The 144,179-nt window shown below is 42.3% G+C and overlaps 5 protein-coding genes, 1 long non-coding RNA gene and 2 other non-coding genes across 10 annotated transcripts; 6 read left to right on the plus strand and 2 right to left on the minus strand.

Annotated features, from left to right (window-relative positions):
- Positions 1-5,826: 5,826 nt before the first annotated feature.
- Positions 5,827-28,503, plus strand: LOC147855457 (AAA-ATPase At4g25835-like). The gene is made up of 6 exons (XM_087330076.1): positions 5,827-6,145; positions 6,825-6,899; positions 6,951-7,272; positions 26,661-27,247; positions 27,329-27,867; positions 27,961-28,503. The coding sequence occupies exons 1-6, from the start codon at positions 5,827-5,829 to the stop codon at positions 28,501-28,503; spliced, it is 2,385 nt and encodes a 794-aa protein (XP_087186202.1).
- A 1,978-nt stretch (positions 28,504-30,481) lies between these two features.
- Positions 30,482-31,389, plus strand: LOC147855458 (proteasome subunit alpha type-7-like). The gene is given in 3 exon segments (XM_087330666.1): positions 30,482-30,801; positions 30,803-30,990; positions 30,992-31,389. Coding segments are annotated over 3 exon segments (735 nt in total). The 5' UTR covers positions 30,482-30,513; the 3' UTR covers positions 31,251-31,389.
- Positions 31,390-38,884: 7,495 nt separating this feature from the next.
- On the plus strand, positions 38,885-46,575 carry FCLY (farnesylcysteine lyase). Of its 2 annotated transcripts, XM_087330709.1 has the most exons (6): positions 38,885-39,420; positions 44,280-44,447; positions 44,563-44,925; positions 45,298-45,473; positions 45,789-46,010; positions 46,109-46,575. In XM_087330709.1, exons 1-6 carry the CDS (start codon positions 38,914-38,916, stop codon positions 46,122-46,124), a joined length of 1,452 nt encoding a protein of 483 aa, XP_087186835.1. In that variant the 5' UTR covers positions 38,885-38,913; the 3' UTR covers positions 46,125-46,575. The 2 variants fall into 2 exon arrangements, with proteins under 2 accessions (XP_087186835.1, XP_087186834.1); XM_087330708.1 differs by having other exon boundaries at positions 45,789-46,575.
- A 1,808-nt stretch (positions 46,576-48,383) lies between these two features.
- LOC147855460 (uncharacterized) lies at positions 48,384-53,951 on the plus strand. The gene is made up of 4 exons (XM_087330137.1): positions 48,384-48,516; positions 48,907-49,036; positions 51,798-52,354; positions 52,849-53,951. The coding sequence occupies exons 1-4, from the start codon at positions 48,384-48,386 to the stop codon at positions 53,682-53,684; spliced, it is 1,656 nt and encodes a 551-aa protein (XP_087186263.1). The 3' UTR covers positions 53,685-53,951.
- A 561-nt stretch (positions 53,952-54,512) lies between these two features.
- LOC147855461 (superoxide dismutase [Cu-Zn]-like) lies at positions 54,513-58,043 on the minus strand. Of its 2 annotated transcripts, XM_087330138.1 has the most exons (7): positions 57,862-58,043; positions 57,651-57,752; positions 56,737-56,832; positions 55,159-55,190; positions 55,013-55,088; positions 54,733-54,786; positions 54,513-54,631 (listed from the first exon to the last, which is right to left on the minus strand). In XM_087330138.1, the coding sequence occupies exons 1-7, from the start codon at positions 58,040-58,042 to the stop codon at positions 54,603-54,605; spliced, it is 570 nt and encodes a 189-aa protein (XP_087186264.1). In that variant the 5' UTR covers position 58,043; the 3' UTR covers positions 54,513-54,602. The 2 variants fall into 2 exon arrangements, with proteins under 2 accessions (XP_087186264.1, XP_087186265.1); XM_087330139.1 differs by lacking the exons at positions 55,013-55,088; positions 55,159-55,190.
- A 5,957-nt stretch (positions 58,044-64,000) lies between these two features.
- On the plus strand, positions 64,001-64,774 carry LOC147855462 (uncharacterized). The gene is made up of 3 exons (XR_015530852.1): positions 64,001-64,064; positions 64,149-64,520; positions 64,673-64,774. It is a non-coding gene; the product is annotated as an uncharacterized LOC147855462 (long non-coding RNA).
- A 37,237-nt stretch (positions 64,775-102,011) lies between these two features.
- Positions 102,012-102,085, plus strand: TRNAT-CGU (transfer RNA threonine (anticodon CGU)). Its single transcript has one exon. It is a non-coding gene; the product is annotated as a tRNA-Thr (tRNA).
- Positions 102,086-106,909: 4,824 nt separating this feature from the next.
- On the minus strand, positions 106,910-106,983 carry TRNAN-GUU (transfer RNA asparagine (anticodon GUU)). Its single transcript has one exon. It is a non-coding gene; the product is annotated as a tRNA-Asn (tRNA).
- Positions 106,984-144,179: the final 37,196 nt, after the last annotated feature.

The following is a 144,179-nucleotide window of genomic DNA, read 5'->3' on the forward strand; positions in this document are numbered from 1 at the left end:
TCAGTGATATAATTGTCTATTTAATATTTAGAAAAGGTTATCCTCAGGTATAAATTCTAGAAAAAGCTACTTATATACGTGTAGCGTGCATAAAACTTTAGTTAAAGAAAACGCTTTATAAGAAAAAGCTACTCATGCACATCTAGTGTGCATGAGCACTATAATTAAAAGGAGAAACATGATAGCAAAACTGATTCATGCACATCTGATGTGCATGAACACTTTAGAAAAAGCATGAGGCTTGCTATGTGGTAAGCTATACTTGGCCTCTTCCATCACTATATGAGGACAAGAGAAAGATGTATTGTGATTGTGAATTCTCAGGTTTTATTAGGATTTCAAAATATTGATTTAATATACTATACTCGTGTGATTCACAATTATTTCTTATCTATCTTTTCCAATCTATTCCAATCTACTATTAGGGTTCTAAGGGTTGACTACTCTAACATAATACACTCATGGAATTTACGAAGTTTTCTACATCTCTTTCTTACAATCTATTCGTATTCTTATTGGCCATAAAATTCTCCTCCTCCTAGTCCATAACCTTGGTGGTTTCCACCCGACTCATGCAACAATCTGGCGCCGAAAGGTACGACACATTTGGTGAACCTTGGCTACGGATGGGTTTCAAGGGAGTATCCACAGGATATGACAACAAAATCCGACGTGGGCGGCGTTTGAAGAAGCATTGAAGACTACATTCACTATCAAGGACTCCTCCAAGGGAATGTGGAGGGGATTCAAAGATTGGGTGGAAACACCAAACAAGGTGTTGAAGGTCCTCGATGTGTTTTCGGCATTCGAAAGTCAATTCTGGAGGTAGCCAGCAAGAGATCAAGTTGTCCTTGTACCTCACAAAGTGATCATGTTCTTACAAGTCGTGGATGTCTAGAACCATAAAGATCTTGGAGTGCTTCTAGAGGATATGACTACTAAGAGTGGCCTCACCAATACATGGGAAAATGTGCAGAACATCATCACTTGATATACAAAGTGGGGGTGATGGCTCGGTGATGAAGAAAAGAGGACTACGGAATTGACGTTGAGGCTGAGGTTCGTAGTAGTAGACCACCAACCACAGGCTCGAGAGACTACAACCGAGAAGGGAATCGATGTAACCACGGTGGAGCAGTTGCTAAAAGAGATGGAGAATCTTAAAATTTCTAAGGTGAAGAAATTAGAAGACTGTTGTTGTGTCTTTTAACGTCAAATCGTTTGCGTGAGTCAAGTGGGAACTGCTAGGGTTTTTGACTAGGAGGATGGGGAATTTGAGACGAATAAGAATGAGAATAGATTGTACGGAGAAAAGAAATAGAAACCTCGTGAATCCCACGAGTGTATTGTATTAGATTAATCAACCCTTAGAATCTTAATAGTAAATTAGAATATAGAATGGAAAAGATATCTATTGAAAATCGTGAATCACACAAATATAATCAATTAGATCAATATTTAGAAATATTAATAAATCCCAAGAATCAACAACCTATTACAATTTGCTCCCCACCTTTATATAGTGATGGGAGAGACTAAGTATAGTCTACCACATGGTAAGCATCATGCTTTTTTTTTCTAAAGTGTTCATGCACACTAGATGTGCATGAATCGCTTTATCTATTATATGCTTTTTCTTCTAATAATAGTGTTCATGCACACGTGTGATGTGCTTGAATAGCTTTTCTATCATGCGTTTTGTTTTAACTAAAGTTTTTTCCTAGAAAATCTGAGTGAAATAACCTTTCTATGTGGGATATTTACTTTTTTAACACTTATGATGTGTTAGTATAATGGTAAAGCTTCAAATTATTAACATAAAGGTACAAGGTTTGAATCTTGTCCTCTGCATGTAGCTTATACTTCATATTTTATTCAATTAGTTATTTTATATGTTTTTCACATAGTGTACAAATTACACTATGACACTGTTCCTCAAATTCCAAGTAGATGGATCGTTGGTGCATAGGGTGTGATAGCACCGAACATGATTGGAAGGATTGCGATGAACACAATGAGGCTCTACGACAAGATCTCATCTACTATGAGGGAAATCGGATCCATTCGATGGACTCTTGGAAACCAGTCCGACCGAACTTTCGAAAATGTGGCATGAAGAAGGCCCTAGAGGAGGAGATAGTGGAAAAAATAATTATGCGACAATCACGGGAATACGTGTGGGTGAGAAATCTAGAACGAAGGCATCTTTCTGGCCGGAAGTGCTAGAAATCTTCGAGAAAACCGATTCTAATGAAATACGGAGCACAGCGGAAGGCATCCGGGAAGCTACGGGATGGGAGTGCCCCGTAGATAAAAATAACGTATATGCCTTATGTCAATTATATGAGGTGTATGTAGATGAGAAGCGACGGTGCACGGATGATGTAGTCGGACCATCGAAGACACCTGGGAGTCGGAACTCCAAAGGGAAAGGAAAAGGGAAAAATATTCTGGCATTCAAAATCGCCTCGGACATCAAACAACAGATGGATCTAAAGAAGGTGTTTGAAGAGAGAATCCTTGATAGTCAGGTGGAACTTTCACTCCAAGAATTGCTCGGAATTGTGACATCCACGATTTCCTTGTGGATATCGTAAAAAGAAAGAGGCAGGCTACGAAAGATTCAAATGCTCCAAGGGTGAATGCAAATACTATTCTAATGAACAACATGGAAGCGAAGGAAGAAATTCCGAAGTCCCATTATGCAAAGCCACACTGAGCACTACAACTACGGACACTCATGTTCAAATTGGAAACATCAAAGAGCCTGTAGTTGCGTTGATTGATCATGGATCGGAGATCAATCTGATGTCCAAGGAGTTCTACCGGAAGGCGAAGTGCCATATTAACACCAGTCATGGATGGAAGATCCAGGCAGCCACAAAAGCAACGGCAGATCTATTTGCGGCTTGTCCAGATGTGATGGTGAAGATCATAGATGTGGAGATTGACCAAAATTTCTTTGTGCAAGATGAGGTCTCACATTCCGTGATTCTCGGGAAACCCTTCATCACGGCTTTGTGGATGAAAACAAAGGTGCTCGACAGTGGAGTGGCTGTTCCAAGGATTCAAAGCCAAAGCGGAGGCAAAACTGTTCAATTCTTGATTGTGCCATCGAATCACGAAAGGAACAAGAGAGAGCTCTTGTTCCAAAAACAATGGAGTTTTAAAGCAGACAATTGTGGAGTGGGGAAGTAATAGTCTCAGAATCCCTGATAAGACGCACATGAAGAAAACTCTCAGAGTGAAATAAGTGTGAATCAAGATGTACGAGATCATTGCGGAAATGGAGCCGGATGCGCTCGGGAAAGAAGAAGCAATGGTATGTACGAAATATAAGACTGTGGAAAAGAAGGTGAAACGGTCTACAGGACCATTACCCGCCAATAGTGAACAAAAGAGGAAAGAAGTCTAAGGAGATCCGACACTTCAGAAGTCCATGGATATTGGACATACATTTACATATGAGACCTCGAAGAAAATCCGGATCGGTGGAGGTGGGAAGAAAATCTCAGGAAGTCCTGGTTACATCTATGATAGTAATGGGTTCAAGGGGGGCCCATTGCTATCAAGGGTGGACACGCTCCGTATTCAAGCGGTATATCTATCTGCACTCCTTGAAATGTCGTAAGGAAAAACCAACAAAATGAAGAAGAAAGATTACATGAGATGTTGGAGCAGCATGGAAAAGCATTCGCATTCACATCAAAAGAGATAGAGTGCGTTGATCCAAAGATAGTGGAGTCCATGGTGATCTTCACCATTGATCATGTGCCATGGAACTTGAAGCTGATCCCGATGCCACAAGTGCATATTCCGAAAATCATTGACTTGCTCAAGGAGAAGGTCGCGATGGGGATTCTAGAGCCACCAAACGCTCCATACTCAAATCGATGGTTTACAGTTCCGAAGAAGAATGGGTCACTTCGATTCATTCAAGATTTTTAACCAGTGAACAAGGTCACAATCCGGAACTCCAAAGTTGGTCCGATAGTGGATGAATTTGCGGAAGCATTTGCCGGACGCACGATGTACTCTATCAGAGAACTATACTCTAGATATGACCAATTTCAACTAGCCATGGATAGTCAGGATATCACTACAATGTGGACACTGATAGGTTTAGTCTGGATGTGTACGTTACCACAAGGAGAGACGAACTCGGTCGCACATATGATGAATGCAATGAACAAGGTGCTCTGAGACTACATTCCAAAGATAACAATGTCATTCTTAGATGACATTCCGATGAAAGGATGTGTGGTGGAAGATAAGGATGAGACTATGGATGATCGAGGATGTCAAACGTTCGTAGTTAACCATATTCGTGATTCTTAGAAAGTGCTACAAAAGTTAGAAGATGTGCACCTAACATTCTCCGGAGAGAAATTGGCATTCGGACAAGAAGAGATACTTGTAATCAAACATCTATGTGGTCGCTACGGCCGAAGACCATCACCAACCAAGATTGATCTGATTGAAGCCATGAAAAAAATATGTGAGTCACAATCCGAAGTCCACAAGTTTCTTGGGGCATGTGCATTCTATCACATATGGATTTCGCACTCTGCACACATTGCGGAACCACTCTATCACCTGTTGTGGAAGGGGAAAACGTTCAAATGGAATCCGGAGCACACCAAAGCCATGAAGAAGCTGAAGAAAGCATTATGGAGAGCGGTAGCGCTTAAGCAGCCGAACTATGACAGACCGATCATAGTAACGGTTGATACAAGTAGTCGGGATCGGATGGGTCATCAACCAAACCGATCTAGATGGTTCACGATATCCGATCCAATTCGGAGCAAAGCTTCACAATGAAAGGAAATGCGGATATGCACAAGTTAAAAGAGAATTAAGGGGAGTGGTGTCAGCAATAAAATCTGATCGGGATCATTCTATTGGAGCTGAAGTAGTGATCAAAACGGATTGTCTACCAATAGTCCGGATGATGCGATGTTGCACAGTACCGGATGTGGCTATACTAAGATGGATTGCATATGTAAGGTCGTTTAATCCAAAGGTACGACACATCTCAGGAAAAGACAACATAGTAGCATATATGCTATCAAGGGCACAATTCAAAGACGACGTAGCCGAATAGGATAATGAAGAAGTTTCCAAAGACTACTTTACTTCAGAGCACATATGTCGGGTGAACGTAATTCAGGAGTTTCAGGAAGACGAATACGAGGGAGAAAGCTTGTTGATCTGGAAAGTGCTACAAGAAATTGAGGAATCATCAGACAATAAGGAAAAGAGAGTCGAGATTTGAAGGAAGAAACAACAAGTCTGAAAGTTCTTCTTGAACAATGGATTAATCTGGAGGAGGGAGCCGAAAAGATCAGATGACATACCACTACAAGTAGTCGGCACAAAGTTACAACAAAAACAAATATCCGAATTTCACGAATTTGATTGGGCTGGTCATCGGGGAACATGGGTGAGATTTGCAAAGATCAAGAAAAAATGTTGGTGGAAGAATATACAAGGATGTAGGGGAGTTCACGGAAAGCTACAAGAAATGTCAAATCTACTCCAGAGTTCAACACCGGGATTAATTACATTCGACATCCTCACTGACAATCAACTTAAAATGGATGGTTGACATCGTGGCCATGCTAACCGGGATAGGAAAAAAGAAGTACTTGGTGCTAGCTTGGGAGGATCTGATGAACCAAGTAGAAGGTCAGGTGCTACGGACGAAAACATGTTCTACAGTATGCCAATTTCTCTTCGAAGAAGTGTTCTGCAAGTATGGGTGCGTAGACAAGTGATAAAGCTAGGGAATTATTTGCCAAACATGGAGTACGGTTGATACTAACCATGACATACAATCCAGAAGCAAATGGGAAGATCGAACGAAGACAAAGTCCAATTGTAAAAGCACTTGCAAAAGCATGCGATGGAAGGATGACGATTTGGCTGCAGATGCTTCCGTATGCACTATGGGTGGATCGCTCAACACATAGTTCCATGACCGGTTATATGCCAGTGGAACTTATGACTAGACAAGCTCTGGGAATGCCTACAAAAACCGCAATTTCAACATGTACGGTGCTACCATGGAAGGAAGAGATGAGTCGAGAAGAGCTACTTGTAGTCCTTGTTGGGAATGTGTCCCTCCTATGGGAGGAGCTGGTTGGTTGGACAGAGAGCCAATAGTCAAAGAAAATTAGTAGTTGACTAGTCGTGCTAAGAGCCGACAGTCGAAGACAAGGAGTAGCCGACTGGTCGGGCCAAGAGCCGACAGTCAATGTCATGGAGAGTCGACTAAGAGAGAGTCGACATTAGATGATCCAAGTCGAAGACAAGACCGACTAGTCAGGCCAACCGGAGGGTCGACGACAAGACCGACTAGTCGGTCGATTGGATAGTTGACACAAGAGTTAGTTAGTCAAGTCGACTAGTCGATCAGTCGGTTGATTAACTGGTATTGTTATTACTATAATAATATAAGTGATAGTAGTAGGGATTATAATTGTAAATAGCCCATATAGTGTATAAGTATAAGTACACCTAGGGAAAAACCATAGAATAAGTGGTGTAGAGTAGACCATGTAGAGTAGATACAGATTAGAGCTTCAATAGCAGAGCATTGCTAAGAGGAGAGTGTGTGAGATAGAGTGACGGCGGTAGAGTTAACGAACCTGCCAAGAACCCTGAGTGGGTTATCCTCTGAGATGATCAGAGAATATCTGTAATCGTTTCTATATTCACTTGCATAGTGGAATCTATGTTCCCTTGGTTTTACTTGCTTAGGGTTTCCACGTAAAACTCTGTGTTTGTCTCTGTGTACTTTGCATTTTTTCTATACGTTTCAGCATATCTTGTTTGTAAATCTATGATCCCATCTCTACAAACTGGTATCAGAGCAATGAGGCGAAAGATGGAAGGAGGTGTGAGCAGCTTCCCAGGTATGATAGTTCTAAACTCTCAAAACTATGCAGATTGGAAGATAAAGATGGAAGACCTTCTCATAGTCAAAGACCTATATGAGCCCATCGACAAAGCAAAAATACGCACAGCAGTATTAGAGTCTGAATGGAGACTTTTGAAGAAAAAAGGCAGTGGCCACTATCAAAACTGTGTTGATGTAAGTGTCCTTCAGCATGTGGTGAACGATTCAAATGCCTACAAAATATGTGAGAAGTTGTCAGGTCTATATGAGAGGAAGAATGCCCTCAATAAAACATCTCTAATGAGAAAGATTGTAAGGCTGAAATACAGGGATGGGGAAAGCATAGTCAAGCATGTAAGCACTTTCATGGGGTATGTGAATCAACTTGCGGCAACCAAGTTTCCCCTTGAGGATGCAATGCAGGACATCCTCCTATTTTGTACCCTACTGGACAACGGGGAGAATCTGGTGGTAATTCTCAGCAACTCGTGTCAAGAAGAGAAGTTGTCTCTACAAGCAATAAAGACAAGCATCTTGAACAAGGAGACAAGAAGGAAGGACAAGGGTGTGTTGTCCCAGTTAGAGTCAAACTTGACTCACCATACCAACAAAGGAAGGAATAGACAAAGAAGGGATAAGTCCCAAGCTAGGTCCAAGTCCAGAGGAAAGTTAACATTATATGCAAGTGAAGAGTGTACTTGGGTAATCAACTCAAGTGCATCCTGTTGGGAATATGTCCCTCTAGTGGGAGGATGATCCGGCTGTTCGAAAAGCCGACAATCGAAGAGTCGAAAAACAGGAGCCGAGTTGATGAGGAACTTGGCCGAGGCCGAAACCGAAATCGTGTAAATAGCCAACTCAGGAGACTATATTTGTAAATAGTCTAAGTGTACGCCCTAGGAGGGCTACGTATGTAAATAACCAGAAAGTTGCGTAAGTATATATGCAACTAGGGCAAACTTTTAGTTATGTATGTAGAGTGATGAACAAAAAACTCTGTATGTGTAGAACTCTAGAACGTAAGAGAGCATGAGAGAGAGAAGTGTTAGCCGCGCCATAGCTGTGTGAGTAATAGCAAACGCGAAGAGCCTTGTGCGGCTGATACACTCGACAGAGTGTTGTATTCCTCTCGGTGTTTGTATATCCACTTTGTCTAGTGAAGAAATCTGTTCACCCGTGGTTTTTCCCTGTTTTAGGGTTTCCACGTAAAACTTTGTGCACTATTGTGTGTCTTGTTTTTCCTGGCATTTCTGTAATTCGTATTTTAGCATTGTCTGTTCATTGTGAATTAAATTTCCGCAACGATTTCTCAACAAACTGGTATCAAAGCTTGAGGTGCAAGCATGGAAGGAGGTGTGAGCGGATTCCCAGGTATGATAGTTCTGAACTCACAGAACTATGCAGACTGGAAGATCAAGATGGAAGACCTTCTCATAGTTAAAGACCTGTACGAGCCAGTCAACAAAACAGAAATACCCAGCGGGTTATTGGAGTCGGACTGGAAGCTTCTGAATAGAAAGGCGATGGCCACAATCCGACAATGTGTCGATGTAAGTGTTCTTCAGCATGTGGTGAACGACACGAATGCCCACGAGATGTGGTAGAAGTTGTCGGGTCTGTACGAGAGGAAGAACACGATGAACACAACCTCGCAAATGAGAAAAATCGTACGGCTGAAATACAGAGACGGTGAGAGCATCGTCGAACACATCAGCACATTTATGGGGTACGTAAATCAACTTGTTGCGACCAAGTTTCCCCTGGATGATGCAATGCAGGCCATCCTGCTGATGTGCACACTGCCGGAAAGCTAGGAGAACCTAGTGGTTACTCTGAGCACCTCTTGTCAAGAAGAGAACTTGTCTTTACAGACGGTGAAGACAAGCATCCTAAATGAGGAGGCTAGGAGGAAAGAAAAAGGATTCTTGTCCCAAACGAAGTCGAATCTGACTCAACATATGGACAGAGGAAGGGACCGGCGAAGAAGAAGTCCGCAGCGAACGGACAACTCCTATGCCAAATCGAAGTCCAGAGGTAAACCTGTGTGCTTGTATTGTGGAAAACCTGGACACTTCCAGAAGGACTGTCGACACATGAAGAAGGATAAGTTTGTCGGAAACAATGTCGAACCCTGGAAGATTCTGGATGACAAGAACACTTCGGCCACTGCTACAAGCAATGAGGAACTTCTATTCATTTGTGAACAGACAAGTGCAAATCTCGCAAGAGAAGAATGCACTTGGGTGATCGACTCCGGCGCATCCGATCACATTACTCCGTCGAGAGAGTATTTCTTGACTTACATAACCGGGGATCATGGCTATGTAAAGATGGGTGATAGTAGAGAATGCAAGATAACCGGAATCGGAAGTGTCAGCTTGACGACGTCGACAGGGTGTCGACTGACATTGAAGGATATTCGACACGTCCCCGATATCAGATTGAATCTGATATCGACTGGAAAACTTGATGACGAAGGCTACAGTGGTAGCTTTTGGAATGGCAAGTGGAAGTTCTGTCGAGGAAATCTCATAGTGGCCCGAGCACAGAAAGAAGGCACATTGTACATGATGCATTCCCGACTCTGCAAATCGGAGGTGAACGTGGCAGCCGACTCGGCAGGGGAGATATGGCATAAGAGGCTAGGACACATGAGTGAAAAGGGAATGCACCTATTAGCCGACCAAAACCTTCTACTAGAAGTCCAGGGAATGCACCTGGAGAAGTGTGTCGACTACTTAGCCGGAAAGCAGAACAGGACGGCATTCCACTTGAGACCACCGAGGAGAAGAGAAGTTGCACTGGAACTAGTACACACGGATGTGTGCTATGTGGATGCTCCATCGCATCGAGGAGGACAATACTTTGTAATGTTTATTGACGACTATAATCGAAAGACATGGGCCTTCATACTAAAGTTGAAGGATCAAGTATTGTCGGGTTTTAAGGAGTTCAAGGCAAGAACCGAAAGAGAGTTGGGTCAGAAACTGAAGGTTGTCCGAACCGACAACGGTGGCGAGTACAGAGGGCAGTTCGAGGAATACTGCAAGTGCCAAGGTATTCGAATCGAATACACAGTGCCAAAGACCCCAAAATTAAACAGGCTTGCAGAGAGGATGAATCGAACGATCATGGAGAGAGTAAGGAGCATGCACTCTCATGCAAAACTGCCGAAATCCTATTGTGTTGAGGCGTTGTACACAGCTGTTTATCTTATCAACAGGTCTCCCTCAATGCCATTAAAGGGTGATGTCCCACAAAGGGTGTGGACAGGGAAGGATGTCTCCTACCAACACCTGAGGGTGTTTGGATGTTTGGTGTATATGCATGTCCCAAAGGATTAGAGGTCAAAGCTCGACAGCAAGTCGAAAGCATGCATATTCATTGGATACTCGGAAGATGAGTTCGGTTATAGGCTATGGGACCTAGTCGACAAGAAGGTAGTGAGAAGTCAGGATGTAGTCTTTCTAGAAGACAAGACAATTGAAGACTGGAAGCAACAGAAGTCGGAACCAACTCCCCAGTCAACCTCGACTACCATTGACTTAAGGCCAACTGAGTTGTCACCAACAGCTGTAAGGAGACAGGCGACTGACAGAGCCGAATCCGAGTCGGTCGACTCGGAAAGACCGACAGACTATGAGTCAGAGTTGGCAGAGCTGCTGAAGTCAATTGATGAATATAAGTTGGAGTTGTCTAACCTGGAGATGCCGATTGACGAACAGAATCTTGAGCAGAGAGAAGAGTTGGCAGAGACATCCGGAAAAGAGCCAACTGTGGGTGGACGAAGATACCCACTCAGAGAAAGGAAGGCACCGATTACATATGCCAGTCAATACATCCTCTTGACTGATGATGGTGAACCGGAGTGCTATGAAGAAGCCATTGCTGACGAGAGTAAAGAAAAATGGCTTAGCGCGATGCAAGAGGAGATGGAATCCTTGCACGTGAATTACACCTACGACCTAGTAGAGCTGCCGAAAGGTAAGAGAGCACTCAGGAATAAATGGGTCTACAAGGTGAAGACTGGAGAAGTCAACATCGAGCCCAGGTATAAAGCCCGCATAGTGGTGAAGGGTTTCCAACAGAAGAAGGGCGTCGACTTTGACAAAATATTCGCACCAATCGTGAAGATGACATCGATTCGAACTGTTCTAAGCATAGCGGCCAACATGGATCTGGAGATCGAACAATTGGATGTCAAAACCGCATTTCTACACGGGGAGCTAGAAGAAGAAATCTACATGCAACAACCCAAAGGCTTTGAGGAGAAAGGGAAAGAGAATTTGGTGTGTCGACTGAGGAAAAGCTTGTACGGTCTAAAACAAGTTCCACGCCAATGGTACACGAAATTTGAGTCCTTCATGATGGAACATCGGTTCTAGAAAACACAGGCTGATCACTATGTGTTTGTCAAAAGGTACGAGGAAGGAGATTTCTTGATTCTCTTGCTATATGTCGATGATATGTTGATAGTCAGTCAAGACACAAGGAAGATTGGAAGCTTGAAGAAAGCTCTCGGCAAGTCATTTGCCATGAAAGACCTTGGACCGGCAAAGCAAATCCTAGGAATGCACATAACCTGAGACAGAGCTCGAAAGGTGCTATGGTTGTCACAACAAAAGTATGTGATGAAGATCCTAGAGAGGTTCAACATGTCGAATGCAAAGTCGATTGGCTCCGTGTTGCCGACAAATTGCAGATTGAATGCGAAGTAGTGTTCGAAAGGGCAAAAGGAAAAGGCTAAGATGAAGAAGGTACCATATGCCTCAGTTGTCGGTAGTCTAATGTATGTTATGGTCTGTACGAGACCGGACATAGTATTTGTTGTGGGAGCAGTAAGCAATGAAGTGGATACTCAGGTAACTGAAAGGCACCTCGGAGGTGTGGTTAAGGTATGGTGTCGGAAAACCTGTGCTGGAAGGTTTTACCGATTCAGACATGTCTGGAGATACCGACTCAAGCCAATCCACGTCAGGGTACGTGATGACCTATGCAGGGGGAGCAATGTTGTGGCAATCATGATTGCAGAAGTCTGTAGCCTTGTCAATACAGAGGCAGAGTATATGGCAGCGGTAGAGGCCGGGAAAGAGTTGATCTAGATGAGAAATTTTCTCACCGAACTAGGCATGAAGCAAAAGGAATTCTTGCTTCACTGTGACAGTCAAAGTGCCATACACCTAGCCAAGAACGTGGCATACCACTCCCGGACTAAGCACATACAGAGAAGGTATTACTGGTTGCGGGAGAGAGTCGAAGAAGGAGAGTTCTCCCTTGTGAAGATCCATACCGACAACAATGGATTTGACATGCTGACGAAGGACCTACCTAGGGACAGACTTCAGTGTCTTTCGGGAAAATACAGGACTGATAGATTTCCTCCCACAGGAGTGACGGGGGAGTTTGTTGGGAATATGTCCCTCCAGTGGGAGGATGATCCGACAGTTCGAAAAGCCAACAGTCGAAGAGTCGGAAAACATGAGTCGAGTCGAAACCGGAATCGTGTAAATAGCCAACTCGGGAGACTATATTTGTAAATAGTCTAAGTGTGCGCCCTAGGAGGGCTACGTATGTAAATAACCAAAAAGTTGTGTAAGTATATATGCAACTAGGGCAAACTTTTAGTTATGTATGTAGAGTGATGAACAAAAAACTCTGTATGTGTAGAACTGTAGAATGTAAGAGAGCATGAGAGAGAGAAGTGTGAGTCGCGCCATAGCTATGTGAGTAACAGCAAACGCGAAGAGCCCTGTGCGGTTGATACACTCGACAGAGTGTTATATTCCTCTCGGTGTTTGTATATCCACTTTGTATAGTGAAGAAATTTGTTCACCCGTGGTTTTTCCCCGTTTTAGGGTTTCCATGTAAAACTCTGTGCACTGTTGTGTGTCTTATTTTTCCTGGCATTTTTGTAATTCATATTTCAGCATTGTCTGTTCATTGTGAATTAAATTTCCGCAACGATTTCCCAACACATCCTTCCATATAATTCCGTCTAGAGAGTGTTTCTCGACTTACACATCCAGTGATCATGGCTATGTAAAGATGGGGGATAATGGGGAGCGTAAGATAGCCAGTGTAGGAAGTATAAGCCTGATGATGTCAATAGGTTGTCGATTGACTCTAAGGGAAGTTGGACATGTCCCCGATATCAGATTGAATCTGATATTGACTAGAAGACGAAGGCTATAGTGGTAGCTTTCGAAATGGCAAATGGAAGTTCTGTTGTGGAAACCTCATAGTGGCTTGAGCACAGAAAGAGGGCACATTGTATATATGCATGCCCGATTGTGCAAGTCAAAAGCAAATGTGGCGGCCGACTCGAGTGAAGAGTTATGGCATAAGAGACTACGCCACATGAGTGAGAAGGGAATTCATATCCTAGCCGACCAAGAACTTCTCCCATAAGTGAAAGGAGTACACTTGGAGAAGTTTTTCGACTGCTTAGTCGGCAAGCAGAATAGAGCAACATTCCACACAAGACCACGAAGGAGAAGAGAAGCTACACTCAAATTGGTGCACACCAATGTGTGCTATGTAGATGCTCCATCACATCGAAGTGGGCAATACTTCGTAACGTTTATTGATGACTATAGTCGGAAGACATGAGCCTTCGTATTGAAGTCGAAGGATCAAGTATTGTCATTCTTCAAGGAGTTCCAGGCAAGCACCAAAAGAGATTTGGGTAGGAAGTTGAAGGTTTTCTAAACTGACAATGGTGGCAAATATAAAGGGCAAATCGAAGAATATTGCAAGACCCAAGGCATTTGAATCGAATAGATAGTACTGAAGACCCCTAAGTTGATCGAGTTTGTAGAGAGGATGAATCAAATAATCATGGAGAGAGTAAGGAGCATGTTGTCGCATGCTAAGCTGCTGAAAACATATTGGGTTGAGGCAATGCATACAACTGTTTTATCTTATCAATAGGTCTCCCTCAGTGCCATTGAAAGGTGATGTCCCATAGAGGATGTGAACAAGAAAGGATGCTACAAGTTGTGGGACTTAGTCAACAAGAAGGTAGTGAGGAGTCGGGACGCGGTCTTCTTGGAGGACAAGACAATTGAGGACTGGAAGCAAAAGAAGTCGGATTTGACTTCCCAATCGACTCCCACTACCACCAACTTAAGGCCAAGTGAACCGACGCAGTCAGTTCTTCGAAGACAGCCAATCAGCACAACCGAATTAGAGTTGGACGACTCGGAGCAACCAACCAACACAGATGAGTTGGAGTCGGTGGACCTACTGAAGTCGATCGAAGAATATGAGTCGGAGGTGGCTAACCCTCATGGACCAATCGACACATATGAACCCGATCCAAGAGAAGAGCTGTCAAAGACATCCGAACAAGAGCCGACAACGAGTAGAAGGAGATACCTACTCAGAGAAAGGAGAGCACGAATGACATATGTCAGTCAATACATCCTCTTCACTAATGAAGGTGAGCTTGAGTGCTATGATGAAGCCATTGCTGACGAGCACAAGGAGAAATGGCAGAGTCCAATGCAAGATAAGATGGACTCCTTGCATGAGAATTACACCTACGACCTGGTCGATTTACCGAAAGGTTAGAAAGCACTTAGAAATAAATGGATCTATAGCGTGAAGACTAGAGAACTCAACACACCCAGGTATAAAGCCTGCATTGTGGTGAAGGGGTTTCAACAGAAAAAGGGTGTCGATTTCGACAAGATTTGCACACTAGTCGTGAAGATGACATCAATTCGAACTATTCTGAGCATAGCTGCCAGCATGGACTTGGAGATCGAAGTTAGATATCAAAACAACATTCTTGCACTAGGAGCTAGATGAAGAGATCTACATGCAACAGCCCAAAGGCTTTGTGAAGCAAGGGAAAGAGAACCTTGTGTGTCGACTGAAGAAAAGCTTGTATAGTCTAAAACAAGCTCCACGCCAATGGTACAAGAAGTTTGAGTTCTTCATGAAGGAACATAGGTTCTAGAAGATAGAGGTTGATCATTGTGCGTTCGTAAAAAGGTATGATGAAGGAGACTTCTTAATTCTCTTACTATATGTGGTTGACATGTTGATAGTCAGACAAGACATGAAGAGAATTTTGAGCTTGAAGAAAGCATTAGGCAAGTCGTTTGCCATGAAAGATCTTGGACTTGCCAAACAGATCCTAGGGATGCACATAGTTCGAGATAGAACTAAGAAAGTGTTGTGGTTGTCACGAGAGAAGTATGTGACAAAGATCTTAGAGAGGTTCAACATGTCGGAAGCAAAGCCAGTCGACTCTATGTTGCCAATCAACTGCAAGCTGAATGCAAAGCAATGCCCTAGAGGGGAGAAAGAAAAGGTTGAGATGAGGAAAGTACCATATGCCTCGGTCGTCGGCAATTTAATGAATGCTATGGTCTGTACGAGACCAGACATAGCATACATATTAGAGAAGTTCAATCATTCCTTGGGTTTGTCGGGTTTTTGCAAAAATCTCTTTGCAATTATTCCCAATTCACGACGTCATTTACTGATCTTCTAAAAGGTCAAACACTTAAGTCTACAAAACCTATTGTATGGAATGCTACACTAGACCTCGCCTTTAAGGAACTTAAGGACCTTGTGTGCAAGGCTCCTTCGCTTCTTTTACTAGATCCTTCAAAACCTTTCCAGGTTGAAACCAACGCAAGTGATTATGCTATAGGTGTCGTCCTATATCAAGATGGTAAACCAATAGCATTTGAGAGTACAAACAAAACTTGATTCTGCTCAGTGTAGGTATACCGTGCAAGGAATTATTTGCATTTATTCCTGTGCTAAAGTCATGGCACCATTATCTTTATGGAAATCGTTTTGTGGTAACTACAGACCACGAGTCCTTGAAATATTTTTGTGACCAACAAGACCTCAAAGGTCGTAAGGCATGATGGGTAGATCTCATCCAAGAGTTTGATTTTTCCATACGATACCGTAAAGGTTCCATGAACATTGTCGTTGATGCACTAAGTCATATCCGTGAAGTTAACATGCTTAGCTTCACTGAAATAACACCATATCTTTATAATCACCTTCGAGGAAAGTATCTTGATGACAATTATTTTGGAAAATATTGGGCAAAAGTTGAGTCTGGAATAGATATCACCACATCCTCGAAGGAATCCTTCCACATTGCTAATGGTCTGCTCTACCGTTGTCGTGAAGAAAACCGTCCCTTAGCGTAATCGGTGCATAGCGCGCGTGAACCGGCTCTTCACACGTGCGCGCCCTTTAATGTATATAATAGAGAATTAGGTACAAAGGTATATCCTAGGTAGTTAGATTCGGTAGGTAGGAAGTTAATGAGGGAAACGGCTCCCTTCTTGAAGCTATAAAAGAGAGGGAGACGCGGGGAGAAGGGGACTAGGAATTTTATTGAGGAGGACGAAGTGCTATCGGACCGAAACCGAACGCTTCTCCTTTGTTCGTTCTCCATCGCTCTTCTCTGCAGGTTTTCGGGAGGCTCGCGCTGCTTCAAGGAACGCCCGTGTGCTTCCGGCAGCACCTCCATCCTATCCCCTTTCGTGCGCAGACGAGCAGGCATCGGCATCTGTTCGTCGGCATGTTCGGTTGTAACCACTCGCGTGCTCTGTTGTTTATTTGTCATTCGTTAATATACAAACATTCGTGTCTCTCTGTCTCTGTGTCCATTCGTGTCTTCTGCGTTGACGGGCCGTGTCCCTATGTTTCTTTGCTCACACGTAACCGGGCGTCTCTCTCTTTCTCTTTCCCCTTCTATCACCTGCTCTTCGGTTCAAGACCTCGGTGGTCCCGCCTCGTTTCTCCATGCACGCGCGTAGTAACGCGACATCTTTGGTGAACCCGACGTGAAACAGGCGGCAGAGGAGCAGAAGATGAGGGGGTCGGATCTTGCGGAGGCCATGGCTTCGGCCGTGGACCAGATAGTGAGCGCGCGCGAGGGAACCGGCGCCCTTGACAGGGCTATTGAGGCGATCGTCGGTACGATCGGCCGGTTAAGTGGAAAGGATGCCACGAGTTATTTGGCGTCCTACCGGGCGGAGATGTTGATGAGGGATATTCCGGAAGAGAGGCGTCTTGCCGGATTCCCTCGAGTGGCGATGTCGGGCATCCATGCAGAGGTGCTCGAGGTCCGGGCGGAGAGCCGGACCTGGGAGGAGTTCGAAGTACGGCTCCTGGAGAAATACGGGTTGGATGACGCGCTTCGGCTTTCAAAGCGGGGCTTCATGGAGTGGGTGGAGTCCCCCAACAAAGGAAGAAATGTGTCGGTACTCTTCCGGGAGTTTGAGGAACGCTTTGCGCACCTTTCGGCGCTCGATCGGACCGTTCTGGACACAAGTCGTGTCCTACTGTTTGTGAAATCGGTTGACGCACGGGATCGGGAGCAAGTGGGCTCCTTACTGGAAACTGAAGACGGGTTGACGGCCGACTGGGCCGCGGTAAAAAGAGTCTGCGGCCGTTTTGACAAACGGTGGGAGTGGGCTGATACAAGGGCAGGTCCTGTCGCAACAAGGAAGCTCGAACCAATACCATAGGCGCGAAAGGAAGAGACCCGGGAGTGGCTCGAAACCGGTTCGGCTTCGACCGGCGTGGTCCGAGGCTCGTCCGGGGGAACAGCTTTGGAGGAGTTGACACGAGCAGTAAAGGATCTCCAGATCGCCCAGGCTCGAAGGGAAGGCAGCGAACAAGCTTGTGACCGACGGCCTCCGGCAGGAAATAGATGCATGTGGTGCGACAAGGTCGGCCACATCCGGAAATACTGCGGGGACTTTGCGGAGGCTTTGAGAAGCCAGGTAGTGTACCTATGGGAAGGTCGAGTGCACGCCAGCGATACCCGGAGGGCCCTGAACCGAAACGACGAGCGAGGAGGAATGAAAAGGCTGATGGAAGAGGCGGAGGCCCGGCACGCGGAGACCGTCCACTACTCGGCGTCAACCGGTATTCGGGTCGGAGGCAGCGAGGCCCGGAAGGAGAGCAAAGCCGGGTTCTGGCCGACGATGCTGGAAGGCCTCGCCGGTGCCCGACTAAGGAAAGACGAGGCGGACCGCGCGGAGAAGCGGGTCCATGAGGTAACCGGGTGGAGTGACCCGGTCGAAGAAAAGACGGGTTTCATCGAAGCAGCTTGCCAGAACTACGAGGCTCTGGTTGAAGACAAACGGGTAGGTAAAACCGGAGGGGCCGGACCCTCACAGAGATACGAAACCCGATTCGGGCCGAAACGGAACGAGGCCGGTGAGACCAGTGCCCGAGATAACCACAAGAAGGGCGGATACTGGTTGGGCACAAAGATCGAAAGGACCATGGACCTACGAAAGGTCCTGGAAGAACGAATCGTCGACAGCAAGGTGGAACTGTCGTTGCGGGAGGTGCTCGGAATCGCCAAGAAGGAGTTCCACGACTCCATCGTAAACTTGGTGAAGAGGAAGAGGTTGTCGACGGAGATAGAACCGGAAAGGCCGGTGGAGGTGCGGACGACGCACATAGAGGACATGGCGCTGGAAGACGAGTGGGCGGAGAGCCACTATTCGAGGCCACACTGGGCCCGAGCGACCACGGAAACCACGGTGAAGATCGGAGATGTTCAGGAACCGGTGGTGGCGCTAGTGGACCACGGTTCGGAAATAAACCTGATGTCCATGGACTTCTACAAGAAGGGGAAATGGTCGGTCAACACCAAGCACAGGTGTAAGATACGAGCGGCGACGCGCGCCATCGAGGAACTACACGGGGCCTGCCCAAACGTGCGAGTCAAGATCGGCGACGTCGAGATAGACCAGCACTTCTTTGTGCAGGAGACGTCCTCGCACCCAGTCATACTGGGAGAACCGTACATTACGGCAGCACGGATGGAGACCAAGGTGCTGAACAACAAGTCGGCTTACGCGAGGGTCAAGAGTCAGGACGGGCGTCATTCGATCCAGTTCTTGACGGTGCGACCGAACCACGAGCGAAACCGCGAGTCCCTCGGTGGCGAGAACCGAGAGGATTTTTAGAGAGGGCTGTCAAGGCGTGGGGCCGCGATAGTCCGGACACTCCGGGAAAACCCCACAAATGTATGATAGAGGCGAAACCGAAGAAACCTTGTACCATAAGTAGGAAGTTTTGTTTCTCCGACAACGGAGGGTGTACGATAGTTGGCGTCGTTGGCCGAGAAAAGACAAGGGCGGAAGAGCGACTTCGGGCGTGCGGAGTTCTCAGGCCCAGCGAGGAAATCAATGGAGCCGTGGAGGCGGTCTCCTTCGACGATACCTTGGGAATACTACGAGAGGTGGTCGGAGAGGGCCTTAAACAAGACCGGACGATACCGGTTTGTTCAGAAGAGATGTACGAAGTCATCGCGGACTTTAGTCAAGGGCTCGAGTCGGATCGGACGGCCCGGGTTAACACGAAGTACAAGACTATGGACCGGAAGGTAAGGCCAGTCGCGGCACCCTTACCGGAGGGCAGCGAGTTGCGAATCAAGGGGGTCGCGTTGGACCCCAGTTTACGAGATCCGGCCTGCATAGGACACACCTTCACCGACAGAACGCTACGGGAGCTCAAAATCGATGGGGGCGGGTTCCTATTGCCGGCGGAAGAAGACCGGTTTCGGAGAGTGCTTGGAAGGCACGGGAAAGCCTTCGCATTCTCACCGGAAGAGATCGGGTGCGTAGACCCGACAGTCGTGAAGCCAATGGTGATATTCACGGTACCGCATGTGCCGTGTAATCTCAAACCAATTCCGATACCGAGAGCTCACATCCCGGAGCTGATGGAGCTGTTGAGGCAGAAAGTCGATATGGGCATCCTCGAACCGTCGAGTGCCCTGTACTCGAACCGGTGGTTCACCGTACCGAAGAAGAATGAGACGTTGCGCTTCATTCAAGACCTGCAACCAGTCAACAGAGTGACCATTCGGAATGCAGGAATCGGACCAACGATAGACGAGTTCGCGGAGGCCTTCGCCGGAAGGTCGATCTACTCGGTCGGTGATCTGTACTCGGGATACAATCAGTTCCAACTAGCCGTAGAGAGCAGAGACATTACGACGATGCGGACTCCTCTCGGCCTAGTGCGGATGTGTACCCTGCCACAAGGAGGGACGAACTCGGTGGCCCACATGGTGAATGCGATGAACAAGGTGCTCAGGGATTGTATCTCGGACATCACCATGCCATTCTTGGACGACATCCCGATCAAGGGATGTCTAGTGGAGGAAAAGGACGAAACGATCGGACCGGACGGATGCCGGAAATTCGTGGCGACACACATTGACGACTGCGAGAGAGTGTTGCAGAGGCTAGAGGACGCGAGGCTCACATTCTCCGGGGAGAAATCGGCCTTCGGGCAATCAAAGATCATGGTCGTCGGACATCTATGCGGACCGTATGGCCGGAAACCGTCTCCGGCTAAGGTGGAAGCCATCTCCGCAATGAAGCCCGACTGTAACTCAGTCACGGAGGTACGGAGGTTCTTGGGAACATGCGTGTTCTACCACATATGGATCCCGCATTACGCCCACGTTGTCGAGCCGCTATACGGGTTGTTGAAAAAGGGGCGAAGATTCGAGTGGCGAGACGAGCATACGGAGTCGGTCCGAAAGATGAAGGAGGCTCTTGCTGCAGCTCCGGCACTCCGGAAGGCTGTCTACGAGAAAGGCACTCCCATCTACATAACGGTAGATACAAGTCCGACCGGGATCGGATGGGTCATCAACCAAGAAGATGAGGACGGCATTCGGTTCCCAATCTGGTTCAGCGCGAAGGTCCTCAGCGAGCGACAGCGAGGATACGCCCAGGTTAAACGCGAACTCTGGGGTATCGTTTCGGCGGTGAAGGCCGATAAAGACTATCTGATCGGGATAGAGGTGATTATCGAGACGGACTGCCTGCCGATTCTCGGCAAGGTTTCCAGATGCGCAACCCCGAACCTGGCAATGCTCAGGTGGATAGCGTACATCAAGTCCCTGGATCCGGAAATACGACACATTTCCGGGAAAGACAATGTCATGGCCGACATGCTTTCGAGGGCGCGATTCGATGACGAGGGCGGCATGGTTTCGGAGGACGAGGAAGTCGGCGTGGACTTCTTCGAGGCGGCTTACATGACAACCGAGGGGGGGAGCACTCCGACGCTTAACGATTTCAACGAGAGCAAGTACGATGGGGAGTGGCTGCAGATTGGGGGATTCTTAAGGACGATGACGTCAGACGCGTCATGGACAAAGGACGAGGCCAACCGGATCCGGAAGAAAGCGTACCGATTCTTTCTCCGGGACGGATACTTGTGGAAGCACCCGAAGAAGACGAACGGCATCCCGCTCCGAGTAGTGGCGATGGAGGAGGAACAGGAGGAGTTGTTGAAGGCCTACCACGACAGCCCCTGGGCTGGACACCGTGGGACGTGGGCCACATTCGAGAAACTAAAGGGGAAGTACTGGTGGCCGAGACTGTACCGGGACGTGCATCGGTTCGTGACAACTTGTCAGAGCTGTCAGATTCACTCCATAGTCCGACATCGGGACGAGCTTCACCCTACATACCCTCCGGCAATCCACTTCAAATGGATGGTAGATTTGGTGACGATGCCGATGGGCGTAGGGCAGATGCGATATCTGGTGTTGGCCCGAGAGGACCTGACGAACCAGGTGGAAGGCCGAGCCCTGCAGAGCAAAACAACCGCGGTCGTGTGTCGGTTCCTGATCGAGGACGTGATATGCCGGTACGGGTGCGTCGGGAAGATTGTGGTTGACCGCGGGGAGTTGGACACCGAAGAGGCCGAGGAGCTGTTCGACCGGTTAGGGGTCAAGCTCTCGCTCACCACAACGTACAATCCGGAGGCGAACGGGAAGGTGGAGCGCGGACACAGACCGATCGTCAAAGCGCTAGTCTGGGCGTGCAGAGGCCAGGTCGGGAACTGGCCACGACTGTTACCTTATGCCTTGTGGGCGGACCGGACAACGCACAGTTCGGTAACCGGGTTCATGCCGTCAGAGCTCATGTTCGGACAGAAGCCGATCATGCCGATGGATTGGACGATCTCCTCTTGGGCAACAGTAGACTGGAGAGACGAGATGAGCCGGGAAGAACTGCTAGCGGCGCGTATACGGCAGCTCGAGTGGAGGCCAGAGGACGTGGAACGAGCAACGGAGAGACTTCGAACGGCGAGGATGAAGAACAAAGCCCGGTTCGACCGAACACACCGGCTCCGACCAAAGAAGATCGAGGAAGGCGACTGGGTGCTAGTCTCCATCAGCAGCCTCAACAACCAGCACCGGGCAACACGGAAGTTTGCAAAGCGGTGGTTCGGGCCTTACGTGGTAACGAGCGCCAACGACAACGGGACATATCACCTGGCGGAACTCGACGATACGAGGATGGCGATACCGGTAGCAGGGAAGCAGATCAAAGCGTTCAAGAAACGCCACGACGGCGAACCGAATCTAAGAGGCCTGGACAGCGACGACGAACAGTCCGAAACGGGGGACGAACCGATGGACGAGGAACCGGAACCCGGACCGGTTTTCTCCAACCAAAACCCAATTTTGGCGCATACCGGTGGATGCGCGGTTAGGTGGGGGCGGATGTCGTGAAGAAAACCGTCCCTTAGCGTAATCGGTGCATAGCGCGCGTGAACCGGCTCTTCACACGTGCGCGCCCTTTAATGTATATAATAGAGAATTAGGTACAAAGGTATATCCTAGGTAGTTAGATTCGGTAGGTAGGAAGTTAATGAGGGAAACGGCTCCCTTCTTGAAGCTATAAAAGAGAGGGAGACGCGGGGAGAAGGGGACTAGGAATTTTATTGAGGAGGACGAAGTGTTATCGGATCGAAACCGAACGCTTCTCCTCTGTTCGTTCTCCATCGCTCTTCTCTGCAGGTTTTCGGGAGGCTCGCGCTGCTTCGAGGAACGCCCGTGTGCTTCCGGCAGCACCTCCATCCTATCCCCTTTCGTGCGCAGACGAGCAGGCATCGACATCTATTCACCGGCCTGTTCGGTTGTAACCGCTCGCGCGCTCTGTTGTTTATTTGTCATTTGTTAATATACAAACATTCGTGTCTCTCTGTCTCAGTGTCCATTCGTGTCTTCCGCGTTGGCGGGCCGTGTCCCTGTGTTTCTTTGCTCATACGTAACCGGGCGTCTCTCTCTTTCTCTTTCCCCTTCTATCACCTGCTCTTCGGTTCAAGACCTCGGTGGTCCCGCCTCGTTTCTCCACGCACGCGCGTAGTGACGCGACACCGTAATGGGAAGGTTTGTGTTCCAAATTTGCCTGAGGTCAAAAAGAGAATTCTTTTTTAATGCCATGATGCACCCTCAACAGGGCACACTCGTTCTCATCTCCACTCAATTCTATTGGCCAAAGATGCATCCTGACATACATAACTATGTGACTAAATGCCACCAATGTCAAGTTAACAAAGTAGAGCGAGTTAAAGCCACCGGACTTTTACATCGCTTGGACATTCCCAATAATAAGTTGGAAAGTATATATCCATGGATTTTATTGGTTAGCCTTCATCGCACCCAAAAAGGCCATGATGCCATAATGGTTGTGGTTCATCGAGTAACTAAAATGGCTAGATTTATTCCTACTAAAACCAAGGTAACAGCTCCTGAATTGGCTTACCAATTTGTTGATGAGTTATTTCATGGGTTACCAATGGATATCGTGAGTTATCGAGATCCAAAGTTTACTAGCGACTTTTGGATCCAAGTCTTTAAGAAGTTAGAAACTACGTTGAGCATGAGCTCCACGAATCATCCTCAGTCCGATGGACAAAGAGAACGAGTAAACCAAATTATTGAGGACATGCTCCAGCATACGTTGGTGGAAAACCAACAAAATGGGAACGTTATCTCCATATTTGGAGTTTGCTTGTAACAGCTCCAAGCATACATCGACGGGATATAGTCCTTTTATGTTGATGTATGGTGTTTAGCCATGAGCCCCAATTGATGTTAATATACATCATGATGAGTTGCGAAGTACGCAAAACTTTCTTTGGGATATGCAAGATATGTTGCATATTGCACGAGATAATATAAAAACTGCTCAAGATAGAGTGTGTTTTATGCCGGTCATAATAGGCAACCTCGTGTATTCAACCCTAGACAAATCTCTTTTTATTTCGTTTTCTTTTTCTTGAAAGATTTTCTTCAATAGTATTAAAAACATCGAAAAAGTACAAGTAAAAGTTATCTGCCCGTAGGCTTACAACATAATGTATGTACACCTAAACTTGTACATACAAAAACAACTTATGTAGGGATGTTGAACCTTAATACGGTACATTAGCATGTTGGTTTTATATCAAGAAAGGGTCCTAGAAGATGATAGTGCCATTGAGGTCTTTGACTTGTCACTACAAAGAGAGGCACCTTCCTCCAGAAGTGAAGAAGCTTCATCCTTCTTTTATGAATATTTTCTAGAGAACCATACATGTTATCACATTGCCCACGAACTACTGTCAACAATGTTTCCCATATCTCAAGCAATACCTCTAGAAGACCAAGCTTTGCTGCATCGTAAAGTCGACTGCACCTACATTTCCATAATACCCATAATGTTATCGTAGTCACAGTTTTCCAGATCGCACCTACTTTCGAGGTTGTTGAAACGGACTAACCGATATCAATCTTCTGTTATGTACCATCATGGCCTCTTGTATATCATCTACCTCATACAACATCAAGCCAGAGTGTAAAATTCCCCACACCACTACTCCCCATGAGAACAAGCAACCAACATTGATTGTTAGGAATAAAGAAAGAACTTTATTCCATACTTGTTGAGCCAAGGGACAAGACTAGAGGGCATGCTTAGTAGTCTCCGGAATTGCATAGCAAAATCCACATTGCCTAAGATTATGTGCTACATTCCCTTTTAACGTCTGGCCAGCTGGTAATGTTGCATGCACTAATAGCCATCTAAAAAGAATAAATTTAGAGGGCCCCTTGAAAGACCAGATCCATCTCCAATATGTTTTCAACTGCAACGTTGAAACACCCTAGTTAGTCCAATGTTTTTGTGTTGTTGGCGCCATTACATTCATAGACCTTAGTAATGACCTTCCTAGCTTTACTGAATACTGAAAGAAGGGAACCTTTATGATCTGTTCCCCCAAGGAATACTTCATATATATCTCTCAATTTACTAGATGCCACCACTTAGGTGTCTCTCTAATTTTAAAGTTCCAAAAATAAAGTGTTTGACCTTTCATGTTGATTTGCAATTATTTTATAAATTTAAATGTATAGACATATATTATATGTGCACTAATGTTTCAATTTTACGCTCCCGAGATCCTACTTCCATTCCTACCTCAAATATCTTGCTATTATGTTGATGCAAACAAAGAAATGATGAAACATGGGAAGGAGTTACTCTTGTGTGTGGACGCACAACATATGTTTGTTGCTATAAATTATTTACCAGTAATAATCTTATTTCTATGTTCTCGTTCACAAAGGAATGAACTATCCAATCAAGTCTTTGTCCACTTTCATGTATGGTATATTAAAACTTCCTAGGCAAAATTTTGTGAATCCATGGAGATACTTTTTTGGGTGCATCTTGTATTTTGTCAATAAGTTATTTACTAGGTGAATTATTTTCTATTCAGGTGACTGATCTCTCAAGTGTTTGGCCTAACCTTGAGTGTATTGGAGTAGACGTCTTACTCGACCAACAAACAACACATTTCTGTGGTCATCACTAACTATGTCACTAATGGCATTGCACAACTACAATATGTAAGAGACAGAGTTTGCAGCGCCCATAGTGATGTGTTTTTACATCACAAAAGCCCTATGTTGTAGTAGTGCAACATCTCCCACGCAAGCAATAGGAAGACAACTTAGAGATGACCTTTCGCCACCTTTCATGGAGATAACATACCAATTCTTCGCACATGTATCATGGGTGCAATTCAATTCATAATTGCACCAACATGAACCCACCTCTCTCTATATCTATCAATCTATATATATTTCTCCCCCATCCACCTTCATATATGCCTTGGAGGGATCATCTAAATTTGACATCACATTTGCAATAACAACCATTAGCATATTCGTGACAAAAGGATTCATCTATCTTATGATGAACATATCTTGAAAGAGTTGAAACAACTCCATATGAATGGATCAAAGCCTTGAAAAAACACACACTATCAACAAACCTAGAATCAAAAACTGGAAATGAATATACTAGAAGCATGTTCTAAGCCATGGTCAATCGAGACAAGGACCAATGCCTTAAACATGTACGAAGAAGTCGTTGTCGAATTGTCAAATTGTGACCACAGTGTATGCAAGGATTACCAAAACCAATGTCTGGCAATGTTCTTGAGATCATAGGTGGAGCCTGGAGGAATATATCATGGATATCAAGGCCTTTGATGCCCATGATCGTTTCAACGATGAAAGTGGAGTAAAACCTATATGTGCCTTATGTTCGATCCTAGACAATGGGGGGGGCGTAGAACGGAACATGTGTCATGCTCCAAGATGAGTGAGTGAGTGTGCAATGTGTGGACAAGGTGACGTCAATGGGGCAAAGCACAAGAAGTAGGAGATGTATGAAATAAATATGTACTATAAATACACTTGGAAGCGACTTTAGTGCTAACTAGCCTAAGCACTCTTAGCGTCGGGTGGTGCCTTTTATCTATTTCTATGCTATGTGTGTGTGAGTATTATAAATATATACATATATATTCACACACACATATATATATATATAGCTTTTTGCGCTTTTGCGTTTCTAGGCCAAATATAACATACATATATGTCTGTCTGCAGGATGGAGGTCCTTCTTCCAAAAACAGAGATAGAGGTAGAGATTAGAGGGCAGAGGGAGAGAGAGAGAGAGAGCCATCCATCCATGGATGAGGTGTGGAAGACCCTGTGCTCCCTCATGGCGGCCATCGCCTTGGGCTTGAACCTCCTGCCCTGGCCCCTCCGCCAGAAGCTGGAGCAGCTCCTCCGCCGCCTATGGGACCACCTCTTCTCCACCTCCGACCCTTTCGCCTACGCCCACATTCCCGCCGCCGCTGGCTCCGCCCTCCAACGCCTGCACCTCACCTCCTTCCTCCACCACGACAGCTACCACCTCCACCTCCTCCACTCCCTCACCAATCCTCTCTACGACGACGTCTCCCTCTACCTCTCCTCTCTCGACCTCCACCTCCGCTCCAAGCACCTCAACGTCTATGGCCTCCTCCTCCTACCTCCTCCTCCTCCTCCTCCTTCCTCTTCTGCTGCTGCTACTTCTAATCATGATAACAGCGCCGCCCCCGCCCCCAAGATCAGCCCCTTCCTTTTCGGGCTCCCCTCCGGCCACACCCTGGACGACACCTTCCAAGGTGCTCGCGTCTGGTGGACTCACACCTCCTCCACCACTGACGCCTCCAATACCTCGCTTGCTTCTGCATCGGCGCCTAGGGCTAGCAACCCTTGGCCTCCTCCTGCGTCCGCCTCTGATGATTCCTTCTCCTCCATTCATAACAATAATAATAATAATCCCGCCTTCGTCCTCACCATGCTCAACTCCGACAAGCCCCGCCTGCTGAAACCCTACCTCTCCCACATCTCCACCGTTGCGCAGTCCCTCCGGGACCGCAACAAGCTCCTCACTTACTACACCAACAGGGCCCATGGCGCCGCCTGGGCCCCCTTCCTCTTCAAGCACCCCTCCACCTTCCACACCATCGCCCTCGCAGACGACCTCGCCCAACGCATCCGCGCCGATCTGCTGGCCTTCTCTGAGTCTGAGGAATTCTATCACAGCATCGGCAGGCCGTGGAAGCGCGGCTACCTCCTCCACGGCCCCCCTGGCACCGGCAAATCCAGCCTCATCGCCGCCATAGCCAACTTCATGCACTACGACGTCTACGACCTGGAGCTCACGAATGTGTACAGCAACACGGAGCTGAAGCAGCTCCTGATGCAGACGAAGCGCAAGTCCATCGTGGTCATCGAGGACATAGACAGCGCGGCAGCGGCTGCGGCGGCCAGCGTTTCGAGCATATCTAGGGCAGGCGGCCATAGCAGCACCAGGGATGGACATGGACATGGACATGGACATGCACATCATCTTCAGTACTCTGACGATGAAGATGGCGATGGAGATGGAGATGGAGATGGAGATGATACGCACAAGCACAAGCACAAGCACAGGATTGCGGATGAAGATGGGAAGCAGCAGCTTCTGACGCTGTCGGGTCTGCTGAACTTTGCAGACGGGCTCATGTCGAGCTTCGGGGAGGAGCGGATCTTCATATTCACGACCAACCACAGGGAGAGGCTGGACATGGCGCTGCTGCGCTGCGGGCGGATGGACATGCACATCCTCCTCAGCTACTGCTCCTTCTCAGCGTTGAGGAAGCTGGCCTTCAACTACCTGCAGGGCCTGACGGAGCACCCTCTGTTGGCGGAGCTGGAGGTGGCTATGGCGGCGGCACAGCTCACGCCGGCGTCGGTGGCGGAGATACTGATCAGGAACAGGAAAGATCCAGACGAGGCTCTGCGCCAGGTTCTGGCGGCCGCTAAATGTAGCGTTAGCCGCTCCTGCAGAGAACAAGAAGACCCACGACAGACAAAAACGGGAAAAAAAAAACCCCCACCACCAATTTTAGTTAGTTAGCGCCCCGCTAAAAACAGTAAAACTAACAAATAAAAACCCTTCCTCCAAAACGTCTTTCTTCCTTCCTTCCTTTCCTCTCTTCTTCCTCTCCTCTCTATTTTGTATCAAATTTGAAAAAAGCAAAAGCAATACGCATCACGGCATTATGTACCACAAAAATGTTTGGTTTGCCCCTAGTACTTTTATTGCCTACCCTCTCATGTGAAGGAAGGTCTTTGTTTCGACAAGCAATTCCTCGCGCCACCCGTCGGTGCCTCTCTCAGAGGCTCATAAAATAATTATAGGCATTGTTGGCATGCAATATTGGTTCATGACCGGTTGTTGTACACCATCATGCTTGTCCCATCCACTCACACAGCTTGTGTGACGATGGAACAGAGTTTCTAAGAAAAACGAATATGTGTGTTAATGCTCGCCCTTCTGATAATTAGATGGGAACTCGAGAGATACCTTGTTTGGAAATGATGTGATCGCTTTATATACACATTGGTGCTATGAAGCCAAAGTCCCCATCTCTCTTACTCGTTGATTGTCATTGATTCCTTGTTTTGAATGAAGTGAATACTTTAGATACACATTGGTGCTATGAGGTTATACTTCACCTACCTAGTATTGATTCATTGTTTATTAGGTTTTGATTATTTATTAGTTGTATATAATAATCGACAATGGTTCGTTTTAAACCAAACCACAAAACTGCAACTTAATGGTTTAACGGTTCGGTTCAACTTCAAGTTTTTTTAACAATTTATCTTTAGTTTGGGGGTCAACAATTCGATTTAAATGGTTTGGAACCGTGGTTTAATCGGTTTAAGGTTGCTTATTTGATTTGTAAACCATTTCATTTTCTTAAATAATTTTTAAACAACCATTTTATTTGTAAGCCTATTTACGACGTTTTAGGAAAAATATTTAAAATTTTGAAAATTAAAATAATTTTGAAATATTGAAAAGTTTTAAAGTTTTAAAATTGAAATTTTGAATTTTGACCTAACTGAAAACCGAAACTGAATCAAGAAACAACAGTTTAACAGTTTGGATTTTTTGCAATGGTTTGTCGATTCTGACGCCTCCAACCACATGACGTCCCATGAAGAATGGTTCTATGAGTTGCGAATGCCCAATCGACCCGGCTATGTGGAGACTAGGGATGACACCACTCATCCAATTTGGCATGTCGACAATGTTCCATTTGGGAAAGAAGGTAATAGAACCTTCATCAAGAATGTCTTGCACGTTCCGACCGTAATAAAGAATTTGGTCTCGGTCAGCCAAATCGTGGAGCAATGCATGCAAATCTAGTTCAACCACGGAGGTTGCTACATCGAAAAGCAGGGCTGACTCATTGCTTGTGGATGAAAAGAGGGCCGAATGTTCATCCTTGATTCAAACAAGGTGAAATCGGACATGTTTGCGAAGGGCCTCAAAGAGAAACGACCACATCAATCTCCAAAAACTCAAAGGGATATAGTCTAATGGTGTCGTAATCGAACTCCCGACCTTCAAAGAAAAGGAGATTGAAGGAGTATGTGAAGCATGCCAATTCGACAAACATTGACATCCATCTCCAAAGGAAAGAAATGTGAGCAAAGGTATCTTGTATGTAATCCACTCCAATGGTTGGGAACCGGCACAAACAACAACATTCGGTGGATGCCGATACTACATAACCTTCATAAACAACTACTCCCGGGACACTAGGATCTTTCCAATGCGCTAGAAGAACAACATACATACATACATACAAATTTACAACACATACATACATATGCACATATATAGAACATACATACTTGTATATGCATGTGCCATACATACGATACATACAACACATGGAATACAATATGTAAATGCATATGCACATGTATAGAGCACGCGCGCGCACACACACACACACACAAAGAATATACATACAAATTTACAAAGAAGAAAGCAGGAGTGAGGGAGAGAGACAGAGAGAAAGCAAGAAGGAAAGGGGGAAGAGAGAGAGAGAGAGAGAGAGATGAGAGAATGGCTCGTTATGACAGAGCGATCATCGTCTTCTCTCCTGATGGCCATCTCTTCCAAGTCAGGTACGCTCTGGAAGGTGTACGTAAAGTAAACACTACTGTCGGAGTTCGCAGCACAGACACCATCGTCCTTGGCATGGAGAAGAAATCCACTGCGAAACTTCAAGATGCGAGTAGAGTCAGGAAGATTGTGAAATTGGATCAGCATATTGCCTTGGCATTTGCTGGTCTTACTGCAGATGCACGAGTCTTAGTGAATAGGGCACAGGTTGAATGCCAAAGTTATAGACTTACTTACTGTCCAGGATCCTGTGACAGTTGAGTATATCACACGGTTTATTGCAGTGCTTCAGCAGAAGTACACATAAAGTGGCGGTGTAAGACCGTTTGGGATTTCCAATTTGATTGTTGGGTTTGATCCATATATGGGGAAACCTTCCTAGTATCAAACTGATCCACCCGGAATCTTTTCTACATGGAAGGAATTCAAATTATGTCCGTGAATTCTTGGAAAAGAATTACACCGAAACCTCTGGAATGGAAACTGTTAAACTTCCTATACGAGCTCTTCTTGAGATTGTTGAAAGCGGTGGTAAGCATATTGACATTGCCGTCATGATTAACGACCAAGGCTTGCGTTTGCTAGAGGAGTCTGAGGTGGAGGAAATTGTAGTTGGAATAGAAGCAGAGAAAGCTGTTGCTGAAGCTGCAAAGCAAGGACCCCCAAAGGACTCTTAAATGAGTACATGGGTGGATGGATGTATGGTGATAAAAGAACTCACTCATGACTTGCAATATTTTCCGAACACCTATAAAGTCATTTTTTTAATCATACATTTGAGTGTGTTTACCATTACCCAATCACATGCTTTGTTGATCTGAATTGTAGCACTTCTTAATTTTGAGTCTAGCAAAAAGCTTGATAGTAACTTTGTTGAGAGATAGATAGATAGATAGATAGATTATATTATCTAGGTCAAATAGAGAGAGAGAGAGAGAGAGAGAGAGAGAGAGAGAGAGAGAGAGAGAGAGAGACCTCTTCGAAGTGGCCCTCCTCTAGCAAGCAAGGATGTGCAGGATGATCTACAAGAAGGCGGGTGTTTGATGCCATCTTGATCCAGACCACTTTCAAAGGGTTCTTGGTTTAATACCATATCAGTTTTTAACGATGATTTTCGCATGTGTGCATGTGTATGTATAGTATGCACGTGTGTATTTGTATATGCATGGTTGTGTTTGTATGCATGTATGAATGCATGCACACATGCATTTGCAGGATTCCCTCATGTTTTTTTCCATGTTAATATGTGTATTTGCTATTGTCATTTCACAAGCAAGAAGAGCTCTTTTGGTCTTGAGAAGTCTCATGGTGGTGGTGTGTTCTCTAGGAAGGACCCTACCAACGTATATCGGAGTGGAGCTTACATTGTGAAGCAAGCTGTGAAGAGTATTGTCGCATCAAGACTTGCCCGTCATTGCATTGTCTTGGTATGTATTTGTCTTGTGACCTTTGTGGATGTTGTGCCGTGTTCTTCACTCATTGTGGCATATTTTCTACTTTTTCATGCAAATAAAGTCATGAGAAAAGAATGAACACTATTCTTCTTAGGAGCTTAGTAGAAACCATGTCTGATTGTGCATATTGGTCAAGGAATATATGAAAATAGCATTATGTATTCATTGTGTTTCCTTTTTATTGCTGAAATTAAAAGGAAATGATGAGAAATATTTTCTCTTTTGGAAACCCTAATCCCAATTATTTCCGACTTGGGATGATGGCTATCCACCTCAACCTTCGTTGAAGCAGAAACAAACGTTACTAGAATATTGCTACATGTAGTCACTTTGGTCGCGATGACCTTGATTGCACATGGGAAATCGTTATCAAGGGAGGTTGAAGCATGCATTTCTTCCTATGATTGTCTTTTGTTCTATCAATATGGCTGGTCTTCATTCCCTTCATGACTTTCTGGATATGGAGGTTGACATTTATTAGAAACATTTTGAAGCCAAGTGGGTGTTTATTTATCGGCATGAACATTACATAACTTCCAAATATATGGTTCTTATGCATTAATTCAAATTTGTATTATATGAGAATCCTGAAGCTTTGGACTAAATTTGTATGTCCTAGTATTCTCTTCTTATACATGTAAGTCAAGGTAATTCGACTAAAACTTTATCAATGCTTTGGGTATATAATTCATGTTTCACTTTCAATGATACATTAAATGGGATTGCTTCTTAACTGTATACAATGCACTTGGTGCTTCCCAAAATGTGTTTGCTTTTAAACTCTTGTATGCTTAATATAGTTTTTCCCCCCCCCCCAAAAAAAACTCCTTCCATTAGTTATAAAATTTTACAAATGAGACGATTATGTACAAATCCCTGTAGGGACGCGATAGTTCCATCTTATGTGGATGCCCACTGACTCAAGAAAGGGAGAGGATGACCATTGTTGGATGAAGGCTATTCTTTGTCTTTCAACTCCATCGGAGCTGCCCTTAAGGCCATCATATTGGCTCTTCAAAGTGGCTACAATTTCACTCCATATCTCTTGCAGTAACCTTGTTAGATGTGCGGTTTAGTTAGAGAAGACTCGCCTACATCGTTGTTTCTATAGAATCCAAAGAGTTATTGGGCTAACCAATTCTAACACCTCTTGAGATTTGTCATTAAGAGGAGTGGAGTGGACATTGCCACTGGAGGAGAAATAGACCTCTTGTGCTTTTATCACCAAAGTCATCCCCTCCTGATGCTCGTATCTGCCAATTGCGGTCTGTGATGATAGCTAACATATATTTCCCCACTTGATTGAGCCTTGCACCTGGCATAATTGCAACAAGCGGCCAACCCCTCGCCATATTCGATGGGACGTTGGGTAGTCCCATAGAGCGTGTCGTATTGGTTCTACTGCATATGGGCACTCTACACAATTAGGAGAACTAAGGTTCTCACGTTGCCATGCTCCACTGGTAGGGACTTATGTATTAATAGCCATTGGAACGTGGTAATTCGCCTCACGTGTTGTTTCCAGATTTTCTGCCAAAACTTGGTGATTATTGTGGGAGGAACTTGAAAGGTGTGACAGACCTTCGCAGTAGTCGGCTCTCGGGCGGTTTGAGCAACTAGAATGTGGTGACCCAATCTAGTTGTGAATTGGAAGAAAGGGATGGGTTTGCTTCCTTGCCCCGCGTAGGGATCACACCATGTCCATTCCAAGGGGTCCCAATTGACCTTACGTAACCATGTGTTTTCATGAGTATATATGTGCCAATCGGGTTGTACTTTGATCGGATCAAGATCTACAATCCATTTATGACCAGTATACGCGAGTACTCGAATTACGTTATTCTGTGTTGGTGTCTCAATGTCTCACAATTCAGAGCCTTCGAGCTTGTCTGGTGGTCCCCTACCTCTCGGGATCAGAGATCCCTCCTCCTCGTGGCCTATCCATTTCTCCATTGTCGTCCTTTGAGTAGCAAATTCCCTAATCAGTAGAGTGTTAATGATTTCTGATCTCATAGTCAATCCGCCCCTGATTCCATGGAGTATGTTCGCTTGATCTTGCAGTGGCACTGACATAAACCATCACCAACATTCTATACTTTTTCCTGGACCTTTTGCAATGTATCCCCATGACAACCCCTTACATGATCCCAGTAGTTGATTAGATTCATCCTTGATACATGGGTTCCATAAGATACGTTGATTGAGCCAGGCAGATTCGGATCTTGGTTGATCATACTTGAGCCCTCGACGAATGTCACACCATGCCTTCCACATGGATGTTGTATGCTCAATATAGTAGTTAAAAAGAGAGCAATTTAAAGCCAATAATAGGTAGATTGTTGCTTAGACTAACGGATATGTAACAATTGGAAGTTCACTTTTGTAAAGTAGTAAGAAAATGAAGAACACTTCATTAGGATTGAAGGCTATTTTAAATATGGAGAGGATACTACAAAAAGGTTTAATATGAGAAAAAGGTGTACTAGAAAGAGATGTTGTATTACCAATAGTGTGATTGATATATATGTCAAATGTGGCTTGTTTGATAAGCTTCACATATTGAATCAGTCATATATTAATCTCTTCCTTGTTAAAATATGTTGTGATGTGAGAAATTATTGAGCATTTGAAATGGACTTCTTGGAGTGGAGTACTCATGATGATTGTTAATGAAATCTTATAAAGTTTAAATAGAGAATAGCTATCAAACCAAATAATGAACTCTTGAGTCTTTATTAGTAAAAGAATCCTTACCACTTTAGTAAACCCTAAACCTTAGGTTCAACACAAAATTTGGTTTAGGTTTGTAGTTTCCCATGTTTGTCTCTATCCCTTCTTGAAATTTAGACATGCAAGAATCAATAACTAGTTGCTAGAATCCCATGGCATCACCAAGTCTCTCCTATCATGATATTCCCTTCCCTTAATTCAAGTCGAATCACGTCCCTTAAGTCCTTCAAATTTCCATTTATCTTTTCTATGAGTGCAGGCCTACAACTACAAACTTGTGATGTAAAAAATGAACACATTTAATAATTAAGGTGTTGAATTCAATATCACTATTAGTGCCCCTTAAATGTAAATGAAGTGTAACATAACTACATACCCTAAAACCAAATGCCAAAACGCTAAAAAAGAAAGAAGTTGAAGAAGTAAACCCAAAATTGACCAATAAGCAAAGTGAACCCTCTTCTCACTAAGATGGTTTGTTCATCCTTGTTCCTTTCCTAACCTTTGAGTCGGGTAACTGGTTAGGCAAACAAAAATAAGATTTTTCGATGGCGCATTTGTTTTTATCCAGATTGCACACATACTCAATTAAGCAACCTGCACAGTTCGTGGTTGTGACTCTTTATGATTTAGGTGCAAATAGACACAAGCCACTACATACACACACATAACACGTAGATACATACACACATGCCATACATCTAAGATTTACAACACATACATAAATAAACATGGAATACAATAAAATATATACATGTATGAATATGAACATACATACACACACGCATAATACATACATACGTACATACATACAATCCATTCATAAAAAATATACAACATATGCAATACAATACAATACATATATACACATATGTATAAAATATATGTGTGTCTTCTATGTAAGGACAATTAAAATGAGTTGTTGTCATAATATATATATATATATATGTTAAAAATATTAATATAATGGTTAAGGATTTGACATGTCTATAACAAGGTTTTGGGTTCAAATCCTTTTGAGGCATGATGTAAGTGTCATCATGACACCTAGCTTTTTACTTCTTGCTCAATTTATAGTTGATACAAAGGTACCCATTTGGGTTGGCTTAGATACATGCATGTTAAAAGGGTGGCACAAAGGAACACATGTACACCACAACATGAAGGCATGCACTTGCACCAAAGGGACACCACAATATATTTCCCTTTTTATCATATACTCTCTCTCTCTCTCTCTCTCTCTCTCTCTCTGTGTCTATCTTGTGATTTTCTCACATTCTCTCTCTCCTCTTTGTCTTGAAATCTTGACATTAAGTTGTTTATCATCATATAATTAACCTCTATTTTCCTAGTTCATTGTCCTAACCTTCTTATGATCTAGCCTTTTACACACATGATCTAACTTGGTCCGTCATGGCATAATCATCCTCTAGTTTGCTACAACATTGTATTTGGTAACCTTGGGTATTGTGCATCTCCTATCATTTTTTGCATACATAATCTAACTTGTTTCTCTTATGTATATAGTTAAGCCTCAAGTAGAATTTTATCTTTGTTGCTTACATGGTCTACATCTAAGACATAAAATATATCATTTATAAGGATATAACCCCCCTCCCCTCCCAAGCATTAACACTTGGTATTGAGCACTAGCACCGACCTACAAGTACACCCTTTGTCAACTACTAACTAGTAAGTACACCTAATCCCTTGTGTCATGAGTTATGGTTGAATCCTGGAAGCATAAGGCCTTTTCTCATGGAATCCAATTGTCAAATGGGTAAAATTTATGTCGTTGCTCTTGAAATGGTCTCCCAATGTGTCGATTTGGCAATCATCATTGTGTTGTTTGTTAATGACTTCTACGTTAGGACAACTTGGGAGCACTATTTCCCCATATTCGACCGACATCTCACTGTTTAGTCATCTTAGTACATTGTGCCAAGGTTGTGGGTTTAGTTTTAACATTTGTTTGAGTGTAAGCTCAACTTCTTTAGATAGTATGTGATTAAAATTATGGTTGGGAATTGTGAGGACTCCCATATCATGTTACACTTCTCTCATGGGATACTATCACTTTAAGTGAAAGGATTTGTTGTAAGAGTGCCATGTTAACTTGGTTTGGGGTGCATTTGTGTATGCCCAAAGTTTGGTGGCAAGGGTACATTCCTCTTCAAGTAATATTGTGTGGGATAGTGGCCCAATTTTCAAGTTGGCTGAAGTTTAAGCTTGGTAGGTTGGGTGCGGGTTGTTTAGCTTCTTCTTGTTGACGTAGCTTGATGTACTCCTCAACATGGTTTTTTAGGATGGGTTTTGGGTAAGTTGTGAAATGTGCGAATAATTCCTTTGTTGGGTCCTTGGTATGTACTTGCGCTATGTCATCTTCCTTAGAAGTGGGTGGGAGAAGAGGAGAGGCCATTTGAGATGATTTGGTCAATTGAGTCTTCCTCAACTTCCTTTTAATGGCTATGTAGTTCACATCCTTTGCTCTTGTTCTTGTAAATTGTTAGCTATTCATTAAGCAAGCATGATCACATTGGCCCATATTTTCTAGGGTACGACAAACAACAAGTTTGTGCTAATTCTCTTTTCTTTTCTGGGCAGTTGGGCACCAAATGCTCTCTTCCGCTATCACGAAGTTACACATGTGAATGTAAAATTTGAGCAGGACCATGGGGGACTTGAACCGGAGAGGATGGGTTTACCAGATATATGTCTCTAAACTTGAAAGCTCCTTATAGTCGAAGGCTCATCAGAGTTAAACACTCTTCAAAGTCAAATGCTCTTCAAAGTCAAGGGCTTCTTAAGGTTGAAAGTTGTTCATACTCGAAGCATATTTTTTGCCCGCTTTCACCAACATTTGTGAGATCTCGAGCTTAGAATTTTGGGCCGAAAATCCCGATACTACTATCCTCATGGTGATGCCTTCATACTAGATACCCAAACAAGGATTTACACAAGCAAGAAAAATATATATTGTTTCTAACCGTTTCTTTTCCTTCTTCGTTGAGTGAGAACAATTGGTTGATAAGGTTCCATTTATTCCTTGTTTGAGCCAATTATTAAGAAGTCTTTGATGATATATTCAAAATCAGTCTACAAGTCCTCTATGAGCATTCAAACTAAATGCTCTCATGTTTGTCAAGTGTGAGCCCAAATGTTGCCACTTTCATGGCCTCAATGATTGGCTCGTATGCTCAAATGATTTGCTTGAATAGTTCCACATGGTCATAGACATCCTCATAAGTGCGGAAACAGGGTACCAATTTCAAAATGGAAGTAGTGTTAACTCTTATTAACTAAGCTTTGTGTTTTCAGTCTCTCTAATTTCATCTTGTCTTATGACGTTCTTTTCTAGCTTTTCTCTAACTTCCAATCTTTTATATATGTTTAGTCTAACTCATTTCCTTAGGTGCGCTCCTCAAATCATGATAACACTTCAGTTGGAGTCTCAAACTCAAACCATTAAAATTGAATCATTAAAGAGATCCTCAAACCAATATTGTTCAAAACTAAACCATTTGAATTCTTTAAATCGCCTATACCATTGAAACAAGCAAAACAGTTTAGCAAACCATGAAAGAGAGGTGTTAGGGTTTATGATTCTTACATGAATTTACATAAGAAGAATGATTGGAGAAGCTCTTCAAGACTCGAAAACAAACACATGCCTCATGGCTTAGCTTAAGCTCTTTAAATCGCAGTTTTGAAGCTCGATAAACCCATGGTTGGTTGAACCCAATACAATTTCAAGCCAAACCATCTCTCAGTTTTGAAACCGAAACCAAATTGTCTAAGCCTTTAATATCAAGTTCCATGATTTGGGTTTTGGCTCAATAGCTAATTATGTACATGCATAGAACGTAATATTCGTGTTCGTGCAAGCATTCCAACGTATGGAAACGAACACGTTTGAAATGGGAAAAATACATGCTCCTTTTTTTTTCCCACTTATTGTCATTACAATTTAGCACTGTAGTGGTTGAGGAACAGTCTATATACATGGATCCCCTCTCCCCTCCCCCCCCCATTCATACGGAAGATATATATATATATATATTGTGGGTGGTTGAGGAACAGTCTATATACATGGATCCCTCCCCCCCCCCCCCCCCCCATTCATTCAGTTCAAATCTACACCCAATCATTGAGGTACATGGCCACTTCTGTTACTACGAATCGGCTTCTTCCGCTTCTTCTATGCCTTCTCTGCACCTTAATACATCTAATCTCTGCTTCAACCAAGAAGGTATGCATAGTGGGAGGTGGCATATCAGGCTCTGCAACTGCCCATTTCCTAAGAACTTATTCAACGGAAGAAACAAAGAGCTTCATAGAAATCGAGATATTTGAGAAAGAATCCATGGTTGGGGGGAGAATGAGCTCCATAGAATTAAGCGAAGGAGAGTTTTTTGAGTCTGGAGGTACTATTCTTCATCCGAAGAACTATCATACTCTTCGTTTTACTGAGCTACTCGGGCTTAAGCGTCTGAAGATCACAGATGAGGGTAATTTTGGTATATGGAATGGTTCCTCATTCATCTTTGTGACACAACCGGATGGAACTTCTTTTTTCTCCAAGAAATGGAGTAATTTTGTCAATTCACTCTCATTTCTATGGCGCTACAAGCTTAGCCTCTTTCGCATGAACAATTATGTCTCTGTAAGTTCAATTCTTTCTTCTCCGATGTATCTATGCTCAATCATCCTTAACCTGTTCTCATTTTGGGTTAAAAATCATTGTTTTATTAGGATAAATCAAGATCATAGTAATCACTCATGACACGTGATGCATTCATTGTAAAGTTCTATTCCTTTGCCTGCGAGCTACTGGGACCAAGTGTTTCTGTTCATCGTTAATAATATGTATGCTCGTATCAATATAGCAAGACGTCGTAGACATTTTCCAATACTATTTCCACATGCAGATTAGGATCTAAACATTATCAGCTTCCTGTAGGAGAAATGGAGCATATTTTTTTAGATCTGCTAGGGTAAACATGAGGGAAAGTTAGTTCTTTCCCCACATGGAAAACTTTATAAAACCCAGAAACATCGCAATAACGGAAACCCACAACATATGGGAGCACATCCAATACCCTTATCATTGATAGCATGCATCATTTCAACAACAGAAACCCATAATTATCACATGGGATTACAGACATCACCCTTATCATCATTTCAATAATGGAACCTGACAAATATTGTATCAGATGTCAGCATGCATAGTGACCATATGTGAAGGAAGAAAGAACAATGAACAATGATATTATTTGAACCTTGTGTTACTAGTTTGAAGCATATCCATAGCAGAATCAATAGAGTAAGATTGACCATATGTGAAGGAAGAAAGACCGATGGACTGATGTTATTTGAACCTCTTGTTATTAGTTCAAAGCATACGTGTGAAATTTGAGATCCATAGCAGAATCATTAGAGTAAGAGTGCCACATTTGCTGCACTATGTTTTGATGGAACATGTATAGTAACTAGTATAAAAGGCTTCTGTAGCCTAGAAATATAAAAAAACAAATATTTAGTGGAAATTGGGTATAAGTATTTGGCTCCCTTGTATTATGCTAAAAAATGTACATGTGATGTCTCTGTAAAAAGACAAAGATGCAATCCATATTGAATCAGGGGGGGCTCCACACATTCATTTCACTATAGTTTCATGGTGTTCCTATGAAAGATAGTTAGAGTTCTTGCCAATATCAATTGTTAGACATTTGCACTTTGTGATAGGCATAATTTTGTGATTGGCCTTTGCAAGCTGAGGATTTCTGTTACATTAACGTCACCCAAATTCCCAGAAGTATTTTTCCTACCCTTTTTGTTATAGTAGTTGATATAGAATAATCTCGATAGTGCAAAAATGTGTTTGCACTAGAAAATAACTATTAGATTCTTTTTTTCATACTATGCCAATTGTGAATCTTATATCCTAATCATTGTAACTGGACGTTTTGCAATAGAAACCATAATTCAAAGGTTTTGATGAACATACCTCATTTTAGTTGATCCTCTTAAACATTTTCTCTTATTGTTTCTTCATTTCTTTAGTGTGGTGTTTCCCATAGCCCTGGCCCCTTACTACCTTATGTTGAATTTGGTTTTACATTTGGTGCAACATATGTAACATAATATGTAAAATATGAGCCTCCACATTTTTGCATGCCATGATACATTGGTGTTGCAAAAAAATCTCATGCAATGAGGAATCATTAGATGCATTGTGAACCAAATATGATGCAACCCATTTTCCAAATTATTTCTTCATATATTGCATCCATCTAGAACTTGAAATTTTGCTTGTATTTGTATGTCTTTCAAGTCTTTTTACTTGCATCCCATGTGATCCTAGGAAGTTGATGTGAGGTTTTGTTTTTAACCTTAAGCATGTGCCTAACAACCCTTTCCATGCCATGATCTCAATGTGAAGTGATTAGGTCTCAAGAAATAGGAGCATGTATAACGTCTATAGCTTGATGTGAAGAAACTTTATACAACAACATTTTTGGACATTTTTAAACTTTTTCCAAGCAAACTTAGGGGTGGTATTGCCTCGTACGTCAATCCCATAGAGAAACATAGTATAATCATAGTGTTGAGGTCTTTCTTGAGAACCCAAACATTTGCTTTCCCACCATTGCATATCATCTCCAAAGCATAGAAGTTCTCTTTCCCGCTTCTAAGTGGGGGGTAGAACATTCATTCCATCTATGATTGAAGGGAACCTCAAGTCCAAGTTATTTGAAGCTTTCCACAATTTCAAGTGGCTCATTATCGGGCATGATGCATGATCTATTGTTATTTTGATTCCTCACAAACATAACCTTTGGTTTGAAGCTCATGTCACTCTACTTACTATGCATCTAAAAGTTTTCCAATACATTGATAAGCTTTTTGGGCATCTTCTAAAGAATTTGCAAAAAGCATTGGATCATTTGCATATTACAAAAGCTCCCAATGGTCGTTTCTTCAATGCCTTCTTGCTTTACAAATTCGTTGACCATTTAAACCAATTCATCAATTCATGAACCAAAGAAAGTTGGTGAGAGTGGGTATCCTTGGTTAACACCAATAGTGCTAGTGAAAAGTTTTGAAATTACACTATCCCATTACATGTGGATATCACCTTCTCATAGATTCAAGCATATATTGACTTGGTACATGAGTTCTACCATGCATTTCGAAAGATGGTGTTGGTGCCCAAAGCTTTCGTGAAGTTTACAAAGAAACGATATGATGCTTCACCTTTCAAACAACTATCTGCCATTAGCACTTGAAGAAATGAGTGAGAGAGAGAGAGATGCAATGACAGATTATCCTATCTTCAAACAGTCAAATTGACCTATGAGACTAAGCATTACATCCGTGTGAATATCGTAGAAGATAAGTAAAGAAAGTTGTGATGGTTCTTTGTTGAAGAGCTTTTGTTGTTGTGTTGTCATCATTCAGCAACGTCTCTTTATTCTGATCAGTGACCAGAACCCAATGGATTTTGGAGCTCCTAAATTAAAGGCACTAGAGATTAGCACTTATATCATCAATAATGCTGGCTGAGCTAAACATGGACATAATCATTGTTGGTATCCTGAAATGCAAGAGGGATTTCAATCACATGGTGTAAGTATAAATGAACTCCTCCATTCCAATATAGCTTGGATTGTCTGCTGAAATGCAAGAGTGATTTCAATCACATAGCATAACTACAAATGAACTACCACCATTCCAATATAGCTTGGATTGTCTAAATCTGAACAGGAACGAAGCGGAAAAGAATTGAGTTATCTGAACAGATAGGAACATGGATCAGCCCTACAATGGCTCTTGGTAGGAAGATGGTCTGCGATATGGTTATCTGTTTCCACGTCACAGGATAGATTTCTCATAAAGCCTTGTTATATGGATACACATCTATCTCATGTGACCCTTAGTGTCATGGGGCAGCTTAAGACCTCTACACATTAGTTAGAGATTGAGGTAGGTAGAACCCACGCATCATGTGATCAATGTGTGCAATCAAAGGAATACTATGTTTGTGATGATTTTGTTTTCTATGAGTAAAGTGGGAGATACCACCATCTCTTCAATTAAGGCTTTGGCCCATCAGTGTGTGGAATCAAAGGAACACCATGTTTACCATGATATCATCTCTTCAAATAAGGCGTTGGCCACTTACCCAAGCATGTGGAATATGAAGACCAACTACGCATAGGACTGTTGTTAGAACTCGATGGGCATAGAGAGAAGTGGTTGAAAGACAATAATACAACCACAACAGCTCATGAACAAAGAACCGTCACGACTTTCTTTAGCTCCTCCATTCAACAACTTTCTTTAATGATATCATTTCGAATCATTCTATTAATTTACACTCTGGTCATTTCAAATTATTTTGGAATGAGGCTAGCATATTTATATTTATGCCATGTAGTTGGAACCATTCTTGCATTCTAGCATACCCACAATCATTGTCTTCATGTTCTGCCAGCTGTTTTGATGATAAAAGTGCCAATCTTGAGTGTCTTTGATTTTGGAGCTCTCAAATCCATCTGGATTATATTGTGGGGCACCAAAGATTTTTCCCTTGGCAGGCAATCATCAAGACTAAAAATCTCTCTACTTATGTCCCCTGGTTTCTATCCTGTAGAAAACACTCATTGTTAAAAGTGTGTCAAACAACCATAATTCTGTTTGTGGTTCTTGGAACTGTATAAGTTCATGTTGTCTTTCAAGGCCGCCAAGGGTGCCGTATCCACGAGAAAGTTTAGTACAAGCAGCCATCCTTATGGAACCCAGGCCTTCTGAATGTTATTTCTAGATATGTGTAGGATTGTGTATATGCAATGTTACTTCTAGTATGTGTAGGATTGTGTGTACGCTACCTTTTCCTCTCTCAATAAGAACATCAGTTCTGTTCTTGGTAACCCCTGTTTGATTGGTGCTAAATACCAGTATGTCAGTTCTATCAAGGTTTACCAACAAATTGAGAGAGGTTTCTTTGTTGTTTAGGTTTTGTCTTATTTCATCTTTTTCCTCATGTGTTCCTCATGGACAAGTATTGCATAACAGGTACTTGAATATCAAATGACGTGATAATAATCGAAATGAACGTAGCACTTATTTCATGATCAAATAAATGGTAAACCAAACTACACAACTAAGGAGATATACATACCTAAGTGTAAATAAATAACTACTTGCAGATGTTGTTTCGACCTCCTATGAGTTTTGAAAAAATTGTATCTGTTTCTTCCATTTTCTTTGTTTTCTGTAGTAGTTTTGTTAGCTCAGACTCTTCGCATGTGATTAGAATGATAGCATGTGTTCTAATGGGATTCTTTCCTCACAGAACAAGATTGAATTTACTCACCCACACACATTGTATTAAAGTTTGATACCGTCATCTCTCATGAGGCAGAATGCAAAGATTCAATTGTTGTATGCTTTCATGAAAAAAGCCTGTTAGTATTTAGATAATCCTAAAGCTTTTCATTTTACGGTCACTTTCAGGAAACACTTCAGAAATTCTTGCGGTACTATGATGAGAATAAACCAGTGTTTTATACTGTAGAAGAGATGCTGAAATGGGCAGGCCTTTATGAATTGACACAGACTACAGCATTAAAAAGTCTTCTTGATCATGGATTGTCTCAACAACTTATCAACGAACTGATTACGGTGAGTTTTTTCAAATTCCGAAAATTCCTTTTGCATATTTATTTTCTTTGGTAGTATCAGACCCAAGGGAGTCTTATGGACTTATTGATTGAATAACAAGTGCATTGTGTTTCAGGTTGTTGTACGAGTAAATTATGGCCAGAGCATGAGTATAAGTGGCATGGCAGGTGCTGTTGCTCTTTGTGGATCAGGTGCTGAATTTTGGGCAGTGGAAGGGGGGAACTGGAAGATTGCACATGGATTAATCCAACATTCAAATACGTCACTTACTCTGAGCGATGAAGTTCGTTCTATAGTAGCTAGTGATGCTGGTGGATATGAGCTCAGTACCATTTCAGGGAAGAGTACCTTTTGTGATGCTGTTGTTTTGGCTACTCCATTAGATGAAAATCACATAGATTTCTGGCCACCTATATTCATTCCGGAGAGGCATAGCCAGCATACGTATACTACCTTTGTTCGGGGCATCATAAACCCGGTAAGTTTTCAGCTGATTCTCTTTGAAATCCAGCATAGTCGTTAAAATTCTCACCATATAGATGTGTATTTAAAGGCCATGAGCCACGTCCCACTAACTTAAATGCAGTGTTTTTAAATCTATCAAAACACTGGCTCATACCTATTTTTATGGCTCATATCTATTTTAACGGCATGGGGATACTCGAATTTAAAAGCATTTCATAATTTTCTTTCATAATACGATTAGTCTTTGTGGGACATGGCTCTAAGGTGATTATCCATTAGATTGTTCTAATAAGAATGATAAGTTTGTGTTAGAACATCTGTTCTACTAAGAAGTTTTGTGGCAGCCTCAAAAATGTCGATAGTCGGCTGTTTTTTGTGAATTCAGAGTTATTTCGGACTGTCTTCAGTGGCAAGTGTACCAACCTTTATAGGCACTATGGAAATATCGACAGTGCCCTTCTCATCTATAAATATTCTAAAAAGTTATGGGAACTATGACATGGCATATAAAATCTTTTCACGCGCTCCATTGTCCGACAATCTGCTGGATGAACTATTCAGGTTGGAATTCATAATATCATCATTCTGTATCAAAATCTTTTTTATGGCTTTAAGCATCCGAATTTGAGTACTACAATCCTCACCAGAAGTCTCAGGCATATTTCTCACTGTGAATTCCCCCATGGCGTTTTAGTGTCTAACCTTATGAGCTTCTCTAGGCAAGATGGAGCCTCGCATTCAGAAGCTCATAAAGTGTTGAACATTGTAACAAAACATATGGGGAAAGTACGTTTTTTCTCAAGAGGGAATAATGTCTAAAACGTCTATAAATGTGTCATCGGGTTCATATCATAATATATATTTTTACAATTGCAGTATCCGCAGTATTACAAAGCGTCTCGATTGGGCAGCATACCCACACTTCATGGCACCAGAGAAATTTGCTCCATTTGTGCTCGACGGGGAACATCTTTATTATGTTAATGCTTTTGAAAATGCTGCAAGCACAATAGAGACAGGGGCTGTGGCAGCGGAGAACGTTGCGCGTTTGTTGCTCTCACGCTTGTTTGAGAATGTTTTGGAAGAACTCATAGAAAGGTCAACATCTACACCATTTGTGAAAGCTGATAATGATATCTGATTTAATAATAGTGTATGGCACAGCTCTTAAGCAATTTAGATGTATGTCATACCAGTGAACTACGTGAATAATCGTCAGACATTTCCTTTCTGGAGGAGAGGGCTCATCGATATAAGGGTCGCAAGTGTCGACAATAGTAATGTTAAGAGTTTGATTTCTTTTGCAATTGAGCTTGATGAGAAACCAATGCAACCAGAGAGCTATATTGGGTATGGAAAATGCGCTTAGCCGTTTCTGCACAATAGCTAATGTGTTCCTGGTGATAGCTATGTAAAAAGATAAAATAGGCTGGTTCTGTTCAATACCTCTATTGAAATTGTATTGCACTTTTATTGCAAATGACATATCATAAGCATCTATGGTGGTTGATTACCTTGTAAGGTGATGTTAACAATGAATGTCTACCATTCATTGGATGTGATTCTTTTATCAATTTCATATGATGTTTTTCACAAGTAGACAAGCATGGCTATTTAAATGTTCAACTATTTTGATCTAACACAAGGTAAGGTTACAATCTTGGTCTTTCGGATGTAGATGTGCAAGTGTTCCAATACATACTGTCCCAAACGGTTGTTACAAAAGAGAGAGAGAGAGAGAGAGAGAGAGAGAGAGTATGTGTGTGTATATATATGGATGCTAAATGGCATATGTTCAGAATTACCTTATAAGACAAATATTAGTGCAATGACGTGTGCCTTAGCACAAAAGCTCTTGGATCATTGTCATGTATGTTAGTCACTTGAGCACATATATTTGATAGTTGCAGTGATCGAATGTGTATGTCATACAAATTTGTCAACATTAGTACAGGTAATTAATAACAAAGGCAATGTATATTTATATAGATAGATACATATATAGATGTATAATTTTTATCATAAAACAAAATTAAATGATCTCCCAAGTGTGCCAGGAAACAAAACAGAAAAAAAGGAATAGCTTCCATAGAATCAACTAAGATAATAACAAAGGAGGCGTAGCGTGTTTGAAAATGGGAAGAAATAATGTCTCCAAGTGTGTGATGGATCCCATAACCTGGTACATTCCAAGCACAAGATGGAGGAGGAAATAGCTATTTTGCTTTTTCAAAAGGACAAAAACAGCAATGGCAGAAAAGCAAGCTCTCTCTCTCTCTCTCTGTGTTTGCCTACAGTTCAAAACCTGGGAAAATAATAGTGTAAATACATAGCAATGTATACTAACATTTATTTAATTATTTGAAAAAATATGAAAGTTGAGGAGGAAGAAGAAGAAGTGGATGTGTAGGCATGTATTATGTTGCTTTTCTCTTTCTTTTTTTTTAGTGTTATGCGATTTTTAGGTTTTGAGAGGGAAATAGAGAAGAAGCTCAGGAAAACAAAAAACAAAAAAGTTGTGATGAAGGAAGGGAAATGGCCAATGGGCATCATACAAATCTCACACACACACACATTCTCTCTCATAAAAAACAGAGCACACTGAGCGTGTGACATAATCTCTCTCTCTCTCTATGATTCTCTCTCTAACTCTCTCTCTATGATTCTCTCTCTAATCCTCTCTCTCTCTCTCTCTCTCTCTAACTCTCGTCAGCAGCTCGTGTGTGTGCATGTGTTGTAGAAAAGTGGCAGCTTCAGCCATCATCATCATCATCTTCTCTATTCATGTGTTAATTCTTCCTCTTCATGTCATCATCCCCTCACCTCACAACAGCAACAGTACCATTATCCTCTGCACAACTTTAGTGCTCTTTCTCTCTCTCTCTCTCTCTCTCAAAATCAATCAATCAATCAGAAATTCATGTGCTAATATTCTGCACATTGCTTTAATACCAAAAATCATCTAACTTCTCCTCCTCCTATGATCAATCCATACATTTCCCTGTCTCTCTCTCTCTCTCTCTCTCTCTCTCTCTCTCTCTCTCTCTGTCTGTCTCTATATACATATATGTATGTACAGATCATTCTAATATAGATTAGATAGAGGCTCTACTACAGCAGGCTCCAAGACCTGGTGCCATAAGTAAAATAGCTTACTTTAGCATTATGTATTGCCTTACTTAAACCACTCCTCTTATCCCTACTCCTACTACTACTGACTGACTACTATTGCTCTACTCCTACTCCTACTCCTACTAGTTTAGTAATAGGCACCCTTATCATTTCACTTTAGAGAGTGTGAGCTTCTTCTTAATTCTTTCATTATGAGCAAGTCAAGAAATCACCCAACCACAACTACTATTACTACTACAATTACAGCCATCTACTGCTAGTAGGAAAGCAAAAAAAAAAAAAAAAAGAAGCAAAATTATAAGGTTTAAGGAAGGTATTTGATTATATATAGTTGAGATTATGGGTAGAGCTCCATGCTGTGAGAAGGAGAGTGTGAAGAGGGGTCCATGGACACCAGAAGAGGATGCCAAGCTCTTGTCGTGTGTGGCCCAGCATGGCACTGGAAGCTGGCGCACTGTCCCTAAAAAAGCAGGTAATTCATTCATTCACCAACATATATTACAGGTTGTTTTTTTTATTTTTTTACATTGGAAAAGAAAATCAATTCTTAAATTGTTAAGGGTCACATCATTATGATAACCTAATAACTCCAGCTGCTTGTTATTAATTAACCCCTATATTAACCTAATTAGGGTATACTTTACATATCTTAGTACCCATAAACTGATCTTATAATCATCTTATTAACCCCAGCAGCTGCTTTTTTATTAAACCCTATTAACCTAATTACGGTGTTGGGATCGAAAAAAAAATTCCAATTAAGCTACGGGCATTGATTCGGTTTTTCACTGCAGATTTTGTTTTTGTGATTTTCCGGAGGGATGATTTATTTATTTTTGTCTTTACATATGTATTACTTTAGGGTTGCAAAGGTGTGGCAAGAGTTGCCGCCTGCGATGGACGAATTACTTGAGGCCTGATTTGAAACATGGGCGTTTCAGTGACCACGAGGAGCAGACCATTGTTCGTCTCCATGCAGCTCTAGGGAGCAGGTAACAAACTAATTAATGCCTTTTTTCGCTAATTCATTAGTCCCATCCATCCATCCATCCATCTTCTGTCCCAACCTTAGTCTAACTAAATTATAATAAGATCATGCATACAGTACATTGCAATCCCAGATGATACCAATTACCCTCCTCTCATTCGCATGGCAACAATGCCAGCCACCACATTCCTAACGGTCATCTAATTGTAATTCCTAACGAATCCCCTTAAAATCTCTCTATCGTTACATCCATTGTTTGTTTGGCATATTATATGTCTGTAGTCGGTGGATCCCTTTCACCCCCCACCCCCAATTTTAATCTTTAGGTTAGGTTTTTCTTTTGTGTCATCTGTCATCATGTATGTGGCCGTATGCATGTGACATGTCGTTCGTTCTGCATATGTTTTGGATGAAAAAGTTACCATATTTTTTTGGATGAAAAAGTTGTAGAATATGTTCCGATTAAAGAGTTCCAATATATGTTTGGATTAAAAAATGCACCACCGATGACAAGTACAAATGCCGTTGTTGTGTTCTGCATAATCTCAATGTAAAATGCATTATGTCAGATCGATGATGTTTTCTTTTTCTTTTTCTAGTCATAACTTTTGTCTGATCTCCCAAAACCCTAAACGAAGAAGGAGATGGTGTCTGATCATCATCATCATCATAATAATAATAATAAAAGAAGAAGAAGAAGAAGAAGAAGTTTTTCGCGATTCGAACTCACGACTCAAGAGAGAGAGAGAGAGAGAGAGAGAGAGAGAGAGAGAGAGAGAGGTGTGTGTGTGTGTGCGCGCGCGCGTCTGCTCTGCCAGACAGTCAGTGAGTCAGTTAGGCAGTTAGTTAGTTAGTTAGTTCGTTAGTTGATGACGTATGCCCACCCCACGTCAACTTGACGGCCGGAATAATAATAATAATAATACTACGTATCTTTCTTCTTCTTCTTCTTTTGAATGGGATGTGGATTGAAGATTTCGGAAAAAGGCCCCGGCCCCCTCCCCCTGTTTTTCCTTCTTCTTCTTCTTCTTCTTCTTTTTAATGGCCAAATATTTGTATGATTAGAAAGACCTTCAGATTCCTCGTCGGAGGACAAGGAGATCTGCAGATCGAAACCCTAAAAAACCCCAAATCCCCCAACATAATAATAATAAAAAGAACCCAACAAACATTAAGAGAAAGCAACAAATTAACAATAAAATTAAATGAAGTGAATAAAATCAATAATATATGTGTGTGTTTTGTGTACATATATGGAAGAAAAGATCCAATCGTATAACTCTCATTGATTCCTTCTCTTTTTTCTTTTTCTTTTTTTGCTTTAAAATTTGTTTCTTCTTTTCTTTTCCATTTTTCTTTTTTCCCTTTTTTCCTTTTTGTTTTTGTTTGTTCCCCTTAGGTAAAGAAAAAACAAAAAAAAACAAGTAGAAATTTTGGCACCATAAATATTAATAAATAGGATTCGAAAACGAAAAAGTTGTATTTTATTTATTTTCTAGTTTCTTTGCTTTTTGTTTTTTTCCGTGTGTTTGAACAAGGCACGTAAAATATAAATATATATATATGTTATTGGGGATGTTTTTTCAGCACGTGCGAAACTGAGAGGAAAGGAAAAAAAGACTGAATTCCAGCGTGCATGCTTTTCCTCGTGAATCCTTTTTCCTCATTTTCTTTTTTTTTTTGGTTTTGGGTTGTTTTTTCTACCTCTATTTTACTCTTTTTTATATTTTTATCACATTTTATCTTCCCTCTTTAATATTCTCTCATGCCCAAATGGGGCAAATGTCCTTGCCCTTTTTTGGTAAGGTGTCCAAATTGAGAAGATGGTGGAAAAATATTTACAAAGTGGTTTTTAGGGTCTTTGCATTCCTAACGATCAAAGCTTCAGTTTCACACTACATGAATCATAGGATAAACAGGCATGGACAGACAAGTAGGCTTAAGTTCCTATCCTTGCTTCGAAGACCTTGAGTAAGAATGCTAGAAATCACATTGTTGTGTGAGGTAAATTGACAATGTTGGTTGAGGCTTTTTTTGGGGTTAACACATAATTAGGTAATAAAAACATATACTAGATGGAATTAAGCTACATTCAGCTGCCAAAGTAATTAGATTGTATGACCATGTTTGTGTTAAACGCACCAAACCTTTGGAGCTCTAATACTAGTACCAATATTTTCAATCTAATTTTCATACATCATGCTACTGAAGTAAGATTTCGATATCTTTGCTTGAAATTTCTATGCATGGAGAAGATTATGTGACAAGACTACAAAAGTGTTGGTCAATGTGCTCGAAAGCAACTTACATATTCATGTAACCATTTTCATTACATTAAAACTGCTTGAAACTTGCAATAACCACCATGGAATCCTCAAATTTCAAAGGTCCAAATCGTGAAACGATTTCAATCTCTCGCAAATGTTAGATTTCTCAATTTCTAACATGGCAACCTTCATGAAGACCAGTTTCAATTCCTCACATACTTCAAATCGTCCACCATGTTCTTATGCGATGCCAATGATGTAGTTCTGTTGAGTTTATAAACTCAGATTTGGTTAAAACGATCGAACAAATATACATCTTTTAAGCAATAGTGTGCTTTCACCCGATGAGAAAAGACTCTCCTAGGATGGTTGGGAGAAAAACATCTTGCCAAATTTTTGCAAAATGTTAAAGCTCTCAAGATCCTTTAGAACCAAACCTTTCCACAGGTGGTTTATTACATGGATTTCCAACTTGTTTTCTGTTTCCCCTTTCCACAGGTGGTCTTTAATAGCAGCTCAGTTGCCTGGACGAACAGACAATGATGTGAAGAACTACTGGAACACGCGGCTAAAGAAGAAGCTGTGTGAGATGGGGATCGATCCAATCACACACAAGCCCATCTCACAATTGTTGGCGGATCTCGCCGGAAGCATGGCAGTGCCGGGTTCAATGCCTACGAGCACTCAAATGGTCGGCGGACGAACTATAGCTGAAGCGGCTCTAGGTTGCTTCAAAGACGAGATGCTTAATGTGATAATGAGGAGAAACCCTAACACCATGGTGCAACACCCCTCTTCATCATCGGCAAATTTGTCTCTCGTGTCCACCCCTCCACCATCTGTCGACCACATGTCGTCTTTGTCTTTGTCATTCCAACGCCCATCATTCGCAAACTCGGGCTCGGCCAATGGGTTCTTCGGCGGTAACGGATTCGAGCAGCACGACCAATTGATCAACAATTCGAAGCCTTTGATGCATATGCTCCTCGAATCGACTCCCATCACTCCTGCACATCACATGGCATCTAGTCAATATGCTTTCCATCGACCAGATAGTAAGATCCCACTCACAACAGTGTTTCTTTACTTTAAAAATACGATAAATTTCCGATGCGGTTACCACTAATCTCACTATAAGGAGTAGAATACCTGTTTAAAACCCACACTAACAGGGGGGTTGGATTGGGAGAGCCTTATCCTTCACCATGTCTATAGCCAGGGGTATGCTTACACGTTGCTTGAGGAAGCTAGTCATGACACTAGCATGAACATAGTATAGGCAAGCAGTATTTACAATGTTTCATTAGATATGAAGTAAGGACATGAAATTAGAGTAAGTAATGCAACAAACTCTGTACTGCATCACACTGTAGCTAGATATAAGATGAAGTGGCTTATGATTTTGTGCCTATCAAAATGCTTAAAGCTGAATATTTGTGGCTGCTTTTTTGTCTTTCCTATTTTTTGCGTCTTTTCCTTGCATGATACTAAAAAAATGTTAGATGATCTTAAATTAATCTCCTCTTCTTCTTCTTCCCCTCCTTGGCAGCAATGGGAGCTCAAATGAAACCAAGCTCTTCTTTCAATAATAATAATACTAGCAACAACAAGAATCTTAATCATCACCATGGTAATGATATCCATCTCCCCATGGCCTCTCATAATTTAGCAACCTCTTCCATAACCTTCCCTGCACAAATGCAGCTAAACACCCCAACCACTAGTACTAGTACTACTTCAGCCTCAACTAATTTCTCCACTCTCTCCCTATCTCAGTCTGCTGAGAAATTTCTCCAAGACAACCCCATTGCAGTGCAACCATGGCCTCAGCTCATCCCAGATCAACAAGAGGAAGAGGAAGAGGAAGAGGAAGAAGAGGACGAAGAAGAAGAATCAATGAAACGACGGCTTGTCAACAATAACATGGAAGATGCACATCAAGAGCTTAACAATATCGTATCAGAAGGTCATTGGAGGGGAGATCAACAACTAAATGAAGATGAAGACGAAGACGATGAGATAAATCAACTACGCCAATTTAGTAATACACAACCTCCGATTACATATAATATTAATTCATCCTCACCCACATCCCTTCAAAGCCGTATGAATACCAGTGTAGGTGCAATTAGTAATATGTCATGGAGCAGTTGCCCTTCTGCTTGCACTAGTAGGAGTAGCTCCACTTGTAGCAATTTCTTACCATCTGCCCCTAGCAATTCTCATGATGCTTGCATTAATAATTATAGCCATATAACTAGCAATGACAATGATCATAAATATAACAACAATGATAGTAATAATCCCACATCTTCCATAGCTAATAATGAGGCATCTGTCGATGCCATGATCTGGGACTTGAGCGACCTCAATGCCCTCATTTAGCTCTCTAGTTCTCTCTCCCATGCAATGTAATACCATGTATGTATATATCATATAGCCTTCTATAATATGCATCCATATAGCAATAGCATTACAACCGTTGCCATTACCTTCTTCCATTTACCCTTCAATATATATAATAATATTATTATTGCCTAGGAGACCTTCCATTTGGAGAGAGTAAACTTTGAATAGACAATATTTTATGCAGTTTTCTAGTGAACTAATTGTTCTTAACTTCCAATATTGGTGTATTTTATGATCATACTCTGATGTTTAACTTTTCCCTTATACCATAATGTAACTCTATGAAAATGCAAACTTGCATAGGTAAACTTTCTCAAGGACATATCAGCGATTAATTGCTTTTCTAATATGCCTTCGTTCATCACCTAAGTTCTCATTGTTCATTTTTCCTTCCTCTTTAGCTTGCATGCTTAGCTGAAAAGACCATAAAAAACTCTTACTGACCTTTTGTTCATTGTATTTATCACCACATCATTCTGATCTCAAAATGCATTCATAGCAATCTCAAGCTTCGGCATCCACCAGAGGGGATATGATATAATGCAAGTGTTATTCAAAGGTAATAAGTGAAAATGTGTATATAGGAATTGTTTCCTGATCAAGTACCACACTTGAACTGAAATCTATAAAGAAAGGCCAATTTTATTTAAATAGTGGCACATGCATTGCGCTGGCACAAACAAAGAAAAGAAAATACCAATTTTCATTATATGTGATGATAAATATTTACCAGCAAACTTGTTTTCATTAACTCTTGTATTATATAACAGTATTCGTTACTAACAACCCAATATATGTACGGTTTCAGAACTAACTAACATTGTCTTGAGGATAAATCTTTCTACTTTAAATATATCATATTGACAACTGGACAGTAGGAAATACTTCACGTATCTAGACTGAAGCTTGAAGGCCAATAACACCTGCAACAAGTCAGATAAGAATTGCCGGTAGATAATTGGAATGGCAGAAAATGTAACAGTAAAGACTCAACAGAATTAAAAGAAGACAGGCAAAATCTTACCACATGCAACTCTACCACCTGCATTGCCCGTAACTTTACTGAGTTCATGGCCTCCTGTTAATCCAACCAACAGTAACATAATGTAATAATCAAAACAAATCAGCATAGGCATACAAAGGTTACACAATACAAGCAGAATTTGGTAAAGTTAAGATTATATAATATATATAATCAACACATGTCAGAATATAAATCTGTGCATTAGCAATATAATACTACTTTTATCACCTTAAAAGAAAATTACATAAGTTTTAGATTATGATATCGACACATATCTCACCTCTTCCTAGATCATCTGGTTCTGCATGAACCACAATGGCACGGCCTATAATTGAATTCTTACCCGTCAATGGGATCTGAAACACCACTTATGTCATTGAGACAAGTAGGTAAGGAGATAGACATTTTAAGCACAATAAAAGTTACCTGTGAGTCTGTAATCGAAATATCTACACAACCTGTCCAGAAGACATGCAATGTCAACCAAACCCTTTCAACGGTTGTGTAACTGCATAATCTTTTTACCATGGTACCTTTCCAATAAATGTTTAGAATATTTTCATACCTACGATAGGTGAGCGAACTAACTGTAGGGTTTTTTTAAAGAGAACAGACAATTCTAGCAGTAGCATTGCGATGTCAGGTATATTAATTTTGGGTTTGGTTTTTGATCAAATTGTGGATGGGGTATTTGTGGAAAGGAATACAGAGATTCAAACCCTTATGACTGTGAATCACATGCATATAAAATGCAGGATGAAAACAGTTCTTCATATTGCCATGTATATGGCATAATGGCAGCATAAAGATAAAGTTGCAGAAATTAACTTTTCCATGTGCATTTTCAAAGTCAATACTATGTCGTGTTAATAAACCATTTTCAATAGCTCAATTCTCAAAGTTAATAAACCATGATGAGAATTATTACGCAGTCAATATCCATAACTCCATTTTCGAAGTTGTTTATTCATGGTCTAATCTACATCCAATTGGCATGTAAGGTGCAAATAAATGCATCTTTGCTTACCATTCTCCTTCATATCATCCTCATGCATATACATTGGTAAAAAGAACAAACATACCAAGAATTTTACTTGAATCGTTTACTTGTTTCATTAGAAACGACTCACATAGAAAGATTTACTATTCAGTTATGAATTTTATTATTCCAGATTAATTCTTTGGTTTGCTCCAAAGTTCAATATTTCAAAGTGCCACATTGTTTTTTAATTCTTATAAGCTGTTGCATCATGCGTAGAGATCTCTATCGATATCTAATATAGGGTAAAATGGCTAATGAAGAAACAGCAAAATTTCTATTATTTTCCAACAACTTTGTGGTAGTAAAAAAATGCTATGAAATCTATTCGGGCATAAAAAATGAGCTACTAAAACGAAACTTTTCTGAACTCTGAAATGCCATCTGAGTGAACTTTGCTGGTGGAAACATATCATTCTCATCATGATAAAACTTGAGCAGTGGAAAGCAACTTACAAAAAGTTTCTTCCATCATTTTTGAATCCCAATAAGGTGTACAAGAAAATAAACTAACATAACACATCTTCTTGTCTTTCCCTAAGGACGTTTGTTAATATGACTCTACTTGTGTTTTAACATGTTCATTTATTTCGTTGCAAAGTAGCATATATTTCCTATAATGTGATAAGATATATATTTCCTATAATGTGATAAGAGCCAATGTTGACTATTCATGGAATATACAGAATACACAGGCAGTTAAAAATACAGAAACATCTCCTACAAATTTCTGTTATCTCAAAAGTACCTACAAAATTTATTTCATACTGGAATATAAATTCCTACTGATGTGCTATAAACATGCAGTATTTCCCGCCAAAAATATTGTGTTCATGAATAATTACATCAGAGAGACATATCGCAACCACTGATTTTAATATACGTTCAATAGTGAATTATAGCATGCATTACATAAATAACAATAGACGCAAATTCTATGTCTTTATCAATAGGTAAGAACATACCATTTTCACCAGCAGTTAGATTCCCAAGATCTCCAGCATGTCTAACTTCATCGTTTGGTGCTCCGTGCTCTTTTCCTTCAGGATTGAAGTGACCACCTAGACAGTTACATTATAGGTACATTTGACAAACTCAGGAAAATAATGTTGAAAAGTGAGATTTCGTACTGAACTGAAAGAAATAATGGTGGAAAGTAGAAACTTTGAAATGACTTGAACAGAAAAAGAAATTATAATCAGACAAAAATAGAAATGGTAGAAGAAATGGTTGCCATAGATGGTGGACAGAGAAAAAGTACATTAAGCGGAAACAATGGAGGAAACCAAAATTTGCATTGAGTCAAAGCAGACTGACACAGAAAACATGACGGAAGGCATAAAAATTTCCAATGAAACACAAACGATTAAATTAAATAGTTTGTATTTAAAAGACAAAAAGAACCAAAGAGCTTCATTTTACAGAATAAAAAACAATGGTCGAAAAACAAAACGATGATGATGGAAAGTAACAATATACATAATTTTACGGGAAAGAAATCATGGTGGAGAGTAAAAATTATAGCAGAAAAAGAAGAAGGCGCAGTGACGAGGGTTAATAAGAAATCTGCATTGAACAGAACAGGACAGTAAAAGGTGGTGGAAAGCCAAAACAAGTTGCATTGAGAAGAAATGGAAAGGAAATTGAAGAAGAAGAAGAAGAAGAAGAAACGGCGATGGCAAAACAGTACATGTGCATTGGACAGAAACAGAAACAGAAACGATGATGAGAAGCGCAAACATTTTGCATTGAACAAAAAATTATAACAGAAGAAACGATTATGGAAAGCAGAAGACGAGCAATTTGAAGGGAACGCTGGAAAGGAAAAAAAGAAAGAAAAACAGCATTGAAAAGGAAGAAACAGACGGTGACAAAGAACCTGTGGACATGCAGCCGTTTGTGGTATCACCGAGTTCGTGAACATGGAATCCATGTAGCCCACTCTTTAGACCTGAGATCCTCCCTGAGACAGCTGTTGCTCCTGATTCAAAGCAAAAACTGTGCATTAAGACCTCGGTGATAAAGCTCCGAGGAAACAATCTCTCGGTGGTCTCTCATGTCTGAGATAATTATTGCCTGAGAGAGGTTACCTGAACCATCATCCGTGAAGTAGACGACGCCAGAGACATCCTGGCTACCTGAAAGAACTGCTACTGCTTTCACAGTCATTCTTGAGTTGTGTATGCTGAGGTCTGAGCGATGGCGATGGCGATGGCGATGGCGATGGCGATCAAGCTTCGTCTTCCAAATATAGTATTTCTTCGTCGCCATTTTTAACCCTTCTCTTTTTCTTTCTTTCTTTTTCTTTTACTCATGAAACTGCCGTTTCCGTTAATTCCTCGGAATGCCCCCCCCCCTTCCTTTCTCTTTATTTCACCCAAAATGCCCCTGCCAATTCTATTCAATTACAAACACAAAGGTTGTTTCCAATCCATCCAATTAATGTGGCCATACTTCTCCTTAACATCCATGTAAATTTCTGTAAAACTCTCGGATCCCATCCGTGACATATAGTAACAATAAATAACCCCGGAAATATGAAGATTTAGAGAACTAGATGGGGTAACCCTCGTGAAGCAAGAATAAATAGATGTGTTATATTATATGTTATGTAATTCTTAGAAACTTTAGCTTGCACAAAGGGACAGACTAATCATCACGTGCATGGACAAGAAATGGCACATTGACCCTGAACCAGAGAGATGGGAGGAAGATTATAAGGTATGGATTTATGATAATCACTCGCTACAATAACTCAACTAAGAACCCTCTAGAATATCATTGGAACATCCCTAATCAGAAGAAAAAGTCGTTCTTCACCTATACTACAGGCATAGGAAGGTGCCTACTACTCCAAAAGCTAGTAGGTAAAACCCCCATTTTAAAAATAGGTGGGCATCACACAGCGTACCTAACTTTTGCTTGCATAGGTTTTCGAATAAATTATGGATTACCGATCTCCTCCAAAAAACGAAGTCATTTTTCTAGTTGCTCAACCATCTACCCTTCTGACCGGGGAATGGAGCACCAAACATGGACTGGACCCAACTTGCGGCTTGTGGTGAAGCGACTAAATCATCTCAGCACTGCTTGTGGTCTTGCATACACCACACAGGAAATATGGAAGCAAAGTTTATGAATACTAGCTCGCAACAGAGGTTATGGAGAGGTCTCATGGGTGGCGACCCAATGGCTCACGATGGACCAGGAATCATGGTTTCCCCAATTCAACAAATTAGGCCCCTTCATGCAACTAGAGCGAAGAACTATTAGGATGACCGATTATCCATCCTATTCACAAACAAAGTCAAGAGAGTTGAAGTCATTGTGGACCATACTTGCAGGTCTAACAACATGGCAGATATGGAAGCACCGCTACTCCAAGATCTTCCAAGGGAAGCCCATCTCGCCATCAAAGATAATCGTGGAGCTTTGGGATCACCTCATCGCGTTCCTTCATGAGTCATATGAAGATATTCAAGGCGAAATGGACTCGGCATCCATGGCACAGGCGGCCTTCATTTTGAAATGGAGTGGAACGTTGATGCTGGGATTGCAAGGCGGCAATATACATTGGTGCTATCTCTCGCTGAAATGGCTCTTCCCACCAAGGACTCCCCCCCATGCAACATCCCCTCACCATCCCTAGACTATAGAAGGATCACTCTAGGCTTCACGTTTTTAGAGTTAATCGAAGCCACAGAGCTCTATATGAGGCATGGGCCTTGTTGTCGAATACGTGTCCAATGGACGTATTCACATTGTCCCTTGGACAAACTAGAGTTAGGAAAATTTAGTAAATATGTCAAAGGACAGTTGCCCTAGCCCAGTTAGTATATAACAGGCTTTGGAACCTAGTTTGTAAGGTTGTTCATCTTGTACACTATGCCATTGTAACTTTGAGAGTAATAATACAATTACATCTTGTTGTGCCTACTTCTGCCTCTCTTCTCTCTGCTCTTCTTGTTGATCTTGTCGTATGCTTAAGTTGCCTTGTGTAATTAATCTCTCATTGCTTGCAAAATCACAAATGATCTTCACAAGAAGAGTGTTGGTTTTGTTCCGCATCCGACGACCAGTTACAACATCTAGTATTAGAGCTTGGCTTTTTTTTTATTCTGCCGCCACTGTCTACTTTGTCTGCATCAGCAACTCCTTTTTTTGTGCACTCTAAATATCGTTATTGGTACCCCTTGTTTGGCAACTCCCTACAAGATCATTTTCGGTGAAGAGAGACACATGGAAAGTCTGCACTTCATTGTTCTAAATCACTCTTCAAGTAAGCTAGTCAGTTGTATTTTACTCCTGTGATTGTAGCCGCTTGGAGTGAGACTCTGTCCCGCAAGTTCTACCTCAATCGTGCGTCATCAGGTTAGATGACAATCTAATAGGTCTATCGACATTATTCACTCACTCATCGTAATCACTCATTGCAAATTGGGCTCCAGGGAACAACCCATATCCGTGCTTCATTTGACTAGACGACATTTAGGAGGACTAGCAAGATCTGTCCCTGTCATCGTTGTAGTCATTCGAAGTAGGATCGGCCTGGAAAAACGGCACATAATCTGTGATCGGCATCTTGAAATCGACATTTGGAATCGAATAGACAATTAATTGTGCTCAACAACTAGGTGATATTCGGGAAGACCATTCTGCTTTGTCCCTCCACTCCCCGTAGCCACTCTAAGCAAGTTTAGCACCAAACTTCCATCCGAAATCCAATCGCAAATTCAGATCCAATCCGACTAGGTTAATCAATTGTAGTCACTCCGGATCGAATCCACCGATATTCGAATCCAATTCGGCTCGTGTTTCAACTCGGCTAGAACAAATTCAGGTGAGCTAGTCGGTTGCACCCAACCATTGTTCGTAGCCAACTCCGAACAGAGCCTTCCAAAGCCGGCACAGATGCCATCAACATCTGCCTCATCAGAGATGAGTCTAAGGAAGTTCGATGGATCAAACTTCAACTTCTAGCAGGAGCAAATGCAAGACTATCTGATAATGAAGGGTCAGATCTAAGATCCGATCGAGTCAAAAAACCCTCCATAAGGAATCAAGCTGAATGAGTGAACGAAACTTGATAGAATTGTCTGAGCCACCATTCGGATGCACTTGTCAGAGTCGGTGTACTTCACAGTGCAATTGTGTCTAACGACTATTCGATTTATGGAAGACACTCAGACACTTATGAGAAGAAGGTAGCCGCCACAAAGATATATTTGATTCAGCGTCTTTACAACCTTCGGATGAAAGAATCGGATTTGGTCTAGGCACACCTCAACGAGTACGAAAGCCTAAATTCCCAAATCTCGGCTCAGGGGACAACTATTGAGGATGAACTAAAAGCCATGCTTTTTATAAGTAGTCTTTCCCCCTCATGGGAAGATTTCGTCACAATCGTATGCAATACGTCGATCGTATGCAGAACGCATCGCGCTCGCTCGTGTGCGATGGCGGCTCTGCGTCATCTTGCTTGCTCGTGTGCGATGGTGGCTCTGCGTCGTCTTGCTTGTTCGTGTGTGATGGCGGCTCTGCGTCGTCTTGTTGGCTGGCTGCGACTGAAGGGTTTCCGGAGTCCTCTTCGCAAGGGTCATCATGGTGAGTTTCCTCCTCATGGGTTGATTTAGTTGTGGATGGCAATAGATATGGCTTCATCTGGATCACGTGCGCATAGGTAATCCATCCATTAGCATCTCGACAGAGAGAATAGGTGTTGGCCCTCATTGAACGGATGACCGTAAAAGGGCCAATCCATCGATGCATCATTGATTCACTAAGTCCTTGTCGCCCTATTGGAAAATAGACTAGGACCTTTGCGCCGATTGCATATTCTACTGCCTGACGGCCCTTATCATAGCACCGTTTTTGTCATGCCTGAGCCAATTGCAGATTCTTGTGTATGCTCATCCGTAAGATAGGTTGGACCTGCTGCAAGTGCAACCACCAATCCATTGCATCGGTTCGAGTATGTTTTTTGGGAAGATCCACCTTGATGTCGGGGGTTAAACGAGGGTCTCTTCCATATAGTGCTCTAAAAGGACTGATTCGAGTTGAGGCCTACACCGAAGTATTATACGCATCTGTGATGAATGGTAGGATCAAGTCCCACGTTGTGTGTAGTGGATCGATGAATGCGGTAAGTTGTTGTTTAATCGTCTTCTTCATCCGTTCTGTCAATCCATTTGTTTGGGGAAGATATGGGGAGGTAAATATTTGTTGAATACCTAATTGTGTGGCTAGTGCTGGCAATACCTCTCCACTAAATTGTGGGCCTTGATCTGACAGGATGCGAGCTGGGCAACCATGTGGGAAAATGATCCGCTCCATCAACTTTGTTGCTATGGTGACCGCTCGTGCATCCGGAATTGTGGTGGTTTCGGTCCATCGCGTCAAGTATTCCGATATGACTAAGATATACCTGTTTCCTGCCTGGGATTCGGGAAAAGGGTCGATGATATCCCATCCTATCAATTCAAAGGGTTCAGAAACAGTAATAGGTTGGAGTAAGCCGTCATTGGAATGGGGTGGCTTAATTTGTTGACATGAGTGACATTGTTTGATGTAGGTTGCGATTGTTGTATGCATTTGCGGCCAATAATATCGGAGATGGATCTTGTCCAACACCTTGTGGAATCTGAGGTGGCTAGACATCGGGTGATTGTGAAAAAATTGCATATATAAACTCCTCAAGCTTTGTGGTATGTAGATTCGTGGCTCTTTTCCTGTTTGTATAAAGTATAAGACATTATTTTGCAACTGGAAATGGTTGTGTACCTTGTTGCTTGTGGTCGATTGGATGTCGTGGGTGATTTGTCGTATTTGTTCGTCGGCTTGTTGTAGGGCTGCTATCTGGGCCATTGTTGTGGGTAATTGGACTACTGTAGGGTTGAATTGAACACATTGTGTTTCTACTCTTGACAACCCATCGACGATCACATTTTGGACTCCTTTTTTATAAGTTAATGTGTACCGATACTCCTGTAAAGCCATTGCCCATCTTAATAAGCGACCTGGTGGGTGCGGCTTGTTAATTAGGTGGACTAGGGGTTGGTGTTCTGTTTCAACGTTGACGTGGGTGCCGTGTAAATAGGGATGGAACTTTGTGAAAGGCCATACGATTGCTAACCATTCCTTTTTTGTTGTGGAGTAATTCTTTTCTACATGGGTAAGGGATCGACTTATATAGGCGATTGGATGCTCCACTCATGTCGCATCCGTTTGTTGTAGGACGGCTCCCAATCCATGATTGGATGCGTTTGTCTGCAAAAGAAAGGGACGTGAGAAATCTGGGTGAGCCAACTGACCTGCGTGGTGTAGTGTATTTTTTAATTGGATGAAGCCGTTTTCACATTCTGTTGTCCACTCAAACTTGGAGCCTTTTCGCAATAGGTGTTGTAGGGGTGCTGTCATGGTGGCCATATTTGGAATGAATCGGAGTGAAAAAGTCGCCATGCCTAAGAAACGTTGTCGTAGTGTATTTTGTACACTACGTGAAAAACGTATATAGTATTAGATTCAATAAAAAATGAAGAAATAGAAGAAAATAGCAAAATAAATGGAACATGCATAGGGCAAGATTCGAACCTTGCACCTCCATGTTAATAATGTAATGTCTTACCATTACACTAGCATTTCATTAGTGTTAAAGCATAGATGTCCCACATAGAAAGGTAAATTCACGCTAGGATAAACATTAGAAAAACGCATAACAAAAGAAAAAGCTACACATACACATCTAACGTGCATGATAAAAAACGCACAAGTTAGAAAAAAGCATGATCACTTTAGATAAAACATATAGTCTATCTATAGGAAAAGCATGGGGTCTATAGTTAGAGAAAAAGCATGGATTACTAAGACTTCCTCATCACTACATAAGGATGGGGAGCACAATGTAATTGTGTGTGGAAAAATATTTGGAAACTAGATATGTTTCTAAAAAACACCAATTAATAAACTATACTCGTGGGATTCACGAGAATTCTATATCATTCTCTTTCAACCGAAGTTTATATTCTTATATTCATATTGATTAATCTAATACAATACACTCGTGGGATTCACGAGTTTGCTATAACTCTTTCTTACAACATATTTATATTCTTATTAGCCTTAAAACTCTCCTCTTCCTAGTCCAAAACCCCAGCGGTTCCCACCCGACTCACGCAACGATCCGGAGCCGAAAGGCACGACAACGCTGCAAGGACTTGACTGTGGTTGGTCGAGGAAAATTAGTCACGGCCTCGGTCTTCTTTGGGTCCATCTGGAGGCCTTTGGCGGAAATTATGTAGCCCAAAAACTTTAGTTGTGTGCTACCCCATCTGCATTTTTTCCATTGTAATTTCAAATTGTGTTGTTGTATTCGTTGTAGAACTAATTGTAATACCTGAAGATGTTGTGGCCATGTGGAAGTATGAATTAGAATGTCATCTAAGTAGACAAGCACTGTACCATCAGTGATCAGGTCAGCGAAGATTGAATTTGCCATCCGTTGAAAGGTGTTGCCTGCATCGGACAAGCCAAATGGCATCCTGTTGAATTGGAATAGGCCTCTGCGTGTTCTGAACGTTGTCTTATGTGCATCTCTTGGGTCCATTGGAATCTGCCAATATCCGGCTGTAAGATTGATAGAGGTGAAGTGCTTTGAGCATCCCAACTGGTCCAAGAGGTCATCTATTCGCGGCAGAGGGTAAAGGTCATGGATGGTCACTTGATTGAGCTTGTGAAAGTCCACACAAAATCGGTATGTGCCGTCATCCTTTTCGACCATGTGTGGTTCTGATACCCAATCACTATGTGAGGGTGAGAGGATCCCCTTTTTAAGCATCTCATTCATTGCTTGGTCGATGCATGCATGATCTAAAGGAGAACGTCGTCTTGCTGCTGTCCGGACAGGTGTTGCGCTTCCGGTGTTGATGACATGTTGGACCGGAAATGAGACTGTAGTGGGCTTGTCAGGTGAGTTGATTAGCTCGGGGTATTGAGTTAAAATCTTGTGGACAGCATTTAGGCGAACCTCCTTGCCTAATGCTACCTGTGAAGGATTTAGGTCATACTTGTGGATCTGGGCGATTAGCGTGCCTATCAGTCTGCGAAGAGAAAAAAGACAGCATGGCCTGATCAGTCAAATTGGATTGTATTGCTATGTTAGATACCGCTTGCATTAGTTGATCCATCTGAAAAGTTTGACGATTTTCTTGGCGCTGTTGCAGAAATTCAGGATTCATGTCGGTGCATTCTGTTGCACCGTTCTGTATTGGAGATGCCATTTGTATGCTGGTTTCGACATGTTGTTGTTGCGTCTTGTTGTTGTTATTCGCTGACCGGACAAGGTCTAACACAAGGTGTCACGGAGACACTTCACCAAAGGGTGATTACGGCATAGGATTATGACTCAACGATTACACTGACTTACGTAGGTTACACGATTAGATCGCTTTTGTTAATTACACGCGTAAGATATAACAGTAAGTACAGAACGGAAATCAACACAGAAGTATAAACACCATATGCTCTATTAATTATCCACTGCGATTACAATGGGGTCCGGGCCTTTAAATAGGTTTCCGGCCCGTAGTACAAAACGGTGCCTATCGCACCTATTCGGGATCCGTCCGGATCTGGAACGGCATACCGTTTCCAGTCCGTCCGTCCATACTAGGCTTATTTACAACCATACTTAATTAATTCCTTCACTCCGTATTTTGGACTCCTTGCCGGCCGGTAACACATGGCACGCCCATGGGACAGTACCTTGTACGTCGAACCCTTCTCGGCCCCTTCATTGTTCACCCAAATTGTCCAAAATACTTTGTTCCAGAGTTTCCACTTGTTCTTCCGGTTGTGGTTGCTGCGGCTGTGCTTGCTGCTGCTGCTGTGGTTGCGGTTGGGACTGAGGCTGCTCCGGCTGCTCTATAGGTGGCTGCTCCGTTTGTTTCTCTGACTCCGGCATCCCCGTTTGACTGCTTCCGGTCCGGTCTCCTTCCAGTAACGGTTCCTCATCACTGAGGTTGACCGTAACCGGTTCTCGTGCTTTCTCTTCCCGGATCCGGGACCTCTCGTAGCTTTCAAACTGGATCTGCGCCTCCAGCCTGTCGTCGTCCAGCTGAGCTACAAGTTGCCGGACTTGCCCTAGTTGGTCCTTTGCCAAGGCTTGAAAGTCTTCGGCCAGCTCATCTCTTATGCCGGTGAAGTCTTCGGAAGTCAGCATATAGCAATCATCTCCCTCCTTCCGCCGGTTCTCTACGTCGGCCCGGAGCAATTGGAGTTCCGCCGCGTTCGTGGCCCACTTGGTCCACCATTTGACGGAACCGTTATCAATCAAGCTCTTGGTCTGGTTCAACCAGGCCCGCATGATATCCTGGATGCGACTTGCTCCCATTTGCGCTCTACTTTCCACAACTTGTCGTTCCTCCTTCAACTGCTTGATGAGATTAGCCGTATCCTCCGCCTGCTCTCTGTAGCGCGTCAGCTGCCCTTGATATGTTGTCTGCAGCCTCTGCAGTACCTCCGCCGCTCTTTCTTTTTCCGCCTGCTGTTGCCTGAGGAGCTCTGTCCGAACCTTCTCCGCCTCTTCCAACCGTCTTCTGGTTTCCGCTTGTTCATTAGCGTATGCCGTTGCGGTCCGATCAACTGCTTGCCGGAGCTCATCTGTCCGTTCCTTGTGCTCCGTTTGCAACCGTTTATACTCCCGGTGCAAGTGCTCAAATTCCTCCGTTTTTTGTTTGAGCTTGCCGTTGATCTGGCGATGGTTCCGGTCCTCCCGGTCCTTTAGCTGCCGGAATTCCTCTTTCAGGCGCTCTACTTCTGTTTCGGCGTTTCTCCGGAGCCTGTCCTTCTCTTGCAGCATTTTCTCCTTCTCCTCCTTGAGCCGGTCGTACGCTTGGTGGCCTTTTCGTAAGCTCTCCTCGGCCCGGCGTAGATTCTCAGCAGTCTTTTTGAGTTCTGCCTCCGCTGCCGTCTTCAATTCTCTTTCGCGGCTCCTCAGCGCTTCTTGGGCAGCTAGCTCATCCTTTAAGTCCGCAAGCTCTTGGGCTTATGCCGCATTTCTCTCCGGAACGGTTTCCATTGCCGGGGTCTGATTGCTATGTACAGGTTGATTTGACGCTTTATTCTGTACATTGCCTGGAGTCACCGGTGCTTGGACTTGTGTTGTCAAAGCCAATTGAGCCATTTCCCGTGTGACCCTGTCCAAGTCTTGTTCAAGGCTCCAGATTCTGGACCGGGCCGTCTCTAGATCTACGGTTGTGACGAGCAACCGTTCGTGGTGCGCTCTCCCCTCCGCCTCTATGTACTCGACCGCTCCGGCGATCTGCTCGCCTACCCACCGTAGCCACATGCTACTGGTGCCTTGCTGCTGTACTGGTCGGGTCGGCTCGTTCACTGTGGAATTGTCTGGCCTGAGTGCCTGTATCTGCCGTTCTGGTTCTACTTCTTGGCCGCCGTGTGTGCTGGTTGGGCTCGCCGGCTGTTGAGTTCTGGTTCTCGCCGTCTCCGGAGCCGTTGGAATGACTTCTTGTATCAAGGCCGGTTCTATGCGCACCGGTTCCGGTTCCTCCCTTGTGGTTTGCTCAGGTTGAGTTGGGGGCGTTTCTTCCTTTTGCGGGTCTGAACGCTCCCCCGCTGTCCCGGCGGTCCTACTTCTTGACCGTCGTTGGAGGTGCTCTACTGGCTCCTCCGTTTCCTCTTCCTGGGTAGTGGCATGTATCTGTGCCGTCAAGGGTTCCGGTTCCTTCTGTCCCAGTCACCGTATGGTTATCTTAACGGGTCGGACCGGTGACACCTCCTCCGGTTCTGGGAGCCATTTCCTCCCTTTCGTCGCCTTCGACGCCAGCAACTGCTGTCGTTTGGACGCGGGTTTCGAGGTGCTTCCTTCCGATAATCTTGGCCGCTTCTTTGGCTGAACGGTCTCGACCGGCGGCACGAGCAATGTTATCCACTGCGCTACGGCATGGCACAGCTTCCGGCCCTCCTTGCCGTCCTTTCCTCGTACCGTGTCAATTGCCGCGCACAAACCGTCTGCAATCAACACCGGCCAATCCACCTTGATCCCTTCATAGGTGGCTATGATCATCCCTGCCCGATTTTTTGGCATGACAGGGGGTCGGGGGTACACGTGGCCGTACTCATGGAGCACTCGAGCTATCTCCCTGAATAGCGGATCTTCGCCGCCCTGCGTTCGATAGCCTTTGCCGGCTACAGAGTACTCACCGAAATATCGGATGAGTTGCTCCGAGGTTGGGTTATCAATCTGAAAAATACCTCCCTCCGGAAGGCCTGTTAGCGCACGGATCGCTTCCTCGGTGATGACTTCTTTGTCGAGCTCCTTGATGACCTGGTCGGCTTCTTTGTGCGGTGGTGCCTCCATGATGGTCAAGAACCCATCCAGTCCGTGTTGCCTGAACCATTTCCTGGCCGCTTCCGACAACGTTTGTGGTTCCATGTCTACTTCGAGGTCGAGGAAAGATGGCGAGGTAGAGTGGTGATGAGAGTGAGAGCGAGAGAGAGAGCGTTCCGAACGTGGGGGTTCTCTGAGTGCAGGTTCGCGTTTGCTAAGCTTCCACTGCCTTGGTGCTTCTGTGCTTCTTGGCTCGCGAAAAAAAAAGGTCTCCATGCGTTCTTCTTTTTCTCTGTGCGTCTTGGCGCCTTTTTCGAGCATGCGCACGTCGTGTACCTATTTAGTATTAAGTAATGTGGCGGCTCTTAAATGCCCACTACGTACCTTTTCGCTCCTTGCTTTCACGTCCGTTCATACCTCGATTTTTAATGATTTCTTTTTTTATTTATTTTTATTTTATTTTATTTTATTTTAATGACGGTATGTGATCTTACACATCCGTAGGTCCCTTCGGACCCTTACCGTTTTCCTTATGGGTTGCTGTGTCTTCCTTCGCCTCTGCTACGGGTTCCCCGTCGTCTTTTTCTTCCATCCGTACCGTTCCCGGACAGGTTCCCGGTATAGTGCCAGTGGGCTGCATAAACGGGTTACTTGGTATCGGTCCTTTATAGGGCTTTAGTCTAAATCCGTTGACCCACTTGCCTAGCACTTCACCGGCAAGTGTCCCTAACTGATAGGACCCGTTGTATTCCCGTGTCAGCCAATACGGGCCTGTCCATCTAAACCGGAGTTTACCCGGCATCTTGCCCATCCTCGTTTGGAATACTAGCACCGGCTTTCCGATTTCGAACATCTTTTCATTACCTTTCCGGTGACGGTCAACGAACGCTTTCCGTCGTCGTTGCTCTAGTTCCATGTGTAGGATGCTGGCCAACCGTTGCTCCTCCAGTTCGCATAGTGCTATTAGCCGCATTTCCTCCGACTCCTTTTCATTCAGCCGTTCCCGTAGTTGGATCCGTAAGCTTGGTACCTGAAATTCCACCGGCATGACCGCCTCTAAGCCGAACGCTAACCGGAACGGCGTTGTCCGGATACTTGTTTTGTATGCCGTTCGGTACGCCCATAGCGCGCTATGGAGCTTTGTATCCCAGTCCGTCCGGTTTTCATTGACGATTTTGCGGAGAATGTTCTGAAGCGTTTTGTTGGTTGACTCTGCTAACCCGTTTGCCTGTGGGTAGTACGGTGTGCTCCGTTTATGGACCACGGCATAGAACGTTGTTAAGCTTTCCACTACCTGGCCGAGGAAGTGCCCTCCTTGGTCGCTGATTAATTCAATCGGACATCCATATCGGCACCAAATGTTTTCGTACAGGAATTTTGCTGTGGATGACGCGGTGTTGTCTCTCAAGGCCTTAGCTTCCACCCATTTAGTGCAATAATCTGTTGCCACGATGACATAACGATTACCCGTTCTCACTGCCGGTGGCTTGAACGGTCCGACAAAATCCAACCCCCACTTCTGGAATGGCTCTAGTGGAAGTACCGGTTGGTGTGGCATCTGTGCTTGCTCCGTAGGCTGGCCCATTCGTTGGCATAGGTCACATTCCTTAGCATACTTGACGGCGTCTTTTAACGTCGTGGGCCACCATAAGCCGCTCTGCCATACTTTCCTTGCCGTCGCTTCCCCGGCATAGTGTCCTCTGGCCACCCCACAGTGTGCTTCTCGTAAGATTACTTGTTTCTCGTCACTACGGACTGCTCGTCTCCATATTCCATCTGCTCCCTTGTGGTAGAGAGTGTCCCGTAACAGACAGAAATTATGGCTCTGCACCGCCAGTCGTTTCCTCTCGTCCCGGTTCATTTCCTCCGGTGGCAGGCCCGTGCTTAGGAACTGGTGCATGTTTGTCAGCCACCTATCTTCTGATGCCACCGTGTCGTCCGCTGCCGTTTCCGGGGTGATACGGAATAACTCTGCGTCCGGGAATTCATCCGATACTCCGTCGCCTGATTCTCCGGACTCTAACTGGCTCAGGTAGTCTGCTACGGCATGCTGGATACCGGGCCGGTGGAAGATCTCGAATTCGAACTCCTGCAACAGCAAGGTCCAACGGGCCAACTTACCGGTCAGGGACGCCTTGGACACTAAGTACAGGAGCGCCGAGTGATCCACATGAAAGGAGAACTTCCTTCCCAATAGGTAATGACGAAACTTTGTGACACTGTAGATCATGCCCAGGGCCTCCCGTTCCGTCGTCGAATAGTTCTTCTCCGCTTGGGACAGCTTCCGGCTGGCGTAATATACCGGCCGGCGTAATATACCGGCCGGTACCATTTAGGCTCCGTAAGTTGCATTAAGGCGCTGCCGATAGCGATGTCGGAAGCGTCAACGAACACATGAAATTCCTTGCTCCAATCCGGAGGCTGCACAACGGGTGCTTGCGACAAAAGTACCTTCAGGGCATTGTATGCCTTATCCTCCGTATCCGTCCATTGGAACGGTGTCCGATGTACCACGGTGTGTAATGGTGTAGCCAAGTCAGCCAAGTGACGGAGCATCCGGCTATGCCACCGGATCTGTCCTAAGAATCGGCTTAGTGCTTTGGCCGTTTTCGGCGCCGGTGCCCCTAGTATCGCGTTTACTTTGTCCGGGTCGATCGCAATGCCCTCCTTACTTACAATGTGTCCTAGTAAGATTCCACTTGAAACCCCAAAGATGCATTTTGCTGGGTTTAAGCTTAGCCGGTATAACCTACACTTTTCAAGGCATAACCGTAGGTGCTGCAAATGGTCTTTTCCCCGGCTATAGACTGCAAAATCATCCAGGAAAACCTGCATGAAGGCAGGAATGTATTCGCCGAAGATCTCCATGATGATTCGCTGGAAAGTTGCTGGTGCCGTTTTTAGGCCGAACATCATTACTTCGGCCACAAACACCCCCCATTCGGTGACGAACGCTGTCTTCTCCTGGTCGTCAGGGTGCATCCGGATTTGATTGTATCCGCTGAACCCGTCTAAAAAACTATAAACTTCATGGCCGGCGACGGCATCCAGTACTCCATCCGTGAACGGAAGAGGGAATGCATCCGTAATTGTGGCTGCATTTAGTTTCCTGTAATCTACACACACACGGATTTTACCGTTCTTCTTTGGAACGACGACGATGGGGCTCAGCCACGTCGCTTTCTTTACCGGCCGGATGAAGCCCACTCTTAGGAGTTTGTCGATTTCCTCCTTCACTTTGGCGGCGTAGTTGGGGTTCATTCGGTAACGTCTTTGCGCCACTGGTTTCGCGTCCTTGCCTAAGTGGATCTGATGCTGATATAATTGAGGGTCCAGCCCTCGCATGTCTTCGTATGACCATGCGAATACGTCGCGAAACTCCGTGAGAAGTTTGATCATCGCCGCTTTATCTTCCGACTTCATTTCTTTGGCGATGTGTACCGGCTTTGATTCGTCCTTGCTTCCTAGGTTCACTTCGTCGAGCTGGGATGTTTTTACCCGTTGGGAAACGGCCATTTCCCGTTCCAACGCTTCCTGTGCTTGCCGTAATTCCCGAATCGAATCTTTGTCTGGTTCGGCTTCGGTTTCGTCCCGCTGCGGCAAGTATGGCGCTACGGCTTCAGCTACGTCAATCTCGAAGAGTGGTATGATCTTCGGGTGTTCCTCCAAGTACTGGGCTTCTTCGTCGTCTGCCAACCCTTCAAGCATGTTCACGCATTCCGCATATAGCGGTGTGCATTCCTTACCGTTGCTCGTCCGTGGTTGTGTCGGTACCCGGACCTTGGCTTTTCCGCGCCGGAAGGTAATCATATTTTTCCGCCAATTTTGCTTGATGTGTGCTGTTTTCAACCATGGTCTGCCCAGCAACAATGGGTACGCGCCTTGCGCCTGTAGCTGTAGCACTACAGCCGAGATGTGAAATGTGTGACCTCCTATGGTGACTTCCAATTTCCGTATTAAGCCCGTCGGCCATACAGAGCTCGTATCCGCCATCCGTAGCCAGAACGGACATGGCTCCCATTCATGTATACCCAAGGCATCACACGTGCGGAGGCTTATTACGTTCACCCCGGAACCTCCATCGATTACTGTGCCGGGAAGTTCGTGCCCTTTGACAATAGCTGTAATCACCGGACTACTAGTGTCCACCACCGTCGGTCCCTCCTCCGGATTCGAGAAGAGGACTGGTGCCGGTGGGCCTATACCGTCTGTCATGACCGTTTTTAGTCCTTCCGTAAATCGCGGCACGAGCTGCAAGAGTCTTCCTAATGGCAACGTGATCTGACATTCTTGCAGTGCTTGCCATGTCTCGTTTTCTGCGTGGCTACCGCCGGCACTCCCTATGGTATTCGCCTTTTGCCGTTCCGCGTCCGCGACGTTCCTTTCATTGGCTTCCTTCACCCATTCTGTCGCCTGTTTTCGTATGGCCTCTTGTGTTTCCCACTCTTTGGCCATGCCTTTCGACCGTGTGGTTACTTGCTGTAAATCCGCCACTTCTGGAACCACCATATTAACTGCTGGTCGTTTATCGTAGCTCTTTGCCGGGCACTGGTTACTGTAGTGGCCTTCCTGCCTGCAGTAATAGCAGTACTCTTTACGGGTATTGCTGGATTCAACATTGCTGGTATCCGGAGTCGGTCCCGTAGTGAGTGGTGCGTTCTGTGCTGGTTGGCTCCTTGGGGTTCCATGTTCCGGGTCCCTAGTGTGACCACCTTTCTTGAAATTACGTTTCTTATTATTCTTATTTTTATTTCGGTAGTCCGGTCGTGGTGGATCGTAAAATCGGCCGTAGTCCTCCTGGTGCCTTCGGTAACCAGGGGAATGGTCTCTGTCGTATTGCTCGTGTCGTCTGTTGGACTCCCGATAACGGTCCGATCGCTCATACCGGTCGTAGTTATCATGCCGATTCCCGTACCGGCCATCATTCTCTTGTCTGGCTCCGTACCGGACATCCTGTGCCGGTCGGTACCGGTTCATTCTTTGCCAACGATCGTCATCTTCGTCTCGGCTGCTTCTTGGCTCGATCCGTCGGACGGGTGGTGCTAGTCGGTTTAACAGGTTATACTCGCACCGGTCCGTTGTATGACTCTTGGATTGACAAATCACACACTGAGTTCGCATGGTGCACTCCACTGCCGAGTGTCCGGCATTCAAGCAGATTGTGCATTGAATTGCCTGCCGGAACCGGAGATCTTCATCGGTGGGTAACGCCCGTTGCAGTGTTCCCAGTGTAAGCCATGAGCTTGACTTTTCCATTTCTTTGACCCGGTCAATGACCTGGTCAATGGTGCTTCCTCGAAAGTCGATTACCGTACACACCGTGCGTAACGGTTCCCGGAGTGCGTTTAAAAATATCGTCCGTAATTCCTCCTCCGGGGGTGCACGGGCAAGCTGGCTATGCATTCGTTGGAAACGGATGACGAATTGGGGAATGCTTTCCCCTGCCTCCTGTCGGATCGTATAAAACAGGCCCACCATTGTCGTCTGGTCGACCTCCTTGTGGAAAAAATGCAAGAATTTTGCTTTTAATTCTGCAAAGGTTGTGATGGTCGCCGGGTCCTGCGTCCGCCGCCATCGTGTCGCTGGTCCTTCCAACGTGACCCCAAATTCCGCTATCTTCGAGCGTTCTTCTTCCTCCGGTGTCATTCGCTGGGACGTGTGATTTGCTTCCCATGTCTGCTCGAAGGCATGAACATGCGCTTCCGCGTCCGGATCATCGCGATACTTTGAGTATTGGAACGGCATGTCGTCGTCCAGTATTAGGCCGCGGTTTAGTGGCGTTTGTTGATATCTTTCCGGTTTTCTCTCCGGTTCCACTTCCGGTTGTTTTGCCGGTGCTTTCACTGGCTCGTCTTCCGGTACCTTCGCCGGCTCTTTCGTTGGTGTCGGTGGCTTTGCTTCTTCCACTTCCGGTGTTGGTGGGTTGACGGCTTCCGTTTGCGGTTCCGGATAGCCCTGGTCGAGCGGTTCCGGTTCTGGAGTCGGCACGGTATCCGACCCGTCGTCCTCCGGGCCGCCGGGGGTATCGTTGCTGCTCCGGTAGTTCGTGTGCACGCTGTACCCCCCTTCGGAATCCGATTCGTAGGCTGAAAAGGCTTCTGCCTCGTTTTCTCCGCTTGCCAGCGCCTCGAGGAGGCGTTCGGTTTCCCGGAGACTACTTAGACTGCTTCCGTCGTCCTGGTCGTGAGTTTGCTGTAACCGAAGAGATTCCTCCGCGACTCTCCGGATCTCGTTGGAGAACGAATGATCCGAGCGAATTTCGTGCGCTGCTTGCTGGAAAGTCTCACGCCGTCTTTGCCATTTGGCGAGGCGTCGAGCTCGGTCTGTAACCAGGTCGTGCGTTGGTCTCGTCATCCATTAAGCCGTCGTTCGCTGCGAGAAAGCAGGAATCGTGGTCGCCAAAACTGTGTTATTCGCTGACCGGACAAGGTCTAACACAAGGTGTCACGGAGACACTTCACCAAAGGGTGATTACGGCATAGGATTATGACTCAACGATTACACCGACTTACGTAGGTTACACGATTAGATCGCTTTTGTTAATTACACGCGTAAGATATAACAGTAAGTACAGAACGGAAATCAACACAGAAGTATAAACACCATATGCTCTATTAATTATCCGCTGCGATTACAATGGGGTCCGGGCCTTTAAATAGGTTTCCGGCCCGTAGTACAAAACGGTGCCTATCGCACCTATTCGGGATCCGTCCGGATCTGGAACGGCATACCGTTTCCAGTCCGTCCGTCCATACTAGGCTTATTTACAACCATACTTAATTAATTCCTTCACTCCGTATTTTGGACTCCTTGCCGGCCGGTAACAGTTGTGTTGGGTATGGTTGTTTCAACTTGTTACTATTGCGTCTTGTTGTGTTGGGGTAGCGTTGCGGCGCCTTCTTCTTGATGTGGTGGTGTCTAATCTCTTGGAGTAGCGTGTTGTTTTTGTTTTAGCTTTTTCTTGAGTTGGTGTGTTGATTGTTGCCTGTCTTCTCCACCAAAGTGTGAAAATGCCTCTAAACTCTCCTCCATTTTCCATTTCATCTGAATGTATTTATACACCATGGTAATACATTCCAAGATCCATTCGGTTATCTTGGCACACTTCTATTTACTTACTTCTAACTAACCCTTTACTAACTATAGCCTAACTAACTAACCCAAGGTCTAACCCCCTAACCTTGGTTATAGCTACTTGGGTTAGGTGAGGGGTTTTATCCTGTGGTTTTACCACGTGACCCCACAATATGTTAAATACTTATAAAATACGTACTTGATACGTAAAATACTTCTAGAATTTGAAAATTATTTACCTTTCTAAAAAATATCTATAATATTGTAAAAAACATCTATGTTTACACAATTTTGTGATGTATAGTATAGTTCTACGTCCTTCTTCTTCTTTTTTCCAAAAAAAGATACTACATTAGTATTAGAAAATGCCATAGGGCTAAACATACAAGATATACCACCAATCCCCTATATTTCTCTAAATTCTAACCATCAGCTTAAATAAACACTTTGGTGTTGAGTAGAACCACTCCACCTTATCAAAACGTCGTCTATAAAATATACCTATGTCCCAAATGGCATGAAACTCCACATGCCTAAGCTCCACTTGATGCGTATTACCTTTTATACTATCCAAAATCTCTCTAAGATTATGCACAATCTCTATCCAAATTCCCGAAATGATTTGGGCAGGTCTTTCTGTCACATTTTGAAATACTTTCAAACATCGAGCCTTCCAAATATACCAAATTGTAATACCACTTACCAATTGCCATATTTGACGTTTATCAGTTTGTATTTGTGGATTCAGAGGGGTCAAATTGCTTTCCATCAAACCATGTCTCATCATAATAGCATCTGCAACCTCCTCCTATTCATATACCATTGGTTTATCATGTACCACCGCCCATAATACCATGTGTACACTGCTCTGGGATACATTGGAGTTAATAATTTTATGATCCTTGTGCTCGTCACAATCTCTCTGATCATGTTCGGTGCTCATATGCATCGACGGTCCATGTACTTGGAACTTGTGGGATGATCTTCCGTCTTCTTCACCATCGTGATTTTCAGATTCTCCATATCCTTCAGCAATTGCTCCACCGTGGTTGCGTCGATTCCCTTCTCGATCGTAATCTCCTGAGCCCGCGGTTAATGGTCTTCCGATCCGGATCTCGGTTTCGGAATTGGTTCCGAAACCCTCTTTTCTTCATTGGCAAGCCATTGCCCCCTCTTTGTGTATCGCGCACTTAGTGCGGATCGTGAGACGGAACCACCGGGGTTCTGGACTAGAAGGATTTAGAGCAACATGTACAACAAAAGCAAGTTTTAAGCATAAGACAAGTGGGAGAGACAAATCATTAGTTTATTGCAAAAGAAAATCGATTCTTTATAATTTTAGAATCATGTTACAATGGGTTGGGTATGGAAATGAGAGATTAATTTTTCAAAGAAAGGAGCCAACAACCATGCAAGGAGTGGTCCGATATGAATACAAGAGATAATTTTTTACCAGAAAGAAAGAGTAAACAAAGCTAGGAGTTTGATATCAATATGTGAGATAATTTGTTTCTCAAATCCGAGAGGGAAGAAGAAAGAAGGGAAAAAAAAAAAAACTAGGAGGGAAAAAAATGGGACATATATCGAGCTCCTCGTTGATCCTCCTCCCCAATGTTACTTTGCATGCCCACTTTTAGTTGAATGGCCTCTATTTTTAGTTGCATGGCCTCTACTTTTAGTTGCATGCTTCCATTTTTAGATGCATGCCTTTTACTTTTAGTTGCATGGCCTTGGCTTTTGGTTGCATGCGATTGTCCGTATAATTCGGCCAAATGACACAATCATCCATAAAGTTTAGCCCGTGCGCAATCCGTACGTGCGTCGCAACCAAATCGTAGACGCGTCCGCGCGCAAGTCCCGACCGCATAGTAGTGTACGCATCCACGCATGCGCGCGTCCCGACTGCATAGTAGTGTACACATCCACGCATGCGCTGTCGTGCCTTTCGGCTCCGGATCGTTTGCGTGAGTCGGGTGGGAACCACCGGGGTTTTGGACTAGGAAGAGGAGAGTTTTAAGGCTAATAAGAATATAAATATGTTGTAAGAAAGAGTTATAGCAAACTCGTGAATCCCACGAGTGTATTGTATTAGATTAATCAATATGAATATAAGAATATAAACTTCGGTTGAAAGAGAATGATATAGAATTCTCGTGAATCCCACGAGTATAGTTTATTAATTGGTGTTTTTTAGAAACATATCCAGTTTCCAAATATTTTTCACACACCTATTACATTGTGCTCCCCATCCTTATGTAGTGATGGGAGAGACTAAGCATAGCTACATGCTTTTTCTCATATGTTCATGCACACTAAATGTGCATGTGATGCTTTTCTAATCCTTGCTTTTATTTGCTAAATATAGTGCTCATGCACGCTAGATGTGCATGAGTCACTTTTTAGTTGCTTGCGTTTTTCTATAAAATATTCACGCACTCTAAAAATGCACGATTTACCTTTTAATAAAGGTAGGTGCAAATAAAGCACTTATAGTTATTAAATCTATTTGTAGAACACTAAAGATAAGGTAGCATAATGGTAAAGTTGAGGTTTGGCTACGTGGATGTACAAGGTTTGAATCTTGCCCTATGCACGTGATAAATATCTTGATATATTATTTTATTTATTTATATGTAATTAAATCGGTTATATTATTTTTACTTTTTCACGTAGTGTACGAAATACACTACGACAGCGCGCGTCCCGACCGTGCCATAGTGTACGCATCCACGCGCGTGCGCATCTAACCCGCACCATGTACGCATCCACGCGCAAAAGTCTCGACCGCGCCATAGTGTACGCATCCACGCATGCGCGCGTGCGCACACATGCATCCGTCCGAAAGCGTCCACGCGTACGCCCAAAACTTGCACACACGCGTACATCCGAAGACGTCCATGTGCGTGTACGTCCGAAAACGTCCACGCAACCATGCACACGCGCGTACACATGTATTCGAGCACTCATTCGCACATACGCGTTCATCCGAAAGCGTCCACACGTACGCCCGAAACTTGCACACGTCCGAAAACATAGTAGTGTACGCATCCACGCATGCGCGCGTCCCGACTGCATAGTAGTGTACACATCCACGCATGTGCGCGTCCCGACCGTGCCATAGTGTACGCATCCACGCGCGTGCGCATCTAACCCGCACCATGTACGCATCCGCGCGCAAAAGTCTCGACCGCGCCATAGTGTACGCATCCACGCATGCGCGCGTGCGCACACATGCATCCGTCCGAAAGCGTCCACGCGTACGCCCAAAACTTGCACACACGCGTACATCCGAAGACGTCCATGTGCGTGTACGTCCGAAAACGTCCACGCAACCATGCACACGCGCGTACACATGTATTCGAGCACTCGTTCGCACATACGCGTTCATCCGAAAGCGTCCACACGTACGCCCGAAACTTGCACACGTCCGAAAACATAGTAGTGTACGCATCCACGCATGCGCGCGTCCCGACTGCATAGTAGTGTACACATCCACGCATGCGCGCGTCCCGACCGTGCCATAGTGTACGCATCCACGCGCGTGCGCATCTAACCCGCACCATGTACGCATCCGCGCGCAAAAGTCTCGACTGCGCCATAGTGTACGCATCCACGCATGCGCGCGTGCGCACACATGCATCCGTCCGAAAGCGTCCACGCGTACGCCCAAAACTTGCACACACGCGTACATCCGAAGACGTCCATGTGCGTGTACGTCCGAAAACGTCCACGCAACCATGCACACGCGCGTACACATGTATTCGAGCACTCGTTCGCACATACGCGTTCATTCGAAAGCGTCCACACGTACGCCCGAAACTTGCACACGTCCGAAAACATCCACCGCGCGTACACCCGAAGCGTGCACACCACCCCAAGTCACCTTGAACATTCTATGCTCCACATATTGATAGAATGAATATGTTTTGGTTTCCCTTATATATTCTGGGTTCCAATGTTGTCCTATCTATGTGGGATATCTCACAGTTTTGTCTTTTCTTTTCTTTTCTTCAAACTTTACACTCACATAACTTGATACTTGTTTATCCGTTTTATGCGTAGTAAAATATGCTATGAAGCTCTTGAACACATCTATCTTTCCATATCCATATATTAAGCTAATCGTAAAAAAATATTTTACTAGTTTTCATATTGTGTGTGAAAAACCACACGACATTCACCCCCACCAAACATGCACATCCACCGGTATGTGCCAATTGTGGTGAGGTTCCTCTTTTTTAATTACTCTTCTTCAACCTCGATGTTCGAGGATACATCATCTAGATCTTCGATCTCAAGATTTGGGGCTTCTCTTCTCTTAAAGATCTTGATCCTCTTCCCTACTATTGGCAAAGCAAGTCGAGTTCCATCTAACTCCGTTAAAAAATAGGTTGCATTGCTTTCTATTTTCTTGACCATATACGGACCAAACCATCGTTTTGCGAACTTTTGAGTAGTGCTATTGTGATTATCGAGACTACTATCATAGACAAGAACCCAATCTCCTTCTTCAATTTTTTCTTTGTCGAAGACGATGCTTTCTATCAAAATTCTCCTTGTTCTTCAATCGAGCTTGGCGCAACCGTTCTATTGTCAACTCGACATCTTTGGGCCTTCGTTCTAATTGTTGAATCCTCGTGGCTAGCAAGTCTTCCCGACTCATTTCCTCTTGCCATGGCAAAGACGTCCACGAAGCAACACTTTGCTCAATAGGCATTATTGGTTTTTGTCCTAATATGAGTTTGGCGGGCATATATCCCGTAGTCGTGCTATGTGTAGTTCTATCTACCCACAATGCATAAGGTAGTAATCGTGGCCAATTTCCCATCTTGCCGTCGCAAGCCTTTGCTAGAGCTTTTACAATTGGACTATGTCCTCGTTCCACCTTCCCATTTGTGTCTGGGTTGTATGCCATGGTGAGCGATAATTTGACGCCCGTCCTTCTACTTGGTTGGTGAGATCCTCTCTTGCTAGCACGAGATATTTCATTTGCCCCAATCCCATTGGCGTAACCACTATGTCTACCAACCACTTATAGTGCATTGATAATGGATATGTCGGATGAAGTTCATCCCTATGTTGAATATTCGAGTATAATTGGCATTGCTCACATGTTTCAACATAGCTTGCTACATCTTTGTAAACACCCGGCCACCAATACTTCTCCTTGAGCTTTGCAAATGTTGCCCATATACCACGATGACCTGCCCACACACTATCATGAAATTCAGCAATTAGTGTTTGTTGATCCTGTTTCTTGCACACCACTCGAAGTGGAGTTCCATTCTTCTTCTTCGGAAACTTCCATAGATGTCCTTCTTTGAGGAAGAACTTGTAGGCCTTCTTCCTAATTCGGTAGAATTCTTCCTTTGACCATGATTCATCTTTTGTAAGAGAGCTTAAGTATTTGCCAATTTCGATGAATTCACCCTCATAATCTTCTACTTTGAACACTGCTACCACCCGAGCACAAGAAACCTAAAGAAGTTTAGGCCAACATCCTCTTCGTCGGAGTGCAAATCTTCTTCACCCTGATACCTCGCCCTTGACAACATATCGGCCACCACATTATGCTTCCCATTTATATGCCGAATCTCGGGGTTGAGGGACTTGATATAGGCAATTCATCGCAGCATAGCAATATCCGGTGTAGCACAACCGGATATCATTCTGAGAATAGGTAGACAGTCGGTTTCGATTATGACCTCTGTTCCTATAAGGTAGTCACAGTCGGTTTTAACCGCGGATACTATTCCTCATAGCTCTCTCTTTACTTGAGCATACTTCCTTTGTCTTTCGGTTAACACCTTTGCACCGAATCGGATTGCATACCGATTCTTTTCTTTGTCTTCTTGGTTTATCACCCATCCAATTCCAGTTGGGCTCGTATCCACCGTCACATATATCGGGGTACCATCGGTGTAGTCGGCTTTGCGCAGTGCTGGAGCTTCCAATAATAGTTTCTTTAGCTTTCGAATCGTGTAAGTATGCTCATCTTCCCATTCAAACTTCTTCCTTTTCTTTAATAGTCCATACAATGGTTCAGCGCATGGGCATAATGTGGAATCCATATGTGATAGAATGCACATGCTCCCAAGAATCTTCGCACCTCCGTTTGAGACACACATTCTTCTTTCATCTCTTGAATAACGTTCACCTTGGATGGAGATGGCTTCCGGCCATAAGAACCACATAAGTGTCCTACTACCAATATTTCTAGTTGACCAAATGCAGACTTCTCTCCCGAAAACGTGAGATTTGCATCCTCAAGCTTTTGCAACACCTTCTCACTATCCTTTATATGATCGATGATGAATCTTCGGCAACCATCGTCATCTTTCGATTCATCTTTTTCTTCCACTGAGCATCCTTTGATTGGAATGTCGTCTAAGAAGGGCATTGTGATATCAGGGATACAATCCCTCAACACTTTGTTCATGGCATTCACCATGTGGGCTATGGAATTTGTCGCACCTTGGGGTAAGGTGCACATCCTTACCAACCCGATCAACGTCCTCATTGTCGTTATATCTCTACTATCGACGGCCAATTGAAACTGATCATAACCCGAGTAGAGATCACCAATGGAATAGATCGATCTTCCCGCGAAGGCTTCGGCAAATTCATCCACGCTTGGACCAGTTCCGGCATTTTGGATCGTCACCTTGTTGACGGGTTGGAGATCTTGTATAAAGCGTAAGGACCCGTTCTTCTTCGGCACTGTAAACCATCTATTAGAGTAGGGAGCATTGGATGGCTCAAGAATTCCCATCCTAACCTTCTCCTTTAGAAGCTCAATCAACTTTGGAATGTGAGCTCTTGGAACCGGTATCGGCTTGAGGTTCCAAGGTACATGTGGCACCGTAAAAATCACCATCGGCTCTATCATCTTCGGGTCGGCACATCCAATCTCTTGTGGAGAGAAGGCAAAGGCTTTCCCATGTCTCTCAAGCATTCCGCGGAACATTCTCTCCTCTTCGGGGAGAAGGAAATCTTCCCTTCAAACTTGTAGCTTTCCTTTTGTCCCGTTGGTGAAGACATGACCTATTGCCTTTGGATCCCTTAAACTTGGATCATTAGCAACTTCCTTAATCTTCTGCCAGCTATCTTCCAGTAGCGGAACCTCAACTGGCTTGATCTTCTTATCCACCGTTTTATATTTTGTGTTGACTTCAGCTTCCTCCATCAAGATGCCTCGATGATATTCATCGATGATAGCGTACATGTTGATAGAGTTAATTGAAATCACATTTTGATCGTGAGGGTAGCTCAAGTCCACGACTTCCTCGATTTCGCCAATGGTGTCGTTAAATGAGGCTTCCTCTAGAATATGAGACACAAATTCTTCTTCTTCGATTATGCTTTCTTCTTTCAGCATCTTCTCGAAGTGTTGTATCCGACGCTTGTCCTTCTTGTTGAGTAGTGTTAGTTTACATGCGCCACTAGGTGTCACACATGTTGCTTCTCCTTGCGATCCACTTATTTCGCTTCCTTGTGGGGACTTATGATTGCTCGGACTATTTGTGCCCCATGCTTCAATAGTCCGCTCTAAAAATCCGAGGATTCGACTCCAAGGCTATCACGGTTCCTTTCGTGATTAGCCCACACCGTAAGGAATTTAACAGATCTTTGATTGTCAAGGCTCTTGACTCGCGCGAAGGCCGCTCCATTATCGAACACCTTAGTCTCCATCCGGGACGACGTGATATATGGTTGTCCTAGGATGACGGGATGTGAAGCCGAGTCTTGCACGAAGAAGTGTTGATCCATCTCCACATCTCCGATTGTGACTTTAACATTGGGGCAAGCTCCGTACAAGTCTTCCGTGGCCTTTGTTGCCGCTCGTATCTTCCATCCATGGTTTGTGTTGATCGTCCATCTTCCTTTCTTGTAGAATTCGGTCGACATGAGGTTGATCTCCGAACCATGGTCAATCAAGGCTACCACGGTCTCCTTCTTCTCTCCGATCTTCACCGGCGCCTCTGTTGTCGCTCTTGCCCAATGAGGCCGAGAGTAATGGTTGTCCGCCATCACTTCTTCTTCCTCCTCCTCTTCGGATCTTGCCATGGTTATGGCACTTGTTTTCACCTCTTCTTCATCTGATTGTTGCCGCTTCCGCTTAATCAAGTCCACGATAGTATCGTGGAACTCCTTAGCGATCCCAAGTAGCTCTCTCAAAGTAAGGTCGACATGACTATCTAAAACCTTCTCCTCAAGGACCTTCCGCAAGTTGGTTGTTTGTTCTATGTCCGACCTTAGCTTGTAAGTCGGCGCCACTCGTTCCTTTCCTTTCTTCACAGATTCATCGACTTCCATCCGAGAAGGTTGGCTTGATCCATTGGGCTTCATGCTTGTTTCTCCTATCTCTTTTCGTGGCGTAGGTTGGGCTTGTCCTTCTTTCCCTGCATTCCTTGTATTGTGACGCTTTGAGGTGCCATCTTCTTCATCGGTTCTTTTACTCTTCTCTTCGACAAGAGCCTCATAGTTGTCACACAAAACCTCTGCAAAGCTTGTGTTATCGTCGACTGGATCTGACCATCCGGTTACTCGTCGCACATTCCGATCAGCATGTTTGAGATCCTCCAAATCTTTTTTCCTTTCTTTTCACACTCGAATACCATTGGCCAAAACCCAACTCTCGGCTTGATCGTCTTTAGATTCTCTCTTCCGACTCGTATTCTCGCCAATGTGGCGTAGTGCATGGCTTCCACATGCCTTCCATCTTCCTCTTCCACGATCTTTTTCAGCCCGCCTCTTCCGAAGTTCACTCGTAGCGGCTTTCGGGTCTCACTCGAGTGGATCATGTTGCCGTCCAAATATACGACATTCTTGCGAATCGCGTCTTGCAAGTTAGTGCACTCCCTTCGCGAGTGTTCGAAACTATCACACCACACACATCTATACGCCTCTTTTCCCTTCGGCCCGCGTTGACCTAAGTTGGCCAACGATACTGCTCCGAACTTCTTGGAGAGCTCTTCGATTATAGATTCCTCCATCGCTTTCTTGTCGAAATTGTTGATCGGCTTGTTAGACTCAATCGTCACAGGTGCCTTCCTCCTCCATGATTGTGGATTCTCCATATCAGTTTCCTCTTGCCATTGTCGACGCTTATCAAGACGGCTACAAGCCTTCTTCACCGCCGCCCAGTCCGCTACCAAGCCATTTGGTTGTGTTTCATCCTCCAAAAAGTTACCCAATTCACGCCGATCTTTCGCATCCACTGCCTTCAGGAATAGTAGGACTTTATCTCCATCGAGAACTCGTTGATTAACACTTGGAAGTCAGTTATACTTCTGGTCGAATTCGGCATATACTCTAGATGCACACATATTCTTCCCTTTCTTCTCGATCCAAGACATTAGCGTATGTCGAGTCATCCGCGATGCGTCTTCAAGCATGTATTCGGCGAGAAGCGCCTTTTCGAACTCCGCCCAAGTTGCATGCTCGCTTTAGATCTCCATGATGCACTTGCGGATCCGTGGTTCCACCACACATTTGAAGCTAGAAATTTGTTTGAGATCGTTGACATCCCTTTGTTGCATCTCGTTCCGATAGGTAGCAAGAAAATCCGTGATGTTCTTGCCACCAAATCGTCCAACTATCTCAACCGTACGATCAACAACTTTGTCGATTAAAGATTCTCGATCTCTCACCTTCATCATGTATTCCACTACAGACACCATACCTTTTGTTAATTCCTCCCCTTGAGTTCTGCTTGTTGAAGCCATTGTTGCATTTGATATCCTTCCTACCGCCTCTTTCACGTCAGGTTCACCACTTAATTATGTCGTGAAAATACGTCACTATGTGCGGATCATGAGACTGAACCGCCGGGGTTCTGGACTAGAAGGATTTAGAGCAACATGTACAACAAAAGCAAGTTTTAAGCATAAGACAAGTGGGAGAGACAAATCATTAGTTTATTGCAAAAGAAAATCGATTCTTTATAATTTCAGAATCATGTTACAATGGGTTGGGTATGGAAATGAGAGATTAATTTTTCAAAGAAAGGAGCCAACAACCATGAAAGGAGTGGTCCGATATGAATACAAGAGATAATTTTTTACCAGAAAGAACGAGTAAACAAAGCTAGGAGTTTGATATCAATATGTGAGATAATTTGTTTCTCAAATCCGAGAGGGAAGAAGAAAGAAGGGGGAAAAAAAAAAACTAGGAGGGAAAAAAATGGGACATATATCGAGCTCCTCGTTGATCCTCCTCCCCAATGTTACTTTGCATGCCCACTTTTAGTTGAATGGCCTCTATTTTTAGTTGCATGGCCTCTACTTTTAGTTGCATGCTTCCTTTTTTAGATGCATGCCTTTTACTTTTAGTTGCATGGCCTTGGCTTTTGGTTGCATGCGATTGTCCGTATAATTCGGCCAAATGACACAATCATCCATAAAGTTTAGCCCGTGCGCAATCCGTACGTGCGTCGCAACCAAACCGTAGACGCGTCTGCACGCAAGTCCCGACCGCATAGTAGTGTACGCATCCACGCATGCGCGCGTGCGCACACACGCATCCGCGTGCTCGTCCGCACATACATGTCCGTCCGAAAGCGTCCACGCGTACGCCCGAAACTTGCACACACGCGTACATCCGAAGACGTTCCTGACCGCATAGTAGTGTACGCATCCATGCATGCGCGCGTCCCGACCACGCCGTAGTGTACGCATCCACGCGCGCGCGCATCTAACCCGCACCGTGTACGCATCCATGCATGCACGCATGCGCACACACGCATCCGCGCGCTCGTCCGCACATACACGTCCGTCCGAAAGCGTCCACGCGTACGCCCGAAACTTGCACTCACGCGTACATCCGAAGACGTTCCCAACCGCATAGTAGTGTACACATATCCACGCATGCGCGCGTCCCGACCACGCCGTGTGTACGCATCCACGCGCGCGCGCATCTAACCCGCACCGTGTACGCATCCCACTCACGCGTACATCCGAAGACGTTCCCAACTGCATAGTAGTGTACACATATCCACGCATGCGCGCGTCCCGACCACGCCGTGTGTACGCATCCACGCGCGCGCGCATCTAACCCGCACCGTGTACGCATCCACGCATGCGCGCGTGCGCACACACACATGCGCGCGCTCGTCCGCACATACACGTCCGTATGAAAGCGTCCACGTGTACGCCCGAAACTTGCACACACACGTACATCTGAAGACGTCCACGCAACCATGCACACACGCATACGCCCGAAGCGTGCACATCACATAGTGTAGCCCAAGTCACCTTGAACATTCTATGCTCCACACATTGATAGAATGAATATGTTTTGGTTTCCTTATATATTCTGGGTTCCAATGTTGTCCTATCTATGTGGGATATCTCACAGTTTTGTCTTTTCTTTTCTTTTCTTCAAACTTCACACTCACATAACTTGATACTTGTTTATCCGTTTTATGCGTAGTAAAATATGCTATGAAGCTCTTGAACACATCTATCTTTCCATATCCATATATTAAGCTAATTGTAAAAAATTATTTTACTAGTTTTCATATCGTGCGTGAAAAACCACATGACAACGCGACGATATCCCGCACGCTTTCCCATGTTTCGATGAGGCCACTCCCGGTAGTTGTGTCCTCTAGAAGCACTCCAAGATCCTTCCGGTCTCGAATGTCTACGGCTCGTAAGAACATGATAACTTTGTCCGGTGCAAGGATAACTTGATCTCTCGTAGACAACCTCCCGAACCGACTTTCGAATGCCGAAAACACATCAAGGACCTTCATCCCCTTGTCCGGCGTTTCCACCCAATCCTCAAATCCTCTCCGTGTTGCCTTGGAGAAGTCCTCGATAGCGAACGTGGTCTTTAACGCCTCTTCAAACGCTTCTCACGTCGGATTTTGTTGTCGTAGCCCGTAGATGCTTGGTTGAAGCCCGTCGGTAGCCACCCGGTTGAAGGATGTCACTTGCAGTTCTTCCGAAATCCCGCATCGTATCATTTCCGCCTTGTAGTCCCGAAGTTAACGTGATACGTCCTTTCCATTGAATTGCCCGATCTGTTGCACAAGCCGCTCTACTACCACCGCTATCTCCGACATCACACGTTGTTCTTGAAGCATCCGCTCGAACATCATTATCATGTTGTTAGCCTCCGGTTAATTTTCCATCTCCTTGCCACCCGTTTTCACGTCAGGTTCACCACTTGTGTCGTGCCTTTCGGCTCCGGATCGTTGCGTGAATCGGGTGGGAACCACCAAGGTTTTGGACTAGGAGAAAAGAAAATTCTGAGATAATTAAGAATATGAAATATATGATAAGAAAGAAATATATGAAAAACTCGTGAATCCCACGAGTATAGTGTATTAATTGATAATTGATACTTAGAATGTAAGAGAGAAATAGATGGCAAAATCGTGAATCCCACGAATATATATTTTTTAATAATCAATCCTTGTAAAATAATCAACAACCCCATACATCTTTCTCTCCTCGTTATATAAGGATCGAAGAGGCTAAGCATAGCTTCATGCTTTTTCTAAAGTGTTCATGCACACTAAATGTGCATGAGTTGCCTTTTTACACTATGCTTTTATTTCCTAAATATAGTGCTCATGCTCGTTAGATGTGCACGAGTCAATTTTTATTGGTGTACATTTTTCTTATAAAGTATTCACGTATTCTAAGAAATGCATGACTTACCTTTTAATAAAGGTAGGTGTAAATAAAGGTCTTATACGTATTAAATCTATACTTAGAACATTTAGGACAAGTTAGTAGAATGGTAAGGTTGGGGTTTGTCTACGTGGATGTAAAGGGTTTGAATCCTGCCCTATGCACATAATAAATATTTTTAATATTTTATTTTATTTATTATGCGTACTTTAAATCGGATATAGTATTTTACATATTTCACGTAGTGTGTGATTCACACTACGACAACGTATTTGATGTTATCTTGCACCCACACCTTCTAATACAGTTCTCCAGGATCCCAAGTTAATGTAGATATTGGTCTCCTTTCCAATATCCAAATCCTCCAAAAAAAATTCACCTTTTGAGGATCCGGATCTAAGACCCAATTTGATCCATCATTTGCAATCACCCTCACTTCTTTCTATAAACAAAACCTAAACAAATCATTTTCCATAGGTGTAAAGATTAACCTACCATCTTATACATCAAAACTCATACACTCTTGTTCCCCAATATAGGCTTTAACTCCAATAAAAACATCCAATGGAGTAAATAAACCCATCCACTTCTGTGTAGCAGATCCAATTTGCATCTGAACATTAAAAAGGGCATTCTGGATTGCAGAATACATTATCTTCCCACCCTTTATATTACTAATTAATATCATTTGTTGATCTATAGGTTTAGACAGAAATGTTTTCCATGCACCTATAGACTATGTTGGCCCACGATCTAAGACGCATGCACATCTAGTACGCATTCCCAACATTTGTCCTCTTTGGTCAATCAACCATGAATTCCAAATCAGAGGTTGTCTATAGAATTCAGATTCTATTTTTGGCAATGTCTTAACTAAATGAAGAGAAATATCTTTCCATGCATTAAGAACACATCGAGCAAATCTCTCTTCCCAATTTGTAGCAATAGCCAATTTGTTATGTTCCATAAAAGCCCATCTAAAACTAGGCCTCCAATCTCCACCCGTCTTGGGACAAAACCTTTGCAATTCATAAAACAACAATTGTTTCCAAGGTTCCGATCTTGGCAACAATCCTCGAATCACCAATTTTGCCATCAAATCTTTGGACTGTTGTAATGAATTTGCAATCCCTAATCCTCCTTGATCCAATGGCTTAATAATTGTGGTCCAAGAGACTTTTGCCCTAGCATGACTTCCATCATTACCAGACCACAAATAATCTCGAATCAATCTTTGCAATTGTCCCATACATGTGAAAAACTCTAACATGACATAATATACCAGAGACTAGACAACAAGACTTGATTAACGACTATCACTCTACCCGCAAATGATAGTTTAGCTTTACTCCAAAACACAAGTTTTTCCTAATTTTCAATAGCAAAGAAGCAACTTGAATTTTTGAAGAAATATTCAAACCTACTTGACATCCCAAATATCTAACTGAAGTGCCCTCGAGAACCCATTGGAAATCTGGATGAGAACTCCATTGTGGAGTTGTGGAATTGGATGATACCAAAAAACCCACAGATTGATTCCAATTAATTGATGCACCTGAAGCCATACAAAATGTTTGCACTGCTGTGTACATTTTCTGCAGATTATTATTCTGACCATCCAGATACAAACTTGTATCATCAACAAATTCTACATCAACAACATTTGTCCCATCAATGGGCATTGCTATTCCTTTCAATCCAACCTCTTCACCAGTCAAAAACAAACTCATCGCTTCAGCCAAAAACAAAAATAAATATGGTGCAAGTGGATAGCCTTCTCGTACACTTCGGGAAATTTGAAACTCATCACCTTTAACCCCTCCTACCAAAACAGAATTGCACGCTGAATTATACAAAGAAGACACTCCTATCACCCATTTCTCCGGAAAACCCAATCTTACAAGAGTACCCTGAAGAAACTCCCAATCAACACAATCATATGCTTTTTCAAAGTCAAGTAACAAAATCACTAAATCCTCTTTTTTCTTCCGAGCCAAGGCAATGGCTTCCCTAAAAAACAACAAATTATCCAGTATACTTCTTTCCTAAATAAAACCTGTTTGTGTGATATGAATCAAATCATGTAAGAAAGGTTGCAATCTCAATAACAATGTTTTTGCGAAGATTTTATATATTGTATTTAACAAAATTATTGGTCTCCATTTTCTAATATCATATGATATGCCTTCAACCTTCGGTATTAAATAAATCAAGCCAACTGCCATACTACGAGGCATGTACCCAGTGTCAAAAATTCTTTGATGAGCTTTTATTAAGTCTTCCCCAATATATTCCCAATATTTGAGGAAAAAATGTGGAGTAATTCCATCCTCCCCTTGACAAGACATAAGACTTAAAGCTCTAAGTGCATTATGTATTTCCATAATGTCAAAGGGCTTAAGTAATGCAACCTTCATTTCATTTGTAACTTTTGGCTTAATTTTGTCCCACACACATTTCCTACTTATGTGAATAGGTTTTGTAACCACACCAGCAGACAACAATTTAGCATAATACGTAGTAGCAATTTGTATAATTTCTGACTCATCTTCTGTTAAGGAGCCATATTGCCTCCTTAGTTGTTTAATCCCTATTGCCGACCATTTCGGTGCAACTTGGGAAAAAAACATCTTGTTTACTTTGTCACCTACTTGTGTCCATTTTGAAGCAGAAGCTTGATATTGAAATTTTAAAATGTTGTCCTCAAGCTTTTTTAATTCCCATTTCGCATCATGTAAAGCATTTGTTGTCCATTCACACAATGGATCCCTTTCTTGAAAATGTTGCAATGATGTCAAGGCACGATGCATACTGATAATTTTCTATGTATATCTTTCCCTTTTCCGCTATGCCCAAGAGATTAAAAAACTACTAATATGTGATATTGCCAAGGCCACATTATCTTCCACATTTCCAATTTGCAATAAAGTTTGTCTCCATATATACATAACTTGTTCAATAATTATGGATTTTGTAAACAATTCCACTAGAATCTTTATTCTCCGTTGTTGCTTATGTTTTTTCCCATCATTAAGTTGTAATACAATTGGGGCATGATCGGAGAAAGTCGTACCTGGATAAATGCCAACACTCCCTCCTATCTCCGCAAATAAATCATCAACATAAATCCTATCAATTCTTGACAGATTTCCCCATTTACTCTTCTATCAGATCTAGAAAGCATTAAAGAATTATGCAATTTTCCGAAGGATGGTAAATGCCAAACATCCAACAACCTTCTACTTATAGTAAATTTTTCCCATGCGGATAATTCTAAACCATGCACTGTTGCTTCACCTTCACCACTCCTATCCTCAGGACCCTCAATCATATTAAAGTCTCCTGTTATACACCAATGATCTACAGTTGGCAACGAACTATCCAATTCGATCCACATTTTCAATCATTCTCTAGAAGAATTAGGAGCATACAAATTCAAAAGGCCAACCTTTTTATTATGAAATTTCATGATAACGTATTGTGCTATTCCTAACAACAAATTTCCTACATCCAACATCTTTACTTGCCATATATCCCGAATAGCCGTACATAATCCACCTTGAAGTTGTGTTGATCCATATGCTAGAACCCACAACATTTCCCAATTTCCATGCAATAATGAACCATAGACTTTAGTATGCCTTTCATTTAGATGATGTTCTTGTAACTTCACTATGTCCACTTGCCCAATTATACATTTATGCATCTCTTTTTGAAATCTCTGTTTATATTGTTTACATAAGGATCCCCCAAGACCCTGAACATTCCAAGAAATAATCTTCATATTTACACAAATTTAGACAGTAATCTTTTTTTTTTCAAACATCGATTCCTGTCTTCTTGAGACTTAATCATTCTTCTAAAAGAGATATGATCTTTACTAAATGCATTAGTCTGCTTATGTACTCTCTGAGTGGAAATCTTACTATTACTTGAAAATGTTCAACTAATGATTTCGTGGAAGTTCTCCAATTATTAGCATTCTTCATGAAAGGATTATGATCCTTCGACAAATGCTTGGACATGGATCTTGTCCACCTCCCTTCAAACGAAGGCAAGGATCCAATGTCAACTATTCAATTTTTATTTTGTAGTTCTCCTACAATCTCTTGTCCATTCATGGTTTCTGATACATTAATCGGGATGATAGCATTCTCAGCATATAAAACCATTTCACAACTACATCCTTCATGATGTTCTTTATTATATACTTGAACGTCAAGTTTAGGATCATCTGGTCTTGATTGTATTCCATCCACAATCTCCTTGCCAGGATGCCTATTGTTAGGTACACCCATATTTCCCAAATCTTCAATCATTTGAGTTTGTCCATCTTCTACGTTGGTTAACAAATTGTATATATTATCCTTAGGTTGCCATTTGAATTTATCATGACTTTTGGCAACTTGAACCCAAGTGCCGCCAACACTTGTTTGTGGCTCATCATTTACAACATGTATTGGCTCTTTCCTTGACAAGGAACATTCCTTAGCTAAATGTCCCATTCTTTTACATAAAAAACATTGATTTGGTAACCCATCATATACAATTTTTTGTCTCTTTCCACATCCCCAATTTTCCAAACATGGTAATTTCACATATTCCGGCAACGGTTTTCCTCTAGTACATAATAATTTAATTGTTGGTATTCCAAATATTTTTCTGTCTTTATTATGTATATAGGCATATAATACAACTCCAATTAAATCCCTTAACTGATGCAAGAGATGATGCCATTCCTTAGGCAATCCCGGAAAACTCCCAGTTAGAACTAAAAAATCATGTTGGGTCTCTCTCATAGGATCAAAACCATGTTTCCATTCCTGAAATTTAACCCATGATCCTCTTATATCAACAAATTTCATAGCAAGTAATACCTAGACTGATGCCTCATCTTGAAACTCAACATGATAATAGCCTCTTCCTAAAAATTGCACATCTTCAATACGACCAATTTCAGCCTGTAATTGAGCCTATAGCAAGTGCCTCAACTCTTGACAATTTAGCCGGAGACCTAAAACTTGTATAATTAAAGAAATTTGTTGCAAACGGTAGATCTCTTCTCTCATATGTACTTGTTCTTGCTCTGATAGTTGAAGCTCGACCATCAGCCCCGCAACAGGTTGAAAATCGGGAAGTGATTCACGGGATCCTCCCACTGTCATAACTGCCTGGGCCTTTGTTGTTTCCTTAGCCATGCTCTTCTTCCTCTTTGTGTCTGTGTCACCAGTATAGTTCTACATCCTAAAATGTGTATAAGAAATTTAAACATTTCACATCCTAAAATACTTGTAGTAATATGAATGTCGACAATCCCTTATTCTATAAATCAGTGTAAGTGTGTATCACGATGTTGTACTTCAAATTGTAATTATTTACAATTATGCCTTCATAGATTGAGGAATCTTCTACAATTATCACACTCATGATAGGTTTCTCTTTTCTTCGTCTTCTTCTTCTATCTTCTGCGATTATCACACTCAGAGTCAAGGAAGGTTTATGTCATCTTTTCTCTCTTCTGCTTCATCTTCTTCATCTTCTTCATCGTCGTCTCTTCTATTCTTCTTTCTTCCTTCCTTTGACTTCTTTTTCACTATAATCTTTTTTTTCCTTTGCTTTTTGTTGGGGTTTTACTAACATTTTCTTTATAAATATGTATTATACCTGTTTTTTTATAAATACATTAAATACCGTATTGGACAAATGTACATGATATTTGACTGAACAACATTGAGGTATAGTACGTACTATACAAATTATGAGGTACTATACATATTTAAATGTTAAATACAGATACATAAACAACCATGCTTCGAAGTCACAAGCGCAATCCTGACTGAAGATGCTCAGAGGAAATCGTTTACAAAAGACTCGGCCAATGAAGCTTACGTAGTACAATGTTCGACTGACCGATCGAACAGTCGAGGAAGAAGTTCTTCCCGGGCACTGAACAATCAGCGAAGCCAGAGCAAATCCCGGGACAATCGAATTTGCAACTACTGCAAGAAACCTGGACACCTCAAATCCAATTGCCACACCCTTAAATATAGAATAAAAAAAGCTCAGAGAGCTTATCACAAGGGTGGATGGTAGGAGGAGGTTAACTACATCGGAACCTCAGTTGAAGTATTGACGGATGACCCCAATATACTATTTATTGAAAAACCAGTTGAGTCAAAAGTTCTGCTTAGGATTGAGGAATCAAGGACATGGCTCCTTGATTCGAGTGCGTCCTATCATGTGACTCCTCATAGATCCCAAATTTGGCAATATTCGACCCTACACTCCTACTCAGTCCTAGTCGGAAATTCATAACATTACGCCATCATCGAAATCGACACTATAGAGCTCAACCTTCCAGGTGGCTCCACACGAAGTGTAATACACAACGTTTGACATGTACCTGAGCTCTCAAGACCTTAGATCTCAATCGGACAATTGGATGAAGACGACCTCCATGTCCGCATCTCATTAGGAGGGTGGACACTCCACAAGGGGAACCTCCTACTTGCTTGAGGCCCGAAGATACATTCATTGTACCAGTTATATGTCACAATCAGAGAGGGTGACTTGTTTTTGGTGGAAATTCTTGTGTCGTCGCTATGGCATGGACGACTTGGACACCTCAATCAAGCTGACATCATGCAATTGATCCAAAGCCAGATACATTCCCAAACTCTCATTCTCCGATCATCAATATTGTGAGCATTGCTAGTATAACACCGAGACATTTGAAATAGGTAATATGTCCAAAAATGACACAAATTAGGGCGATTCACAAAAAGGGGTGTTGCATGCGTAAAGGATTTTAAAAAATGACCCAAAAATATATTGATTTCTAGCATGTACGAAAATTTAGGTGTTCAATAAAATGCCTAAATAATGGACATGCCAAACTTACAAATGAATGTCCAAAATGACTAACACCAATATTTATAGAAATTCATGAATCCAAATCTTGATATAAAATACAATATTTACAGTTAACGTATCAAGACAATCGTTTTCCAAGTTTATGTAATCATCTTCATACCCATTAGATGAACTACTAAGAGTTTATGAGGTCTCATCCTCATCATCAATGGCAACTAATGCATTGTCTTCACCGAATTGCAATCCAACCTCATCGATGTTATGAGTCGTGCTTCTTGTTTGTGTTTGTGTTGTGTCTGAAGCCACATTCGAGATCCTCTTTTAGTACTTCATTGCGATTTGTCGCAGATAACTTGTTTTGGTCAAAGATAAGTCATACACTAGTATATAAACATTATCCATTGTAAGAGTAGATGTGCTTGCTACATTCTTTTTTTTTCACTTTTTGGTTTTGATATTTAATTATGTACTTTCTATTTACGATATTTGATTATGTGAGAGAAACCTTCTACCAAAATCATTAGAATCTAAAATATGTCGTAAAGATGTTTTTTCGTTTTTTGTAGATTCACATACTAAGCCTTTGATGTTAAACGAAAATCAAATTCATTCCATCTAGATCTGATGCACTATGTCGAATTTTACTCAATACATCTAGAATTGGATGTAGTGCATTGTCTTCATCGAATTGCAATCCAACCTCATCGAGGTTATGAGTTGTGCTTCTTGTTTGTCTTTGTGTTGTGTCTGAAGCCACATTCAAGATCCTCTTTTAGTATCTTCATTGTGATCTGTCACAGATAACTTGTTTTGGTCAAAGATAAGTCATACACTAGTATATAAACATTATCCAATGTAAGAGTAGATGTGCTCGACACATTCTTTCTTTTTCACTTTTTGGTTTTGATATTTAATTATGTACTTTCTATTTACGATATTTGATTATGTGAGAGAAACCTTCTACCAAAATCATTATGTACTTTCTTTTTCATTTTTCGTAGATTTTGATAGTAAGCCTTTGATGTCAAACGGAAATCAGATTCATTCCATCTAGATCTAATGCACTATGTCGAATTTTACTCTATACATCTAGAATTGGATATAGTGCATAAGATTCCTATTGGAAGTCTTAGAAATTTTTTGAAAATTTACAATAAAAAAGTATTGTTGCATTTTCAATTGAGACATAATGCATTGCATCGAATTCTAGCTATATAGAGTAAAATATGATACACCGCATTAGATTTCAGTTGAAATTCGATTTTCAAAATATTTTTAAAAAATGAAAAAATATAATAATGGATTTTCAATGGAAATGTGTTGCACTACATTGGATTTCAATTGATAGTCCACTTTTTCTTATTTGTTTCCGAATTTTCTTATTTTTTGTATTTTTTCTTATTCGTTTTGTATTTTTTTTAAATTATTTTATTTTTCCCATAAATAAATAAATAAAAATTAAAAATATGGATTTTCAACAGAAATCCAATGCAGTGCATCAGATTTTGGTTGAAAGTCCACTTTTTCTTATTTTTTTCTAAATTTTCTTATTTTTTTCAATTTTTTTAGTTTTCCCATAAATAAATAAATAAAAATTGGAAAAATAAATTTTCAACAGAAATCCGATGCACTGCATCAAATTTCAGTTGAAAGTCCACTTTTTCTTATTTGTTTCAGAATTTTCATATTTTTTTATTTTTTTATATTTGTTTTGAATTTTTTTATTTTTCCCATAAATAAATAAATAAAAATTGAAAAAATGGATTTTCAACGGAAATCAGATGCACCACATCAATTTTTAGTTGAAAGTCCACTTTTTATTATTTTTTTGCATATTTTCTTATTTTTTGAATTTTGTTTTTATTTTGTTTGATTTTTTGAATTTTCCCCATAAATAGATAAATAAAAATATAAAAAATGGATTTTCAACGGAAATCCGATGCAGTGCATTAGATTTCAGTTGAAAATTCACTTTATCTTATTTGTTTTAAAATTGTTTTATTTCTTTTTTTCCATAAAAAAATGTTTAAAATAAAAAAAGTCATGGATTTGAGCCATTTTAAATTATGTATTTTCAACGGAAATCCGATGCACTACATCGAATTTCCATCTAAAATCCATCATTTTCAACGGGCTTTTCAATGGTAATCCGATGCACTGCATCGGATTTCCGTTGAAAATATGAAAGTCCAATATTTTTCTTTTATTCTTTTCAATTATCATGGATTTTCAACTAAAATATGATGTAGTGCATCAGATTTCCGTTGAAAATGCATTATATTTTTTATTATTTCATTGTTTTATGAAAAAACGAAAAGAAATTTTGATTTTCAATTGAAATCAAATGCACTACATCAGATTTTAGTTGGAAATCCATTTTTTTAAATATTTTTATTTATTTGTCGAATAAATGAAAAACAATTGAAGAGAAAAAGGATTGTCAGCTAAAATCTGATGCAGTGCATCGATGTCCAGATGTATAGACTATAATCCGATGTAGTGCATCGGATTTTAGTTGAGACACTATTGATTATTATTTTTTATATGGAAAAAAATAAAAAATAAAAAATAAAAATAAAACATTAGAAAAAGGAAAAAGAAAAATGGATTTTCGACTTTAATCCAATGCATTGCATTGGATTCTTGCTGTAGAGACTAAAATACAATGTAGTGCATCGTATTTTAGTTGAAAATCTATTTATTATTATTTTATGGAATTTTTTGTAAAAATTACAAAATTTTAAAAAATATTGTATTTTCAACTGGAATCTAGTGCATTTTTTATTTTTTCAAATTTTCAATGGGTTTTAGATTTGTTTTCTGACACAGGTATATAAAACTTGTCACATCAATTTAGTGTAACATTATAGTCTATTCTTCAGTTTAATGTTAGATGTGCAATTTCATTCTACTGTCATGTACTACTACAAATGCACCTTAAAGATGTTCAAGAACTTTGTTGCATTAGAGAAGGACCCTGAGCAGGTTATTTTCATCAAAATGAGGATCCAAGGTATCTGGGACTATCCGGATCAAGACCAAGAAGTTGGGGCAACGCATATCAATGAATTTGAGATGTTCTAGATGACTTCTAGAGAACTTATGGAACCTATAGATGAAGAAACAGTAGACCTTGTTGAATTAGAAGACGTGCCAGAGTCTGAACATACTAACGATTCAACTTAGCGTACCGACAAAGCCAATGAGGACAATCCTGATGAAAGAGCTAATCTTGAAGAGATGGCTTTACCAGACTTATTATTCGATTGAATGGATATGGCTTATTGTAAAATTTGAACAATATGAATTGTTAAATTTTAACGTAATATATAAATTGAACTTATTTATAATTTTCGTGTAACACTCATTGAACTGAGAGATTAAGTATAATTTGTATGTGTACATGTTGTCTAAAGTCTCCTTTATCCTTTGGGGTATATGGGAGATAAATTTATACTCTATCATTTACTCGTATGATTGGAATGTTATTGTAGACTAGTTTATTTATACATTGACGGTGTCATGTATCATGTGTCAATGGAAATTTTCTCTTAACATAGTAGTATCTCTTAATTGCAAGGTTCACAATTTGCTTTAAGATATATTATATATAAATATACACACATAATTAGAAGAAGTCACTGATTCAGTGGGGTATGTGTTTTAGAATATGCACAATGACTCGTGTTACTATTATACTTGCATTGACGAATATACCCCTGTCTAGGATTTGGAGAAAAACATGGTAGATAGAATATATGTTGGATGATTTTGTTGACATGATATTAGTTAGTTCTATTTTTCGCTATGTTTTCATAAACCACATACGCACAAGGACTCATGTTAGAATATGTGGTATGCGTTTTAGAATATGCACAAGGACTCGTTACTATTATACTTGCATTGACGAATATACCCCTGTCTAGGATTTGGAAAAAAACATGGTAGATAGAATATACGTTGGATGATTTTGTTGACATGATATTAGTTAGTTCTATTTTTCACTATGTTTTCATAAACCACATACGCATGCGTCGTGCCTTTTTGAAATTCTGCTTAAATAAGGCATTTTTTAACAGATCTCACTAATATATAAAAAAGAGAATGCGACATATTACCTGTTTCAAATGACCCGGTGTTGTATGGAAAACTGACAACCACCTCACACCTGACGAGTGCATCAAGAGAATCGAGTCCACTGGATTTAGTCCACTCGGACATTTGTGGCCATATGCCACATCAGTCTCTCGGAGGTGCACTATGGAAGAGACTATGTTTTATAGGTTAAAAGTATTGTGTATGGGTGATTGCATTGTAGCAACTTATGGACTCAAATGCTAAATTTTTCTTAGAGAAAAACTCAATGTATGTTTGTTTTGGCATTGCAGCAACTTTATCTAGTGAAGTTCTTGCTCAAGTTGAATGTTGTGAATTATTCTTGGACATCTCATAGTATAGTATTCTTGTTATGATATATGCTCTTTTAGGTATATTGTTGTTCACTTCCATGAAGCCACAATATATGCATTGCTACATAGGCATGTCAGAGAAGATGGCATGGAATGAAGACAACGTTTCATGCTTAGTGCTTAGATGGTGATCCTTCTTCGGAATGAAGATGGTTTGAAGACACATATGCTCCACACCAACATACATCAATTCATACAAACACTTTTTTTTTTAGAAATAAAGGGAAGAAAAAAACTTTAAAAAAAAAGTAAAAGCTAAATTTAATCTTTAAAAAAGGTGTTGCATAACAATGGTATATAAGCAATGCCAATAGCAATGTGTTTTGGCATCACTACTAGCTTATTTTGTTGTAGTGACATGTATAGAACACATTCACGCATTCACATATATAGAAAATATACACATAGAGAGACATTCACACACACACACACACACACATGCATATATAACACATAGATACATACACACATGCCATACATATAATATATGCAACACATGCAATATAGTACAATACATGCATAAATGAACATGGAATACAATACTATATATACATACATTCACATACAACACAACCCATACATTAAATATATACAACACATGCAATACAATACGATACAATACGATACATACATACACACATATATTGAACATGCATTTGTTTTCTATGTAAGGGCATTTAAAATGAGTTGTTGTCAAAATATGTATTGGCACTAACAGGTTTTTGCACAAGGGCCTCTAAAATAGTAAAAAACATACGTATAAGGGGTTTATAAAAGATGCCGTGAGCATACAACCTCTTTATATATAATGGAGGACCCAAGATTGTAACACATTCATTGTGTTGGGGGGTTCCGTGATCGGAACCACAACACACCACCTTGATGGATTGAGGTGAGGCCTTCCTCAAGTGCTTTATATAGAAGACTTGTAGTTCTTATTTTAAGAAGACTTATAGTTCTTATTTTCTAGGTTCAAGTATACAATGTGAATTATTTATTTGTAAGATCGCTTCAAGAGTGCTTAAACCTCCAACTGTATGGTTATCAACAATGCACTCTAACCAACTGAGCTATGAAAGAGGTCGGTCTTGAGTTCAACTCTAAATGAAAGGAATCTCAAATTCATGCAATTCCTCTCACTAATAAAATGAAATAGGTAGCCATTAATCGAATCTCTAATATTTGCTAACGTACATTACTCCTGGCATAGATACCTAATCTTGGGTGAAATAGACAATACGGTTACATTTCTTTCCAATGTAATCGTCGCAAAGTAGACCTACAGGATTGCTTCATGAGTGCTTAAACCTCCGACCGTATGGTTATCAACAATGCGCTCTAACCAACTAAGCTATTAAAGAGGTCGGTCTTGAGTTCAACTCTAAATGAAAGGAATCTCAAATTCATGCAATTCCTCTCACTAATAAAATGAAATAGGTAGCCATTAATCAAATCTCTAATATTTGCTAACATACATTACTCCTGGCATAGATACCTAATCTTGGGTGAAACAGACAATGCGGTTACATTTCTTTCCAATGTAATCGTCGCAAAGTAGACCTATAAAGAGTCACTTCTCGCTCTCCTTGCAATTACCTACTACGGTTCGGTGTGGATATTAACCCCAGTAGATATACATAATGCTTTGGCTAACAATCAAAAAAAATATTTTGTCGCTTTCATAGCTCAGTTAGTTAGAGCACTTGTTTTGTAACCGGGAGGTCTTGAGTTCAACTCTCAATGAAAGTAAGCACATTAATGCTATTCATTTACTTTCAGACTTCTTTTCATTAGATTTATTGTGCTTTATTTGTGAAGAGAAAAATAGTTACTTAGTGCAAGGTCACTTTCTTTCTCATCCATTAATCCGATTTTTTCTCCCATTCTTTTCGGAGCGTAGTTCATTGTATTATTTTTGTAAGACTATGTGTGCCAATTTGTGTTGCCTAATGGTGCGCCTACTCATTTCCATAACCAATGCTCTGTAACCGAATGACTGAGATCCAATTACCAACAATTTGGTTTATCTAAACATGTACGTCGTGAAAAGGCACATACTTGTTTGCTGCCTATGGTAAAAAAAAAAAAGTTGGTTAATAAAGAAGGGCTTTACTACAATGAATGTATAATAGATATCTAGAGATTGCATAGTTCTTTCTTTTTTCATGGTTATGCAATTATTAAAGGATGAATAATAACTACATCAAAGGTATCAATTATGTGAGGTAGAGCAGCTTGGTAGCTCACAAGGCTTATAATCTTGAGGTCATAGGTACCAATCCTGTCTCAACAAAAGCAATCTCTAATTCATGTTATTTCTTTCATTTGGTTTAAGCCTTCGTTTAAGCAAACTAATTGTGTTTTTTTAGTAAATAAGGTAATCTCAAACATTATAATCCGAATTATCTCTTCCATTCCTTTCGTACCTTACTTTTTCGAACTTGTTTGTTAAGTGGTGTTGCTATGGGCTATTGCATTCATAATTCAATTGTGCTCTTGAGTTCAACTCTCAATGAGACGAAGCACAATGTTATTATGGCTCTCATTTAATTGAACACTTTTTTTTACTGGATTAATTGTGATTTGTTTGTGAATAAAAAATACCTACCTAATGCAAAATCCCTTCTTTCTAATTAATTGATCCAAACTTTCTTTGTAGTTCTTTTTTTCGAACTTTTGAAACTTTTTATATGAATGGGCATTGAGTGTTCTGTAGAGGATTCTTTGGGACGACGGTACCTACAATCAGGTTCGTGTGCACTCTGTAGATTTGACCAGCCTAGCTAGATGAATCGGCAACAAATAATTATCCTAAGATGACGCAATTTTCATCAATTGCTTTCATAGCTCAGTTGGTTAGAGCACCTGTTTCGTAAGCGGGAGGTCTTGAGTTCAACTCTCAATGAAAGCAAGCACTAATCCATCTTATTTCTATGATTTAATGGCTCGATTGTGATTTGTTTATGAATAAAGAAATAACAATTCACTGCAAGGTCCCATCTATTAATCCAATTTGTGTCTCCCATTCCATTCATGGTTCATTTTCTTCAAAGTTTTCTTTGCTTGCATGTTGCTTTTGTAGCTCAGTTGGTCCCTTTTATTTCTTATCCATTAATCCAATGTTTATCTCCTATTATGTTCGTTGGGGAATATATTGAATAATGTTTAGTACGAGCATAACTAGAAGTTTTATTTGTTATGTTGCTTAGATAGATCAATTGGTTAGAGCACTTGCTTCTCCAGTGGAAGGTTTTGAGCAACTCTCAATGAAGGGAAGCACTATTCATGGTATTGCCCTTGCTTAGTTTCTGCCTTCATTTTAGTGCATCAATTGCGATTTCTTTGTTCGACTTCATTCTTTTTTAGTGGGCTAATTATTCCATATCACTTCTAAGGAAATACTTGAGATAACATAGTTTGTATTATCCTATTGCTTTATTAACAGACATAGAACATGAAAAAATATTTGTATACCTCAAGTGGTTTATATAGAAGACTTGTAGTTCTTATTTGATAGGGCTTAACATAGGGCATAAATATTTTATTTGTACAATCCTGCTTGAAGCACCAACCTTATGGTTAACAACCAATCACTCTTACCAACAAAGCTATTGAAGCAACTAAGTTATCAATGGAAGATTTGATTTAGCATTTTGGTTTTCTAACTTGGTTGGTTATAGCACTTATTTACTAAGCAGAAGTTCTTGAGTTCAACTCTAAATGAAAAGAATCTCCAATTCATGCAATTGCTCTCATTAATAAAATGAAATAGCTAGCCATTAATCAAACCTCTAAAATTTGCTAACAATATTTGTTAACTCTCAATGAAAGCAAACACTAATTCTATATTGATCTCATTTGTTTCGAAACTTCTTTTCTGAGCGCATTAATTATGATTTATTTGTAAATAAAGAAATAGCTAGGTAGTGCAAGGTCCCTTTTATTTTTAATTCATGAATCGAAATTATTTATAGCAAATCTTTCGGAAGTCAATTTGTTATATTAAAATGTTATTGGAGGTTTTCATAGCTCAGTTGGTTCACCTGTTTAGTAAGCGGGTGGTCTTGAGTTCCATTCTCAATGAAAGCAAGCACAATTCATGCTTTTCTCTCATTTAGTATGAGAATTCTTTTTAAGGATTAATTGTGCTTTGTTTATGAATAAAAAAAGAGTCCATTCTTTTCTCATCCACGAATCCAATTTTGCTATCCTATTGTGTTGTCTCCGTGTGTCGCATGGAAGCACTTCTATTGATGGTTGGAGTTTTACCTCTTGTCAATGTTGTTGGCCTAGGATTCGGATGGCGTATACTAGTACATCTGAGCTACTAGCTTACTTAGTGTTATACGATTAATATTAATTTGTTTCTTACACTCACTCATACACTTAAACAAGGAAATTGAAATGAAGACAATATTTTATTATCACCACTCTTAGTACAAAGAGGTCTAGCACCAACAAGAGAGAAGGATTAGCACTTGGTTTACTGCTTGGTTTACTAATCACTATCGTTAATATCTCTTAGCTCTTAATGACAATTAGGGAGATAGAAGAGGAGGCTTAAAACTTTTTACTTATTAGGAAAACTCTTAAGATTGAGAAGAAGCATAAAAGACACTACAAAGTGGCTTTTATAACTTTTACAATATGATGTGGCCGTTTCACACTAGGGTGTCCATTGGTTTGCGTTCCGTCCTGCTTGGATTCTTCCATCCCCCTTTTTATAGATTAGTTGCTCGATGTTCCTTGTCAATGCGCATATCTTCACGACCAATGTGCCACATGCCATCTACTTATCACCCTTTGTTTTTATTACTTAGTTCATTGACTTTCATTCTATTTCAGTGGGCTAATTGTTCCATATTACTTCTAATGAAATGCTTGAGATAACATGGTTTGCATTATCCTCCTATTTATTAACATAGATTATGAAAAAACATTCATATACCTCAAAGTGATTTATATAAAAAACTTGTAGTTCTTATTTGATAGGTTCAAATATAGGGTGTGAATCTTTTATTTCTAAGATCGCTCCAAGGATGACTTGACCCTCCAAGATTATGGTTACAACCATACACTAACCAACTGAGCTATTGAAGCAATTGAGTTATCAAACAAATTGATAATTTATCATTTTGCTTTTCTAGCTCATTTGGTTATACCACCTATTTGGTAAGCGAAAGGTCTTGAGTTCAACTCTAAATGAAAGGAATCTCCAATTCATGCAATTTCTCTCATTAATAAAATGAAATAGCTAGCCATAATTGAATCTCTCCCATTCCTTTTGCGGCTCAAGTCATTGAATTATTTTTGGTATTTTATATCTGGCAAGTTGTGGATTGTGTTGGTTTGATAACTCAGTTGGTTAGAAATGTCGGGCAATCGTCTCGGAATTAATCACAATAAATAGACGAAGCTGAAATACGAATCACACCAAAATGCGAGAAAGACAAGATAGACGACCATACACAGAGATTTACGTGGAAACCCTAAAACGGGGAAAACCACGGGAACATAACTTCACTATAACTAATGGATATACAATAGATAGATGATTACAACACTCTCTCACGAGTGCATCAGCCGCACAGGGCTCTTCGCGTCTGTTGTTACACTCACAATTATGGTGTGGCTCACACGTCTCTCTCACACACTCTCTCACGTTCTACAACTTCTGTACACTTCTCTGCATACAACCAAAACGTTTGCCCTAGTTGCATATATACTTACACAACTTTCCGGCTATTTACATATGTAGCCCACATGGGGCGCACATTCAGACTATTACAAATATAGTCTCCCGAGTTGGCTATATACACGATTCCGGTTTCGGCCTCGGCCGAGTTCCTCATCAACTCAGCTCCTCGATTGTCGGCTTTTTGGACGGTTGGATCTTCCTCCCACTGGAGGGACATATCCCAACAAGAAATGATGTTTCGTAAGTGGGAAATCTTTAATTCATGCTATTACTTTCCTTTAGTTTAAGACTTAGTTTTAATAAACTAACTTCGATTTGTTGGTGAATAAAGAAATAGCTACCTATTGGAAGGTCCCTTTTTTCTCAAACATTAATCCAAATTATCTCTCCCATTCCTTTCATTGCTCAGTTTTCTAAGTGGTGTTGCTATGGTGGCTTGCATTTATACTCAATTGGGGTCTTGAGTTCAACTCTCAATGAAAGCAAGCACAATCATGTTATGGTTCTCATTTAGTTTGAGAATTCTTTTTAGTGGATTAATTGTGAATACAAAATTGTTACCTAGTGCAAAATCTCTTTCTTTCTAATTCATTAATCAAAATTTTCTCTCCAATTTCCTTTTGTCAAAATTTTGAAACCTTTTTCTATGTGGTTAGTCATGTTGCTTTCGTGGTTCTTTTTCTTAGAAATTGTTCTTGGCTTATCATGTTGCTTTTGCAGCTAAGTTGGTCATTTCGTTCTCATCCATTAATCCAATATTTATCTCCTATTACGTTTGTTGCCCAACTCATTGAATCATGCTTAGAAAGAGCATAACTAGGAGCTTTACTTGTTATACTACTTTCATAGCTTAATTTGTTAAAGCATTTCTTTTCAAGCAGAATATCTTGAGTCCAACTCCTAAATAAAGGCAACCACTATGACGGGAACTAGTCGTTCCTTATGCGCAACGCTCGGCCACAACCGAGCTTAGAATGATACACAGAAAACGGGAAATAGAACACGACACAAAGAGGAGGAAGATACATAGGAGGTTTACGTGAAAAAACCCCCAAACTAGGGAAAAAACCACGGCAGCCCACAGACTGCAAACTGTCACTATGTAAGAATGTACAAAACAGTGAGTTCACAGAGGCAACAACCTCGGACTCACGATCTTCGCCACAGGCGGCGGTTACAACAGAGGCATCGACCTCTTTCTCTCTCTCTCTCTGTACAACGTTACGTACTCTCTCTTAATCTTGCACCAACAAGAAAATGACAACCTTGTATACACATGTTTGCCCTAAGTCATATTTATACTGATATGACTTTTCGGCTATTTACAAATATAGCCTCGATGGGCTCTCAGAAACATATTTACGAATATGTCTCTACCTCCGGTTCTCACCAGGTCTGCGTCATCCGGCTCTCCGTAGCCGGGTGCTCCTCATCCAGTTCTCACCGGGCCTGCACCATCCAGCTCTCCGTAACCGGGTGCTCCTCATCCGGTTCTCACCGGGCCTGCACCATCCGGCTCTCCGTAGCCGGGTACTCCTCATCCGGTTTCGGCCTCGGCCTATCGGCCTCGGCCAAGTTTGTTCATCGGCACTGTTCTTCTCCCTTCCCATCTGGAGGGACCTATCTCCCAACACACTATTCATGGTATTGCCCTCACTTAATTTCAAACTTCTTTTTAGTGGATCAATTGTGATTTCTTTGTTTGACTTCCTTCTCTTTTAGTGGGTTTACCTTGCCATATCACTTCTAATGAAATACTTGAGATAACATGTTTGTATTGCCCTCACTTAGTTTCAAACTCTTTTTAGGGGATCAATTATGAATTCTTTGTTTGACTTCCTTCTCTTTAGTGGGTTTACCCTGCCGTATCACTTCTAATGAAATACTTGAGATAACATGTTTGTATTATCCGCTTGCCTTAATAACAAACATAGATTATAAAGAAGTATGCATATACTTCAAGTGGTTTATATAGAAGACTTGTATTTCTTATTCATAGGTTCAATTAGAAGGTCTAAATTTGCAACCTCACCATACCGCTCCAAGGAGGTCTTGAACCTACAACCTTATGGCTAACAACCATACGCTCTAACCAATTGAGCTACTGAAGCAACTAACAATTTTTCTTTGGTTTGTTTTCTTGGGTGGATCAGGTATTCCCTCAGCCTAGAAAGCGATGGTTTGCCTGTCCCTACCCGCGCCTCTACTTGGGGAGATGCTTTCTCCTCCTCAGACAGAACCCTTCGATCGCGTGATCAATAACTTTTTGATATTGAAATCTTTTTAGAGAGAGAAAACTCTGGGAGGAATGGAGGAAGAAGAAGCTGAACTTGCCCGCTTCCTACGCGTATCGGTTGAAGGTTTATGAAATTCCGACGAGTGGATGAAGAGGTAAATAATCAACCAAATCGGGGTAGGACAGGTACTAGGGGTTTCATAATACGATTCGTAAACTAATGAAGATTAATTCGATTAGTACTCCACCTTGTTACTCAATTGTTTATAGCCCTTGATTATTGTGTGGAAGGTCTTGAGTTCAACTCCAAATGAAAGGAATCTACAATTCAAGCAATTGCTCTCATTAATGAAATGAAATAGCTAGCCATTAATCGAATCTATACAATTTGCTAACAAAGATTTGTTATCTCATTTACTTCAAAGGTCCCTTTTATGTTTAATTCATGAATCCAAATTATCTATACCAATTTTTTCGTAGCTCAATTTCTTGGAATATGTTTTATAAGTGGCAATTTCAAGCATTTTCTAAGAGGTGTTTACTTTAGGTGTTAGAGCTAAATCCCAATGTAAGCATGAGATAAGGAAATATAATATAAATATAAATAGAGAAGAGAGAGAAAGATGGGTGCCGATCCACCCGACCACCCCTGAGAGAAGGGATCGAGACGGACTCGAACCTCAATCAACGTCCCATACCACTCCTATGGCATCAAGTCGTACTTGGTACTAGCACACTCGCTACAAGAGTTTGATCACCACGAGGTCAGAGTATCAACATAGTCAAAAGATGTCAAATGAGGATAGTAAGGCCTCATATTTATAGCCAAACCTAAGGCCCCCGGGCCAGTTCACACGTGGCCTTAATGGGTTGTCTCAATCCTTGGGATTAAAAGTAATCCTCCCTTCTTTACACTCTTGGTTAACTATCACATGTTATCCTTGTGTGTAGAATACTACAATACAACTTACCACGAGATATTATATGGTCATGCTCATAACATAAGGAAGTTGCTTTTGTAGCTCGGTTAGTTAGAGCACTTGTTTAGTATGCGGGAGGTCTTGAGTTTAACTCTATTGAGAATCAAGCTCAACCTAGTCTAGTGTGTGAACACACTTTGAGAATCTATAAGCATTCTGTAAAGAATCAATGGTGATTCTTGTGTAGCGGAAGAGATGTGTGTTATGTGTATGTGTGAGAGGAAAGAGGAGAGGAGAGAAACACAAGATGGATAAGAGACAAAATGAAGTACTCAAGAAGAAGGAGATGTATATTAACAAGGAGAATATGATAAATAAAAATGTAGCATTACAAGGAGTCACAACCAACTTAGTATGAAGTGTGAGGAGGGTGCTTTATATATAGTCACCCTCTCTATTCATTAACTAACTACAACCACCACACTCTCTCTTGGGGAATGTGAAGACTCATAGTCATGGGGAATATGTAACTCATTAGTTATGTGTCATAGAATATGATTCTATGACACATAGTTAATGTGTAAAGAGTAGTGGTGTGACTCTTGACCTTTGAGTAATCATTGATTCTCAATGTTCACACGTTGCACTATGTTGAGCTTGATTCTCAACACACTCAAAGGTCAAAACTCACCACTACTCTCTACACATTAACTATGTGTCATAGAATAATATTCTATGACACATAACTAATGAGTTCTATATTCCCCATGACTAATGAGTCTCCACAAGGTTCTAGAGAGAGAGTTGGCATTATAGTGAGTTAATGAAGAGAGAGGGTGACCTTATATAAAGCACCCTCCTCCTACTTCATAAAGTGTCAGTTGTTCTCCCTTGTGATGTTACATTTTTGCACTTGATATTCTCCTTGTTAATGTACATCTTCTTGAGTACTTTATTTCTTTTATCTTCTATCATATGCCTATGTCAGGAGAGGGACGTCCTGTAATGCTATTAAAAAACCTGAATATGCATTTGATGAAATGATCCCCACATGCTCTAACATCCAAAATTTCCACATAAGAATACCTTTCAGCTTCTTTATATAGGCTTTCACCCCATGTCTATTATCAAACATGAAAACATTACGCATATTCCAATTGTGTTGTAGACCCCAATAACGTAAAATTTGGAACAATATCTCCATCTCATCATTTGAACCATTTTGAACATATTGAGAAAAAACCCATTGTTGAGGTCTCAAACAACAATGGGTTAAAACTTGTCAAATGTCCGATAAGTACTTCGAAATGGTACAGGTTATAGGACATTTAATGAACCTATGTGTACTATCCTCCAATGGAACGGTGAAAAAGAAACAACTACTAGACCCGAGTCCTCGTCTCTTTAAAGCCGAACCTAATGGGAGCCCACCAATCATGACTCTCCATACCAATACCTTTGCACGAAATAGTAGATGTGAATGCCAACCACGTTGCCGTGTTGTTACGCTCTCGCATATGAAATAAGGCAGGATCGCAGGGCCCCTGAACCGAGGAACGTGAGAGAGAAGAGGAAGAGAGATTCGTAGAAACACAGAGAGACATAAACAAAGGAATCAATTCCAATAACAATATAGATTACAGAGCTTGCAATGTTACAACCGGCAAGCCTATGATAGACTCAACACAAACGAACACATGCACTGAAATACGCAGTGGAGCCTCTACCGGAAGCACACGGGCTTTCACGCAGCAGAGGCAACCAACCTAACCCAAAATCCTTGCAGAAGCAACAGCGATAATGGAGGAGAGAGCATGGTTCCCAGTCCGACAACACTTCGTCCTCAAAAATGTGTGATCCTTGTATCAGTCTTCTCCCCTCCCTTTTATAGGCCGTTGGGGAAGACTGTTACACCCTCGGTTACATACATTTATCCTCTGTCCCGTCGGACAAAGATACGCTTGGATTCCCTAGACAATTAATGTGTACTACCTAGTATATTTACAACTTAATAAATAGTGTGTCCACGCATAAGGGTCGGTTCCTGCGTCTTTTCCCCCGTTTCCTCCTATGGCCGGTTTTCTCCACGACAACGTTGTAATATTTTCCACCACCTTGCATCTGACTTACGTACATTCCACAACTTCGTTGCTTTAGGAGATAGCCAAGATAATGATGACATCGCATGATGATACGATATATTTGTAGTGACTTGTAACAAGCGTGTACCATCTTGTAACCGCCAATCCACCCAAGGTGCAAAATTTGTTTTCAATTGCAAAGATCCTTGTAACAATGGTATATCTTATACTTTCTCCCAAATAAATCCATAATTTGGGGGAATACATAACCATCTCTTGGCATCTTCAAAATTCAACAACGTTTGAGATTCATTATCAACCACATCTTCCAAATGTACAATCCCCAATCGAAATAAACGATTGAATTGAGATCTCAACTTCTCTTTCCCATGCCAAAACAACAATCAAGAAGAAACAAGCAATTCATTCTGTAATGAATTACAATATTCTCGATCATTTGATGGTCCCCATTCAAAAAGAGATCATGCATCTTGCCACAATCTTACCAAATGTTGTCCACATACAGAATGTCGAATCTTTAGAGGAATACTTCCATTGAGTAATGACCACCAAGATGCTCCACAGTTGATCTTGTTGACATCAAATCTACGAGCCATCAAATGTCATTCCAAATCCAATATTGTTGCACCACCTAACCTTTTAGGAGTAGCCAAATGGTCCCATGAAATCCATGTAACTCCCATCATTTCTCCCTTCCACCACAACATGAACCCAATAGGTTGTAACATGTTTTGTAATGCCTTCTTAGTCCAAGGTAGTAAAGGCAAAAAATATAATAACATGGGTATCAAGATACATTGCACCACTTTGAGTCGTACATGAAAGGGCCATAATTGAGACTTCCAATACATAAATTTTTCCTTCAATTTACCACCAATCCAATCAATCAATTGAACATTTGTAACATCAACACCCAATGGATAACCCAAATGTCAATAAATTGATCCTCGTGTAACCATTGACCCTCGCCATCCCAAACATTCCAAATCACTCTCTGTACAAGAAATAAGGCGAGACTTCCTCCAATTTATATACAACCCTGAAGCCAAAGCAAATTGATCCCAAACTTGCATACTCCTTTCAAGATTTTCTTTTGAGGCTTGTAAAAACTTAAAAGAATCATCAATCAATGCTTGTGCCACCAATTGTCCATCAAAAAGAAGATGCAAACCCACAATATCACCATTAGCCGCAAGATTTGACAACATTACTAACAAAGGATGTGTAACAATAGCAAATAACAATGGGTTTAGTGGACATCCTTGTCGCATGGATCTAGTAAGAAACACTTTCGGAGTAACTCCACCATTAAGCATCACATGCGAGGTTGCATTTTGCCCTAGCAAAAAGATAAGTCGACACATACGAGGACCAAACCCCATATTATACATCACACATGATAGGAAAGACCAATTAACATGATCATGTGCTTTTTCCAAATATAATTGCACCATAACCATTTCTTGATGTGTATGTAGAGCATAATTGATAGCCATTTGAACATTCAAAACATTATGCAATATATTTCTACTTGTAATAAAACCATATTGAGATGGATGAATAAGTTGAGGTAAGAACTTCTAAAGTTTGTTGGATAATATCTTTGCAAACACTTTGTACAACCCTCCCATCAATGAAATAGGCCTCCATTGATGAAATGACTCTAGAGATGGTACCTTTGGTATCAATTTGATTAAGCCCACCTTCCAGCTCTCAGGCATGAAACCAGAATCCCAACATTGTTGAAACATTTGTGCGAATGGACTCTTAAGCATGCCAGCATACTTCTTAAAAACTTTATTTGTAACACCATCCAAACCAGGGCTTTTACCATTTTGAAGGTGTAACAATACCTTTTCCACCTTAGCTTCTTCAAAATCAACATCCAATTCTTCACAAATATTTGTATTCGCGAACTCCCAATTACATTATAAAACTCTTGTCATGTTTTCAGCACATCCTCATTAATAATCAACTCTGGCCCAATCAAATTCTTAAAATGAGTAATACATAACTCAATAACCTTTATTGGGTCTACAAAATTGTCATCCCCTATCTTAATTTGTACCACATTTGAATGAGCATATGGTGGTCTTAATACTTGAAAAAACATTTGAGATTGTGATTGATTATCTATAAATCCCTCGTTTAATTGATGTGAAATGTTACATGCAGAAGCTATACGAAACACAGAATACCGGCAGAGAAAAACAGGTTTAATGGAGAGCTTAAGACACAATGTACACGGGAGAGACAGAGAGGGAAAAAACACTAAATTCGAATAATGTGTAAACTCTGTACATAGGATGTGCTCAAAGAGCACCTTTATACAAGTCCATACAGACTGACAAAAGTACTGACACGTACTTCAATGCTCATAACTGAGCTCCTACACTAACTCCCAAATATATTCCCTCGTAGAATATCTGTTCAACGGCCTCCTGGTTTCTGCACCAATCCGGCCTCTTGTTGTGCACTGGTTTGCGCACCAATTTACGCACCGATCGGTCCAAACTGATCCGGTTCTCAGCTTGCACAGCCGATCTGGCCAATGTTGAGCTTGTACCTAAACACTCCCCCTCAAGCTCAACTTGAGGCTCTTCTGGTCCTTCACTCCGGTTTCTCTTGACTTCACGCCTCGCTCGCGCTCCTCGACCCGTTCGATTCTACGCGCCTCGACCCTTACTGTCGGCTTGTCTACTCGTGCGGCCTTTTCCAGCTCCCTTGTTGTCACGGTGTTGGCACTTCTTCTGCTGCCCTTTCTTCCACTTGGCCTTCAGTTGATTCGTCGTCTTTGAATCAAACATCCGAGCCGAATCGGTTGCCTCCGATTCGTCTTTGCTTTTGTCCAAACTGGTTGTCTCCAATTTGTCCTCAATCTTGGCCTTCTCGCCCTTATTGGCTTCATCTCCCCCATGCTTGGTTGGCTTCGGCTCTTTCTTTTGGTTGTTGCCTTCTCATCCACTTCTGGGCTCTTCCTCATATCCGCCTTCGGCTTCTTCAGCTGACACTAAATCAAATTCGTCATCTAATTTGATGTCGCAGTCACTTCCGCTCCTTTCCTACTCCTTTCCGTAGTCTTGCAGGACTTCCGAATTCGATGTCGCGGTCACTTCCGCTCCTTTCTTGCTCCTTTCCGTGGTCTTGCAGGACTTCTCTCCATCTCAAGTTCGGCACGTCGAAGTGCTGCAACCCGAGCGCACCCAAGAATTGCCGCAACTTGTCCAGACCAAGGGGCTTGGTGAAAATGTCGGCATTCTATCGATCCATTGAAACATACTGAAGTTCAACTTCACTAGAGAGGACACGCTCGCGGACAAAGTGGTAATGCACCTCAATGTGCTTAGGCCGGGCGTGGAAGACAGGGTTCTTCGCAAGGTTGGATGCTGCTAAGGTTGTCGCAATAGATCGACATCGGACCGGACACCTCCACCAGCAGATCCTTAAGTAGTCGCTTCAGCCATATGGCTTCGCAGATTGCGACAGCTGCTCCTCGATACTCGGCCTCTGTGCTCGACAGTGCAACTGTCGGCTGCTTCTTGCTACTCCACGTGATCGCGATGCTCCCAAGGGAGAACGTGAATCCGGATGTGGATCGGCGATCGCTGGCATTTCCAGCCCAGTTGGCGTAAATGCTCATTAGCCGATGTTGAGGCCATTTTGGCCGACGCAGACTTCACTCTTGAAGGCCCGTCATCGCTCTTCTCGGAGTCGGATTCGTGTCAATCCAACTCGTACCTATCCGTGCCATACTCCGGCATCTTCTTCTTTCCTTTTTCTTTGTGCGTAAGCCGTCTCTTCGGCTTCCTACGCGGGGAATGCACAATTGAGTCTCCACTACTCGCCGACTCTTCATCTAATTGGTCAAACCGACTCAGTCGCTCATTCGGTCCACTTAGCCGAAATGAGATCGGACTCTCTTCAAGAGTTTCGACTTTGCATTCATCTTCAAAACTCGGATTGGAGTTGAGGTCCAGAGTCGGAGGCAAATATCAAGACGTAGACTCATTGAACATGACCTCATCTTCAAAACTCGGATTGGAGTTGAGGTCCAGAGTCAGAGGCAAATACCAAGACGTAGACTCATTGAACATGACCTCATCTTCAGAACTCGGATTGGAGTTGAGGTCCAGAGTCGGAGGCAAATACCAAGACGTAGACTCATTGAACATGACATCGCGACTTACGCGAGCTTCTTTGGTTCAGGGGTTATAACACTTATAACCCTTCTGTTCATCTGAGTAGCCGACCAAGATACACTTCTCGGCTTTCGCGTCTAGCTTCATCCGCTTCTCCTTCGGCACATTCACATACGCGATGCTACTGAAAACCCTCAAGTGTCGTAGATTCGACTTCCTTCCGAAATACAACTCATGTGCCGACACTTTTTCTCCCATCCGATTCTGGATGTAGACCGCAGTTCGGACCGCTTCGGCCCAATAGAACTTGGGCATTGCCCGCGCCGCTTCCACAACCAACCGATTCTTCCTTTCTGCTACGCCGTTTTGCTCTAGTGTATACTTGCAACTGAATTCGCGTTGAATTCCCATTTGTTGCAGATAACTATTGAATTGGCTGGAAAAGTACTCTTTTCCACCATCCGACCATAGGCACTTGATCTTCCTCCCTGTTTCTCTTTCGACAAGATTTTTGAGGTTCCGGAAACAATCGAAGACTTCACTCTTCTTTTTGATGAGGTAGATCCATGTGTGTCGGGTGTAGTCGTCGATGAAGGATACGAAATATCGACTCCCGCCAAGACTCACGTTCTATGTCGGTCCCCATACATCTAAATGTATCAAGTCGAGCTTATTTTGGCTCCGATTACGCTCATTGGGGAAAGGAAGTTGGTGTTGCTTCCCTAGCTGGCAGGCTTCACAAATTTGGGGCTTTCGACCACTGAATTTCGGCAATCCGAACACAACTTGTTTTGATTGCAAGTCCTGAAGCCTTTGGTAGTTGATGTGGCCTATCCGCTTATGCCACAAGTCGATATCCGACTCGACTTTTTGCCCTTTCATGAACATGGCAATGCCTATGTCATTGGTGTTGAGGATGAACATCCTCCCATCTCTGCGCCCTTGCGCAATAACTTGACCTTCTTCCTTGATGAAGCACTTGAGATGCGTGAACCGGACTTGCATCCCCTAGTCGATGATCTGTCCGACCGACACCAGATTCTTCATAATGGTAGGGACGTGTAACTTGTTCATTAGCTTCCCTTTTTGCCCGACGTGGATGAGGGGAACTTCACCGACATTTATGATCGGATGCGGAGTATCGTCTCCTGTTGCAACTACTCTCGGTTGTTCTGGTTTTTCACAGATATGAGAACCACTCTTTATGGCTCGTCATATGGTTTGACGCTCTGGAGTCAACGTACCACACTTCGTCTGATTTTGGGGTGGTCTTCTTCATCAAGTTCGCTTCGTGTCTTGTCACGAATGCTACCCCCTTTCCGACTTTTTCGGATCCTTCGGCGTAGTGCGTCCGCTAGCGATTTCCTTGTTCGGTCCGTTCGGATCCGGATCCGGTTTTCTCTGAATCAGCGCGCTTCTTCCAACACTTGTTCTCCTTGTGGCCTTTCTTGCCACAATACCAACATTCTGCGGCGTATTTCCCTTGCCGGTTCTTGTCGCCACCTCAACTCCCCCTGCTTCTAGAGGGTCCGGAATTGTTGTCAGCATCACCACGATGCCTTCTTCCTTGCTCCCATCGGCCGCCTCCATTGTGCGCTGACTCGCCATGACCACGGGGCCTATCTCCCTCCGTGTACAACATCTTGTTGTCGGCGTGCGTACTCGTCAACGCACCCTTATGATTCTCCTCTACAAGGAGCATCGACTGCAAGTCGAAAAATGACGGCGTATTCTCCCTTATACAAATAGCAGTTCGGAATGCTCCGAACTTCGACGCCAATCCTCCGAGTTAGATCTGCACCATTTCACCCTCCTTAACGTTCACATCAATGGAGGCGGGGGAGTCGCATATATCCTTTATCTTGGAGGTGTAGTCAGCCACTATCATGACACGTTGACGCACATTGCTCAACTCCTCTCGGAGTTGGAGCTTCCTGGCTATGGTGCTTGCGGCGAAAATCTTTTTCAGATTTCCCCAAGCATCCTTCAGCGTTCTTGCATCCCGAATGTAGCTCAAGAGTTGTTCGCTCACACAGGACGCGAAGCAGTAGAGAACTCTGCTCGCCGACTGTTCCCAAGCTGGGAAGTCTCTGTGTGTCAATTCGGGTGTTGCATCATTCACTCCATCGACATAGCTCCAGTATCCATGTCCGAGCAGGTACTGGTGCATCTTGTACGACCAAGATGTGTAGTTACTTCTGTCGAGCTTCTCAGTTGGAAGCGAATTAGCCATACCTCTATCCATTTTTTTCTTTCTGTTCTTCACCGAGATTAGTTTTTTTTGTTTCAAGCTGAAGTTGGTTGCAGAGGTTCTCAACCCTCGCGCTCTGATACCATGTGAAATGTTACGTGCGGAAGCTATACGAAACACAAAATACCGACAGAGAAAAACAGGTTTAATGGAGAGCTTAAGACACAATGTACACGGGAGAGACAGAGAGGGAAAAAACACTAAATTCGAATAATGTGTAAACTCTATACATAGGATGTGCTCAGACAGCACCTTTATACAAGTCCATACAGACTAACAGAAGTATTGACACGTACTTCAATGCTCATAACTAAGCTCCTACACTAACTCCCAAATATAATCCCTCGCGGAATATCTGTTCAACGCCCTCCCGGTTTCCGCACCGATCCAGCCTAACTGATTGGTCCAAACCGATCCGGTTCTCGGCTTGCACAGCCGATCCAACCAATGTTGAGCTTGTATCTCAACAATTGACATAGTCTTGTCTGTTGATAACTTTGACAAGACAAATTCTTCACAATGTCCTATACTTGAAGTTGAACATCCAAAAGCTCTTCATCATATAGATTATTCATCAATAGTACATTGCATCGTGTAAGAATATATGAAAACTTATCAATCAATTTATTACGTCTTTTAGCATTAGTCATACCATACATATGATGAATATCATTGATGTTTTGTAGTGTTGTATCCTATGCATGCAATCCTTTTGAAATAACTTGTGTTGAAAACATGCCACAACTTTGTTGCATATAGGCATCAAATAAGGAATGTAATAATAAAGAAGAATTAAACCTCAAAAGAATTCGATCAAGTAATGTTTTGTACATATCTACTCCATGTTTATTAAACTCAAAACATATGGGAAAATGATCTGATGTCACAACCTCTTGCATAATTGACATATTAAGCATCTCTAGCAAAAAGGACTCATCATGCATAAGATAAATTCTATCAAACCTACTCCATGTTTCCTTATATTGCATAGAGTGAAATGTAAAGCCAACCTCATCTTGATGCAACCATTTCCATATACATCCAACTTCAAAACCTCTGATGCCAATTTGTCCCAAACTGTTTGCTCAGGAGAATCCATCAATGAGAATCGTGAAGTAGATTGTGAAGCATCAACACACATATTAAAACCACCAATTAACAAACCAAAACGGCCCACTAATAACCGTGGATACATTGAAGACCATAACTCAATGCATTGATTAGCATTATTGGGTGCATAGATTCCTACCAATCATATCAAATCCTCAAAATACTTGACTTCCATCACCCAAAAACGTCCATATGGATCATTATAGACTATATGTGGGCAAAAAAAATCACGAATAATCATGAAAACCCTTGAGTAATGACGGGATAACTGTCCTGCATAATATGCGGAATATCCACACAAATGTAACATAGATCTTGCTAAATCATGACACTTATGTTCAACTGCACATAAAACATCCAATTCTTTATCAAATAAAGTTTTCCATAATATATATTTCTTATGAGGAGAAGATGCCCCCCGCACATTCCATGATACCACTTGCATGTAACACCTTCCCCCTTTCTTTCTCTCTTGAACACAAACGATCATGCACATCATGTATGCGCTATTGCACTAAGAAGAGCCGTAGCGCCTTCTTAACATTGTATCAAAAAGTGTTGCATTGGCTATCACTTAGCATCTCAGATTCGATGCTTGGACATATACAAGATGCACTACTTCCAAAGGAAGCTTAGGACAATTTGGTAAAATTGTTTGCAGTAAATACAAAGGCAAGAAAACTTCCCCTGAAGACTGAACTAAATACCTTGGAAAAAGGTAAAATGTCAGTCAATGAGTATGCTCTGAAAATAAAGAGTATATGTGAGTCACTTGCTTCTATTAATGTGAAGGTAGAAGATGATGATAAAGTAGAAGTGTGCTTAAGGGGTTTAGGACCTCAATATAAAAGCTTCAAAACATCCATCTCACAAGGGATAGCATCCCAAGCTTTGCAAATCTGGTTTCAATGCTAGTAGTGGAAGAAAGAAATCAGATTGAAGATACAAACAAGGGAATCTTTGAAACTGAGGGGCAAGCTCTCCACAATAGTGCTGGAAGAGGCCGAGGAAGAGGCCATGGCAGATTTGGTTCAACTAGAACAAATAATAATTATCAAGGAAGAGGACAACAAGTTATAAGTGGAAGAAATAACATCAGAGGCAAGGGGAGCAATCGAGATAGAGGTAAGCAAACTTATTTGAGTGATGATGGTTGTTGGTATTGTGGAAAACCAAGCCATACACAGGTTGAATGTTATAAAAAGAAAAATGATGAAAAAAGAGGGAAGAGACAACAAAATAACTATGCTTCAACTAGTGAAAACTGTGGCAAAGAGAATGCTTTTGTGATGCAACATGAAACAACAACAATGGTTGAAAGTTCACAGAGATCTAATGAATATTATATGTGGTATGTAGATTCTGGGGTATCTAATCATATGACATGACATGAAAATTGGTTTGAAAGTCTAAGAGAACTAGATATTCCTAGTTATGTACAAACAAATGATGATACTAATACAATTGAACATGTAGGAGATATTCCATTGTAGGAAGAAAGAGGAAAAACAAAGTATATGTTGAATGTTATGCATGTTCCAAATCATGCAAAAAAACTGATTTCTATTGGACAGATAGTAGAGCAAGGAATGCACATAAAGTTTAAGCAAAGTGGGTGCTTTATAGAGAAACATTGAAAGTTGATTGCAAAAGAAAAACGCCAAGGAAGAATGTTTGTTTTAGATGTGGATATTACTAAAAAGACTACAACCATGTTTCCAGGAGGATTGAATGTAATCTCAAATGTAGAAATGTGGCATAAAAGAATTAGACATATAAGTATGCAAACCTTCCAAAATATGTTGAGAAAAAATGTAGTGGTTGGACTGCCAAAGTTGAAAAACTGTGAGATGAGCAAAATATGTGAAGCATGTCAATATGGAAAGCAAAACAAGTTGCCTTTCCCTCATGAAGGACATATAAGCAAAAACTTGTTGGATTTGGTACATACAGATGTATGGGAACCTACAAAAAATGTCTCAATTGGTGGCTACAGGGTTTATGTAACATTCATTGATGATTGCTCAAGGAAAAATGGGTTTACTTCATGAAAGAGAAGAGTGAACTATTTGAGTGTTTCCGTAAGTTCAAATGCATGGTAAGCAAGCCAGAACTAGGATAAAAGGCTTAAGGTCTGATGGAGGAGGAGAATACCTCTCAAATGAATTCTTTGATTTTCTATGCAATCAAGGAATAAGGAGACAATTCACATGTCAATATACTCCACAACAAAATGGAGTGGCTGAGAGGAAAAACAAAACTTTGGTAAACATAGCAAGAGCTTTGATGACTGAAAAAAATATGTCATTGTATTATTGGGCTGAGGCTGTAAATACAGCAACCTGTATTCTAAATAGATGCATAACATTTGGAGTACATGCAATAACTCCTGAAGAATGTTTTTATGGTAGGAAACCTAGTTTAGGACACTTAAAAGTGGTTGGATGCCTTGCTTATGTTCTTGTACCTGCAGAAGTAAGAAGTAAGCTTGACGAAAAATGTGTTTTTGTAGGATATTCAGAGGAGCAAAAAGGGTATAGATGTTATAACCCTTTGACGAAAAAGATTGTAGTAACTGGTGATGTGATATTTGATGAGTTGGGCAGTTGGTACATCCCAAAACTTGATGTAGAAATTGATGAAGACAATGAAAATGAAGACAGAAACAAATTTGAAAATGAAAGTGATTGTTATGGAAATGGAAACAGGGTTGGACAACAAAGTCCAACATCGATAGCATGTACTGGACCATCTGAAAACTTTGGATCAAATGCTTGGAGTGGAAAACATGTAAGACATAAAAAATGCGATGATAAAAAGGTAAAATAGAAGATGCCAGAATATGAAATGTTTGATGAAGGATCTAGAAACATGGAAGATGTAGATTCAGATGTATCATTCGATGAAGAGCTGGGTATACAAGTTTTGAAAATCCCCAATATTCAAAGAGCAATGAAAGATGCAAATAAAAAACTAAGAAGATCAAATAGAGAAAGAAAATTTGTTGAAAGATTTGGTTATGATACATACATGGCTATGCATTATGCATATATGTCTAAAGTGGTACAAATCCCTGATCCAAATAGTTTTGATGAAGCAAAAGTTGAGAAGAAACAGGTGAATGCAATGCAAGAAAAAATAGATGTAGTGGCTGAAAACAAAACATGGGATTTGGTAAAGTTGCCAAAAGGAAAAAATGTGGTAGGTTGCAAATGGGTCTACAAAACAAAGCATGATTCCAATGGGAATGTAAGTAGACATAAAGCAAGACTTGTTGCAAAGGGATATGCCCAAATGCAAGGAATTGATTATGATGAGCCATTTGCATTGGTTGCAAAAATGGCAAACTTGAGGACACTACTTGCTGTAAGTGCAGCTAAAAGATGGGTTCTGCACCATATGGATGTAAAAAATGCTTTTTTACATGGCAACTTAGAAGAGGAAGTATACATATGTCAACCATCAGGATTTGAAGATAAGAAGAATCCATAATATGTTTGTAAGCTGAAAAATGCTCTCTAGGGATTGAAACAAGCACCGAGAGCATGGCGCAAAAAACTTTCAGAATCTCTGGAAAAAAATTGCTTTCAAAATGTCAAAGGTTGATCCATCATTGTATGTAAAGAATATGAATGATTGCATTGTTGTGATTTTGATTTATGTTGATGATTTAATCATTGGAGGTGATTCTCTGGATGAAATAAGCAAGCTGAAGAAAAATCTAGAAATGCAATTTCATATGAAGGATTTGGGAGAGCTGAAATACTTTCATGGTATTGAGATAATCAAATCTGAAAGAGGAATATATATGTTGCAAAAATAGTATGTAACAACTGTGTTGAAAAAGTATGGAATGTTTAGATGCAAACCTATTGATGTATCATTGGATAAGAACTGCAAATTGAGGGTTGATTGTGAACATGTACAGGTCTATGGTGGGCAACCTCATATACTTAACTATAACAAGACCTAATTTGAGTTATGCAGTTGGATTAGTCATCCAGTTTATGCAGCAGCCAACAAAGCCACATTTGGATTGCATTAGAAGAATTTTGAGGTATGTAAAAGCTACTCAAAACTATGGATTGTTTTACAGGGTTGATCTGGACATAAAGTTGGAAGGATATGCAGATGTTGATTGGGCTGGAAGCCAAACTGATAGAAGATCCATGAGTGGATATATGTTTACATTGGGAAGTGCAGCTATTTCATGGAATAGGAAGAAACAAGCTATTGTTGCATTATCCAGTACTGAAGCTGAATATAGAGCTGCAATAGCTAGATGTGAAGAAGTATGGATTAGAAGATTGCTTGTTGATTTGGGAGAGTATATAGATGGTGCAGTCACAATTTGGTGTGACAATAGTATTCAGCTCGCAAAAAACCCAGTGTTTCATGCAAGAACAAAGCACTTTGTTAGAGAAAAAGTGATTGATGGAGAAGTGGATCTATTGTATGTAAGTACAAATCAGCAAGTTGCGGACATTCTTACAAAGGGACTAAGCATAGAAAAACATACACAGTTTAGAGACATGATAGGAGTTATAAGCATTGATATGATCACTGGAAAGCATGAAGAAAAGAAGACTGAAGATGATCTCAAGAGTGGATAAGTTGAGCTCGAGAGGGAGTGTTAAGAAACAAGCTCAACAAAAGAAATGTGATGCTTATTGGTAACTGAGATCTTCTATAGTAGCTATTAGGAAATTAGTTACTATTAGACATATAGGTAAAACAGTTATTTAGCTACTCGCAGTTATTTAGCTACTCACAACTAATTAGCTAAATATGTAAGTCACTAATATACTTAGGTAAAAAGTGAGAGTAAGTAGAAAGAGTAGAGAAGAAGAAGACAGACGAGAGAGGTTTTTTCTGTACAATGAAAAAGAAGGCTTTTGGGTTGCTACAGAGGTGAGTCTCCTTCCTCCTTTCTTTCTCTCTTGAACACAAACGATCCTCTACACATCACGTATCTGTTGTTGCACTAAGAAGAGTTGTAGCGCTTTCTTAACACATTCTCCTCCCCAACATCTCTAATATGACCATGAACTTTAGGATCTCGCTCTAACCCATGAGATGTTCCCTTATCCATGACCATATCAACCATTAAGACAATATCCTTCTCAATATCTTCCTTATTTTTCCCTTTGACATTATTTTCTAGGGACAGTTCACCATGATATTGGCATTCAGCCATAAAATGCCCCAATTTACCACATATAAAACAATGTCCTGCAAAAGTCTCCCATTGAAGCTTAAAACGAAATCTACCAAATCGAGATGTATCTATACTCAACCATCCTCGAAGTTTGCAACTTGTATCCCATAACATGCAAAATCTACATTTGTTCAACGAATTAACATGAGGAGCAATCAAAACTTTACCAATTTGAGACATCAATCCTGGTAGTAAATCCCAAAAGAATGAGTTACTGCAATCAACAGTCACCCAAATTGCACATTGTTGTTTTAATAAATATTTATAATCCACCACTGGAACCCATTCCATCACATGCACTAATCTTCTATACAAAAAGATTGGTACCTTTGCCATCAAAACCATACGGTGTTTTGATGATAAAAAAACCATACCATAGACCTCTTGGACCCACACAGACATCCTCGACACAATTAGGCATTATGAATGAATTCAACCATTGCTTAATCCATGATACCAAAGGAAGTTTGCTAGTGAAATACAAAATAACACCACGATCATAGAACCTGTCGAAAGTTGCTAACATAGACTTGGTCTCCATCACCACCCCTACAACATCCTCCTCCACACAATCTTTAGCATCTTTCTCATTTTTTTCCATAAAATCGGAAAGCAAAGCCTTAACAAAATCACAACGACTGTCAATATTATAATCATCTCCAATAACATCTTTCCCACCAAGAATAGCAACATATGATGTTTTCTCATGTTCTGTAGAATCGATACACTTTTTCCTCTTGTAATTTTCACAACCATCATTACTACCACATCCATCAGTAACCATCAACTCACATCCTATTGTTGTGTCAACAATCCTAATAGAGATTGAGAGAACTAACCTGAGACAATGACAATTTTTCTTGTAGCCTCTTGTAACAATAATGAAACTTAACTTCCAAATAATTCTTGGAAAGCCCTTTGAACGATCTTCGCAATGAGCCAAAAGTCATAAAAAACGAAGTTCTAAGTACAAAGTTACATTCGAAACATGTTTCAACACTATTCTTGGAACGCCATTTCTTTTATCTATCTTGTGTTTCTCTCCTCTCCTCTCCTCTCCTATTTTCACACACACACACACATAACACACATCTTTTGAGCTACACAGAATCATATCCAATTCTTTACATGGTATCGGAGCAATTTGGTAGTTCGATCTAGCCCATCCGCGTGTGTTGCGTGTTCGATATGCCGATGACAAATCCGACTATCCACTATCGTAGTGCCACTACATAGCTCGTGTCTAAGGAAGACGAAGAAGAAGAAGGAAATCTTAATCTACATAATGAATACTCAAATGGGGAGCGTTCTCCCTAGCGAGAAGTTGGACAGAAATAACTTTGCATCTTGGGAGTACAAGATGCACCAATACCTTGTCAGACAAGGCAATTGAGGCTAACATTCAAGGAGCACAAGAAAACAAACCCGACCCAAAAGGACACCGACTACTCAACATGGGAGCAAGCGGCGAGTCAAGTAATGTATTGCTTGGCGACATGTGTTCATGACCACATGCTCGGCTACATTTGAGACACCAATACACCGAAGGAAGTGTGGGAGAATCTAAGGAAGATTTTTGCAACCAACACAACCGCAAGAAAGCTTCAACTCCGCCAAGAGTTGAACAACATCCAACAAAAGGACATGCCCATCACAAGTTACACCTTGAAGATCAAGGAGCTTTGTGGCTCACTCGGCTCAATAAGCATCAATGTGGAGGATGAAAAGATTGTGCAAATATGCCTAGGAGGCCTCGCACCACAGTTCGGCATGATGAGAACTGTCGTTCTAGCAAGGGAGAAACCTCCCTCTTTCTTCGATCTTCAATCGATGTTATTGCTTGAAGAAAACCATGTTTAAACAAGGAGTGATGCCTCGGAAGGTCAAATGCTCTACACACACTCAGACGGAGGAAGAGGATGTGGTCAAGCAAGAAGAGGCTAATTTGGCCAAGGACGAGGCAGACGAGGTTCGAATTATGAAAAAAACCCCCAATTTCAGCAAGAAAACAGAAACAATCGAGGAATGTTCAGAAGAAAGGGGAGCTTCCATGCTGGTCCAAGCTGACAAAACTCAATCGAATGCGGATATTGTGACAAAATCGGCCACCATGAAGAGGAGTGCCAAAAGAAGAAGCGTGAGTTGGCTTCCACAAGCCGACAACTCACCAATTACGCCACCTCCGACTATGAAGACCATGGCAGAATTTTTTCGTGATGAGACAGAGCAAATTCTATGTCATCTTTTACTTCGACTAGTGCCTCCGGTCCGGAAGATGTATGGTTCGTCAACTCTAGTGCTTCAAACCATGTGACGCCTCATCAAGAATGGTTCAGAGACCTTTGAGAGTCGGATCGACCCGGCTATGTCAAGATCAGAGATGATACCACTCATCCGATACAACACATTGGAAATGTTCCATTCGGGAAAGAAGGCGAACAAACTTGAATAAAAAACTTCTTGCATGTACCGACCATAACAAAAAAATTGGTCTCGGTCGGCCAAATTGTGGAGCAAGGCATGCAAGTCCGATTCAACCAAGGTGGTTGTTTCATCGAGAAGGAAGGCCAACTCATCATTCATGGTCGAAGGGAAGGCGGAATGTTTATCCTCGAGCCGAACGAGGTAAGATCGTCCATGTTTGCAAAGGGCCTCAAAGCCGACAGAAACATAGAGTTGTGGCACAAGAGAATTGGTCACATCAACCTCAATAAACTCAAGGCAATGCAATCGAAATGAGTCGTCATCGAGCTCTTGACCTTCAATGTGCAGCCTGCCAATTGTCATGATATGGCAAGACTCGAACCCATGACCTTAGGTTACATAGGTCGAGCTCTTGACCATTATACCATCTATTGTAATACGTAGGATATTATTTTCATTTAAGTTTTATTATAGAAAATTGATGTATATTCCAAATTTCTCTGGAACATTCTAGAAACTTCAAGAGTATTCCTGAGAATACTATAAAAGGAGGCACAAGGCATTATTTCGAACCAAATCGGTTCAACGCCAGTCTTAAGCCTCCTAGCTACTATTGTATACTCTCTTCACATAATATATATCTTTTATCATCATTCTCTCACCCTTTCTCTCTCTCTCTATCTCTCGAGAGAGAGAGTTCTACACCTCTCTTAGTACTAATCCTCATCTTTTAGTACTAATTCCTTCTCTGTCTTAGTACTGATCCTGATAGTTTGAACCGATTTTCATCCTCCTTCCGTATCCTCCTTTCCTCCTCTTCCTTTTATCTTCTTACATATCCCCTTTTTCCGGTCTTCTTTTCGGTTTCCCTCATCTTCTTACCCCTTTCTTCCCTTCATACTAATCCTCTTATCCTCCCTAGTAAAATGGAAACTATTAACACTCAGGAATACCAATTTGTTTTCTCGGAGCTCTAGTGCTTATAGGAGAAATTTGTAGCACTAGAACAAGAAAATCACCGTTTGTTGGCGGATCTTCAACAAATAGCGCTAGAAAAACAACAACACGGGGAACTGACGTTACGTGTACAATAACTTGAAGCGACTATTGTATCATTACAACAACAAGGATCAACCACTCAAGGGATACACAAAGAACCCAAGATTGGTCTTCCTGCAAAATTTGATGGGACCCGATCACAATTTAGAGGTTTTTTGAACCAAGTACGTTTAGTGATTCAAATGCATCCTTCTCGATATCCCACCGATGCATCACGAGTGGGACTAGTAGGCACCCTACTTAGTGGCTCAACGTTGGCATGGTTCGCGCCGTTGTTAGAAAAGGAATCTCCATTACTAAACAATTTTGAAGAATTTATAAGTGAGTTTAAAGCTTGTTTTGGAGATACTGACAACATAAGAATTGTAATCAATAAAATCCGGCGATTACGCCATGGTGATCGTCCAGCCTCCGCATACGTTGTAGATTTCCGTCTACTCGTTGTCGATATCCCTTGGGATGATCAAGCATTGATGGAGCAATTAGTATCCCAGAACATCCCATTGTTTTAGGATTACCATGGTTCGAATTACATAACCCAGACATAGATTGGAGAACAAGAGAAATCCGGTGTCGACAAACCCGAGGATCTACTCATAAGATTGAAACCATTTCACTACATTAGTTGCGTGAGGAAGGACGCAAGGAAGAAATGTTTCTCTTCGCAATATCAGTAAAACCCTCCAGCACCACTAAAGAGGAGTCCACCGTTCAACTTCCAAAGAAGTATCGTCATTATGTCGATGTGTTCAATAAAGTACAAGCTAGTAAGCTTCCTCACCATCGACTCTATGATTGCCCCATCGATTTGCAACCGGGAAAAGAGCTGCCATGAGGACCGATCTACAATTTGTCACCAACCGAGCTGGAAGTCCTTCGAGCCTATATAGAGGAGAATTTGGCAAATGGTTTCATTCGGCATTCGAAATCTCCAGCCGGCGCACCCATTTTCTTCGTCAAGAAAAAAGATGGATCACTTCGTCTCGTTGTGGATTACCGTGGCTTGAATAAGGTCACAATTAGGAATAGGTATGCACTTCCCCTTATCTCAAGTCTTTTAGAACGGATCAATGGTGCAAGGTTCTTCACGAAGATCGACTTACGGGGAGCATATAACCTTGTACGGATACGACCAGGAGATGAATGGAAGACCGCGTTTCACACCAGATATGGGCACTTCGAGTATACGATCATGTCGTTCAGCCTCACTAATGTGCCAACAGTCTTCCAGCACATGGCAAATGATATATTCCGAGATCTCTTGGATGTTTGTTTGATCATCTATTTGGATGATCTACTGATTTATTCGAAGACCCAAGAAGAGCATGATTCTCATGTATTGTTAGTACTAAAACGACTTTGAGAACATGGTCTTTATGCAAAGCTGGAAATATGTAGTTTCGGGTGCAACCAGGTGGAATTTCTAGGCTATGTCATCTCTGCGGAAGGCATCTCCATGGATCCAGCTAAGGTCAAAACAATGGTAGAGTGGCAAACTCCATGTTCATTGCGAGATGTGAAATGCTTTTTAGGCTTTGCCAATTTCTACTGCAAGTTTATAAAGGATTACTCAAAGCTTGTTTTGCCTCTTACACAACTTACTAAGAAGGGACAATCGTTCATTTGATCTAAAGAAGCGGACATGGCTTTTGAGAATCTTAAGAAGGCATTTACATCGGCTCCTATTCTAGCTCACGTTGATCCAAAAAAGCCATTCATCATTGAAGCTGACGCGTCGGATTTCGCATTGGGTAGCATTCTGTCACAACAAGGTAATGATGAAAAGCTACATCCTGTGGCTTTCCACTCACGCAAGTTTGACGCCGCCGAAATCAACTATGAAATTCATGATAAGGAGCTATTAGCAATAGTGGACTCTTTTACACAATGGAGCCATTTTCTAGAGGGATCCTCTCATCAAGTCACCGTATTCAGTGACCACAAGAACATTGCCTACTTTCAAGACGCTCGTTTGTTAAAATCAACATCAAGCTCGGTGGGCCCAATTCCTCACGCGTTTCGACTTCAAAATTACATATCATCCGGGGAAGCACCAAGGGAAGGCAAATGCGTTATCACAATGTTCATATCTAGCACCACATCCCAGTGAGCCAGTTTTCGATAACAAAAAACAAGTAATCTTGGGACCGGCACGATTGCAAGCAACATAGGTCTTTGGCATGCCCGTGGATTCCCACGTTATCGATACCATACGTGAGGACTTGAAGATAGATGCTTTCGCCCAAGCCATTCTAGCACAAATTGATCCCTCTCGAGCATCTTGTTCACAGTCGCAACAACCAGGTATGGACTATCAACAATTCAAATACCATGATGGATTACTATTCTTTAAAAAACTCTTGTATGTTCCTAATGGTTCTTGCCGCCTTCGAGTAGTCCAAAACTATCATGACACACATATACAACTAGGCATTTTCGTAGTTCTAAGACATTAGACTTAGTACAACGATCATTCTGGTGGCCCTGTATGCGGCAATTTGTCGAAGATTTTGTTCGGACTTGTGAAACATGTTGCAGAGCGAAAAGGCCAAGGCATCATCCATATGGTTTATTAGAACCATTACTAATTCCAAGCAAGCCATGGCAATCCATTGCTCTAGATTTCATCACAGATCTTCCAGTCTCGAAGGGATTTAATGCGATTCTAACAGTAGTAGATCAATATACGACGATGGCTCGTTTCTTGCCATGTACTAAGATAATCTCCAGTGAAGAAACCGCCGAAATTGTCATGCGTGAAGTATGTCAGCATCATGGCCTTCCCAATAGTATCATCAGCGACCGTGGACCCCAGTTCGTCTCGAAATTCTGGAAGCACCTTTTTAAAATGCTCAAGGTCACTTGTAACCACTCCTCCGGCTACCACCCACAAACAGACGGCCAACTAGAACGAACAAATCAAACGTTGGCGCAGTATCTTTGGTGCTTTCTAAGCTATCATCAGGATGACTGGGCAAATATTCTCCACATTGCCGAATTTGCCTATAAGCCTATAATAACTCTGTCCACACATCGACTAAAGTTACGCCATTTTATGCTTATACGGGCTATCACCCTCGGTGGTGTGTATTTGAAACACCAGAGTTACCTACAAATCCTTGTGCAGAGGATCGTTTGGAGCGGTTACACAAGATACAAGCGAATTTCTCTACTCATCTCCAACAAGCTCAACAAACACACAAGGTTTACATGGATCGTCATCGGCTTCCATCCAGTTTTAATGTCGAAGATCGGATATGGCTACTACGACGACACATCAAGACTACTCGTCCATGTTAGAACTTGGATTATCAGCGATTAGGTCCTTTCCGTATTATTGGAAAGATTAATGATGTCGCTTTTCTTCTCGATCTACCTCCGCAACTTCGGATACATCTAGTGTTTCATAGTTCTCTCCTCGAACCCTATCAAGATAGCACCATCCCATGACGTATTACACAACCTCCACCCCCAATCAAACTTGAAGATGGACCCGAGTACGAGGTTGCTGCCATCCTCGATTCCAAGATTGTTCGCAACAAGCTCTACTATCTAGTCGATTGGCTAGGATATAGTCCCAGTGAGCGTACTTGGGAACTGATAGAGAATGTGACCAATGCTTGTGATCTTCTTGAAGACTTCCATTGTCAATATCCAAACAAACCGAGTCCTCAATCTAAAACAACTTGTGACACTCATCGTTTTAAAGGGGGGATAGTGTCATGATATGGCAAGACTCAAACCCATGACCTTAGTGTAGAGAAATGCACGGAATATCACTCGGCCACAACCGAGTAGTAAATCACTTCTATAAGAATCAAACACAAAAATGGGAAGTGGAGAGCACACAAGAAAATGACACACAATGTTTACGTGGAAAACCCTAATAGGGAAAAACCACGGGAGCCCACAGACTTCGAACTATCACTATGAAGAGAAGGGGTACAATCAGAGACTCGGAGGCAACGACCTCGAGCTCTATTTCTTTGCATAGTGGCGGTTACAATAGAGTATCACTCTATATCTCTCTCTAACTCCCTCTCACTCTGTCGCTCTCTCTATACAACGGTTACAACAACAATAACAACCCTACTAAAGTGGTTGCCCTAAGTCATATTTATACTTATCTGAACTTAGGGCTATTTACAAATATAGCCTTGATGGGTTTACTCAGAAACATATTTACAGATATGTCTTCTTCATCTGGTTCTCACCGGGTCTTCTACATCCGGTTCTCAAGATCCCATTCGGAGGGACCGAAATCCCAACAATCTCCCCCTTCACTCCGGAATGGGATGTTTCGTCAGCTCGATCCGCGTCCCACATGCATCCAGCTTGTCAGGTGTCAGCACTTTGGTCAACATGTCCGACCCATTCTCCTCCGTGTGGATCTTCGTCAACACGAACTCTTGATCTTCTACTCTCTCTCGGATCCAGTGATACCTCCGTTGGATACGTTTCGTCTGGGAATGGTAGGCCGCGTTCTTTGCAAGGTGGATGGCACTTTGACTGTCGCAGTAGAGCCGGTATTCCTCCTATTGGATCCCTAGCTCTCCGATGAAATCTTTCATCCAGATTATCTCCTTGCTGGCTTCTACATCTGCCATGTACTCCGCTTCCGTTGTCGACGGTGCAACAGTCTTCTGCAGCCTCGACTGCCATGATACAGCTCCCCCCGCATAAGTCATTACATATCCGGATGTAGACTGGCAGGTATCTGCATCAGCTGACATATCCGAATCCGTGAATCCGTCAAGTTGGGGAGTACCGGAGCCAAACCGGAGGCACATACTCAAAGTGCCTTTCAGATACCAGAGTATCCACTTGACCATGTTCCAATGCTCTCTATCGGGATTGCTCATGAACCGGCTCACCACTTCGACTGCATTTCCAATATCCGGTTGGGTACACACCATTGCGTATATCAAGCTCCTGACGATAGAGGCATATGGTATCTTCATCATATCCACCTTCTCCACCTTTGTCCTCAGGCTCTGCTTTCCGGATAGCTTGCAGTTTGTCAGAAGTGTCGATTTGACGAGTTTCGCATCCGACATGTTGAACCGTTGAAGCACCTTCGTCACGTACTTTTCCTGTGACAGCCACAATAGCTTCTTCGACCGATCCCGGATGATGTGCATCCCCAATATCTGTGTTGCCGGACCCAAGTCTTTCATTGAGAAGGTCCAGTTCAGGGCCTTCTTCAACATCCGTATTTTGACTTGGTCTCGTCCGACAATCAGCATATCATCCACATATAGGAGGAGTATCAGGAAGTCTCCTCCGTCAAATTTCTTCACAAATACACAGTGATCGGCTTGCGTCTTGTGGTACCCTTGGTCGGTCATGAAGGAGTCAAACTTCCAGTACCATTGCCGGGGAGCTTGCTTCAGTCCGTATAAGCTCTTCTTCATCCTACACACCAGGTGCTCCTTCCCTTTCTTCTCAAATCCTTCCGGTCGATGCATGTAGATCTCTTCTTTGAGGTCTCCGTGTAGGAATGTCGTCTTGACGTCCAGCTGCTCTACCTTGAGGTCCATGCTTGCCGTTATGCCCAATACCGTCCAGATGGATGTCATCTTTACTACCAGGGCAAAGATCTCATCGAAGTCCACTCCTTTCTTCTGCTGGAAACCCTTCACCACGATTCGGGCCTTATACCTTGGTGGATTTCTGGCGTCCCCGGTTTCAGCTTGTACATCCACTTGTTCCGAAGTGCCCTCTTTCCTTTCGGCAACTCCACCAATTCGTATGTGTGGTTCTCATGCAGGGAATCCATCTCGTCCTACATAACACTCAACCACTTGCGGCTATGGGTGTCCCCCCTTGCTTCTTCAAAGCTTTCCGACTCCCCCTCATCGGTTAGCAACACATGCTCTACATCCGGAAAACTTCAAGGGGCTCTTCTCTCCCGGAGAGGATATCTTCGTCCTTGGTTTCTGACTGCCAGTTCCTCCATCTGTTCTGAATCCGAATCTGATTCGGGATCTTGTCCGGTTCCGGTGTCTTCTTCTTCTTCTTCTTCTTCTTCTTCTTCTTCTTCTTCTTCTTCTTCTTCTTCTTCGGTCAGTTCAGTTTCTTGTTAGAATCCGGCCGGTTCGTCGAGTGTCATCGGGTTTTCAACCAGGTATATCCTTTTGTAATCAAGCCAGTTTTCAATGGATGATCCGGAGTTCGTTACCTTCTTCTCCGACTCCCAGTCGGCAATGGTCCTGTCTTCCATGAAGACTATGTCCCGACTCCGGAACACCTTTCTGTCAACCAGATCCCACACCCGGTAACCGAACTCATCATCGTCGTATCCAAGGAATATGCATGGTTGGGACTTCGGATCCAGCTTTGCTCTCTTGTCCTTCGCCACATGCATGTATGCGAGACACCCGAACACCTTCAGATGCCAGTAAAACACATCCTTACCGGTCCATACTTTCTGAGGTGAGTCTCCTCCCAAGGGTACTGAGGGTGATATGTTTATCACATAGGTCGATGTCGTTAGTGCCTCAGCCCAAAACGTCTTGGGTAACTTGGCATGTGCGAGCATGCTCCGGACTCTCTCCATTATGGTCTAGTTCATCCTTTCGGCCAACCCATTTAGTTCCGGCATCTTTAGCACGGTAAACTCGAGCCGGATTCCCTTCGATCAGTAGTACTCCTCGAATTGCCCCCGGTATTCTCCTCCGTTATCTGCTCGAACCGCCTTCAGCTTCCGGCCGGTTTCTCTTTCCACTCTCGCGTGGAGCTCCTTGAAGACGGATAACACTTGGTCCTTTGTCTTCAACGGTGAGACCCACAGCTTCCGGTTGTGGTCGTCTATTGAACGTCACGAAGTACTGCGATCAAGCATGTGACTTTGTGTCGACCTGACACACATCGGTATGCACCAGCTCCAATGGTGCATTCCGTCTCATCAGTGGTCTTGACCAGAAGGAGGTGCGGTTTTGCTTGCCAACTAGGCAGTCGGTGCACTTCTCAAGTTGCACGTCCTTCACCGAAATGAGGTTGTCTTCGGCAAGCCTCTTCATCCCCTTCTCACTCATGTGACACAGTCTTTTGTGCCACAGCTCACCGGTAGTGTCGGATGCTACGTTCACTTCTTCCTGGCATATCTGGGCATTCATCAAGTACAGTGTGTTGACCTTCCGGGCTTGAGCCACTATTAAGCTCCCTTTGCAGAACTTCATGACACCGTTCCGGATGCTACCTGTGTAACCTTCATCATCTAGCCGACCGACTGATATCAAGTTCAGTCGAACCTCCGGAACGTGTCGAACATCCTTCAGCAGCAACTTGCATCTGGTTGATGTCATCAACAACACATCTCCTATGCCGATAATTCGGCATGTCCTTTCATTCCCCATCCGGGCACAGCCGTACCCATCGGTTTTGTAGGATGAGAAGCATTTCCAGTTCGGGGTAAGGTGGAACGACGCTCCGGAATCGACAACCCACGTTGTCTCGTCGACGGCAAGGTTCAACTCGCTCTCCTCGGTGATGAGCATTACTTCTTCTTCACTTGCCACGATCGTCGTCGTTCCCTTCTAGTCCAGGCCTCGCCGATCCGAACCATTTTGGTCCGGTGACTTCTTCAAATCGGTACTGTCGGTTCCCTTGTCTTTCCGGAAATGCCGACAGTTCTTCTAGAAGTGCCCCGGCTTGCCGCAATAGAAGCAAGTGGGCCTCCCCCTTGACTTTGACCGTGTCCCTGACTTTTCCTGGTTCTGGGGACTCTAATTCCTTTGTCTTCCGCGTTCCGATTTGGTAAGAAGGCTTTGGCATCAGAGATCACCTCCTTGTCTTTCCGACACATCTCCTCATCTAGCAAGCTTGACTTGACCCTTGCTAGGGATAGTTGTTTCCCTTTCGGCCCGGCGTTGCCCAATGTGACAACTAACGTCTCCCAGCTATCCGGGAGGGAACCAAGCAGGAGTAGAGCAAGTACCTCATCGGCGAGAGGTACTTCCAACGAGGTTGCTTGGTGTATCAGCCCCTGGAAGGCATTCATGTGCTCCGCCATATTGGAGCCGTCTTGGTACCGGAGCCTCACTAGCTTCCGAAATACCGAAACTCGATTAACGGCATTCTTGTTTTGGAACATGATGTTGATCTTCTCCCAGAGTTCATGAGCCTTGCTCTCTTCATTGAAGTTGTTGTACATGCTCATGTCGATGAAGCACTAGATGTATGACGTCGTCTTCATGTGCATCACCTCCCACATCGTGGCATCGATCTTATCTGGTCTCTTGTCCCTGAACTGAACCGGCAACCAAAGATCTTTAACCACCAGCATGTCCCTCATCTTCGACTTCCACACTGAGTAGTTGGAGCCGGTGAGCTTGAACATGTCGTCGTAAGATTCTTTCATTTTCTGTGTTGTTTGCTCTGATACCATTTTGTAGAGAAATGCATGGAATATCGCTTGGCCACAACCGAGTAGTAAATCACTTCTATAAGAATCAAACACAGAAATGGGATGTGGAGAGCACACAAGAAAATGACACAGGATGTTTACGTGGAAAACCCTAATAGGGAAAAACCACAGGAGCCCACAAACTCCGAACTATCATTATGAAGAGTAGGGGTACAATCAAAGACTTGGAGGCAATGACCTCGAGCTCTATTTCTTCGCACAGTGGCGGTTACAACAGAGTATCACTGTGTATCTCTCTCTAACTCCCTCTCACTCTGTCGCTCTCTCTATACAACGGTTACAACAACAATAACAACCCTACTAAAGTGATTGCCCTAAGTCATATTTATACTTATCTGAACTTAGGGCTATTTACAAATATATTTACAGATATGTCTTCTTCATCCGGTTCTCACCGGGTCTTCTACATCCGGTTCTCAAGATCCCATTCGGAGGGACCGAAATCCCAACACTTAAGTTACATAGGTCGAGCTCTTGACCATTATACCATCTATTGTAATACGTAGGATATTATTTTCATTTAAGTTTTATTATAGAAAATTGATGTATATTCCAGATTTCTCTGGAACATTCTAGAAACATCAAGAGTATTCCTAAGAATACTATAAAAGGAGGCACAAGACATTATTTTGAACCAAATCGGTTCAACGTCAATCTTAAGCCTCCTAGCTACTATTGTATACTCTCTTCACATAATATATATCTTTTATCATCATTCTCTCACCCTTTCTCTCTCTCTATCTCTCTCTCTCTCGTTCACTCTTTCCTTCTCTCGAGAGTTCTACACCTCTCTTAGTATTAATCCTCATCTTTTAGTACTAATTCCTTCTTTGTCTTAGTACTGATCCTGACACCAATTCGACACGCAACACTGGCACCCATTCCCAAAAGAGAGGAACATGAGCAAAGGCATAATAGATGTAATTCATTCTGACGTATGGGGACCGGCTCAGAGGGCTACATTCGACGGATGCCGATATTACATGACCTTTATTGATGACTTCTATAGGCACACTTGGATCTTTCCCATGAGGTAGAAGAGTGAAGTGTTTGCACACTTCAAAAAATTCAAAAGTGGGGTCGAAAAGGAAACAGGTCAGTATGTACGGTGTCTTCATGTTAAGAATCGACCGGCCAAAACTAGTTACACATTCGTATTCTTGTGCAGAAGCCAAGAACTAGTACACAGACAAAGACGTGAAGACATAGAGACGCCGATATTTTACGTGGAAAACCCAAAAATGGGAAAAAACCACGGGGATCCACAAACCCTGAGAAAACATATCACTATAGTAGAGAGGAAGTGCAGATACGAAACTCAGAGGTGTGAATGTTAATGTGCGGAAGCGTCAAACAAAACCGGCTCAGCAGGATAGCAACAGAAAATGAGATGAAGGTTTAATGGAAAAGCTTCAAAAAACACAGAGGAGACATAGAGAGCAGAACATAAAACTATATTCAAAAATTAACTCTAAAACACTATGTATACAACGTGCTAAACAACATTATTTATACAAGTCCATAAAGGACTGTCATGTACTTCAATGCTCACAAGTGCGATTGACACTAACTATGAGACAATGATTACCTAGTAGTCTAGGCTACTACTAGGCTTCCGGTTCCCACTCGAATCCGGCTCCCCAATCTGGCCGGTTGTTTCTGGATACCGATACGGCTCATCCTTCCTGATGTCGATCCGGTTCAGGCCTATTCAACCGATCCGGATCCGGTTGAGCTTGCTCGCTCAACACTCCCCCTCAAGCTCAACTTGAGGTCAAATAGTGGTGTTAGTATCCGCGGCAGCTGGTTCTTCTACCCGGCTCCTTCTGGTGTTGCTCCGCATCGCTCGCATTCCTCGTCCGGTTCGGTCTTGTTTGTCGTGACCCTTCTGGTTCTGCACACCTCAACCTCCTCGGTCGGCTTGTCTGCTCAACAGGCCCATTTCAGCTCCCTCACTGTTGCGACTCCTGCGCTTGTCGACCTGTTGGTTCCTTCGTGTTGGCGTCGACTTCCGCTGCGTCCGAGTCCACTTGACCTTTAGTTGATCCGGCTTCTCCGAATCTTGAACCGAATCGGTTTCCTTCGATTTTTTCCAGCTCTTGTCCGAGTCCATGTTGTCCAACTTGTCTTCCGGTTTCAGGCCCTTCACCACACCGGACCACGTCCGGGTCTTGGTCGTTTTCTTCCGGTCGTCCCTGTCCTTGACTCTGCCACCATTGCCGCTTGTTCCAACCTTTTCGGATGTGCCGACTCCTTCGGTCGGCTCGGCTTCCTTTCTCCTCTTGTCTCCCCGTTTGTTGGTTCTTTCTTCCTCTCCGCCTCCTTGTCCGGTGCCATCCGTTCCCTTTCCTTTTCTCCCCCTCAGGTGCGGCACGTCGAGATGTTGAACACCAAGCATTTCGGTGAAGTGCTACAACTTCTTTGATCCGAGCGGTTTGGTGAAGATATCGGCAATTTGCCGATCCGTCTAAACATACCGGAGTATCCGATGTGCGCACTGAAGGAACTCGACGGTCGGCTTCTACATGAATCGTTGATCACTCTGACCGGGTAACTGAGGTCGGGTCGAGTGATTGTCAAGTATATGAGGCTTCCGACGATTTGTTAGAACCGTTTCTCATCGCAAGACGGTCCGGAGTTGGGACAGAGCTTCTGGTTCCGGTCCAGGGGTGTGGAGATAGGTCGGCACTTCGTCATACCGAACTTGTACAGCATATTCAACACATAGTGTCATTGTGAGAGCAATATGCCATCGGGGGTTCGGATCACCTCGATCCCAAGAAAATAATGAAGGTCCCCCAGGTCCTTCATTTCAAATGCGTCCGACAGCTGGGACTTTACTCAACCGATTTCATTGAGTCCGGGTCTGGTGATGACCAAATCATCTACATAAAGAAAGATGCAAACCGAACTGTCCGAACCTTGATGGATGAACAACAACAAGTCGGATATAGAGGTCACAAACCCCATCTTATGCAACCGGTGCGTGATCTTCGCATTCCAAGCTCGGGGGTCTTGATTCAGACCGTAAAGCGACTTCTTGAGCCGGCACACCGCCGACTTGTTCATCTCCGACTGAAAACCAGGAGGTTGGATCATATAGACCCGTTCTTCAAGGTCACCTTGAAGAAACACATTCTTCGCGTCCATCTGGTGAAGATTCCACCCCCTTGCCGCAGCAACCGCCAGTACCACACGAACCATCGTCATCTTCGCTACCGGGGCGAAGGTCTTGTCATAATCGATTCCCTGGGTCTGTGTGTATCCCTTCGCCACTAATCAGGCCTTGTACCGGTTAACCGAACCGTCGGCATTGTACTTTACCTTGTACACCCATTTGCAACCGATCGGTTTACAATGTCGGGGAGGGTCAACGAGGTCCCATGTGTCGTTGGCATCTAGTGCCCACATTTCTTCCTCCATAGCGGCAACCCAATTTGCGTTTGTTGCCGCTTCTACGTAGCTCTCTAGCTCACGCACTTCCACCACCTTAGTCATGAACGCATAATGATGCGCCATGTACTCATTGTACCCGTACCGTGTAACGGGGTTCTTTAGGCGAGAAGACCGGCGTAACTTGGTATTACCCGGTTTGGGGCCCTTCTTGGCCGGTTCGGACTTCGTTCCCGAAGATCCACCTTCATCCTTTCCGGAGTCGGATGCGCTCCAATCCGACTCAACGTTGCCGGTTTTGTATTCCGGCATCTTCTTCTTCCCCTTCTCTTTGCGCGTGAACCATCTCCTCGGTTCCTTGCGCGAGGACAGCACGACAGAGTCTCCACTACTCGCCGATTCCTCATCCGACTGGTCATCCCGACTCAGCCGCTCATTCGGTCCACTTAGTCGGAATGAGATCGAACTCTCTTCTAGAGTGCCGAAGCCTTCATCTTCTTCCTGGATCTCCTCGAGCAGTCAGGAATAGTACTAAACAAAGAGAGAATTAGTACTAGAGAAGAGAAGTACTATTAGTACTAAGAGGACAGGACTGCGTAAGATTCCCGAGAGAGGAAGAGAGAAGAGGAGAGAGAGAGAGAGAGAGAGATAGCGAGAATGAGAGAGAGAGAGAGAGATGATGACAACAACTAATATATTATGTGAAAGATAAGTACAAAGTGGCTAAGAGGCTTAAGACTGGCATTGAACCAATTTGGTTCAAAACAATGCCTTGCGCCTCCTTTTATAATGTTTTTAGGAATAATCCTGAAGCTTCTAGAATGTTCCAAAGAGATCTAGAATATACATGAATTTTCTATGATAAAGCATAAATGAAAATAATATCCTACAAATTACAATTCATAGTCTAATGGTAAGAGCTCGACCCATGTAGCATAAGGTCATCGGTTTGAGTCTTGCCATATCATGACACTATCTCCCCCTTAAAGACGACGAGTGGAACGAGTCGGCGCTGATTGCGGACCGGGTTTGTCTGGATACTTTCAGTGGAAATAAGCAAGAAGATCTTGAGCATTGGCAACATGCTCGACGAGTTCCCAAGTACGTTCGCTCGGACTATAACCGAGCCAATCGACCAAATAATAAAGTTTGTTGCGAACAAGTTTGGAATCGAGGATGGCAGCAACTTCATACTCTGGGCCGACGTCCAACTCCGGCGGCGACGGTAGTGGTGTAACACGATCGGGAATGGTGTTTGCTTTATAAGGTTCAAGAAGAGAACAATGGAAAACTGGATGTATCTGAAGCTGCGGAGGGAGATCAAGGCGGAATGTGACATCATTAACCTTACCCGTAATACGGAAAGGACCAAGTCGTCGATAATCCAACTTGTCGCACGGTCAAGTAGTCTTGATGTGACGACGTAAGAGCCATACTCGATCTCCGATGGCAAAAGAGGAGGGAATCCAATGACGATCCGTGTAAGTCTTTTGTGTGTGTTGAGCATGACAAAGGTGAGTAGAGAGATCCATTTGGATCTTGCGTAGCCTCTCCAAATGATCCTCGGCACGAGGGTTGATCACCGACCAGCGAGGATGAAAACCGATATAAGCGAAAAATGGGGAGACACGAGTCGAGGAGTGAATAGCATTATTATACGCAAACTCCGCAAAGTGGAGAATCTCAACCCAATCGTCTTGTTGATAACTCAGGAAACACCGGAGATATTGTTCTAGTGTTTGGTTTGTTCGTTCTGCCTGCCTGCCCATCAGTCTGGGGATGGTAGCCAGAGGAGAGGTTGCAAGAGACCTTGAGCATCTTGAAGAGATGTTGCCAAAATTTGGAGACGAATTGAGGTCCTCGGTCACTGATGATACTGTCTGGGAGGCCGTGATGCCGAAATACCTCACACATGACGAGGACGGCGGTTTCCTCGCTAGTGATGGCCTTAGTACACAGCACAAAATGTGCCATCTTCGTATATCGATCGACGACGGTTAAGATAGCATCGAACCCCTTCAAGACCGGCAGATCGGTGATAAAATCAAGACAAATAGATTGCCACGGCTTACTTGGAATCGGTAAGGGTTCCAACAAGCCATATGGATGGTGTCGTGGCATCTTTGCTCGACAACAAGCATCACAGGTCCAAACGTAGTCGTCGACAAAACGGCACATGTGGGGCCACCAAAAAGATCGTTGCACTAGATCCAACGTCTTAGTACTACCGAAATGTCCCGTCGTATGGGTGTCGTGACAATTCTAGACGATTTGAAGGCGACAAGAGCAATCGGGGACATATACGCACTTTTTAAAGAATAACAAACCATCATGATATTTGAATTGTCGGTAGTCAATACCTGGTTGTTGAGACTGAGAACAGGATGCCTGAGAAGTATCAATGTGCGCCAAGATGTCTTGAGCAAAACTATTCGTCTTCAAGTTTGCACGTATGTCATCGGTAATCCGTGAATCCATGGGGGTGTGAAAAACCCACATTGTGTGCAATCGTGTTGGTCCCAAGATTACTTGCTTTTGATTATCAAATGTTGGATCACCAGGACGAGGTGCAAGATATGAATGTCATGATAGTGCATCTGCTTTTCCTTGCTGCTTCCCCGGTCGATATGTGATTTTGAAGTCGAAACGCGTGAGGAATTGAGCTCACCGAGCTTGCCGTCGATTTAGTACGCGAGCATCCTAGAAATAAGCAAGATTTTTATGATCACTAAAGACAATGACCTGATGTGGAGAGCCCTCTAAGAAATGCCGCCATTGCACAAATGAATCCACAATGGCTAATAACTCCTTGTCATGTATTTCGTAGTTGATTTCCGCGAGTGGAAAGCCACGAGATGTAACTCTTCTTTATCTCCTTGTTGAGAAAGGATGCTACCGAGGGAGAAATCTGATGCGTCGGCCTCCATGATGAATGGTTTGCTTGTATCCACATGAGCTAGAATCGGTGCTGATGTAAAGGCTTTCTTAAGATGCCGAAAAGCCATATCTGCTTCATTGGACCAAAGAAATGGTTGTCCTTTCTTCGTAAGTTGTGTGTGAGGTAAAATAATCTTCGAGTAATCCTATATAAACTTACCGTAGAAGTTAGCAAAACCTAGAAAACATTGTACATCTCATACCGACTGTGGAATTTGCCACTCTAGTACAATTTGGACTTTAGCTGATCCATGGCGATGCCCTTTGAGGAGATGACGTAGCCTAGAAATTCCACTTGCTTGCAATCAAAGCTACATTTTTCTAGCTTGGCATAAAGACCATTCTCGCGGAGTCGCTTTAGTACTAATAGTACATCAGAATCGTGCTCTTCCTGGGTCTTCGAATAAATCAATAGATCATCCAGATAGATAATCAAACAAATATCCAAGAGGTCTCTGAATATATCATTTGCCATGTGTTGGAAGACTGCGGGTGCATTGGTTAGGCCGAACGGCATAACAGTATACTCGAAATGCCCATACCGCGTGCGAAAGGCGGTCTTCCATTCATCTCCCGGTCGGATCCGCACGAGGTTATACGCTCCTCATAGATCGATTTTGGTAAAAAACTTGGCACCATTAACTCGATCTAAAAGACTGGATATAAGAGGAAGTGCATACCTATTCCATATGGTGACCTTATTCAATCCGCGGTAATCAACGATGAGACCAAGTGAGCCATCTTTCTTCTTGACAAAGAAGATGGGTGCACCGGCCGGAGATTTCGAATGACGGATGAACCCACTTGCCAAGTTCTCCTCTATGTAGCCTCGAAGGACTTCTAACTTGGTGGGTGACAAGTTGTAAATTGGTCCCCATGGTGGCTCGGTTCCTGGTTGTAAATCGATGGGACAATCATAGGGACGGTGATGAGGAAGGGCACCGGCTTTTACCTTGTAAAATACATCGGCATAAGGATGATATTTTGCCGGAAGTTGTACTGAGGATTCCTTCTTAATAGTGCTGGAAGGATGTACTGATATTGCAAATAGGAACATTGCCTCCTTGTGTCCTTCTTCGCGTAATTGATGGAGTGAAATGGTCGAAACTCGATGAGTAGATTCTTGGGGTTGTCGATATCGGACTTCTCTTGTTCTCCAATCTATGGCTGGATTATGTAATTCAAACCAAGGTAATCCTAGGACAATGGGATGCTCTGGACTACTAATTATATTAAATGATAATACACACACAAAACTACATAGGACAACTTGAATGGGTTCTGATTCTTCTACAATATTCCCAGAAGCAATGGGAAGACCATCAATGAATACTACAGATGTGGGACAAGGAAGTTTTCTTAAGGATATCTAACTTTCTTGGAAGGAATGGAACCACTAATGGGTTGTACAGATCTAGGGTTGTTGTCCAACCAAACGACTCCTATTTTAGCTAGACTCAATCGTTTAACTCTTCATCTAATTGACTAAGGATTTCAAATTTGTTTGAGATACTTGGGCTATTAGTACTATGAATACTATCAGACACTCTATTTGTACTATTAATATTATCAGACACTCCGAAGGGAAGAATTGACTCGGGTTTAGTACAGGCGATGATTTGATTTACCTGTCTTCTTGGCCTATGGGGACAATTGATGGCGATATGCCCTGGTCCACCGCAATAAAGACATAATCGATTGGCACGTCGTCGTTGCTTTTCTTCTTCCGATAACGGGCCACATCGATGCACGGTGTCAATCTCCATCGGTGTCAAAATATTTGCTTGAGGTACGTCGCGTGTGAACGCTTTAGCCGCGACTAAGGCGTATGTGGGCTCTGGTCGAGAGTGTGGTAGTTGTAACTGACGTTCCGAATGTCGTTCGAAAAGGCGGATGTCGCATCGGACCGCTCGACTGATTGCCTCTGTAAGAGACTTTGGTTCTTCGGGGAAGGTTAAAAGCAAATCTTTGACATCGTTGCGCAAGCTGTAGCGAAATTGCTCCATGAGGGCCTAATCATCCCAAGGGATATCTGAGGCGAGTAGACGGAAATCCGCTGTGTAGGCAGAGGTTGGACGATCGCCTTGACGCAATCTTCAGATTTTGTTGATCGTCGTCCTGATGTTGTCGTTATCTCCAAAGCAGGCTTTAAACTCACTAATAAAATCTTCAAAGTTATTACGCAAGGGCGATTGTTTTTCTTGAAGCGAAGCGAACCATGCCAAGGCTGAGCCGCTAAGTAACATGCCTATTAGGCCGACTCGAGATGCATCAGTGGGATATCAGGAAGGATGCATCTAAATGACTAAGCATACCTGATTAAGGAATCCCCGGAATTGCGATCGCATTCCATCAAATTTCACAGGAAGTCCAATCTTGGGATCTTTATGAAATCCTTGGGGACTTGATCCTTGTTGTTGCAACGCTGCTTCGAGTTGTTGTACCCGTAATGCTAACTCCCCATGTTGTTGTTGTGTTTGTTGTTTTTCTAAAGCGATTTGTTGCAGATCCCCTATCAACCGTTGGTTTTCTTGTTCCAGGGCAACAAAATTTTCTTTTAGACACTATAGCTCAGAGAAAATTGATTGATATTCTCCGGCGCTAACAATAGCCATAGTTCAGAAAAAGGATAGGAGGAGGGAAAATGACAAGTAGACTTGAGGGAGAAATTGGTTCAAACTGTCAAGAATAGTACTAAACAGAGAGAGAATTAGTACTAGAGAAGAGAAGTACTATTAGTACTAAGAGGACGGGACTGCGTAAGATTCCCAAGAGAGGAAGAGAGAAGAGGAGAGAGAGAGAGATAGCGAGAATGAGAGAGAGAGAGAGATGATGACAACAACTAATATATTATGTGAAAGATAAGTACAAAGTGGCTAAGAGGCTTAAGACTAGCATTGAACCAATTTGGTTCAAAACAATGCCTTGTGCCTCCTTTTATAATGTTTTTAGGAATAATCCTGAAGCTTCTAGAATGTTCCAGAGAGATCTGGAATATACATGAATTTTCTATGATAAAGCATAAATGAAAATAATATCCTACAAATTACAATTCATAGTCTAATGGTAAGAGCTCAACCCATGTAGCAT

This window comes from Azolla caroliniana, unplaced genomic scaffold (genome assembly GCF_043228905.1).
Source record: "Azolla caroliniana isolate FFs.n. ecotype wild unplaced genomic scaffold, voAzoCaro1.0.p SCAF_14, whole genome shotgun sequence".
Taxonomy (NCBI): domain Eukaryota; kingdom Viridiplantae; phylum Streptophyta; class Polypodiopsida; order Salviniales; family Salviniaceae; genus Azolla; species Azolla caroliniana.

Excerpts from the sequence above, each read along its gene's own strand:
- LOC147855457 (XM_087330076.1), top strand. The coding sequence starts at position 5,827 with ATGACATACAATCCAGAAGCAAATGGGAAGATCGAACGAAGACAAAGT. Across the intron at positions 27,248-27,328 it reads TCGCGTCTGGTGGACTCACA|CGTCCGCCTCTGATGATTCC; the intron begins CCTCCTCCACCA and ends GGCCTCCTCCTG. Across the intron at positions 27,868-27,960 it reads ACAGCGCGGCAGCGGCTGCG|TACTCTGACGATGAAGATGG; the intron begins GCGGCCAGCGTT and ends CATCATCTTCAG.
- LOC147855460 (XM_087330137.1), top strand. The coding sequence starts at position 48,384 with ATGGGTAGAGCTCCATGCTGTGAGAAGGAGAGTGTGAAGAGGGGTCCA. Across the intron at positions 49,037-51,797 it reads CATGCAGCTCTAGGGAGCAG|GTGGTCTTTAATAGCAGCTC; the intron begins GTAACAAACTAA and ends CCCTTTCCACAG. Across the intron at positions 52,355-52,848 it reads TGCTTTCCATCGACCAGATA|CAATGGGAGCTCAAATGAAA; the intron begins GTAAGATCCCAC and ends CCTCCTTGGCAG.
- FCLY (XM_087330708.1), top strand. The coding sequence starts at position 38,914 with ATGGCCACTTCTGTTACTACGAATCGGCTTCTTCCGCTTCTTCTATGC. Across the intron at positions 44,926-45,297 it reads TTCGGGGCATCATAAACCCG|AGTTATTTCGGACTGTCTTC; the intron begins GTAAGTTTTCAG and ends TTGTGAATTCAG. Across the intron at positions 45,474-45,788 it reads CTGCTGGATGAACTATTCAG|TATCCGCAGTATTACAAAGC; the intron begins GTTGGAATTCAT and ends TTACAATTGCAG.
- LOC147855461 (XM_087330138.1), bottom strand. The coding sequence starts at position 58,042 with ATGGCGACGAAGAAATACTATATTTGGAAGACGAAGCTTGATCGCCAT. Across the intron at positions 57,753-57,861 it reads CTTCACGGATGATGGTTCAG|GAGCAACAGCTGTCTCAGGG; the intron begins GTAACCTCTCTC and ends GCTTTGAATCAG. Across the intron at positions 56,833-57,650 it reads AAACGGCTGCATGTCCACAG|GTGGTCACTTCAATCCTGAA; the intron begins GTTCTTTGTCAC and ends GTAACTGTCTAG.